Here is a 144,179-nt window from a genome sequence, read left to right as displayed (position 1 = left end):
AAAATGGAGGGAAAATATTTGGAAGGAAACGAAAAGTTTGAAGTTGTTTTCTTTACTAATGCACTTTGTCCCTTATCGGAAAAAGGAAAGAAAATCTTTGTGCTTATATAGAGAAACACATCTTCTAGCTCTTAAAGAGTTGAGAAGAAGTGGTGCCTCACGTCATCGTTGTCGTTCGCTCGACTTCGGTGATATGATTGATTGATAATTTTTTGGACTAAATTTATTTTTCATATTCCGTTATTTATTTTTCTTTTTCCTGATATATTTTCGCGGATAATTTTCTAACGGTCATTTTTGAAATTAAAATTTGCGACCAAATAGAAAGGAACAATACCTCATGTGAATAGGTACTTTCGCACCTATTCAACCCAGACTTTCTGGCTATAAATTCAGAGGTTTAGCCTCACTTTCAGACCACCGAAAATTTGCATATTGTCCCCTCTCTGTTCTGCATTTCTGCACTGTCTTTCAAAAGTAAAAACGTAAGCATCAGTGTGATTTACTGCCGTTTGTTGAGTACGACGAGTTTCTGTAATTTCCATTGCCGGTATTACAGAATAATTATTCCGTTCTATTCTGGGAGGAATTAATCCAACAACCTCGGACAACGGTGAGGGGATTAAATTACTTAAGAAAACACAGTTTTATGTTGGGCTCGGAACATTATTAATCTTATTTCATTTATGTCTTTTGTTTCTGGTTTCGTTTCATTTTGCAGAAATTATATTTTTGAGTAAAGATAATAACAAAGAGAAATGAAGATGACAGTATTACTACATAAGCAATGTGGAAAATTCATCCCATATCACGCTAATGTTAATGCACGTATGACAAACAACAACAATTCAATTACATCCATCGCCATTGACATTAATTTGTGTTCCAACTCTAAAAGGTGAAAACAAATAAAGCCTTCATTTACATTTTCTCAGCAAAGCTAGCAAAAGATAGAGAATTTTAACTTGGTCAATCTCCAAAGCTAGCTGCGTGCATGCTTCTACACAATTGTCAAAAGAAAAATGTAATCTTCTCCGTTGTAAATGTTCCCACCGTTACTATTTTCTCCTTTGGCTAACTCTGCAGCTACTTTGTGATCCAAGGCTACAAGCAGAAGGAAAAGTCTGCGGCGGACTCATCCCTACTTCGGCCTGATTTTGTAATTGCTGTTGTGCTTGCGGTGACACTCTCCATATCTTCACCGATTTATCAAGGCTTCCGCTATACACTATAAACTGTCGATCACCACTTGTTTGTTCTTTATCCTCTTCGACGGCCAAACATTTTACGGGACCAGAGTGGCCGCTCAAAACTGATAAACATATATGTTCACTCCCATCCCTTCTCCACACACAAATATTATTATCAGCTGATCCACTGAAAATTAAATTCCCTGCCGTTGCTAAACAGAGTGTTGCAAGTTTATGACCCCTTAAAACTCCTCCATGAGTTAAAAGCTTGTCACGTTGCCAAAAATTGACTAGCCCATCAGAGGAACCACAATAGAGGAAATTCGATGTTGGGTCCACAGCTAAGCTTGTTACGGCGCATTCTTGCTTCAATAATGTTTGTGAAAAGAAGTGTTTTGTTCCTTTCCCTTGTGATTCTTTTCTCCATATTTTAACAGTTCCATCAGCAGATCCTGAAAAGAGTTGTCCATTAAAGCCAACAACTATTGAATTTACGGCATCGTCGTGGGCATTTATCGATTCCAAACATTTCGAATCTGATGGTCGCCAAACTTTTATGGTTTTATCCCAAGATGCTGAATACAAAAGCTTTTGGTCCTCGCTCATGCAAAGGCAAGAAATCGCATCAAAATGCTTTATCCACACGGCATTTCGATTTCGCCTCGTTTCGATATAATTGCTCGGTTTCATCGAACTTTTTATATAAGCCGTTAAAGTTGGTAAAGTTCCTATGCGTTTGTAAACGCTTGGATCCTTACCAGAAACCTTCCAAACACGAATCTTCCCATCTTGATGACCTGTAAAAATTCTTTCTCCAGCAATAATAATTGCCTTTACCAATCCACTATTTGATTTAAATCCCGAAAATTCTTTGTGATTTTTCCACACCCTAATATTCTTACTATCAGATCCTGTGTATAACAAATCCCCTGAAGCGGCCAAAGAATATATATGGCCTTCTTCACGAACAAGGGAACCCATAAGACCTGTATAGGAATAATTAGTACTAGGCTCGACGTGAGATGTCCATGGAGATTTTGATAATGGAGATGTTGTTTGGTCCCAAGAAGGATCTAAATATGGAGATGATGATGGATCCCATGTAGGAGATGTGTTGTGAGGAGAGTTGTAATCGGAGCTTAATCGAGGACGAGGGCGATCGTAATTTGCATGGCTAGTTTCTGATATGTTGCTTATTCGAAAAGAATATTCATCTTCATTTGGATCAGATTGCATTTCGCTCCCGAATGCTTGTTTGTGGTGGCTGTTTTCTTCTGTCACCATTTTGCTTTTTCTTGAATTTCTCATTCTGCTATATTCTCATCAAAGTACCGATCAATGAACTAAAAAAGGTAGATGATTACAAATCAAATGAGAATTTAGAATAAACCAGGGAATTAATAAAGCGATCCAGGAAAGTTGGATTCAAGGAAAACCAGAAGAGGGAAACTATAGGATTGAGAGGTAGGAACAGAGAAATGTACGTAGGATGTTTTAGAGGAATGGGCATACATATGTTTTGAAACATGCATCAATAGGAGAGAGAAGGTGCGGCCATGAAGCTCTTGGGTACAAGACATGGATTTTTGAGGCACACTTTGTCAAACAATGCTGAAATATCCTAACCAGTAATAATGCATAGTAGTTTATACGTGGTGTTTACGCGCACCAACGAACTTTATTGAGTACTAGTGCAAAATTTAATATGCTCATATTTAATGATCACATGAGAAAGCGATACGTGGAGCGAAAAACAGACTACAGTTGGATCCGAAGGCATTGATCTCGCTTGTTATCGAAGAAAATGATACTCATAAAGACAAAATAAATGCGTGTCATCCGGTAGCATTCAATAAAGAATATTCTATAGAATTAAGTGCATGATCCGTTATAGAGAATATGACATTCAGTGCCCACCATTACACATTCTTCAATGGCCCTCGTAATTATTATTTAAGAGGGGTTTGATCCTAGGACCTTGTTCCTTAAGTGTAACTATAAATAGTGAACTCTATTATCATTATATGGGTACGAATTTTCTGACAAGCATACACTACATTTTATCACAAGCTCAATAATATTTTACTTGCTTATTTTTATATTGTTCTTACTGCCTCCGGAAGCTCTACACCTGGGACTAAGATATCTATTATTTTATTTTAATTTCAAGACTAAGTCTTACATTTTTGTCTATAAACCACGTACAAATTCAATTATATCGTTTTACGCGTAAACAGTTTGGCACCCACCGTGGGGCATAGACAGTCGTGAAATTGAATTAATCCCTCAATCTATTACTAACTTGTTTGATTCTTTATTCTTAGAAAAAATCATTAAAATGGTAGATAATGGTGTCAACAACACACACAACGTTGAGGCCCACAAAAATCATCTTCAGCACGAAGATTCCATCAGTGATACCCGCAACGAGGGGAACGAGGCCACGCCGGTTCACGACGGGTAATATCCACAACATGTTGGAGAGGCAACTCCTGATGATGCTGAAAACGAGCACGTCGTCGAAATAGTAAGGATCTTGAAGGAGTAACAAGAGGCCATTATAGGCCATCTCACACGACAGAATAAGGTCATGACGGAGCTGAAGTGGGCGTTGTCGGGTGCTTCTAATAACGCAAACAGATAAGGTCCAGTTCCTCCCGGTGCTCCCAAAAATCAAACAACACAGAGGGTCGACAACAACACCCCGAGGGGTGAGGTCGGTTTCGATGAGACTCAGGGGAACAATAGTAGTTCTGGCAACAACAATAAAAACGATCCCTTTAAAACCGAACTCATGCGGGTTACGAAGGAAATAAATGCCTGAATGGATCAAATTTCGGGCGCACCACCAGTACTGAAAGGGCCGGATGCAAAGAAGTATACCTAGTTGTCGTTCAAATCGAGCGCGTCATCAGAATTGATCCCGAAGCGGTTTAAAATGCAAGACGTGACAAAGTATGACGAGACTTCAGAGCTGGTGTCGTCTATGAGTAACATTAAAGAAGCATGGTTCCCGAAGACAACGAGAACCAATCCAAGCAAAAGGGATCCTAATTTGTGGTGTGAATACCACAGGACAAACGGTCACCGGACTGGGGACTGCCGACATTTGCACAAAGAGGTGGCGACATTGCTGAAAAACGGCCATCTCAGAGAATTTTTAAGTGACTGGGCTAAAAACATCTATGGTCACAATAGTGATAATGCAGAACCTTCAAAAGCAGGAGAAGATCCTCCGTGCTTGACGATCAACATGATTTGGGGGGGGGGGGGAATGAGATTAACGGGGTTACATTCTCGGCAGCAAAAAAGACGAAAGTATTAGTGACCCACAGCAAGAGACTCCGGGAAGTCGCTGAAGACGACATTACTTTCATGGAGGAAGACGTAGATGGATTGATGTTATCGCACATTGATGCGTTGGCAATTTCTTTGAATGTCTTAGATTTTAAAATTAAACGTGTTTTGGTGAACCCAGGAATTCGGCCAACATCATACAATGAAGGGTGTTGGAACAAGCCAAGCTCACCGGAAGCATCATTCCGACCACAAAACTCATCGCCGGGTTCAACCTAGCAAGTATGACAACCCGAGGAGAGATACGATGAAGACGACCCTTTTTCGAGGTGGTGGACGGCGATATAGGTTACAATATCATCCTGAGAAGGACATGGTTGCACGAGATGAAGGTTGTGCCATCAATATATCATTAGTAGCTTAAATTCCCAATTCCTGAGGGAGTTAAACAAATAAGAGGTGACCAACTGGCAGCAAAGGAGATGAATGCAATATCAATTTCCATTAGCAAAGGGAAGGAGCATGTGGCACAACAATTACAGGAATCGGCGCCTACTCCAGAGCCGAGCGAAGTCAACCAGGGGGAGGAGTCGTCGGAATCCTATCAGGTACAAAGATATTTCCAAGTACCAGAAGAGACGGATGCTATAAAATCCACTGCGGAAGAACTTGAACAAGTCGCGTTATTTGAAAAGTTCTTGGAGAGGAAGTTCCACTTGGGGACAGGAATGCACCCCGAACTCAAGTCTGGATTTATTGAATTTCTTAAATTTAATGTCGATTGTTTTGCGTGGTCGAATGCGTATATAATAGGTATCCCGCCAAAAGTGACCGTACACAAACTAAACTTGGACCCTAGCATCCCTTCGATAAGATAGAAAAAATGTTATATTACCGAGGTCAGAAACAAATTTGTCAAAGAAGAGGTAACTCACTTGCTTGATATCGGTTTAATCCGAGAGGTAAAATATCCTGACTGCCTAGCTAATGGATGTGTGTGTAGACTATAAGGACTTAAATAAGGTGTGCCCAAAAAACTTGTTCCCATTACCAAACATTGATCAAATGATTGATGCAACGGCCGGGCACGAGTTAATGAGTTTTATCGATGCATACTCTGGCTACAACCAAATCAAAATGAACCTAGAGGATCAGGAAAAAACTTCGTTTATCACGAACTTCGGCATATATTGTTACAATGTGATGCCCTTCGGGATAAAGAACGCTAAAGCCACTTATCAACGGCTCGTGAAAAAAATATTCGAAAAGCAGGTAGGGAAAACCATGGAAGTTTACATAGATGATATGCTTGTTAAGTCTTTGAACGCAGGTGATCATCTTAAACACTTGCAAGAAGCTTTTGACATCCTAAGAAAGCATAACACGAAGCTTAAACCCGAGAAGTGTGCGTTTGGGGTGAGTTCCGGTAAGTTCCTAGGATTTCTGGTGTCACAAAGGGGGATCGAGGTTAACCCTGATAAAATCAAAGCCATCGAAGACATCCCAGACCAGCTATTAAGCGTAAAGGAGGTTCAAAGGTTAACAGGGAGATTGACCACTTTGAGCATATTCATTTCTCCATATTCGGGAAAATGCCATCATTTCTTTCCATTTCTAAAAAAAAGAATAATTTGAGTGGAAACCGGAATGCTAGCAGGCTTTGAAGGATCTGAAAAGGTATTTGTCAAGTCCTCCGTTACTGTCAAAAGCAGAAGAAGGCGAACAACTACTGATCTACTTAGCGGTCTCGAAGGTTGTGGCAAGTGTTGTTTTAGTCCTTGAGGAAGAAGGTACGCAATCCCCAATTTATTACGTTAGTAAAATTTTAACAGGAGTAGAAACTTGCTACCCGCATCTGAAAAAATTGGCCTTAGCTCTCGTAGTCGCTGCTCGAAAGCTTAGGCCTTATTTCCAATGTTATCTGATAGCCATGGTGACCACTTTTCCCCTGCAGAACATTCTTCATAAACCCAAACTTTTGGGTAGGCTAGCCAAGTGGGCTGTCGAAATGAGTGAATTTAACATAGAATATAAGCCTAGAACTGCGATTAAGTCACAAGTCTTGACCGACTTCGTGGCCAATTTCAGTACGGGACTGTTACTTTTGGCTACCAAAGAAGTAGTGATTATCAGAATCGACATCAGGAGTTTGGACCATATTCACAGACGGAGCTTCCAACGTGAAGGGGTCCGAGCTCGGCATAGTACTAATAATGTCACGACCCAAACCGATGGGCCGCAACGGGCACCTGGTACCTTACTCAACCGAGTACCAACATAACGTATCTTTTCATGTCATACTATCATAGATAACTGAGCCGGAAGGCTGCCATGAGATAAGTAAAATACAACATGTAATACCAACTTATACATAAGACATACGGGCCTATAAGACCAAAATAACCACTCGTACACTGAACATAGGCCGACAAGTCCATACAATCTTTTACGTACATGACATCTGTCTACAAGCCTCTAAGAATGTATAATTTTCATAAAGGTCGGGACAGAGTCCCGCCATACCAAACAATACACGTCTAAATCATACTGACCAAACAAGCAACTCCGGAGCAAATGGAGCGCACAAACATCTTCCACTGAGCTGATGGCCTATTTGTAGGGCTCTCGACTTGTCTATCGAGACTTGCGGGCATGAAACGCAGCATCCCCAGGCAAAAGAGACGTCAGTACAAATAATATACCGAGTATGTAAGGAATGAAAATTAGTAAACAATAGACATGAGAAAACATGGAGTAAAAGACTTGACATGTATGTCTGAATAACTCTGTGAATCATTTCATTTTTATAATGTCATGCATATGCGTATAAATGTCATACCATGCATAGGTATATTCGTTCATAACATCATCAAGCCTCTGAGGGCATCCCATCATATCATTTCGGCCACTGTGGGCAAATTATCAACGTATACCAGCTGATCAGGTGGTGGTGCGTATATAACGTCGTAACCTTTTTTCCTATCCCATATACATATAATATACGCGTATATAACGCCTTCTGGTCATAGGTCAATGTACATATATAAATGCATAAAAAATACGTTAATAAGATTTCTCGAATATCATAAAATCAATATGCCTTTCGGACAACTTTATCAAATACGTATTTTTCTTAGACCCATGAACATAGGATATAATAATAATTTACACGGGGAATCAAGAATATAGACACCCCTAGTATTTTTATTAATAGATTCATTTATGAAAGTTGCGTATTTTGCTCGTTTCGTTTGTATCATTTGGATCATGCCAAAAAGAAAGAAGGGATAGCCTTAACATACACCCGAACCGATTCTCTTAGAATTAGGTATGGAATTGTTTTGCTTTCTTACTTACGCATGATCTGTCCACTCTACTTACACAAGAGATTCCATTTGTTGTCTCAAGATTTAGTCCCTTTTTAATATGCTACGTAGTGTTTTGCTGAAATTTCTATGAACATGAAGTTGGAATTTTCTTTGCTATAGGGGTTGGATAAGTGATGAATGTGAAATGGTAAAAGAGACATGAAAATGGCACAATCTGTGTGCTCTTAAAAATAGTAGCCTTTGCAAGATTATACATCTTACTTGAATTGTCTTTATCAAAATGAATATGGGCCCCACTTAGGTATGACTTGGCCTACCATTATCTCCTAAAGATGCCACCTTTCACATGTATTAAGAGTCATTATATGGGCTTTAAATCAAGACCCCTTGGGCTTCCACGTTAGGTGGCTAATCAAATTTATCCAAATAATCTAATTAATTAGTTAAACCCCCACTAAAATTACTAGTTATCCAATTATCCACATAATTAAGAATTATATCAAATAAATAAAATATTACTCACTTTTAGTATACTTTATACACCTTACTATCATGGCCATGTGGTACCTTGTATGGCACTAGTCCATAAATATCAGGTATTTTAGCTCGGGCCCTATTTTATCCCAAAATATCAAACTTTGACGAAATTCCTTTTCTTCGATTTGCTTCCCTTTTCTCCTTCACGAATTTACTTATCACTTGTTTGAAATAGCATAATGCTTATAATCTCAAAATAATCTCATTCCCGAACTACCATCAATTTACTTATGGCGTACTTTCACGTACGAAAATATGGGGTGTAACATCATTCCCCCCTTTGGAATATTCGTCCTCGAATGTTGACTGATGCACTTATCATTTTCATAACCTATAGCTCTTGCGAATGCTTTAGTAATCCTCTTGCCATCTAGGCAATTGTTATGTGAATGAATCCCAAACGCCAGGGCATTCCCCCCTTTTGGCCTCTTTCTCACACCACAACTCGTGGTCGGAATTATTCCAATCTTGTAACTGTTTTTATCTGTTATCATGCAACATGTACGACTCTGACTTTGTAAGTGCGCCTATGCGACTCTTCTCTCCTTTTTCCTCAAGCTTTTAACCAATCCATAGGCCTCATTTTGTGAATATATAAGATGTCCCTTTGGGCATCTATAAGTACAATGAAGTTCTTCGCTCGATACTTTGTTGAACTTACGAATATTGTTATATCTTATTTCATAGACCCGGTTATCCATTCGTATGACTTTACTTCATCTAGATAGGTCATACTATACCATAATTCTTACTTTGATTTATCGTTGCTGAGGTCCTATACCAAACTCCAGGTTATTATTTCGCTTCTTATAAAATATATATAAATCTAAGTCCTTTAATGCTTCCTCATTACTATTCATCTTAAGAATGACGACCTACTCTCATCTCATATTTTGTAACCCTTATCTATCCATTGTTGATTCACCTCAATATTGATCTACACTCTACCACTGATAACTTGAAACTTCTTACGTAATCACTAGGGCTCACATTGCATTGAGGATCATTTGAAGTGATTTTCCTGATCCACCTAGGGGCGATAATATACTTCAATAACTATATTTCATAACATTCCAATTCGAGTCATCTTATGGGGGGTATTCTAATCTTGTGTCGTCCATGAAATCCCTTCTTTTTTTTCAAATCATTACTCAATCGAAGGCCCAAACGTCATCCTTTATCTATCACAATTACACCCTTATTCTACTATCAGGGCAGTATTTTATCTCTTTTAAATGTTACTAGACTTAGACTCATTTGAGTTCATTCAGGCTATACTAAGCTTTCGATAACTTAGATAAACCATTAACTCTCTTGTTTTCATGGGCTTCATCCTAAGGACTTATTCATTCTCGTCGCCTTCTTACTCGCCCTTTCTTATCCTTACTCCCGTCTTTCTAAAACCTTGTCACTTTACCATACTTTAGCTTGCGACCTACACATATATATTTATTAATATTACTCGCAACCTTCCTTCAACTTGCTTGCACCATAGATTTCCTTATGTTATTCTAGAACACCAAGCGAGACATCACATCATCTCTAACTCTTCTTTACTTTCTTAATTAGACTTCTCGATACCTAGAAACCATAAGCTGGAAGACATGCCACTGACGACACCGCTATCATTCCTGGATACTGAATCCCCGTGCTTCTAGCTTTTTATCCGAAGTATGGACTATTCACAACCTTCTACACTTGAGTATCTCGTACGTTGTTCACCTTTACCTTACTTATCTTAAAATCTCGCATCACATCTTCTATTCCTTTCCTAATTTCCCTTCCACATAGGTACAATTCACCTCCACAACTTGAAGCTCTATTATAATACTTGCACCTCTGGTGCATACACAATCCGGTGGGATCTTCATACTGACTTCTTATGAGGCTGGTACTCTTCTAACTGGCTTTCTCGTAGAGCCGTTATAGAATATGGTTGTTGTACTATATCTCTTGTACCTCTGATATTAAGAGTGATTCTGTAATGTTCTAAATCACGATTTCTGTAATTTTCTGGGTCCAATAATGAGACTCCTGATTTACTTAGTTGATGTAACTCTTTAGTTTCCTCTTCCTTGTGATCAACCTTTATGTAGGCTTAAGCTATCTTCCGATCTGCGGCTCATGGTATTAGTCATTACTTTAGCCCTTCATGGACGCTATGGAATATCCATGATACAATCTTCTAACAATTCAATCCTTTATCTATGACCTAGGCTCAATTCTTTATTTTAACTTATACCAGAGTCTTCTACGGCTATATGATTGTCAACATATATGCTGCATGGATAATACTCCAAAATCTTAAGTGCATTCATAACATAACTAACTCTGGATCATTAATCAAATAATTCCTTTCGTTCATTCTCAACTTTCTTTAAATGTAAGCAATTACTTTTCATGGTCGTTCTGCCACTTGTTGCATGAATACTTGGCTTATCTTAGTGCCCACACATATTGGAATTCCATACAACCCATATGATCTTGAATATCACCTTTTGATTTTTTTTTCTTCTTCCCGTTCATTCGCCATGATAGGTTCCACTTTCTGATGGGGTGCATACAATGTTGTTGTGAGACTGTTGTTACAAGACCATTTCCTATTTAGGTCATTGTGCTCTGACTCTTGTAAAGTTGTGAGCTTATTAGATTGTATATTCGACGGACCTTTTGATATTCTTCCTTGCCTATAATTGTCTGTAGTTACTAACTTCCACGCATTTGTGCTTGTAGGGTTGCTTCTAAACTTGATATTTTGTCAGTCTTCCTGGTGGCATTTTATTTTATTTCTGTAATACTCATACGGCACCTTTAATTACCCCAACTTCTATTTGAATATTTCTCAAGGATTCACGATGTCATATATGCGAGACTGAATTCCCCATGTTGGGGTTCACTCTTGTTTATCTTGCACGATCTATTGATTTGTCTGTATCCTCTTATCTAGCCATAACTAGGCTCTTCCTGAATCAACTACTAACTAATCGTTGGCCCATTCTCATATCAATATTCCGTATAATATTTCTTGGGTTATTTTCTTTGTCTTAACTTACGTCTCGCATTGGCTCCTTATTTATCAAAAATATCCCGGGTCAGAACCCTTACTTCCTTTCCTTGACGCCGTGCTTGCATAATGTTCTGGAATCGTAGCATATCTGTAGGATTTGGATAAGTGCAATCCCATTCCTTTCTCGATTTTTTTTTTGCATTCTTCCTTCACCATTCCATAGTTACTAGAATCACTTAATTCCTACTTAATGCCACATCACCCATATTCCCCCCTTTAGGGGAGTACTAAGAGTTGGAGCCACGAGGATCTACCTATAGATGTTTTACCTTTTCATCTTTGGCGTCTTTTCACATCATCGATGACCCTTGCTTGCCTTGCGGTAATCTTTCTGTATCAAGGATAACGAAATTTCATTACTCGTGAGGGTGACACTTAGTGTAACTGGCACATACAGTCCCTTAAGCTTTACTTTGCTCACACAGCTTGCTTTAGGGAAGTGTCTTCCTGAATAACCATTCTCTGAATTTTTCATGAATCTTCTTCTGTTGTCTATTCTATTATCGCCAAAACAAAATCTAAAATTCTCATGATGTCGACCGTTATCAAATCACTCAGTCCCTAATCCATGTTTAGTTTATCTTGTTCGCCATCCCATACTGATTTATATTACTCTGAAGGTCTAGCTTTACCCTCTGGTAATCACGTTAGAGTCACGAACTTATTTCTCGAAATAAGGATATGACTTTATGGCCTATACTCTTTTGTTGTCTCAAGGCCAATCACCTCTTGTTTCTTCTTTCACCTGACTATAGACTCTGTAATACTATCATTTTTGTTTGATCTACCGTTGTTATCCATGTATCACACCTTACTCATAATGTTTCCTTATCTCTCTCCTTATTTCCCCGCTAATAATTCTGCTTATCACTTTCTTTTGAAAACTTGAACAGGACATTTTGTTGCTTTTAGCTCCCCTTGCTTCATCCATTGGCTCTTCGGGTTGCCTAGCATTCTCGCTCTACTAGGGACGGGAGCCATACTAAGGTAATATTTATTCCTTCCAGGATTCCAATGCCTGTCTTTGAACATTCTAGTATTCATATCTAGCCATACTATTCTAGAGTGCACCATTTGGGTATCTCACAAGGAGATCTATTAGCACATTTGCTATATCCTTTGGAAATGTCAACTAACACAAACAATCCATTCACCATTTTGGGCTACTCTTACCCCAGTCGAATCCTAATATTCGTCCTTCTCTTATACTGCTTTTGTAGCCCCCATAATGCATAAATGAGATGGGTGTGGCCAATTGTACATACCTCTGTTACTGTTGAAGGTAACTCAAAATGCTTATATCTCTCTTTCTGAATTGTAGATAATGTTCATCTTTACTAACTGGGTGCCTCGTACCCTTCTTCATCTTGCTTCTTTTACTTCTCTAAATTTGTATTTATCTTATAAATCGCTCATTGACTTTCACCATATGGGTGAATAAATATTCTTGCCTTAAGGCTTATTATCAAAAAGTTTGCACGTCTTAGTATCTGCATATTTTGCTGGAGACGTTACATTTACTTATCACAAGCATGATGCAAAATCGAGTTCCTCTGACTCAATTCTTCCACAGCCATATTCAATCCCTTACCAACCGTCTTTTTTAGATGTCGGTATCGTTGTATTACAAATATAATAGAATTTAGGAATTTGAATTTCTACGACTAAGCTCTACCTCACAATCTAGAGTAAGAAGAAAGAGTGACAGTCCTAAATGCCCTGTAGCCTCCTGCTTATAAGTGTGGTGCACAACACATCTATAAACAAGACTCTACTAGACACGGCTTGTAGACTCCCTAGGACAGAACTGCTCTGATACCACTTTTGTCATGACCCAAACCAATAGGCCGCGACAGGCACCCGATACCTTACTCAACCGAGTACGAACATAAAGTATCTTTTCATATCAAACTATCATAGATAACTGAGCCAAAGGGGCTGCCGTGAGATAAGTAGAATACAACATGAAGTACCAACTTATACTTAAGACATACGGGCATATAAGACCAAAATAACCACTCGTACACTGAACATAGGCCGACAAGTCCATACAATCTTTTACGTACATGACATCTGTCTACAAGCCTCTAAGAATGTATAATTTTCATAAAGGTCGGGACAGAGTCCCGCCATACCAAACAATACACGTCTAAATCATACTGACCAAACAAGCAACTCCGGAGCAAATGGAGCACACAAACATCTTTCACTGAGCTGATGGCCTATTTGTAGGGCTCTCGACCTGTCTATCGGGACTTGCGGGCATGAAACGCAGCATCCCCAGGCAAAAGGGATGTCAGTACAAATAATGTACCGAGTATGTAAGGAATGAAAATTAGTAAACAATAGACATGAGAAAACATGGAGTAAAAGACTCGACATGTATGTCTGAATAACTCTGTGAATCATTTCATTTTTATAATGTCATGCATATGCGTATAAATGTCATACCATGCATAGGCATATTCGTTCATAACATCATCAAGCCTCTGAGGGCATCCCATCATATCATTTCGGCCACTGTGGGCAAATTATCAACGTATACCAGTTGATCAGGTGGTGGTGCGTATATAACGTCGTAACCTTTTCCCCTATCCTACATATAATATATGCGTATATAACGCCTTCTGATCATGGGTCAATGTACATGTATAAATGCATGAAATGCATAAGAAATACGTTAATAAGATTTCTCGAATATCATAAAATTAATATGCCTTTCGGACAACTTTATCAAATACGTATTTTTCTGAGACCCATGAACATAGGATATAATAATAATTCACACGGGGAATCAAGAATATAGACACCCCTAGTATTTTTTATGAATAGAGTCGTTTATGAAAGTTGCATATTTTGCTCGTTTCGTTTGTATCATTTGGATCATACCAAAAAGAAAGAAGGGATAGCCTTAACATACCCGAACCGATTCTCTTAGAATTTGGTATGGAATTGTTTTGCTTTCTTACTTACTCATGATCAACCCACTCTACTTACACAAGAGATTCCATTTGTTGTCTCAATAGTTAGTCCCTTTTTGATATGCTACGTAGTGTTTTGCTGAAATTTCTATGAACATGAAGTTGGAATTTTCTTTGCTATAGGGGTTGGATAAGTGATGAATGTGAAATGGTTAAAGAGACATGAAAATGGCGCAATCTGTGTGTTGTTAAAAATAGTAGCATTTGCAAGATTATACATCTTACTTGAATTGTCTTTATCAAAATGAATATGGGCCCCACTTAGGTATGACTTGGCCTACCATTATCTCCTAAAGATGCCACCTTTCACATGTATTAGGAGTCATTATATGGGCTTTAAATCAATACCCCTTGGGCTTCCATGTTAGGTGGCTAATCAAATTTATCCAAATAATCTAATTAATTAGTTAAACCCCCACTAAAATTACTAGTTATCCAATTATCCACATAATTAAGAATTATCTCAAATAAATAAAATATTACTCACTTTTAGTATACTTTATACACCTTTCTATCATGGCCATGTGGTACCTTGTATGGAACTAGTCCATAAATATCAGGTATTTTAGCTCGGGCCCTATTTTATCCCAAAATATCAAACTTTGACGAAATTTCTTTTCTTCGATTTGCTTCCTCTTTCTCCTTCACGAATTTACTTATCACTTGTTTGAAATAACATAATGCTTATAATCTCAAAATAATCTCATTCCCGAACTTCCATCAATTTACTTATGGCGTACTTTCACGTACGAAAATATGGAGTGTAACAAACCACACCCTAGAGAGAAACCCTAAGGCAGACCATAAGAAATATTCCTCTGACTAACAATGAAGCAAAGTATGAATCTTTGATTGCAGGTCTCGAATTGGCTCGGGTACTGGACTCTGAGGTCATAAAATCAAATACGACTCCCGATTGGTGGTAAATAAGGTCTACAGGATCTTCGAAGCCTAAGAGGAATGCATGCAACAATACGTAATGAAGGTTCAGGCTCTGCTCACTCGGTTTTCTGAGTGGTCAATTACGCATATCTCGAGGCAAACGAATGCATTAGCTAACCATGGATCGTCTATGAAAATGAAAGGATCGGACTCCGGTACGGTCGTACAACTTATGCACTCGAAACTGGATGCAGATAGCTATTACGATGTAAACGTAATTTGGTCTGGGACTGGAGAAACGAGATTATTGACTATCTCGAACACGACGAATTACCTGAAGATCCTAAGGCATATCGGGCACTGCGCACTAAGCAGCTAGATATAGCTTCAAGGGGGGTCAATTGTACAGAAGAGTTTTCCAAGGCCTGTTGGCCCGATGTTTGGGAGCTTCCGAGGCTAAGTTTGTTATGCGAGAAGTCCATGAAGCGATCTGTGGAAATTACTCAGGCGCAAATTTCTTAGTAATAAATTAATTAGGGCAGGATACTATTGGCCACAGATGGAACAAGACGCCAAAGCTTATGTTAAAAAATATGATAAATGTCAACGCTATGCACCGTTGGTACATCAACCAGCAGATCCATTGCACTTAGTTTTGTCACCATGGCCACTTATTAAATGGGGAATGGATATCGTCGGACCACTACCACCGGCCCTCGGTAAGGTAAGATTTCTTTTGATTTTAACTGACTATTTTTCTAAGTGGGTTGAAGCAGATCCTTATCAGAAGATCGGCAAACGTGAAGTGGTAGATTTTTTGTGGGAGAACACTTATGTGTGGCTATAATTCATGGTTTAGCACACTAATCGCCTTGTATTTTATACGCTTTAATGATAAATTACACTTTATTTGCTCGTAATGAAGTTTATTTTATGTGCAGGTGAATTGGAGATGAAAGTAGAGCAAAAGGGATACTTAAAAGTCGAAAGCATGCTCGGGAGCAGTTGAAAAGGAGAAGTTGGCGAAGCCATGCCTATATCAGGCCTTATACCTGGTGACGCCAGGCTTGTAGCGGGCGAGAGACCTGGCGAGGCGGGGCAGAAGGAGAGATTGACCAGGCTTTATACCTGGCGACGCCAAGCCTGGGGCGAGGTCCACCATGCGTTAGGCCTCGCGAGGCCAGGTCTAGGCGTGCACAATCCGAGTTTTGAAGACTTATTTCGTATCCGGGTTGACTAGGACTTTGCCTACACACTTAGGTCTTTTACTACACATATAAATAGACCTAAAACTCCACTTTGGAGTACTTTTGTAACCAGAGGCAAGAATAACTTGTGGAATCACCCGTTGGGAGTTAGAATCATCGATTTCTACATCATTTCATCTTTACTTTGTACTTTAATTATGCAAAATATTTGGAATATTGTTACTATGAGTATGAGTAGCTAAATTCCTAATCTATTGTTTTGATGGAACATATTGAATGATGATTTTCTTGTTATAGTGATATAAATTTGTCGTAGTATTTTCTCTATTTATTCAACTATATTATTCATGTGGTTAATTGAAGGGACCTCAATTAGCTGTGCCTATTTAGTATGTATTACTGGGGAGAGATTGCATATTTAGATAATTGTTGAACAACATCACTCCTAACGTATATGAGGGATCAATACAAAGGGTTTAAAAGTGGGATTAGGGATAACGAAACCTTGGTGCGATCTGAGTGAGCCATACTTAATGCCAGCAAGCGTAATTCGGGAGAATATGTCTAGTAAATTGTGGTAATTACTCGGGAGAGAGTTACGATAGTCATAGTGCTCATGATCGATATAGAAGACTTAAGCGAATTTATAGAAAACATAGCGGAAAAGATTCCGACAATAGGGGAAATCACAACCTTAGATCATTCCAATTCTTGTTTACAAACCGTTTGTAGTTAGTCATTTTTTATTGCATTTTCATTACGTACTATTTAGTTAATAAACATCCAAAGGGTTATTTAAATATTTCTGAAGGTTGATTGCGTGAATTTGTGCGAGTCTAACAGTTGTGGTTGATAGATTAATTCCATGTGGGATTCGACTCCGGACTTATTAGCTGGGATATATTTGCGATGACCGTTTGTCCTTTTTATAAGGCATAGTTGGGTGTGATCAAATTTTGGTGCCGTTGCGGAGGAGTTAATGGTGTTATTGATTGCAGCTAAAAGAAGTGCTAGAATTCTTAGTGTAGTCAATTTTCTTCATTCTAAATCAAATACATTGAAATTCTAACGTTTATAGTCTTGGGTGTTACAGGTGCTTGCCTAGGAACTCCTCAAGAACTTGTGAACTGCTCAAAGCGTTATCAGATCCTAAGAAAGTTTTCAAGGCACTAAACCATGCAAACAAGAAAAGCAAACAACAGTAAAACTTGACAGAACAAATCGAACTAGACATGGATGACGGAATAGAAAATCCAATCAATAACAGAAACAATGTGAATGAACAAAACAATCAGGGTGTGGTGCCTCTTATACCAAAAGTAGTATTATATGATTGGGCACAACCCACCGCCGACAATCTGGCAACCGCAATTACAGTCCCTCAAATACAAGCGGAATCACTTCAAATCACAAACAACATGCTACATTTATTGCAGAACAAGGGACTGTTCTCAGGGTCACACATTGAAGATCCTCAACAACATCTGAAGAATTTCCTGTCGATATGTGTCATGCAAAGGCAACCTAACGTGACACCGGACACAATAAAGCTGTTATTATTCCCATTATCGGTGACAGGAGAAGCTCAGACTTAGCTTAATTCACTCTCCATAAACTCCATCACTACCTGGGAGGAATTAGTCAAGCAATTTCTGAACAAATTCTACCCACCCAATAAAACTGCCCAACAGATTGATGATATATTGAGCTACAGGCAGAGACCAACAGAATCACTACAAGAAACGTGGGATAGGTTCAAGGGTATGCTGGTTAAGTGTCCACATCATGGAATTTCAAATCAGATGTTGGGCTAGAGATTATACATGGGACTGGCTGACGGCTTAAAGGCCAATGTTGATGCTTCAGCAGGTGGAGCATTTTTGACTAAAACATTTGGAGAATGCAAAATCCTAATTGATAAAATGGCCCAAAACTCAGGATGGATGACAAGAGCCCGTACGATCACTCTGGTAGTTCACTCAGTGGCTTTGGACCCAAACAACTCCATAGCTGAGAATATGGCCACTCTAATGATACAAATGAGTAACCTCACCAAGAAGATTGATGAATCAGGCCAGAAGCAGCAGGTTCACATAGTTGACGCAACTAATGGGGGCTTATGTACACCATGCATTAATCAACCATATGTTTGCTCGTGGAGTGCGGAAGGTGACAACCAGCACTATCAAGAAGATATGAATTATGTAGCCAACTATGGGGGACATCGGCAAGGTAGTTAGAATTGGGGTCAACAGAATCAACAATATAGACCAGCGCAACAGTAGTCCTGAACTTAATCAGTGACCATTGGGTCAAGTTGTGCCTTACCAAAAGCAACAGGGTTACAACCAGCAAAATCATTAGATGACTTATCAACAACCTTACCAACATCAAATTATGAGACAAGATGATGGTTTTACTGAACTTAAGGGAATGCTGCAATAACTGATTGGGTCTACGGGAAAAATGCAATAGAGAGTAGACTCACATGAATCAGCGATAAATGGTATTGAGATTCAATTAGGATAGATTTCTATGGCTCTAAACAGTCGTCCCCAAGGGACGTTACCTGCAGACACACAAGTCAATCCAAAAGAACAGGGCCAAAAACAGCTTATGGCAGTGAGTCTACGAAATGGTAGAGACCTAGATCTAGAGCAAGAGATGGCTCGTGAAAGCCGACCTACTAAAACACTTGTGCCAGTACCCATTGAGATAGATGATTCAACATGGTTGATAGAGGTGACGATAAAACATGCACAAGAGAGCACAAGCAAAGAAAAAGAGGTTGCGAAGGAGACTGAGATAGTACAAGAAACGTCAGTAGAAGCAATGCTTGAGCAAGATAAAACTCAACTCAAAGGAAAGAAGCGACCTCCAGCACCCTTCCCCCAGAGATTGGCCAAATATCAAAAAAATGAGCAGTATAAGAAATTCTTGGAGATGTTGAAACAAATTCAGGTTAACATTCCATTGATTGACGCCTTAAAGGAAATTCCTGGTTATGCAAAAATGATGAAGGACTTGATGTATCGTAGGTTCGATTTTCAAGACTTGGACACGGTTACACTGACTCAGACATGTAGTGTTGTTATGACGAGACCCATAGTTGAGAAGTTATCTGATCCAGGGAGTTTCGCAATCCTATGCACAATAGGCAATTATGCATTTGCTAAGGCACTTTGTGATTTGGGGGCAAGCATAAACTTGATGCCCTTAGATATCTATAAAAGTTTAGGCATTAGAAGAGCTAGACCCATGTCCATGTTACTACAGTTGGCCGACCGGACAGTGAAAAGGCCCTCTGGTATCATTGATGATGTATTAGTACAGGTTGGGAAGTTTGTATTCCCAACAGATTTTGTCATTCTAGACTGCCGGGTTGACGAGGAGATTCCCATAATTGTGGGAAGACCATTCTTGGCCACTGGGAGAGATTTAATCGATTGTGAGACTGGAGAGCTCAAAATGAGACTAAGTGATGAAGAAATAACATTCAACGTGCAGAAATCTATGCGAAGACCAAGTGAATTTGCTAACTTCTCTCTGATAGAAGTCGTGGATGTAATTTTAGAGGAGGAAGATGAAACCTTGAACGCTAAAGACCCTCTAGCAAATTATCTCATGAACTTAGATGATGTAAATGGAGAGGATTTGGCGGAATGGGTACTGGCTCTTGAAGGCCAAGGGTTTTGGAAAAGAGATCTCGAATTTGAGCCTTTGCACTTAGAAGAAAAAAAAATTCCTCCAACCAAGCCATCGATAGAAGAGCCACCAAAGTTGGAGCTGAAGCCGCTACCACCTCACCTCGGGTATGCTTTCTTGGGACCTAGCTCAACTTTACCTGTTATTATCTCATCTTGTTTGTTAGATGTGTAGAAAGAACAGATTTTGCAGGTATTGAGTGAGTGCAAAACTGCAATTGGTTGGACCATCGCAGACATTAAGGGTATCAGCCCGACCTTCTGTATGCATAAGATTCTACTGGAAGATGGCCACAAACCTTCCAGAGAATATCAAAGAAGGTTGAACCCCAACATGAAGGAAGTTGTGAAAAAAGAGGTGATAAAGTGGTTAGATGCGGGAATCATTTTCCCCATCTCCCACATCAACTGGATCAGCCCAGTCCAATATGTGCCTAAGAAAGGTGGGATGTCTCTAGTGCAAAACGAGAACAACGAGTTGATATCAACAAGAACAATCACGGGATGACGAATTTTTATGGACTACATAATATTGAATAAGGCCACCTGAAAAGACCATTTTCCCTTGCTGTTTATTGATCAAATGCTAGATAGATTGGCGAGGAAGTCCCACTTTTGCTTTCTAGATGGATACTCGGGGTATAATCAATTCTCCAATGCCCAGAAGATAGAGAGAAAACATCATTCAACTGTCCATATGGCGTCTATGCCTTTCGTAGGATGTCGTTCGGCCTATGCAATACACCCGCCACATTTCAAAGGTACATAATGGCCATCTTCACTGATATGGTGGAGGACATCATGGAGGTCTTTATGGATTATTTCTCGGCGGTGGGAGACTCAATCGATGATTGCCTAAGGAATCTGAAAAGAGTGCTGAAAAAATGTGTCGAGATGAATCTCGTACTCAACTGGGAAAAGTGCCATTTCATGGTACAAGAAGGTATAGTCATGGGGCACCTAATGTCAAGTAAGGGCATTGAGGTAGATCGTTCCAAAGTTGATGTGATAAAAAAAGTTGCCACTACCCACTTCCTCAAGGCAATAAGAAGTTTCCTGGGCCACGCCGGTTTCTATAGGAGATTTATAAAAGATTTTTCCAAAATTGCTAACCCATTGTGTAAATTGCTTGAAAGAGATCACCCTTTTGTGTTTTCTGATGACAACAGGGTAGCTTTTGAGAAGAGGCTGGTGACAACACCCATCATAATTGCACATGACTGGGAGCAACCGTTTCAGTTGATGTGTAACGCAAGCGACTATGCTATGGGAGCAGTGCTTGGACAGCGCAAAGACAAAGTCATGCATCCAATATACTACGCTAATAGAACTTTGAGTGGTGCCCAACTAAATTACACGGTGACCTTGAAAGAGATACTAGCATTGGTGTTCATATTTGACAAATTCAGGTCATACTAGATAGGCTCTAAGGTAATTGTTTATACTGACCACGCTGCTCTCAGGTACTTAATTGATAAGAAAGATTCAAAGTCGTGCTTGATTCGATGGGTGCTACTACTGTAAGAATTTGATTTGGAAATCTGTGACCGAAAGGGAACGGAGATCCAAGTGGCTGATAACTTGTCCAGGCTGGAAGGAGCCGAGAAGAAGGTTGACATGGAATAGATTGTGGAGACCTTCTCGGATGAACAACTACTAGCCACGAGTCTTCTATTCAAAAGAAAAAGTTTTTTCGTGACTGTCGCATGTATTATTGGGATGAGCATTATCTATTCAGGATTTGTGTTGATAACATGATCTGGAGGTGTATCCCCGAGATAGACCAATCTTCTATTTTGCAGGTGTGTCACGCGTCACCATATGGCCGCCATTTCGGAGGAGTAAGGATAGTTGCGAAAGTCTTGGAGTCGAGCTTCTACTGGCCGACATTGTTCAAAGATGCACACTTATGGGTGAAAAGTTGTAATGAATGCCAACGAACCAGGAATATTTCCCGCCGATATGAGATGCCTATGAACCAAATTCAGGAGGTAGAATTATTTGATGTATGTGGAATCAATTTCATGGGGCTTTCGTCAGCTCATATGGCAACAAGTACATTCTCGTAGCTGTGGACTACGTGTCCAAATGGGTGGAAGCTGTAGCGCTCCCTTCAAATGATGCAAATGGGGTAATTGGTTTTTTGAGAAAGAATATATTCACCTGATATGGCACTCCAAGTTCAATAATCAGTGACAGAGGCACTCACTTATGTAATCAAGCCTTCACAAAGTTGTTAGAAAAGTATGATGTACGCCACAAAGTCGCCACCCCATACCATCCACAAACGAATGGGCAAGTGGAAGTTTCGAATAGAGAGATAAAAAGTGTTTTAACAAAGACTGAATGCTATAAGAACGGATTGGGTGAGAAAGCTAGATGATGCACTCTGGGCCTATCGTACCGCTTTCAAAACTCTGATTGGCATGTCGCCATACAAATTGGTGTTTGGGAAGGTGTGTCACTTACCAGTGGAGTTGGAGCATAAAGCTTTGTGGGCATTGAGGCAGCTTGATCTTGATATAGAAGTTGTGGGTATAAGTAGAGTCACAGAGTTGCATGAGCTTGATGAGTTTTGTTACCATGTTTTTGAGAGCACAAGATTATACAAGGAGAGAATGAAAATGATGCATGATAAAAATATTCTTGAGCGGAGTTTTAAACCCGGAGATATGATATTGTTATACAATTCAAGATTGAGGTTATTTCCGGGTAAATTAAAGTTAAGATGGTCAGGACCATTTAGTGTGGTAGAGATTCACCCGACCGGAGCCACAGAGATTGCTACAGCAAATGACTCTCGCACGTTTAGGGTCAATGGGCACAAGTTAAAACATTATTTGGGCATGTAAGATGCGAAAGTAGTGTCGGTGACTCATTTGCTCGAGCCACCAAGGTTAAGAGAGCCTTAAGTGCAATTATTTGCATCGTACCGTGACGTTAAATCAGGCGCTTCATGGGAGGCAACCCATTATAATGTTGTAATATTGTATTCGTCGTGCCGTAACATTAACTGAGGCGCTCGTTGGGAGACAACCCAATTCATAGTTGAGTTTTAGTGTAGTAAGAATTTTTATTTTCGTTTTTAGGTACTAACAAGTTTGCAGGTTATTTTGGGCGAGACGAGTAGAGCTTTAAGCGTCATATAAAGGAAACCAGACACCATAGCTCGCGTTGTGAGGGTTAAAGCCGGGCACACCTGTGCTATGCCTGGTGTCTCCTGAGCTAAGTCCAGGTGCACGTGGCGCTAAGCCTGGCGCCGCATGGGGTAAGGCCAGGTAAGCTTTTTTCTTTAGCTTATTTTAATTTTTAACCCTTATTTCTTTTAAACCCTCACTTCTTGGACTCTAACTTAAATGCCCAAACTAATATAGAATAAAACCTTAACCTAAATCACTACACTTCTCACAAAATACTCCTTACAAAACACTCTCACACGTACACTGCCATCCATCCCTATCCCAACCCCATTGAAGTCAAGCAAGTTTTTTCTCCTCCATTTACTGGAAAGAGCAGTTCAAAGGCAAAGCCCACATCTTACAACATCTCAGGTATGATTTTTTATCTCCTTTATTTCTCATTTCATGTTGGATGAAGGTATGAGATTATCCACAAGAATTTGGGGTTGTTCTTTATTGTAATGTTGTGTTTCTGTGTCCCAACACCATGAACCCTATAGGAATGGTGTTTTTATTGTGTAAACAAGTGGTAGTAAGAAACTCTCAAGCCAATTTGGGAGGGTGAGACAATCCCTCACCTCTACAAGCACTCCCATGGCACTAGTACATGCTAAGTGTTTGCTATAATGCCTCAATGGCATTCCTTGTCACCATTGGAACCCAATCTCCGGGATTAATAGACTAGTGTTGTGTAGTAGAGCACTACGTTAATATCTTAAGTGGGGGGTGGCTCACGGGTAGCCCATGTGTTGTTGTTTGAATCTAATATAAGGAAATACAAAGGTGAAGTCTGATAACCTCGAAAAGTTGGGCGAGACTAGGTGTGTAATGTGTAATACAATTTTAACTAATTAATGATTACTTGTGTAGGAATGAAGAAGCCTCCGAGAAAAGACACAGGCAAAGGAAAGGCTTTTTCCACTGCTCCGGCGAAAGCAAAGGTGACCTCCGCACCTCCCCAAAAGAAGAGAAAAGGGGGCGAAGCTACCTCCAATCTAAGTGTAGCACAAGCTTTGGCAGCTGTAGCAGCCATGCGTCAACAACCACAAGGCCAATGGGAGTTTGGCATCAATAGCATACCACCACATACTAAGGATTGGTACAGGTGTTCTAGTCCTAAACATGTACACCCGGAAGCAGCTATCCATGAATGCAGCTTGAAAGCAAAGTATCAGGCAATTTGGATGGGCATTTAGGATTTGGGTTTGAGCTATGTATTCAAGAATACAGGGGACATTAATCTCAATCTAGTATGAGAATTCTAGGCAGGGTTTGATCTGCAGAATACTAAATAGTTGGTGCCGATTCGTGGGCAATTGATAAATTTTTCACCCACGACCATATGTAACTTTTTAGGTGCTCCGGATGTTCCTGTGGAGCCATTGGACCACTTCATTCGTCGGCCTATATATAGAGAGCTGAGACACATGCTTTGTGGTGTCAATTCTATGGCAGCATGGGTCCGGGATAAGAAAACTAATCAGCACAAGAGGTTCCCAAAGAAGAAGATGAGGACGGAGGCTCAAGTATGGCTTAAACTGATAAATGCATGGCTCCTACCGTGCAATAATGACATGTTCATTAGCCGTGAGAGGACCTGTGCGATCTACTTTCTCATGACAGGTCAAAGGGTGAATGTGGGACATCTGATCCGCTACCAGATATCTTTAGTTAGAACGAGTAATGCTTAGGATGATAGTTTTATAGCCCATCTCTATGGTATGATGGATTTGCAGCTGAGGGTAGGGGGTCGGCCAGCCACATCTGAGGAGAGGACCTTATTGGAGCAGCGGTACCCGCTCAATACTCATGCCTAACAGCTGGTTGGGATAGGTGATGGCTACAGACTCCCCGATGATGTGGATATCAACACTCCTGAGCAGTCTGAGGCCGAGCCGGAGCAGTCAGATGATGAGGATGATGATGAGGAGGAGGAGGAGGAGGCACGTGATGAAGAGTGGAGAGCCTCAGAGGACGAGGACGCAATTTGATCAGGGAGTTTCCTTGCGCCCTACTCATTTTTCTTATTTTGTCAAATTGTGCATGCACTGAGGACAATGCATGATCTAAGAGTGGGGTGGGGATTTTTAAGAAATTACTCGTAGTTGCTTGTTTTTATTGTTTTAGTAAGTGTCGTTTTCGTTAGATAATTGTTTTAGTTATTTGTTTTAAGAATTTGTCTTAGTGATTTGGGTTTAGTGATTTGTTTTAGTTATAAAAATAAATAAATATATATATATATAATAACTAGACTCTTCCCGACGATGGATCTTCTAGACAGTTTTCTTAAGGGAAGTAAGTCTAGAGAAAAATACCAAAAAGATCTTTTTTAGGTAGTGTAGTAATTGCCCCTTGATTTTTCTTTGGGCCGCGGTTCTTTTCCAAGGGCTTTTAGTTGAACCGAGTGTAGTTAGATTTAATTTTTAGGAGTAGGAACCACGGAGCTATGCATTTAATTGTAGAAATATCTCTTAGCTTTGTTATGCCTTGAGAATAGTTAGTACTATGGTTGTGACGCTTAGGCTCGGTTTTTGACTCTAGCATAAGTACCTTAAATTGTATATTCCTAATTTTGCTTAACTGCTTTGACTAGAGTGCCGCGATGAAACCAATCCTGAGTGAGCAATGTGCCATGTCTGTGTGAGTTTTGTATGTATTATGTGCATTGCATTTGATGTCTAGAACTTGTCCTCTGTGTGTGCAAAGCGAAATAGTAGTCTTGTTCAGTCTGAGAAGTGATATAAGCGTTTCTTTGTTAAGCCAGATATATATAGTTTACCCACATAAAAGTTATGTATCGTAGTTAACCTCTTTGAGTATATAATTCTGTTTCTTTCGTAACCACATTACAAGCCGTACCCCTTTGTTTGAATCGACCATATATTTGAACCTTGTCACCTCTCATGAGCACTTGAATTGTGATAAATTATGAAAAAGGTAAAGTGTGGGGTGGTGGATTGGCTTTTGAGTGGAACAATTGAAATAAGGAGAAAGGTGCACCGTTTCAAAAATGTCAATAAAAGCCATTTGGATTAAGAGAAAAGAAAAAAAAAATATATTGTAAGAAAAATAATTCTTGATGGTGGTGGCTAGTGATATACTGGTGCTTAAAGAAGTAGGGGCTAATATAAAGGGAAGTTAAGGTGGAGATTTGGTTTGACATAAGTATGGGCTTGAATGTTAAAGTGTATGTATTAAAGTGCTTAAGGGAGGTGTAGTCACTTATATCCAAATATATCCTACCCGACCCGCAGCCTACATTACAACCAATCAAAGTCCTATTTGATCTTAGACTGAATAAGCTCGATTAATAGAGTATTACACTACGGGCAAGCCTATGGTGCATCATTTGTGGCATATGAATGTTATTTTTGAGAGCGAGTGAATTTTTCCTATCTTGAGTTCCTACGTTCTTAAAATTCATTGTGTGTGGAACTGAGTTGTTTGTTGGGTGAGGGCACGTAATTCATAAAGGAAAGGTAATGTCATTGACCTCCATGTTAGAGTAAGTAAGTGAATTGTGAATAAGTCATGGTATTTGTGAATCAAATCTTGAGGCGGGGATGTTACACCTTGATGCTTAGACTATTTTAAATATTCTTGGTGCAATGAGTTAATGGAATTGCTTAGTGAGGTTGTGTCTGTAAGTGTGGTCTGATTGCTCGAGGACGAGCAATGTTTAAGTGTGGGGTATTGATGTGTGGCTATAATTCATGGTTTAGCACACTATTCGCCTTGCATTTTATACACTTTAATGATAAATTGCACTTTATTTGCTCGTAATGAAGTCCATTTTATGTGTAGGTGAATTGGAGATGAGAGTAGAGCAAAAAGGATACTTAAAAGTCGAAAGCGTGCTCAGGAGCAGTTGAAAAGGAGAAGCTGGCAAAGCCAGGCATTATACCTGGTGAAGCCAGGCCTAGATCAGGCCTTATACCTGGCGACGCCAGGCTTGTAGCGGACGAGAGACCTAGCGAGGCGGGGCAGAAGGCGAGATTAACCAGGCTTTATACCTGGCGACGCCACGCCTGGGGCGAGGTCCACTAGGCGTTAGGCCTCGCGAGGCTAGGTCTGGGCATACACATTCCGAGTTTTGAAGACTTATTTCGTCTCCGAGTTTGACTAGGACTTTTCCTACACGTTTAAGTCTTTTTCTACACATATAAATAGCCCTAAAATGCCAGTTTGGAGTACTTTTGCAATCAGAGGCAAGAATAGTTTGTGGAATCATCCGTTGGGAGTTAGAATCATCGATTTCTACATCCTTTTATCTTTACTTTGTACTTTAATTATGCAAAATATTTGGGATATTGTTACTATGAGTATGAGTAGCTAAATTCCTAATATAGGGTTTTGATGGAACCTATTGATTGATGATTTTCTTGTTACGTTGATATAAATTTTCTGTAGTATTTTCTCTATTTGTTCAATTATATTATTCATGTGGTTGATTGAAGGGCCCTCAATTAGTTGTGCCTGTTTAGTATGTATTACTCGGGAGAGAGTGCATATTTAGGTAGTTGTTGAACAACATCACTCCTAACGTATATGAGGGATCGATACGAAGGGTTTAAAGGTGGGATTAGGGATAATGAAACCTTGGTGCGATCTGAGTGAGCCGTACTTAATGCCAGCCAGCGTAATTCAGGAGAATATGTCTAGTAAATTGTGGTAATTACTCGGGATAGAGTTATGATAGTCATAGTCCTCATGATCGATAGAGAAGACTTAGGCGAATTTATAGAAAACGTAGCAGAAAAGATTCTGACAATAGGGAATATCACAACCTTAGATCATTCCAATTCTTGTTTACAAACATTTAGTAGCTAGTTATTTATTATTACATTTTCATTACGTACTATTTAGTGAATAAACATCCAAAGGGTTATTTAAATATTTTTGAAGATTGATTGCGTGAATTTGTGCGAGTCTAGCAGCTGTGGTTGATAGGTTAATTCCCTGTGGGATTCGACTCCAGACTTATTAGCCAGGATATATTTGCGACGACCGCTTGCCCTTTTTATAAGGCATAGTTAGGAGTGATCAAACATAATTTGCAGATTTGGGATACCAAAAGAAATAGCTTGCGACAACGGGCCGCAATTTATAGGCGCAAAGGTCACGAAGTTCCTTGAAGACTTGAAAATCAAAAGGATCACATTATCACCCTATCATCCAAGCACAAACAGTCAAGAAGAATCAATGAACAAGATGATTATACAAAATCTCAAAAAGAGATTGGAAGCAACTAAAGGCAAATGGACCGAAAAGTTTCTAGGTGTACTATGGGCGTACTGAACAACGACCAAATCGAACACGGGGGATACTCCTTTCTCTCTTGTGTACGGGGCAGAAGCCTTGATCCTGATGGAAGTAGGAGAACCAACCCTGAGGTATTTTCGGGCAAATGAAAAAGAAAAGAATGAAGCAATTTTAGTCAATATGGAACTGCTCGATGAACGCATGAACTTGGCCCATATAAGGATGACAGGTCAAAAGTAGAGAATAGAGAGATATTACAATCGAAGATCCAACCTCCGTTCTTTCAAAGTAGGAGAACTGGTTTTAAGAAAAGTAACTCAGAACACCGAGGAGCTCAATGCGGGGAAGCTAGGTCCAACATGGGAAGGCCCTTACCAGGTTTCAGCTATCACCGAGAAACGGTCATACGAGTTAGAAAAAATAAAGATGGAGAAAAGTTGCCAAGCAATTAGAACATGGCACACCTCAAGAGATACTATTGCCGATAAATGTTACCTGTACTGAAAGTATGTGCTGCACTCTTTTTCCTTTTGTCCAGTTTTTGTTCCAATTGGATTTTTCTAGCAAAGTTTTTAACGAGGCAGCAACGAAAAGCATACTACGAAAAAAGCTTCAGCAATAAGACCTTAAAATGACAAGGCACACGAGCAAAGAACCATTATAGAACGGTTAGATAGTCTTTTGCTCGATAGCAAAGTTCCTACTAGGAAGTTAAGTTTGCTGTCAAACAGAGATTACCCGACCGTTCACAAGTGCATGCCACTAAGGGATTGTTAGATAATCTTTGGCCCAATAGCATAAATTCCTAAGGGAAAGTGAAGTTTGTTATCAAACTGAAGATTATCTAGCAATTAACTAGTGGAATCCTCGAAGGTGTAAAACTTCGAGTGTTCAAATTCGCTTTATTCGCATTCGAACACTAGGGGGAATAATATGAAGATACAACAACAATGACTGCCACTTCGACCAAAATACGAAACCTGAAAACATAGTGGTATCATTGAGACCAGAGATTGCACGACCAGCCCAATAAAAACATCTTGTACAAGTTAGCCACAAGAAATGGCAATTTCTGTTTAGCACAATGGATTTTTTATGTACTTTTGAAAATGGAAGGAACAAAGTAAATTCTTTTTATTTTTATGTTGGTTTCTTGTCTGAACGATGAATTGATTTTATCATTTGAAAGTTAAACAAGTACTTCAAATGCTAGTGTCGTAATGAATATGATAAGGGCCAAGATGTTGAGTCGGCGACAAATCCTCCTATTTCCCCTGGGGGCGTAGATGCTTCTCTTCCTCCGGGTTCCGGAGATGCAGTAGCTTTGTTTTTGTTTTCTTTTCTTTCTCAAATCTTTGTACTTGTGTTGTTCGACATACTTATTGTGAATAGAAATACTTTTTCGTTCAAGTGTCGTATAAGTGTTTGAACTCAGAACCGGAACCAGAAGAGTCAGTAGCATCAGGCCGGGCCGGAAGACCCCTTTTTGCAGCTAACTCCAACTCGCGGGCCTTAGAGATTTCGGTATCAAAGTCAATGACACCCGCTTTGGCCTCTTCCAAGTTTTTTTCCCTTATGTTGCAACTGGGCCTCAATTCCACGGCCGCAGCAGTTTGTGCTTCCAATTTTGAGAAGCGAGCAATAATTTGGTCCCGCTCAACCAAAAGTTGATCCCGCTCGGAGGTAAGTTCCTCCTCATCGTGAATCAGCCTTTGAAGGCCCTCGGAAGCAAGGAAGTTGGCCTGCAAAACAAGAATGTAAATTCAAAATCCTACTATATCAAAGATAGAAGAAATAACAGAGGAAACGAAGAATATACCGTTGCTGCATTTTGCATGGCATTGTTCAACAAACACAGGTTGGGACAACATGTGGAATCTGGTAGAGACCGAGAGAGTAACGCTTCTCCTCCTTTGAGGATCTTCTAAGGGGGAAGCATAATTTTGCCCGAGGTTCCCATGAATTGGGGACTGGGGAAGAGGGACATCCTCCTCTCGGGCAGCTGCGGCCGGTAGAGATGATGTAATAGTTGCTGGTGGCGAAGCCAGAGTTAGAGAAGATAGAGATGAAGTTGATGGCGTTGAAAGGTGAAAAGTGGTTGCGGCAAGCGCAATGTTGGTTTCTCATTAACCGAAGATGGTAGGGACCCTGAACTCAACCCCACGGTACCACGCACGTCGACTGGGATTCCGAAATGGGAGTTGGCATTTTCCACCATATCATAATTCCCTAGAGTGTCGATGCATCGTCCTCTGTTGGTGTAACTAACTCAACAGATTGAGCATTTTATTGAGCTGAGGATGGTCGAGTCTTCTATGTAGAGAAGCACCTTCCTCGCTGGCTTCTCCATCATCGTCGATCACCACAGTGTCTATGGCCGACTCGGGCGAGGGGCTCATCACCATAAATTTCGGAGACGACTCGGGTGCAGCACTTTTTGCCTTTTTATTTTTTTCCCCGATCGCGGAGGAGTGTCTTCTTTTTGGTTGCTTGTTCTTCAGTCGGGGACTCCGAGAAGAAGCACTTGCACCAAAAGTAGGCCCGAAGACACCTGTTCGGGTGAACGCCTCCTGTAGCAGCCTCATTGCATCAGTAGGATCAGCCAAAATGTCCTCCTCGAGAATAACAAGAGAGCCCTGGGTAGACCTGAATTCAAGAAAAGGAAAAAGCATTAGTCAACTTTATTACACGAAAGGGAAAAACGAGATGAGTTTAACCTACCACGCCTTTTGTCCTTCCACCCCGTATTTAAGGGCTAGTTCCTTTCACGTACGGGTCTCGGGCGTAGTAACGACCAAAATCTTTTGGACCTACTAGCCCAAGCCTTTAACCAGTGGTGGAACCCATCGAGTTGCTCAAACAAATAAAAGAAAAGGAATCAGCAACAACATGGGGTGATCTTTAACTAGAAGAAGAGACAAACGATGAACTTACGAGTACGATTCCACAACTCCGAAAAGGATGAAGTCGTAGCCAGAATGATGTCTTTGGTGGAGACTGCAATGAACCATTCCATGCATCCACGGTCGTTGCCATCATCCATGTTGGCTAGCAGAGCATGGTGGCCACGTTTATTGAAGTTTATTATTCCCCTACGAAAAATCTTGGGGGAATAAAGGTTCATCAATCAAGCTAGGATTAGCTCCTCTACCATCTCCTAGCATAAACGCCGAAGACAAATGACTGTCCTCCACACATATGGACTTACTTGTGCCAGCCACACCTTGTAACGGATGCAGAACTCCATAATAACTGAATCAAACTCCCCGCTCAAAGAAAATGGCCCCAAAGTGAAGGGATACGTATAAAAATACGTGAAACCCTTATTGGGGAAGGTTATCCACTCTACCATATCAGGAGCAATAATGTCTAAATCTTGGCAATGGCAGTCTTCCTTCACAGCGGGAATGCTGGAAGGACAGATGGAAGAAAGGTACATGCCAACAGCCCACATACGAGGGTTAGCGAAAGGAAACTTCTCTTTGAAGTCTTTAGTTGTGACAAAACTCTTTGGGATGATGGTGATCACCATAGGAGGAGCAGTATTATCAGATTTACCTTTGTTCTTTGAGGAACTGGGGTTTTTAGAAGAAGAATCCATTTTTATCAGAAAGGAAAGAAGAGTTTCTCTGAATAAGAAGGTTAAATAAAGGATGAAGACAAAGTACGAGTTGAGTAAAGAGAGTTTGGAGAATTAGGAAGTGTAAATGAAGAAGTTTGATGCGTATAAGTAAAGGAATATGCGTCTAAAATCGTGGCCATAATTACCTCGATAACCGACAAAAGTGATGTTGAATCGTGGGATGACGCGTGTTCGGGGCATTAAATGCGGAGAGATGTGTGTCTAATCAACCGTCAGAAACTTTCTGAAGGGGTCAGAGGATTTCCCGCCAAGAAAGGTATCTCTACCAACTTATCGGTGACACAAAGTTATGCCACCGGAAAGAAGGGTGTTGTCTGTATGGGGTAAAATATGTTCATATTTAATGATCGCATGAGAAAGCGACACGTGGAGCCAGAGACAGAAGACATTCGGATCCGAAGGCAGTGATCTTGCTTGTCATCGGAGAGAATGATACTCCTACCAAATGTCTGCCACTTGGTAGCATTCAATGAAGAATATTCTATAGCATTAAGTGCACGGTCCGTTACAGAGAATATGGCATTCACTGCCTACCGTTACACATTCTTCAATGGCCCTCATAATTGTCATTTAAGAGGGGCTTGATCCAAGGACCTTGTTCCCTAGGTGCAACTATAAATAGTTAGCAATATTATCATTGTATGTGGACGAATTTTCTGACAAGTATACATTATATTTTATCACAAGCTCAATAATATTTTACTTGCTTATTTATATTGTTCTTACTACCTCCGGAAGCTCTGCGACTGAGACTAAGATATCTGCTGTTTTATTATAATTTCAAGGCTAAATCTTACATTTTTTTCTAATTCATCTATTATTTTTGGATCAAATCGATTCACTTGTCTTTAAAGCACGTACAAATTCAACTGTACCATTTTACGGGTAAACAATAGACAAATTTATTAGAAGTTGCTATTCTCCTGATAAAAAAAAAAAAAACTAACTATGTATATAAAATTACATATTATCTAAGAATATATATACACACACATACATAAGGTATATAAAATAAAACAAGTATGTAAGAGTAGTTGATTTGACTCAGTTTTGGTTCAATCTTTTTAGTTCTTGCATATAGTAAATCATGTCAAATATTATTAATTTCTTAAGAAATGTAATACGAAACTATAGCAAATAAACTATACATCTATATTGTTTACCTTTAAAATGGTACAGTTAAATTTATATGTGGTTTCTAGACAAATGAACTAATTTGATCCTGAAATAATACAATAATTGAAGAAATATATAATACTTAGCCTTAAAATGTAGATGAACACGGTTTTCGAGCACAGCAATGATTAGATCTAAAAGCAAGAAAGTGAAATAGTATAAAGCTTTGTATAGAAAATAGTATATGTTCTTGCCAGACAATTCGTATCCTTTTACAATGGTAACTGAGCTCACTTGTAACGACCTGACCGGTCGATTAGAGCTCTAGCATGACGTTCGGCGGTTTGAGGCCTTGAGCAGCTTTACTTCAGGTATTATGACTTGCACGCGTGGTCATAATTTAATTTCGAGAAGTTCAGAGTTGATTTGGAAAGAAATCTTTAATTTCGTAAGCTTTAAATTGGAAGAATTGACTAAGGTGTGACTTTTGAGTAAACGACCTCGGAATCAGAATTTGAAGGTTCCAACAGGTTCGTATGATAATTTTGGACTTGGATGTATGTCTGTATCGGGTTTTGGATGACCCATGAGCGTTTCGGCACCTATTGTAGAAAGTTAGCATTTTGGAAGGATTTCATAAATTTGGGTTGATGTGTATTTTAATGTTATCGATGTCTGTTTGGAATTCGGAGCGTAGGAATAGCTCTGTATGGTGATTCTGGTCTTAGGAGCGCGTCCGGATATGGATTTGGAGGTCCGTAGGTCATTTCATGGCCATTTGGCAAAAGTTGTATATTTGAAGGTTTTTGGAAGTTTGAACGGGAGAGGACTTTTAAATAGACGCCAAAAATCAGACACAGCTAAATCTTTCTCCAATACGAGATTTACAATTTCCAGAGAAAGCAGGACAACCTTTTCAAGAAGTTGCCCGTAAATTTGACTTGTTCGTTCACCGATTAGATAATTGACTCCTGGTGAAAGAATACTCATGATATTCCGAAACACTGTTTTACCACTCATAAAATCCTGCGTAACAGCAAAAAGAATTTACATAACTCATGTTGCCAACGATAAGTATGGCAATAGTAACTTATAACATACAAATAATAGCAAATACTTACTAGATATGAATAGGACAAAGAAATACTAAAACAAAATCAAATTGCATCAACATGACAAAGAGACACTAAAGTAAAGTAACAGAGTAGTTTGAGGAAGTAATACTTTCATCAATTCTATTAAAGGCAGCTGCATCTGCAGCTGCATCTGCAGCGGCGTAGATTGCCCTGCTTCTGATAGCTGAGATTGGTCCACGACACTGTCAATATCCTCATCTCTGATACTATACATGCTCAGCATCCTGCATATAACATTATTGGACATGAAAGTCAGCAACTTCTTTCATAAATCTATGAGTAAATCTTAAACCCCTCATAGACAAGGCCCAAGAGAAAAAAAGATAAAAAAATGTACAAAGGGCCATAGAGGAAATTGAGACAAGACATACATCTGGAAATGTTTGAGGCAAGCTATGACAAGTTGCCACTTTTCACACGGATCAGCATAAGCTCTCTGTGGGAATGGCCCAAAGACATGATCATAAATGAATTTAAAGATGCCAATGAATCTGCAGAGGTGCAACTCGGAATGAGAAATGATACAATTCCTGAAAAATATTAACTAGAAATCATGATATGGTACATGTAATCGCTAAAAGCCCAATACCTATGCCCTCTATCACTAACATCCTTTTCAGCGGCAATAAGTGTATTCAACAAGTTAATGAATGATATAGTTGAAGGGTATTGCTCCCTTCTAGCTTCTATTTCATTCAGCTCAAATCGCATATCATAAACCTGCAAGAAACAAGTTTTGGATGAGATAGTTCCCCTTTAAAGATTCTGATTCCGGAAGTTGGAGTAGGTCCGTAATATCATATGTGACTTGTGTGTAAAATTTGAGGTCAATCGGTCGTGATTTGATAGATTTCGGCATCGAATGTAGAAGTTTGAAGTTCTAAAGTTCATTAAGCTGAAATATGGGTGCCATTCATGATTTTAATGTTGTTTGATGTGATTTGAGGCCTCGAGCGAGTTCGTGTCATATGTTGGGACATGTTGATGTGATTGGACAGAATCCCGGGGGCCTCGAGTGTGTTTCAGGGTGGTTTCGGACCAAGTTGGGTTGCTTTGGAGCTGTTGTGCTCGTGTCTGATTTCCTCCTTCGCGAACGCGAAGGATCTCATGCATTCGCGAAGAGGAACTTTGGCCCTGTTGGGATTTGTCCTTTGCGAATGCGAGGTAGTGGATGCGAACGCGAGGCAGAAGCTGGGAAACCTTCACGAACGCGACACGGGTGTCGCAAACGCGAAAAGGAAGACGACTAGGGGACCTGGAGCCATTAAGCCTTCGCGAACGAGAAGCAGTAGGGCGTGAAGGCATCACGAACGCAGCCTAGCTAACGTGAACGTGAAGAGGAAATTCTAGGTATTGCATTTTTGGGCTTCGCGATCGCAATGGTCTTTCCGCGAATGCGAAAAAGGACGGACCTGGGCAGTGAAGTTTTAAAACGGGAATTTGGCCATTTTCATCTCATTTCCTCCATGGGAGCCGACCTTGGAGCGATTTTGGAGCACCATTTTCAGCATCAATCACAAGGTAAGTGCTTCCCACATATTTCAAGTTAAACACATGGCATATATATGAATTTAAATATGGAAATTTGTAAAAAAAAAATGGAATTTTGAAGAAAAATCTAGAAATTGGTATTTTTGGATTTTGACCATGAATATGAGCATGGAATTGGGGATAAATTATATATTTGAGTTAGGAATGTTATGGGTAATTTTTATCTTCAAAAAAGTTCGGAATCTAGGCACGCGGGCTCGATGGTTGGATTTATCGATTTTTTCGAGCGAAGTTGGAAATTGTTATAATTTGATTTATAATAAGTATTATAGTATATATTTATGGATTTGAACATGGATTAACTAGTTTGGGAGCGACGAGCACCGGTTTGAGATGTTAGAGCGACGTTGGAGCCGGTTAAAGAACATCGGAGCGAGGTAAGTCTCTTATCTAACTCTGTGAGGGGGAAACTACCCCTAGGTGTTGTAATTTATATGTTCTACTTATTGCGGGGGCTACGTACACATGAGGTGACGAGAGTCCATACGTATCTATATTCATGTTATTGTCCGGGTAGGCTCGGGTTCACATCATGCTATAACTGTACTATTCGAGTTAACTCTTTCCTATTAAGTTCTTTTACATCACATTACGACTTGAGACTAGACATGCGTATAGTGATAGATTTGCTATTGTAGAGATTTGATGAGTTTCATGATTAGCCGCAGAATAATTTTGTTTCCTCTTACGGATTTCTCCCGCGCTATGCATTTTCGTCGAAAGGTTTTCCTTAAAATTATAACTCACATGTTTATTCATGAGTGGGGTCAAGGACCCTTTTAAGCTTCTTATTTTAATGGGATCGGGCCGTTCGCCTCGGCAAAATTATGTATCACACTCTCATGGGAGCAGGTCATTCGCTTCGGTAGTATAATAGATGCATCTATGGTTCATGTCGTTCGACCTTCGGCAATGCACAGATTACGATGGGATCGGGTCGTACGCCTCGGCATTTCTATAAAATACTCTCATAAACTCGTGCGTAATATTTGGCAAGAAGTCAGTGTATCTATGAGTCTTCCTAATTTGGATTATGACGACCTATCTGGAGAGATCCATTATTTATATATATATATATATATAGAGAGAGAGAGAGAGAGAGAGAGAGAGAGAAGGAGGATTGTATCACGTATTTACACTTGTTTATTTCGTTTGTTTACTCTGTCCCATATTTGTTTTACTTCTTGCTATATCTATCTTATTGACCACTAGTAAGTGTCGATGTCGATACTTACTGGGTACGCATTGATTTACGTACTCATGCTACACTTGCTGCACATTTTGTGTAGGTACATATATGTCGGGTGGTCTTTCAGGTGCGGAGGTGCAGCTATTGTGTGGACCTACCATGAGTTGCATTTCATGTTACGATCTGCAGTCTACATAGTCTCCATCAGAGTTATTTATATTCTTCTGTCTAATTTGTATTCCAGATAGAGGTTGTATTGTATTATATTTCCTAGTTAATGCTCATGCACTTGTGACACCAGGTTTTGGGGGTGCTTATGGGTTGTTCTTTATTGTAATCGTGAAAACATTATCATTTACCTTGTAAATCATATTTCTTACTATTTAATTTATGAAAATTACGAATTCAGAAATACTAAAATGAGTAATTAAGTTAATCATTCACTGTTGGCTTGCCTAACGGCAGTGTTAGGCGCCATCACGACCTTTAATGGATTTTGGGTCGTGACAGCTTGGTATCAGAGCATTAAGTTCACTTAGGTCTAACGAGTCATGAGCAAGTCTAGCAGAGTCTTGCAGATCGGTACATATGCATCTGTACTTATCTTCGAGAGGATACATGGCTGTTAGGAGCACTTCCCTTCTTGATTTCTCATCATGAGATTTGATTCCTTTGAGGCTTATGCCTTTATATCATTCCTACTCATTCTAATATGATGTTGAGCGCTCGTGTCGATTGAGCATCGAGGAGTTGTAGTGGTACTACAAAAGTGGGGCAGTTTGTTTCTTCCTGTGCATTCGAACAAGTTATTATCGTCTTCTTGCGGAAGGATGTTCCGTCATTTCGGCTCAGTAGCTGTGTTTTCAATGGTTTTGAGGTTGCGTGCAGATTTTTATGATGTTCAAACGTGTTATCGCACAGTGTTGGTGCAATGGTAGGTTGCTTGTCTATGTGTCGAGGCAGTGAATGACTTGAAATGAGGATTTCTCGGTGCACGATTTAGGGGATTCAATATTAAAATTCAGTGGAGGAAAGACAACTGGTCTATGAATGTTCAGGCTTTAGTTGATAGAGTAGCGAGACTTGATATTCCTGAGTGTGGTAGGATTCTCATTTTGAAGTGGTATCACCGTTCTTGTTGGAACATATTAAGGTTAGCCGATGTTGTGGTCTTCTTTGATTCGTAGCCTTCGAGGCAGGGTTTTATGAAATAGTGCCTGAGAAGCGGTTGTCAGAGATAGCGGTGTGTAGCGGTTCAGAATCGAATTGGTATTTCTAATATTGATGGCTTGAGAAAGATGATCTTCTAGGAGGCTTAGAGTTGGTAGTAAATTATCAGGGCAGGTTCTACAATGGTGAATTTTGCTTTGAGGCAGTATTTGGGCAGCGTAAGATGAGGAAAGACAAAGCGGAAGGTGTCTCACGGTGGTTGAATTACTAGCAGGTCAAGTATGAAAAGCGGAAGTCGAGAAGTTGCTTAAAGGAGAGAGTTTGACCAAAGTGGGAGAGTGGTAGAGTAGCATATGGGTTATGTGGTAGGATAGCCACACGCCTTAAGGAACGTTTTGAGCAATTTGGGAATCAAGGTGGGTAGTGACTAGGCCCACGAATTTTAGTTGGATGCAATATAACTTGAGTTGGAATGTATTGGTGGACTTCGAGTTGATGTCAATGGGGAAGAAGGAATCATAGTGGGTCCCAGGGTTATGTAATTGTAGCTTCAAGCTAAGTGGGAGAGCCCCACCGTCTACGATTTGGATTGCGTGGTTGTCTATTTGTGAGGTTTCTGGTTATCGACGTATTGGTGGGTTATTACGACCGAGGAAAGAAAAACATCAATGGTAATTCGAGCAAATGATTTGAGGAATGTGTGTTATATCTAGCCTTACCGGTTCATGTTCAGGTTTTAGGAAGACTTAGAGTTTATGCTTCGTATAGATGTGATGTACAAGGAAAGTAATTTAGCCGGGTGCTTCTTTAAGAGGGTGTTCATGTGCTAGCAGAGCCTTGTAGTTGATTATATTCGGGACCAAGTCAGAGTAGATGACTCTCAACAACGGTCCTAGTGGGTTCAAAATAATTTAAGTGCGGTGCCTAGGGATTTCGAGTTTGTGGTATGGTTGAGTATTAAGCTTTTGCAGTGGATTATGAAAGGGACCCAGAGTGTTCTATGTTATCATCGGTCTGCGGTGCAGCATTGGAGGAATGGGAGAAAATAACTTTGGATTCATAGAGGAATTTTCAAAATGGGTGTACCAGTTGAAGATGCTATCGTGAGCACAAGAAGAGTATGAGATGATTCATAGGTTTTGAGATGACGTGGTTTCGTAAATTGGGTCACTCAGGATGAGTGAGAATTAAGTTTGTCATGTTTTAAATGGAGCTATTATTATTATTTCTAAGGCAAGTCAAGTGTGAGTTAGAAGAAGTTGGATTGGTTAGCAATGGTTGAATCAGCATGATGGTGGTAACAATCAGTTCCTTCAGCGTGTTAAGTTATGCAAGTGATTTGTGGCGACACGTGCGAGGCTTGATGGCCGCCGTAAATTGATTTATTTGGAGGTATGCGATTATAATGGCATGTTATGTGTAGATGGATACCGAGAGGATTATGGTGGTTTAGACCGCAACTTGAGGTTGGTATTTTATGCGGTTATGGGAAATCAGGCGCGTGTTGCAATGGTTCTCCAGAAATGAGTTAAGTGAAAGGTTTCAATATGATGAAGTGTTTATTCTATTAGCGGTTCAGGAGTTATGATGAAATTCTTGTACTCTCACGTATTGACATGTTAGGTATAGTAAACGACATGGGAATTGGAAGTTGAGGATCAAGGTTGCGGTTCGGTGTTGACAAGAATGTCAAGATCTTGGAGGAGCAGGAAATAATTCAGATGTTTAGAGTAAGTTGGTATTGTCTTTAGCCTCGCCTGAGATCAGTGTCATGTATAAGAGGCTTTGTGTACTGATTTGCGGATTCTCGGTTCGCTTTATAGCATTGTATGGCCAGGTGGTAAGGATGGGCAGACTTTGCTACCTGGTGTGGAATGTCGTGGGGGCGTATCCCATGGGAGGATTGTATAAGTGTGACGTGTAGTCACTTGACTGATTAAAGATTTAAACCAAGTATGGGGATTATGGTACTATCGCTAATGTGAGAGAGTCTAGGTCTGAAGGGAGCTCTATTCATTTGATTGTGGACTGTGGAAGTTTGTTGCAGATTTGACGGTTGTTCTTGTGTGTCATGGGAGAGGGTTATTGTGGATCCTTGAAAGGTTATTAGCCCAATACGGTGCGATCAGAATCGGCCTGAGGTTCATGGATGGATCTAGATGTGAATGTGTGTGGATTCACGATTCGCTTTACAGCAATGTATGGCCGGTGGTAGGGGTGTTCATGGTTCGGTTTGGGTCGATTTTTCCCTAAAAAGAAACCAAACTAAGTAAGTCGGTTTTTCAAATATTGGAACCAAACCAAACCAATTAAGTCAGTTTTTTATCAATTCGATTTTTGTCGGTTTTTCAGTTTTTTAGGTTTTTGTCAGGTTTTTTCTTAAATATGAGACATACACTACCAAACACATATTCCGACGAGTACATTTTTAACGTAACGCTATCAAACCAATTGCTATTTAAGAAATCTATCATTAACCAAGATATATTGATGATAATTGACTCAAATGGTGATGAATAACTTAAGTACTCAATTAAAAATCGATTATTTTTAACATGAAAAAAATTCTTGTACTTAATAAAAGAAAGCTACAAATCAAACTAGAAGGCAAAAAATTAGATTATTATAATAGCAAAAAACTAGACTACAAATACAAATGACTAATATGTACCATAAAATTTTAGAAACGTTATAAAAATATACATATATATAGGTGTAATAATAAATTTAAATAGCTACTTTTATAGTCGGTTTGGTTCGGTTTTTTTTTATTAAAACCAAAACCAAACCAAATTTGATCGGTTTTTAAAATTTAAAACCAAAACCAAACCAAACCTAAAAATATCAGTTTTTTTGGTCGGTTTGGTTTGGTTTGATTTTTCGGGTTTTTATGAACACCCTTAGCCGGTGGCATGGATGGGCAGATTTTGCTACCTGGTGCGGAAGGTCATGAGGGCGTATCCCACGAGAGGATTGTATAAGTGTGACCAAGTATGAGGATTATGGTACTATCGCTAATGTGAGAGAGTCTAGGCCCGAAGGGAGATCTATTCATTTGATCATGGACTGTGGAAGTTTGTTGCGAATTTGACGGCTGTTCTTGTGTGTCATGGGAAAGGGTTATTGTGGATCCTTGAAAGGTTATTAGCCCAGTACGGTGCGATCAGAATCGGCCTGAGGTTCGTGGATGGATCTAGATGTGAATGTGTGCTCTATATCGGGCCGTATGTGTTCATTTCAGCATAGCGTTGCTTATGGAGAGTCTTCGGGCTTTGGATGTTATTTCGTCGTCAGCTATATCTGGTAATACTCTATTGTGCCATATGGGTTGCGATATAACTTGATTATTCGTACATGTGTTGAGGTCCCGCGTAGCTGTAGTGTTATGTGAGCATGATGGCTCTCGAGATGCAGATCATATATCACACCTTACCTGTGCTTGCATTTCATAGCATATGTCGCTATCCGTCTCCCAAGGATTTGTATTTTTTACTTGGTGTTGCTCGTGGTCGATATTCGGGTATTTTATAGGTATAATCATTATGGTTTGATGGGTACTTCCTTGTTTATTATCATGTGTGGATCGGGTGGCATGCCGCCACGGGTATATTGTTGGATCGGGTGGCACGCCGCCATAGGTATGTTATTTGGATCGGGTTGCACGCCACAATGGTATCATGTGTGGATCGGGTTGCACACCGCAATGGTATCATGTGTGGATTGGGTTGCACACCGCAACGGTATCATGTGTGGATCGGGTTGCACGCCGCAACAGTGAGATGTTGAGAACAGTTCCTTATATAATTTTTTGTATGTCTTGTTTCTTGCCTTTGAAAAATGTCATAGTATTCGATGTCCGTTTTATTCGTTATGCAGACTCAATTGTTCTTTTCCAGAGCTCGTTCTTCCCCTTATGTGTCACATTCAAGTTGTAGCTTGTTGGCGCATTGGTGGCGTCATATGAAATCTTAGACAGTGGTTGCAGTGGCTTATTACCGGAACATCTTGTACTGTGTGAGACGAGATTATTGGACCTGGGATCAGTGCGATCGCATTTATATAAGGCATATTAAAGAGCAAATATCGTTATTCAGTTCAGAATAAGGTAATGGTTCTTGTCAGGAGGAGAGACTCCATAAATTGTGATTCGGCAGGTAATTATGAGTTTCTACATATCTCTTCCATTGTGGCAGTATTATGAGAGTTGGAACATGACTTATATATGTCATGGGGTATACTACGGGCTTTGGGTCAGTAGAAATTTTAGTTGTTGTGCTCGGGGGAGATTGCCTTGGGAAAATGAGTATGTGGTGCATGGTGTGATTTTAGCGGAGGAGCATGGTCACATTGGGTTCAGTGTCTGGTGATTGATACGGTGTTCAGGTGTTAGAATCTGGTATCGTGGAGAATTTCGGATGTTGGAATTTGGTTCTAAAGCTTGTTAGCTAAGGTAGCAAGAAGGACCTTCAGTCTGGCTCGAACTAGTGTGCCCAACTGGGTGATGGTGGCACGTGTAGGTGCACGAGGTGTTAAACAGTGATTTTGTACAACTCCAGAGTAGTTCTTAGCACGTTCGAGGACAAACGTATGTTTAAGTGAGAGAGAATGTAATGACCTGACCGGTCATTTTGAGCTCTAGTGCGACATTCGGTGGTTTGAGGCCTTGAATAGCTTCACTTCAGGTATTATGACTTGCATGCGTGGTCGGAATTTAATTTTGGGAAGTTCAGAGTTAATTTGGAAAGAAATCTATAATTTCGGAAGCTTTAAGTTGGAAGAATTGACTAAGGTGTGACTTTTGAGTAAACAACCTCGGAATCGGGATTTGAAGGTTCCAACGGGTTCGTAAGATGATTTTCGACTTAGACGTATGTCCGAATCGGGTTTTGGATGACCCGGAAACGTTTCAGCGCCTATTGTAGAAAGTTGGCATTTTGAAAAGATTTCATAAATTTGGGTTGAAGTGTATTTTAATGCCATCGATGTCTGTGTGGAATTTCGAGCATGGGAATAGCTCCGTATGGTGATTCTGATCTTAAGAGCGTGTCCAGATGTGTATTTGGAGGCCCGTAGGTCATTTCGAGGTCATTTGACGAAAGTTGGAAATTTGAAGGTTTTTGGGAAGTTTGACCGAGAGTGGACTTTTTGATATCGGGTTCGGATTTCGATTTAGGAAGTTGGAGAAGTTTTGTAATATCAAATGTGACTTGTATGCAAAATTTGAGGTCAATCAGACGTGATTTGATAATTTTCGGCATCGAATGTAGAAGTTTGAAGTTCTAAAGTTCATTAAGCTCGAATTGGGGTGCGATTCATGATTTTGATGTTGTTTGATGTGATTTGAGGCCTCGAGCGAGTTCGTGTCATGTGTTGGGACAGGTTGATGTGATTGGACAGGGTCCCGGGGGGCCTCAGGTGTGTTTCGGGGTGGTTTCAGACCAAGTTGGGCTACTTTGGAACTGTTGTGCTGGTGTCTAGTTTCCTCCTTCGCGAACGCGAAGGATCTCATGCATCCGCAAAGCGGAATTTTGGGGCTGCTGGGATTTGTCCTTCGCGAACGCGAGGCAGTGGACGCGAACGCGAGGCAGAAGCTAGGAAAGCCTTCGCGAACACGACATAGGGGTTGCGAACGCGAAGAAGGAAGATGACTGGGGGACCTGGAGCCATTAAGCCTTCGCGAACGCGAAGCAGTAGGGCCTGAAGGCATCACGAACGCAGCCTAGCTAACACGAACGTGAAGAGGAAATCGGAGGCAGTGCATTTTTTGTCTTCGCGATCGCGATGGTCTTTCCGCGAATGCGAAGAAGGACGGACCTAGGCAGTGAAGTTTTAAAACGGGAATTTGGCCATTTTCATCTCATTTCCTCCATGGGAGCCGACCATGGAGCGATTTTGAAGCACCATTTTCAGCATCAATCAAAAGGTAAGTGCTTCCCACCTATTTCAAGTTAAATACATGGTATATATGGATGGATTTAAACATGGAAATTTGTAGAAATTTGAGATTTTGAAGAAAAACTTAGAAATTAGTATTTTTGGGTTTTGACCACGAATTTGGGCATGGAATTGGGAATAAATTATATATTTGAGTTAGTAATATTATGAGTAATGTTTATCTTCAAAAAAATTCGGAATCCAGGCACGTGGGCTCGAGGGTTGGATTTATCGATGTTTTCGAGCAGAGTTGGAAATTGTTATAATTTGATTTATAATAAGTATTAGAGTATATATTTATGGATTTGTACATTGATTGACTAGTTTTGGAGTGACGACACCAGATTGAAGTGTTAGAGTGGCATTGGAGCCGGCTATGGAACTTCAGAGCGAGGTAAGTCTCCTGTCTAAGTATGTGAGGGGGAAACTACCCCTAGGTGTTGTAATTTATATGTTCTACTTGTTGCGGGGGTTACGTACGCACGAGGTGACGAGAGTCCGTACGTAGCTACATTCATGTTATTGTCCGGGTAGACTCAGGTTCACGTCATGCTATAACTGTACTATTCGAGTTATCTATTTCCTATTAAATTCTTTTACTTCACATTACGACTTGAGACTAGACATGTGTAGAGTGATAGATTTGCTATTGTAGAGATTTGACGAGTTTTATGATTAGCCGCAGAATAATTTTGTTTCCTCTTAGGGATTTCTCCCGCGCTATGCATTTTCATCGAAAAGTTTTCCTTAAAATTATAACTCATATGTTTATTCGTGAGTGGGGTCAAAGACCAATTTAATCTTCTTATTCTAATGAAATCGGACCGTTCGCCTCAGTAGGATTATATACCACACTCTCACGGGAGCAGGCCATTCGCCTCGGCAGTATAATAGATGTATCTATTATTCGTGCTATTCGACCCTCGGTAGTGCACATATTATGATGGGATCGGGCCGTACGCCTCGGCATTTCTATAAAATACTCTCATGAAATCGTGCATAATATTTGAAAAGAAGTCAGTATATCTATGAGTCTTCCTGATTTGCTGATTTGGATTATGATGACCTATCTAGCGAGATCCATTATATATATATATATATATATATATATATATATATATATGTGTGTGTGTGTGTGTGTGTGTGTGTGTGTGTGTGTGTGTGTGTGTGTGTGTGAGCGCGCGCGCGCGCGCCTCCGGTTGAGGAGAAAATTGCTAATTGAGGGCTTGAGTTTAATATAGAGAGTAGGATTGTACCACATATTTATACTTATTTATTTCGTTTGTTTATTGTGCCCCATATCTGTTTTACTTCTTATTGTATCTGTCTTATTGGACCACTAGTAAGTGTCGATGTCGACCCCTCGTCACTACTTCTCTGGGGTTATGCTAGATACTTACTAGGTACACGTTGATTTACGTACTCATGCTATACTTGATGCACATTTTGTGCAAGTACATATATGTCGGGTGGTCTTTCGGGCGCAGAGGCGCGACTATTGCGGGGACTTAACGTGAGTTGCATTTCATGTTACGATCCGCAGCTTGCAGAGTCTCCATCAGAGTTATTTATATTCTCCTGTCTAATTGGTATTCTAGATAGAGGTTGTATTGTATTATATTTCTTAGTTGATGCTCATGCACTTGTGACACCGAATTTTTGGGGTGCTTATGAGTTGTTCTTTATTGTAATCATGAAAACATTATCATTTACCCTATAAATCCTATTTCTTATTATTTAATTGATGAAAATTACTATTTTAAAAATACTAAAATGAGTAATTAAGTTAATCATTCACTGTTGACTTGCCTGACGGCGGTGTTAGGCACCATCACGACCTTTAGTGGATTTTGGATCGTAACATCACTATTTATAGCTATGCTGGTGAAAAAGTTCCTAGGATGAATAGCTAAGATGAATAGTAGTACTTTGTTTCCTCCTGAAACAAAAAGAGTATAAACATAAGGTTAAAAACATTTGTTTCCCGTAGCACTTTGTTTTTTCTATAATTTCCATTATATTATAATGAGGATCAAGAAAAGGAGAGAAGAAAGGGAGTAATGAAAATGTGATTCACATGTGTGGGAGATTCTCAATATCACTAGAATATATATCTATAGCAAGCAAAAATCAAATATACGTAATACTTTTGTTCCTCATTCTAGTAGCAGAGTTAAAATTTATATTAGAGAGTCAAAATATAAACAAGTAAATTTTGAAAGAAAATCAAGAGGCATAAATATATATAATATATATAGATAAATAAAATTTTATCTAGCTACACACCTAATTTTTGAGGAATACATGTGGCTCCAGCACTATTGTTTCTATGAGTAATATTTGAAAAGAAGTCAGTGTATCTATGAGTCTTCCTGATTTGGATTATGACGACCTATCTGGTGAGATCCATTATATATATATATATATGTGTGTGCGCGCGCGCGCGCCCGGTTGAGGAGGAAATTGCTAATTGAGGGCTTGAGTTTATTATAGAGAGGAGGATTGTACCACGTATTTATACTTGTTTATTTTGTTTGTTTACTTTGCCCCATATCTGTTTTACTTCTTACTGTATCTGCCTTATTGGACCACTAGTAAGTGTCGATGTCGACCCCTCGTCACTATTTCTCTGGGGTTAGGCTAGATACTTACTGGGTACGCGTTGATTTACGTACTCATGCTACACTTGGTGCACATTTTGTGCAGGTACATATATGTCGGGTGGTCTTTCGGGCGCAAAGGCACGACTATTGCGGGGACTTACCGTGAGTTGCATTTCATGTTACGATCCGCAGCCTGCAGAGTCTCCATCAGAGTTATTTATATTCTCCTGTCTAATTTGTATTCCAGATAGAGGTTGTATTGTATTATATTTCCTAGTTGATACTCATGCACTTGTGACACCGGAGTTTGGGGGTGCTTATGAGTTGTTCTATATTGTAATCATGAAAACATTATCATTTACCCTGTAAATCCTATTTCTTATTATTCAATTGATGAAAATTACGATTTCAAAAATACTAAAATGAGTAATTAAGTTAATCATTCACTGTTGGCTTGCATGGCGGCGATGTTAGGCACCATCACGACCTTTAGTGGATTTTGGGTTGTAACATCACTATTTATAGCTATGCCCGGTGAAAAAGGTCCTACGATGAATAGCTAAGATGGATAGTAGTACTTTGTTTCCTCCCGAAACAAAAAGAATATAAACATAAGGTTAAAAACATTTGTTTCCCGTAGCACTTTTTTTTCTATAATTTCCATTATATTATAATGAGGATCAAGAAAAGGAGAGAAGAAAGGGAGTAATGAAAATGTGATTCACATGTGTGGGAGATTCTCAATATTACTAGAATGTATATCTATTGCGAGCAAAAATCAAATATACGTAATACTTTTGTTCCTCATCCCACGTAAGGAATATAAAAATGAGCTAATGATTTGCATTTGATGGATTGTTTTCTAGTAGCGGGGTTAAAATTTATATCAGAAAATCAAAATGTAAAGAAATAAATTTCGAAAGAATATCAAGGGGCATAAATATATATAATATAATATATATAAACAAATAAAATTTTATCTAGCTACCCACCTAATTTTTGAGGAATACATGTGGCTCCAGCACTATTCTTTCCTTGACACTTAGACAGACAAAGTGACACCGTATCGCTCGAGTTAAGCTTCACTCCAAGTGTAATTATCGGGTCGCCCAGGTCCAGGCTTACGTAAACGGTCCAAAGTTCCGCCTCTTATTTTTCTGTTCTCAACCGCCAAAAAACAAGCAAGAGAGCCTCTAATTATTCTCAATGCCTAATTGCTATTGATTTCATTGTTGCATTATAGGGTGAAAGAAGTTCAAATTGGAACACGATTTCCAGTTTATCAATGGTGAACTGCCTTAACGAGAACTGCGTTAACTTGTTTAAATCAATCGGATAAAAGGAGGAAACGGACAATGTTTTTCAACGATTTGATTCAACGGAGACTTGTGTCTCTGTTACAGCCATGGTTAAGAGACGAAGTTGAATTGGATGTTCAGCTAGGGTTTCTTCATTCTCACGCCAAGTTAGAGAACCTTAGCTTTAACACGTCTGCACTCAACGAGTTGCTGGATGATCCTACTCGCTTGTGTTTCAAAGAAGTCACTGTCCGACAGTTGAGCCTTCATGTATCCAACTGGTCAGCACCTGCATTCGATTTCCAAATCCATGGCCTTAACATCGTTTTATCAGTCGGGTAAGTTCACTGTGCTCACCTCTTAGCTAATACACACGCACACATGTTATATATAGTTTACATTTTTTAAAATGTACATGTTAATACTAAGTTTGCACGCATTTTCATGAAAGTTAGTTAGTGCAGTGGAATTCAGCATTTACTGCCTTTTATGGGTTCATGCTACTTGTATACTTGTTACTTAGTTTTTTGTTTCCTACTTCAAGAGAAGAGGAGGAGGATGGTGTTAGGTGGAAGCCGAAGCCCAGAGATTCGACCATTGAGGAGCGGAAAAAGATTCTAGCCGAGCTTGATACCGAGGTACTTACTTGGCTACTTGTTTGATTATCTGGTTGGGAAAACTGATTTTATGGGATAACAGTAGATAATGCCTGGCTACTTGAAACAAGGAATGACCAGTGGAAGAGATAGAGGTTGAAGTTAGAGTGAAGACAAAAACTTGGAAGACAATTCCTTCACGTCTTGATCTAAAAAAATAATTTTTCATGTATATTTTGGAAAGTGTGTTCAGAGATATACCGTAGACTTTTTGAGGGGAAAACAGAACATATATCTTTTGTTAAGTATAAGTGTTTCCAACATTTAAAATTTCAGATTAAGATGATTGTTGTAAAAATCTAATTTTTTCTGGACTCCACATACTCCTTATGTACAAACATTGAGGAGATAAGTCCACTGGTATTTTTATACTCCCATTACCTTCTTGGTGCTGTTGTTTTGTGGATAAAAGTACCTTACAGTTTCTTTTTCATGCGTCTGATCTCTGACCTCTGAATTTAGTTTCTTTGACGTTGATATGTTCAAGGGTAGTGCTTTGCACAATGCCATGAAGACTATTTCAGAAATTACTCCAGGAAGTTGGACCACTTATTTATTTGATTGGATACTACAACATTGTCGGTTGCAAGTGCATGATGCTCATGTTATTGTGCAGTCAACTTTATCAAATGATATATGGTCACTATCGTTTGAGATGAAGGAACTTGGTGTACAATGTAAACTCATTAAGGGGTGTCTCCTAACTGGACTGGTTAGTTCAACTTTTCTACCTTCTGGAGAGAACTCCTTTGACCTCAATGTTCAACATGTTGAGATCAACTTGAGGAGAAGAAGTTACTTTAGCTGCATTTTGCCTTCAACTGATTTGCTAGCTTCTGCAAAAGTGAAATATCTTCAGTTCAGAGAATTGAACTTTTATGCTGCTTCATTAAATTTTTCTTTATCTCCAGAAGATATTACCATCCTATTTGTACTTTTTTCATTGTGGTCGAAAGAATCCAAGCGTGCCAGAACTGGTAAGCAACTATGGGAAATAGCAGCAACAAAAATTTGTTCTTTGACTTCAACTCCAAAGTTTGCATTCCATAAAATTGCTAGCACCGTGTGCTTATGGTTGCGCTATGTACATGCTTATGAGAAAATGCTTTTACTGGTTGGATATCCGGTTGATGATGTGATAAAGAAATCCACTACTGCTATTGTTCAGAGCAAAGCATATTCAAGAACTTTTAAGCAACAGTGGGAGGTTATTTCTCAAATTGAGAACGAACTACCTGTTGAGGCCATTGTGCAGGCACGAAGAATAGTCCGTGGTAGAGCAGCATCATCTGGTCAACAGTCAAAGGATGGTGGTCACGAATCTAGGATAAGCAGGATTTGTTGGAAAATTTGTCAGTCACTTTCCCTTATATGGATTGTCATTAGCAGTGCGCTCCATTCTGTTAAATGCTTTTTCCTCTTGAAGAAACTGCTGGTCAGGAACCGAGATATCTGTCAAAAACTTGGCGCCATAAATGAAGATTCCATCCTAGGAAGTCACATTTGCCTATATGTCAGGGAATTTTCCATTTTAATTTCACCAGATATTGAAGTTTATCCATCCTTTAGTAGGAAGCTGCTATCAGATGTTGGGCTTTCATACCCTGGTTTAGTCAGATTCTGTCTCTCCATTGATTTCTTCTGCTTAAGGCACTCTGAAGATGTCTCTGAACAGTATTTTTCCTTTGCATGTGGATCCTTGAAGGTTGTCTCTTCTTATCTTACGGAAGATAAGACCAATAAGTTCAATAATAACTTCAAAGGACGTCGGAGAAAAAATGTTCACAATCTGCAACCTACTTTATGGAGTGAGCCTAACCAAATTCTCCACTCCACTGAAAGTGGTGGGGCTAATCCTCCTCGTGGTACTGATGGAGATTTTGTACATACCCCGAAATCTCTTATAGAACAAGCATGCCTGAATTGGAAAAAATATTCATCAAGGTTTGGAGAAAATGAGATCCAGAACATGGAGGATCCTTTTATTCTTTGTGAGATTAAGAGCTTTTTGACTGATCAAAGCCTCAAGAACCTTACTGCTGGATACACTACTTGTTGCATGGTAATGGGGACGTTGAATTTGGTTCTGGATTATTTAGTAATAGTGTCAATTACAGTTATTTGCAGACAGATAAGTGCGATACCTTGGACTACTAGCCGCATGGGGAGCACTGTCGTACAGGGGGTTTCTGGATTAGTTGAGGATCCGCCAGTTGCAGATTGGAATAGCAATTACAAACCATTTTCTTCTGGAATTAAGGTTAAGGTGCCTAGACTTCTTCCCGAGAAACATATGCAAATAGCGGTACACATTGCTGGTCCACGAATCAAGCTGACATTGAGAAAGGAGGATTTTCATGGTGCGGATGCAGATCTGTATCTTAAGCTTGGGAATGACGTACGCCTTTCTTTTGATGCTGACGATATTGAACTAGGCGTCTCACCAAGTTTGGAGTCTGATTTGACTTCCTCAAGTGGAGATACTGCAGTTTTTGATGCAAAACCGTTGAAGGACCTTCAGCAGATGGATATTGCTAAATCAAATGGTGAAGTTAATAGCAGTCGAGGGTGCACTTCACTTTGTGCCTACATGAAACTTAAAGGTCTGAAAGTTTCCCTCGACAAGTTATGGGATAATCAGGGTGGCCAAATTGTCGTGTTAAATCCTTTAACTATCCAACTGTTATCTTTGAGGTATTTGTTCCGATCTCGTGCTTCTCTTTTCTCCGTCTTCAAGCATGTGCATGTTATACTTGAGTCTGCAAGCAATTAAGTATCCTCGGTTAGAACAAAAAATCACATGGTAATTTAGTACATGAATAATTTTTCAACGCCTTTGCTCATCCTGATTGAGATATCCATCGTTGTCTTAAGAAACTATGAGGTATGACCCTTAGATGTGTGCCGAAGAAATGAGTGGGGTTGTTGCAGTTGTTCCCTATCAGTCTGTAAACAGCAAAACATCCATCAGAAAACATGCAACAAGGAAAGTTTAAGTTATTTTTGTCGTCTACTATACTGTTGTGTTCTTACTACATGGAGTCCACTTTTGTTTTCAAACTTGTAAAAACTGTACTTTCATGTTAAAGTCCCAATCTGTTACTTGTCTTACCTTTGTTTGCTTCTTTACAACACAGAAGACTGTCACAATAGAAATTTCCTTAAGTTTTTTTTTGTTAGAGGAATTTCCTGGATATGTCTGAAATTATGTGGACTAAAGCTAAAGTTAATGTACTTCAACAATGTTTTGGCAGGAAGGATCTGCATTCTTTGGGCTCAATAGATATTGCTTTCTCTGTAGCATTACATTGCACGAGTACTGGATTGACGACACTGGTATTTATGGATGAATGTGCAGTTCTGCTAAAGGTGATTCTCTTCTCTTGGTGCCTTGTAGTTGCTTTGCTGGGTGGTTTTCTCTTTTAGCATATGGCTGAAACTTTTTTAATCTTCTGTGTTAGTTGAGACGTTCACCTTATTCTACGGTGTACTTCTTTAATCCTTATTTTCATTCTCTTGCTACTCTGGCAGTCTTTAAGATTGTGTTTGTGGTATTTATATCTTTTAACTGACCTTCAATATACAATCCGAACTTGGAATTCTAAGTGTAGTCCTTCTGTACCGTCTCCACTTTTGTGAGGTAGCTTCCAGGGGTGGCCATGTGGTCTTTATGTTACCAACCTTCTACGTAGTATTCATTGAACCCGGTGATAAATTTGTTATAAACTCCTCCTCAAATTGAAATTCAAGTCTTCCCTTGTCGTCCCAACTGTTAGATTAATTGAAATAGGAAAGACTATGTTCCTTCGCTGTTTTCTCCAATATGGCATTGGATACTATCCCCTTGGCACTGAAGATGTTCCATCCTTCTATGAGTCATTTTATGGTTCATTTATCAAGAAATACAGGAAGCCAGAGCATAGAAACACTGGCACTTTCAGCCTGAGATTGACGTCTAGCTAGTTGTTGCAAAGACCAACACATTGACAAGGGATGTGTCCTAAAAGAATGGTGCCTCTCTGAGCTTGTCTTTTTTCTCAAATTTTGCTGTCATTGCAATCCCATTCTTCCAATTGTGAACAAGTGACAACTCAAGGTTCATTTTAGGTCCTTCTAGCTGTCCTGTTTCCCGACTTTTGCTGCCATAACAAGTTCATTCTTCTAGTTATGAACAAGAGAACTCAAGACTCATCTTTGGCCTGCTAAGTGCTAACAACAGAGGCTTGACAAACAGCCTCCTTAACCAGAATCAGTTTTGCCTCCAGCATAACCATGTTGGTGCTTCAGACCTTGTTTAAAGCTCCATTGCTGTAGGATCTAGAGAGTGTCTTTGGGACCACTAACCTCCCTGATCTGTTTGTGACCTGGAGATTTGGAGCTAGTAGTTCCGTGGTTGGTCGGTTTTAGGGCCTTGTGTTGCCTAAACTGCTATCTTGTTTTGTCAATTTATAACATAGGCCAGTCCTATCATGGCTTCAAATCCTTTTGGGCATATATCCATATCATGTCCTGTTCCTCGGAGTAACTTCTCATACATTCAGATAGCTATATATTCTCCTTACCCACACCTCTATGTGATCTAACTACTATAGTTACTCCAGTTTCATTTCAAACAATGGACACTTTCACATTCTAAGATACTCAAGTGTTCTTTACTCCTTAATACTCCCTTGCTCTTTCCAACCATAGTACTCCAAATATGAAGGGAGTTATTTCCTTCTTTAAGCTGCTATCTCATTTGTGTGCTGACCTGGATTGCCTCATAAATTCCTCAAACAGGTCTTTCATTCTCTGTTTACGTAACAACACAACCATTGTTCACAGTACTACTATGAGAAGTTATGATACTTCCCATTGACAAGTTGACTTGACCCATCATGCAGATCACTGCAACAAGTGACTTTCAGTGCTCATTAGAATTGCATAAGCTATCCTTCTGTAATAAAAAGGTGCATGGAGTTTATACAGACATTTTTGACTTTGGAATTTCTATTATGGCAGGTAATTTCTAGTTTACTGTGTACAGTTGTTCAGGTTTTCAATACGACCAGTTTAGGTCTTGGCCAAAGTTATGAAGACTTATTAAGGCGAGAGTCTGCTGACTCTGAAAGTGAAAGAGCACTCAAAAATAGAATCACACTAGTAGCTTCAGCTCTTACTGATACTACATTCAATGTCAGTACGACATGTGAACTTAGATCAGTGAATATGATCCTTTACGACTCCAGGAAAGGATATATTTCACATGATAATGTGGCAGATGGTAATACTATAGCTGACAGGAAGTCGACAGTGCAACCAGTCCGTGGTTATGGAGTTAATGTATCTCTTGCACATTCATATATCAGGTTCTCTTTTGAAGAGGAAAAAGCTGAAGTTCTCATTGGTTTTTCTGATTTTGAATCTGATATATTCCGATATCCGAATGAGATTGTAGATACTTCTGATCAAGTTAAACCACAGTTGATTTGGTCTCTCAATTCCTTATATCAAGCTTCATTGTCTCATTGTAAAATTAGTTTAAGTTTGAGAACCTTAGGGGACAATATTATGCAGGCCAGTCAGAGAAATGTAGTGGATGGTTCTGAGTCCTCCATACATGATGCTTCAATGTCCTTGAATCATTCACCTTCGTTGATAAATGATGTAAATCCTTCTTTCGATTGGTTAACTATAAGAATTTCTTTAGGTGAAGTGTACCTAGCCAGATGTGCAGTAAAGAACTTATTGCTTCGAGGCAACGAACTAAAGACGCTTGAAGCATTTGTTTCTGTTGGTGGACAATTTCAGACAATCTCCTGTCAGTCACAGGTTTCTATTCTGTTCTTGCAGCTTCAGATTAATGTCTGCCTATGCATTAACTTCTGCATCCATTTTGCTAAATCTTAATTTGGATATAAGTTGTTTATTCATAGTTTGGGAAGATCTTATGATTTCTAAGGTTTAAACGGACACCAATTCAACAGGGGGGTTCTATCATTGTTGAGATAGCTTCTTTGGTGACAATGGTTGAATGCTACGCATTCTACTGTAATCAGTTGGAAGGCCATTGGCCAGCTGTGACAGAACATCTAGTTATTCAGAATGATGAGGATACTAGTCTACTGAGGAGTTCTTCCAACCAACAGTTGGAGCAACATAAACTAGTTAATTGGAACCAGGTGGAAGCATTTGCCATGAATATTTCACAGGTTTCTCTGGCATTGGTGGATGGAGATAAATCTGGTATCATCTTTTTCTTTTGCTTCGCTTGTTATCAATTAACAGCAGGACTCTGAAGTAGTTCTCTCATGCAGATATAAACATATATTTTTTGGTCTCATCTTATTTTTAGAGTTACTGCCCCCTTGCCATTTTAGTGCACCCAAGGTTGAGGAGGCTTTGATACATATCAAGTTATTAGGAGTATTAAGAAGCTATATAAGATTATATTGCTCTAAGAGCAGCAAGTTTCAATTTGAGTTTATTTGCCATATTTGGAATTCTTCAAAATCTTGAATAACATACAGTGTTATCAAAGGTGAAAGCAAAAAAATGCTGAGGCCTGTTGGGACTTTAACGCTAGTGCGCACGGGTTTTACCCCCACTGATTAGCTAGTGTTCTTGACTTTTGTTGCTATCCATGGAGCTTTTGGCATAATAAGTTTCATCTTAGGTCAATCGAGCTTGCTCGATCTGGTCATTTAAGGCCTTTTAATGCAACTGACAGCGTTCAAGAGTAAAGGCACAAAAGTTTAAAACAATGTAATTAAAGAGTAGTAAATTTAAATACAAGAAACAATTATATGGACAAAGAAATTGGAAAAAATATATGATTAGGTGAAATAATTGTTGTTTAACACTGTACTCGTCAAAATGGAGCCTATGAATGATGACACACATGCCCTAGCATCTTCATGCCCGGTTTGAAGTGCTGCCTATGCAAGGCAAAATGCTTAGCATGTTTTTGCATCTAGCTTCAGCGGTTAAGTGCTAATTCTGGCTAATATTTTGGTATGTTGAAATAAACAGTTTGTTTTAAACAATGTAAAAGAAGCACAATTTCAATAATGAATTTACTGCCTTGTAGGTGAATTTCAGAAGCTTCGGCTTGAAGGTAACGGCAACCTTAAGCTTGAACTACCAAGGAAATTCTCATTTGGCATAACGAACTTGTCAATTCTTTCTCAGTTACTCCATATATCTACTGAACAACAAAGCCTAGACACAAGAACTCCTTTCCCTTCTTCTTCCATATCTGATGATCAATCTTCCATCATTGTACATGATGACACGTTAATTGCTCCCGATCATTTGGGTGAAGCTAATTCTATCATGAATGAAGCAAGTAGCTCAAGCCCCCCAGAACTAGGAAATCAATATCATGCAGATGGTTCAAGTAAACCTTGCAGGGGTGGTTCAAATTCTCAAATTTCACTTGCTACTCCTCAAAATTATATTTTAAAAGACTTAAATATTATTCTGGTGGCTGAGCAGCCTCTCAAAAGCAGCGGGAGTATTCCTTTGCAGTCAAATGACTTTTGGGTTGGCAGTGGTTCTATATCTGGTTTCGACATGACTCTCTCTCTGCGTGAAATACAGGTGAGGAGAAATGCCTTCCTTAGTTATTTGTCTTTTTCCACTTTCTGTAAATAGTATCTTCTATAGTTATATTCCTAGACTAAATTATATAGCAATAGTGAACATTGTGTATTGCATAAGGTCTCAGCTTATCATGGTGCAATATAATTATATCGTCAAGGATAATTAGCTTGTGGGTAGTGTAGCTTCTGTAGACACGTGTAAAAGGTGGTTCTTTTGATGTAAACTTCATAGCTATCCTTGTGGTTGCAAGGGCGCTGCTACCGCTCTCTATACATACTCCTAATCAGAATTCATTTAAACCCCAGAATCATCATTTAAATAATTTTGTTAATAATGGATAGAGGGGCGGGCCCATAATCCACCAAGTTTCGAACCGTGCACCATTGTCCCTCGGGGATTCCACTAGTAATGCTCGTCTTGCTCCAACTGTTATGATAAAGTAAGAATTTCTGAGCTGTAAATACTTCCAGTTGGTAATAAAATTTCTTAATTACCAAAAAAAAGTAATAATGTCATTTATGTAATGGGGAAACCCCAACATACAAGTTGTATACAAACAATTGCTCTAACTTTCTTTTGTTAAATCAGATTATAATTTTTGCTGGGGAATCTTTATCAGCCATATTTAGCATAGAAGCAACCAAAAGCATAGAGCAAACACATCAGAAGAACAGCGGAGAATCTTCTGGATGTCTGGAGGAAATGGTTCCTGATGGTAGTGTTCTTTCAGCCCAGGCTGCAGAACCCATACTTTTATTATGAACATATTAACATTATTAGTGTCTTTCTTGCAGGAACAATTGTTTCTATCAAAGATGTCGACCAACATATGTATGTTGCAGTTGATAGGGCAGAAAGTGGCTACAATTTAGTTGGTGCGATCCACTATTCGCTTGTGGGAGAGAGGGCTTTGTTCAGGGTATGTTCAGCTTTGATTCATTATGTGTGCTTTGCCATATTGAAGGGACTAGAGCTTTGTGAGGTGTTTAGTTGAATCTCCAAAAGCATTTATGGCATTTGGGTTAGTTTTTCCAGACTAATCCCTTCTGGATCTTTTTCTGCTGCAGCTAAAGCTTTTCTTACACTATAATATATTTCTCTATATCTTACAAAAATTATTTTTCTTTAAAGATGTCGATAAAGCTATTGTTGCTTAATCTAGTCCAAAAGATCCTTCCACTGATGTTTTAGTCACTTATGCCTCTATCTCTAATCTCTTTTCCTTGTAGATACCCACTTAACATGTAATGGCCTTGGACGACCTTGCATTCTAATCTTTTTCCATTGCTTCACCTTTATAGCTTGCCAAGAGATTTCAGTTCTCTATCGCTGTCTCCTCCGTTACTCTCTCTTTTTTGATAAGGTAAATTGTATTAATCAAAAGGGAGAGAACTCCCGTATACACGAGGTATACCAAAAAGTAGAGAATTTACATCAGAACATGATTTTCTACAAAAGACGCCCAATCTTCTATACAAGTAGGGGCTAAATGAGTGCACCAAAAAGCGATCAAAGATAAAAAGACTATTCTTAAAATGTGAAAAAGGAGACTCAATCCCCTCAAAAGCTCTCCTATTTCTCTCCCCCCAAACTATCCACATGAGAGCCAACGGGGCGAACTTTCACGCATTTTGCTTTCACTAACCCATTCACGTCTTTTCCTCATGTTAAAATTTTGTCTTCCTTTCCCAAATTCAAATCTCTCGTCTCTTCTCGATCTAACGTCTGATTCCGGCTTAGTCTAGTGATCCGGTGAGCCCTCCCCTCCCCTCAGAGACTGATTTCCCCTCCCCTCCCTTCTATTGACCTTCCCTTTTCTTCCGTCACTATCACAAGCATAAAGATAAGGCGAAATTCAGGGCTCAACCAAATCCTATAACTCAAGTAACCATCTTCCACCACAGTGGAGACAAGGATTCTGCCCCCTTTCCTCACCACAATCCTCACTCGCGAGAGATCGTGTAAACTGCAAGTGACATCAATAAACCCCCCACAGATTTTCCCAATCTTCTTGAATAGGTCAAGACACCAAAGATGCACCGGGAGACCCACCATGTTGACCACCAATGTTTCGCCAGTGAAACGAGGGTCGAGACACCCATCGTGCTCCACCCATCTGTCTAGATTTAAGAAGTTCCCATCGAACCACTTATTTCCTCTGACAAGAATTTCTGAAGCTTGAGACTCGTCGACAAATCGAAAGAGATATTGCGTGTCCCCCAGTTGCGATATTTTCAGCCCGTCCTTGACGTTCCATGCCTCTGCTGCCCAATTCCTAACAGCCTCTAGAGAACCAACCCATTTGGAGAAAGACCCAATCAAATAAGATTCCAAGAAACCCTTACGCCTGAGAGTGTGCTCCTCGGACAACGAGAAGTGCGGCTCCTGTCTTATGTCAAGCTTTCGATGGCATCTTCTCTCAAGTTCTAGGGCTGGCCAAAGAGGCAACTTTGATGAAAGACATGTTTTCCAGTTTACTAGATTCTAGGGAGAAGTAAGAGCTTCTCTCTGTATAGTCCATCGTAACTAAACCAAAAGCCTCGCTAGGAGGCTGACTGAAGAAGAGGAGGTGAGAGGGAGTGAAATCTGGCCGGAAAAAGTCACATCCGTCGCCGGAAAATAGTAAAAGTGGTCGGAATTTGGAGGTTGGTGGATGGGTGGGGTCGGAACAACCTCGCGAAGGGGTTGTCTGAAGAAAAGAAGTTGAGATCTGGCTTGGAAAGGCGTCACGCGCCGGCGCGTGGGTTAGAGGCAGTCGAAGCTCTGCCGCGCGTGACGGCGCGTGGGGTGTCGGATTCCGGAGATTTTTTCTGGGGAAGTGTCGCGGCAGGGTTAGCTCTCGGATGGTGGTGGTGGAATCCTAGGATTCATGATTCTCAGGCGCCTCGGGGGTTGTGCATGGGAGCATAGTTCTTGACTTCTTCAACACAATGTTTTGACCAATCTCTTATCCTTCCGTTACTCTCTCTTATCTCAATAATGCAAATCATATGCTTATGGATGTTCATATACACACATTTTGACACCTAAATCTATACAATTTTACCGATAAAAAAGACTGTAATACCCTGTAGATTTTGAGAAGATGAAAAGACTTCTTGTATTTCTGTGTATGTTTACATCCCATGAGCAAGAGATTAGGAAATAAAATAAATCTTTACAATCAATCCAACTATCAAATAAAATCAGATCTCCTAAATATAATCAAATCTCCTGAAATCATGCTAATCAACACTACTAAATCAAGTCTCCTTGAATCATGCTAATCAACACTCCCCCTCAAGTTGGTGCAAAGATGTCGCACATGTCCAACTTGCAACTCAAAGTATGGAAAGTTCGCTTTGTTGAGACCTTTGGTAAACACATCAGCTAGCTGTTTTTCCGATGGCACATGAAACAAACTCAAGACAGCAGTTGTAACTTTTTCTTTGATGAAGTGTCGATCAATTTCCACATGCTTTATTCGGTCATGCTGGACTGTATTATGAGCTATACTGATGGCAGCCTTATTGTTACAGTACAAGGTAAGTTTTCCTTTTTCATACAATCTCAATCCTGTAGTAGCTTTTGTAGCCAAAGTAGTTCGCAAATACCCTGGGCCATAGCTCTACATTCTGCTTCCGCACTTGATCTAGCAACTACACTTTGCTTCTTGCTTCTCCAAGTGACCAAGTTTCCTCCTACGAGCGTACAATAACCGGATGTTGATCTCTGTCATCTAGAGATCCAGCCCAATCCGCGTCTGTAAAGGCTTTTATTTGGAGGTGATCATGTTTTGGAGAAAAGTAGACCTTTCCGTGTAGCAGACTTCAGATACCGCAAAATGTGAAAGACAACTAGCATATGAGGATCTCGGGGATCATGCATGAACTGACTCACCAGACTAACTGAATAGGCGGTGGGAGAGATAAATGAGTCTTCCAACCAGCCTCTGATATCTCTCCTTATCAACTGATTCTCCAACTCCGCTTTGTAACTTGTGATTACTTTCAATGGGCGATTCTGCGGGTCTGCAACCTGTCATACCGGTTTCTTTCAAGAGATCCAGAATATACCTTCTTTGAGAAATAAAGATTCCTCTTTTGGATCTAGCAAACTCAATTCCCAAGAAGTACTGCAATTTTCCTGATCTTTGATCTCAAATTCATGTGCCAACAAATTCTTCAATCGAGACATCTCCTCTTTGTCATCTCCTGTCATTACTATGTCAACATAAACTATGAGAAGAGTGAGTTTACCCGTTTGATGTCTTATGAAGAGGGTGTGATCAACATTGCTTTGTTGGTAACCGAAAGAGATCATTGCTTTGCTGAATCTGTCAAACCAAGCTCTGGGGGATTGCTTCAGTCCGTATAAGGCTTTCTTCAATCTGCATACCTTTCCTTGACTCTGTACAATATCAAATCCAGGAGGAATCTCCATATACACCTCTTCTTCTAAGTCTCCATGAAGAAATGCATTCTTCACATTAAACTGTTGCAAGTCCCAATCAAGATTAGCTGCACAAGATAAAAGAATTCTAACCTTGTTCATCTTAGCAACATGGGCAAATGTCTTTTGATAATCCACTCCATAAGTTTGAGTGAATCCTTTAGCCACCAATCTTTCTTTGAATCTTTCAATTGAGCCATCAGCTTTGTGCTTCACAGTGAAGACCCATTTGCAGCCAACCAACTTCTTGTCTGGTGGTTAAGTGACAAATTCCCAAGTCTCATTTTTTGACAAGGCCTTCATTTTTTCAATCATAGCTTGCTTCTATTTAGGATCTGCAAAAGCTTCCCTCCAATTCTGGGGAATAGACACAGAAGAAATAGACAAGGCAAATGCTCTATAGGAGGGAGACAAAGAGTTATAGGAGACAAAATTAGATAAAGAGTGTTTGGTGGTGCGAGATCTGACTCCTTTTCTGTGAGCAATAGGTTAATCTAACTCATTAGGAATGTAGATAACTCACCAGTTGAAGAAGGTTCAACTTCGGTAGATTGCATGATGGCTTCTTCTGCTCTATTTTTCCTTGAGTAAATTTTCAAATCAGGCCTATCCAAACGCCCAATACTCCCCTGAATTCTTTCTCCAATTTCGCTTTTCCCTGTGACAATGTCATCAAGAGGCCCAGTAATGAAACTAGGTAGAATCACCTCTTCCTCCTTACTGCTCTCCCCCCTGAAGAGGTGATGATTCAATACTGAAATAGGCCTCATATTCTCGAAAGATAACATCCATGCTAACAAAAGATCTCCTAGAGGGAGAATGATAACATTTGTAACCTTTCTGTGACGGAGAATACCCAATGAAAACACACTTTATAGCTCTAGGATCAAGTTTCCCAGAATTTCTAGTGTGAACAAAGCAAACACACCCAAACACTTTAGGAGGAACAATATATTCATTCTTCCCTTTAAAGTTTCCAGGGGACTATGAAAATTGAGGGGGTTTAAGTGGCATTCTGTTGATAAGATAGGCAGCTTCTAGAATAGCATCCCCCACTAAGGTTTTGGTAGATGCATGGTGAACATAAGAGATCTTGCTACTTCTAACAAATGCCTATTTTTTCTTTTAGCGACCCCATTTTGTGCACTAGTGTAAGAACAACTAGTCTGATGGACTATCCCATTGGACTCCAAATAAGCACCAAATCTTTTATCCATGTATTCGCTGCCATTGTCAGTTCTCAAGATTTTTATTTTGGCATCAAACTATGTACAAATCATCTTATGAAATGACTGAAAACAAGAGAAAACTTCACTTTTGGCTTTTAACAAATTTACCCAAGTCATCCTAGTACAGCAATCAATGAAAGTAACAAACCATCGACTGCCAAACAAAGAAACAGTTTGGGTAGGACCTCATACATCAGAATGAATAGTTATAAACGGAGTTGTGCTTCTATTATCACTCACATGATAAGAGTTTCTAGTATGCTTGGCATATTCATACGCATCTCAGAACAAAGATTCAAATCGAGTCCTTGAAAACAAATCAGGATATAACTTCTTCAAAACAAAGAATGATGGGTGTCATGACCGTCTATGCCGCTGTATTATTTCTTGGTTGACATTCTTTCCCCAAAAAAGAGTTGACCAGAGTTTTGAATCCCATCTAATATATATAAGTTATCACGCAATCTACCACTGCCAATCCTTTTCCCTGTTTGATGATCCTGAAAAATACAATGATCAGGAAAGAACTCGATTTTAGTGATAGCACTAACAAATAAAAGATTGACAGGGAACTCAGGGACGTGGAGCACGGATGATAGTTTAATATTAGGAGTACAAATGACAGAACCTGTTCCAGAGATAGGTGTTAAAGAACCATTGGCTATTTTAACATTATCTCCTTTGGGACACGGAGAATAGTTTTGAATGCCTTTAGAAGAGCATGTCATGTGTCTATTTGCACCAGAATCGACAATCCAAGAATTAAGGTGAGCTGCAAAGGCAGTGCCTGATTGCACATGATTGGATGTGGCAACATTAGCGGAGTCAAGTTTGGCTAGGAGGCGACGGAGAAGCTGATTTTCATCCGAAGACAAGATTTCTCTAGAAACCGTCTCCTTGAATGTCTCCATATTTCAGCCCAATTAGAAGGAAATCAGAAGGAGTTTGTGTTGCGGACAGCCAACAAGAGAGAGAAAACTCGACCTCTTTGATAAAAAACGGAACCCTAGTGCTGCGAGGGAGATAACTCACCTCAAAAAGGCAACAATGGCTCTGATACCATGTAGATTTTGAGAAGCAGAAAAGGCTTCTTGTATTTCTTTGTATGTTTACATCCCATGAGTAATGGAATTTATACAAAACTCCTAATGCTAATTAAGGAAATAAAATAAATCTATACAATCAATCCAGCTATCAAATCAAATCAAATAAAATTAGAATAAAATCAAATCTCCTAAATATAATCAAATCTCCTGAAATCATGCTAATCAACACTCCTAAATATGGGTGTCAAGGGGCCGGTCTGGGCTAGTGGAAAAGGAGACCGGCCGGTCTCCGTACCGGTCAGGTTACCGGTTTAAAAATACCGGTTTTACCAGTCCCGTGCCTCGCCGGTGAAAATCTGAACCGGAATGGTTCCGGGCTGGGCCGGGCCGTTTTTTTTCCCGTGTATTTTGTATAACTATCGTAATTTATATTAAGATAAAGTAAAAATGTAAAACATAAAAACAATCTTATAAAAAGAGTGTTTGAATAAATTTCAAGGCTTTAAAAGCCTTATATTTGGAATTTTGAAAAAAACTTCAAAGGCTTTAAAAACCCTATATTTGAATATTTCATTAAGAATTTAAGATAATACAATGAAGATGGAAAAAAATTTAACTTATAATTTGCAAGTTCTTTTTTTAATTCAAACTTGCAAATTAAAGTTTACATTTTACAACACCTAAATTAAAGAAAAAAGAGTAAAATCAAATTTGAATTATTAAACATAAATCAAGAACTTCAAAGGTTTTGCATTGCCTTAATAAGTTCTTCATAATCAATATGAACTTCTTGGCCATCTTCTGGAGTGTTAAATTCAGATGGGGGTTACCATGTGTTAATATATTTCCAAGTTCCCCGTTTTCTCGTTTATCAACATCTTCACGTCCTTGATTTCTTCGTTCCGATCTAATCCTATCTCTGAAACATCCTAAAACTTCCAAAGCATTGCTTCCCAATGAGTGACGGTGTCTCCTAGTTGCTGTCTTGCTTGACTAAATGCACTTTCTGATATAACAGTTGAAATTGGCACGTTTAGCACGTCCTGAGCCATAGCGGAAAGAACAGGAAATTGCTTTTCATTCTCATGCCACCATGCCAACGGTGAAAATTCCTTTGTGCGAGGCTCTGTTTGCTTTTGCAAGTAGAATTGAAGTTCATCGATGTTCCTGCTACTTGTTTGAGTGGAAGAAAATGTAGACCAAATATTAAAACCATCAAGACCATCTTCATCCATAGTAGCAGTTGTAGTATAAGTAGTACAATGTATAGTGGGATTAACATTGCCTACATTAATAGCAACATCATCAATTATATTTGCATAATAATTATATAATTGTTGTAAATAATCATTTAGCTTGTTCATACAATAATATATATCTGGGGTTTCAGTTGGTCCAATCTCCATATAAGTATATAAAGTATTGATTAATTGGTGGCAATTAGACATCTTAATAGAAGGATTTAAAACAGCATCAATTAAGTAAATATGAGGAATTGGAAAGAAATATTTTTTGAATTTTGCTTGCATTTTTTCAACAACATCCTTATATTTTTCTTTCTTCTTAAATTCAGAGAGTAGAAATGAAATTTCAGCATAGAAAAGAAATTTCAGTTATATGTACTAAAGCCATAGTAACAGTAGGGTAATATGCTCCAGAAAACTCAACATTAGCTGTATAAAATGTATGCAAAAATTTAACAACATCATTAATGGCCTCCCAAGTATTAGTTGTTAACATACGGTTTGGATCAGTATAATGCACATTAGCAACTTCAGTTATCGGCAATCTATGTTTGTAGCAACATTTTAAAAATAAGTATGTATAATTTCGTCTAGTAACAATTTCATCTGGCATGAATATGAGGTTAAGGTTATCTTTGGTACACTTAGTATTAAATTCCTTAATTCTAGATTGTCTATTATTTCCTTGAATAACACCAACTGCTCTTCTAACATGAGTAATCTCAGTCGAAAATAAATCAAGGCCATTTTTAACAATTAAATTATAAACATTTTTTCATCAAGTGGTGGTTTCAAATGCAATATTAATATTGAAATAGCGGCATTATTGTTAGAAGCATTATCAAAAAGACATACACAATACTTTTTTAATAAGATTGTAAAATGCAACAACTTCGCAAATAGTAGTAATTATAAAATTAGCAGTATGACTTTGATCTTCATCATATTTAAAAGCGATAATACGTTTTTGCATACAATAATTATCATCTATCCAATGACATGTAATTGTCAAATAATCATTTCCATTAACAGCATGGTCAATATCAGAAGTTAGAGAAACTCTACAAGGAAGGTGGTCAAACAAATAACGTATTTATGTCTGATATTGTCCATGAAGTCTAAAAATATCAGATCTACAAGTACTTCTAGTGATACCTTTAAATAAAGGATTATAAATCCTTTGAATATACATAATAAGATATGATGAAGAAGCAAAGAAAAAGGTAGACAACCCAAAGCAATCATTTTTGCTAACTCCTCACGATCCTTCATTTTATCATATTTCATAAATCCTCCAGTACTAGGGTTTAGAGTTCCTTAATTTTCATCTAAATCAGAGCCCCATTCTATAGGATGAATAATTCTCATATGTCTACTAAGTGTCCCAGTCCCCCCAAAACTTCCTCCAGTTTTATGTTTAAAATCATCTTTACAAATTTTGCATCTAACTCTATCAGTATTCTCTATTTCGTCAAAATATTTCGAAACTTTACTTCTCCTTCTCCGATTACTAGTCGGGGCCACAAGTGGTCTACTACTAGTGCCACGACCACCACCCCTGCTACCAACTCCAACACTACTAGTAAGTGGTGTCTCATCTTCAATTTCTAAGTCATTATCTTCTTTACCGTAATCTTCCTGTAATTGTTCATAATCCATATTATTATCAGGTGATGTTTCAGAAACATGTTTAAAGTCATTTAAATTACTACTAGAAGTTGAAGTAATACCTCATTTTCTATTTTCCCGATTATCCCGATTAGCAACCTTATTACAAACTAGTTTTGCAGCATTAAACATATTGTGAAAATTTAACTACTAATAAAAATTAAATAAGAGAAAGAGTTGGAACGAGTACACCGAATTCCGCAATAACACTTGATGATTTTTGAAGTCTTGATATTGAATTTCGTAACTCCGATGTTACCACGAAGAAACGTCAATTGTTCAAAGTTCAAACTTCAATAAATACCATAAATAAAATTCCTAAAAAAATGAGAGCCAAATAGTTGATTGCAATTTAGGTGAAGAGGGTATAGTTTTTCAAAGGGCTAAATTAATAATATAATAAAAGTGTTATTTTTGAAAAAAAATGCCTAAAAAAGGGCTATTCTTGCAAATTAGCCGTTGGGCAACGGCCAAAATGGCAGCTGACCGTTGCCAACGGTCAACTTTATTTAAAAAAAATAAAAATAAAATTTGAACTAGCCGTTGAATCGGTCCGGTCCGGTTAACCGGTTCCAAATTGACTTGACAGTAACGGGTCGTACCGTTCCAGTTAACCGATACCATAATTCTTTGAACTAGTATTTTTTGCTTCATGATTAGACATCCTAACCACTTAAAAATACTATTATGCAATATCAGGTTTCTACTCCCTCCTTTTCTGTAATTACAGAGTTCTGTTTCACCTGTATTGAGGGATACCCATTGACAAACTAAAATTTGAACAGCGTACTGTCCTTATTAGTACAAAGAAGATAATGGTGAAGGGACAAAATATTTTTGTGGTTCATTGATTCTTTTGCTTTGAAGCTTTTGTTGTCTGTATATATTTTAAAATCTTTTCACAATTTGGTCCTTATCCAGTTATCCTTGAAGTTATTTACTTTTTCCAGCTCCTTGGTGCTGCTCATCATCATTAAAGTAATCATTCATTGTTGAGATTAGGAAAACCTTGTGCATTTGTAACTAGGCTCAGTGCTTTTGCCTCTGTTATTTTTCTCTATCATTTTTACCTTGACAGCTTTCCCACAACTCTCTTTGGCTTATCTGTGTATAACTCATTTTTGGAATACATTTGTTACTTGATGGACGGGATGCTTTTATTCTTTCTCTATCATCAGGTGAAATATCACTATATTAGAAGATGGAAGTCACAAGTTCAGTATTTATCCTTCATCTCGTTATATGCCAAAGGTGAATCGGGAGAACCATTGCGGTTGAATTGCTGTCGACAATCTGATTTTGTTGACATTTCCAGTTCTAGTGATAGTGCCTGGGCACTTTGGAGAGCGCTTCCATACAAAACTGACATCTATGATGGTGATGTTGACTTGGAGACATATCTTCCACAAACTAAAAATATATTTTATCTTGTGAACAAGAAGAATGATTGTGCTTTAGCTTTTGTTAATGGGGTCCTGGAAGTTGTCAGCAATCCTGGACACCCGTTTAAGTTTAAAGTATTTCATGATCCTTCTCCATATGTTGGCAATGTTTTTTTGGATGGCATTCTAGAGAAGGAATCTGGAAAAATCATGCTACATGATTCGTGTATAAGTGAGGGAAAAGATCTGAGTCAGCGAGGAAGTTCTTTTGGTGTAACTGTGTCAGTGGACAAGGTTTCTTTGACCATCGTTCATGAACTTTCGGACTCCAAGGAAAAGTATCCCCTCCTCCAGGGTTCTATTAGTACTACTGAAGTTGTTATACAGATATCGAATGCTAAAGTTCGGGTTATGAGCAGGCTGGAGATTTTGCTGTATTACTTTGATTCCCAGAAAAATATGTGGTGAGTCTCTTTAGTAAAATAATGTAAATTAATGCAAGCTTTCATCTTTCTCTTTGATATTGTATTTTAGAACCGATAGTCCCAATATGTTGTAATTTGTGTTACTCACTTGTTTGTGATGCCAGGAGAGAACTCATGCATCCATTAGAAATTGATGTTTTCTACCGTTATAGATTTCAGACCCAGGGATCAGAAAATATTATCCACTGGGTGCCTGGCCATTTCTATGCTAGATTGAAAGAGGTTAGATTAATATCTCTATTTTTCATGTGATTTTCTTTTCTGTTTGAGAATAATCATGTGATTTTCTTTTCTTGTTGATATTCCTGGCTTGGCAGTTGAGTATGACAATGACTGAGCTTTCTTTGGACATTATTCTCTTTGTCATTGGGGAGTTGAATCTGGCCGGTCCTTACTCTGTAAGGATCTCAACAATTTTGGCCAATTGCTGCAAGGTTCTTCTCTGACATAACTACTCATGCTGCATACACTCTGTGGCTTTGCAAACTTAATCTTGCTTGAAATGTTTTATATTCACTTGCCATAAGAGAATCCCCTCTTGTTAGAACCAAAACATAGGCTAGCATAGCTATTTCAGCTGCATGTCTAAAGATTCTGTCATCATTTATTGGTTATGAAGTCCTTACACAACTTTTATGTGGAGTTCTGCTGCAAGAGAAATCGGATTCCTCAATGGAAATAGTGAGTGAAAGTTTTCTGCCAAGATTCCAGATGTGAATGATAAAACAGTAGTCAAATTATATTACTTGGTAGCAATTGAGAAAAGATGGGTTCTGAGAGTAGCAACATTGTCTTTCCGTCCTTGTAAGATGTTTGGCACATTTAATTGGTGGTTGGATTAACAATGCACATAACTTTGTAGACCCACTTTAGCAGGAAAGATGCTGCTTCTGGCTTGACTTATGGGCTGTAAATATATGCCCAGTATGATGCATCTCGATTTAAGCGCTTGAAGCAGTTAGGCATTGAATGTTAGGTTGACCACAATTTGGGACTTAATTTCACTCAAAACTTATCTACTAACCTAAATATGTGAGCCGGAGATAAGTGATTCATCTATGCATCTTTACATTGATTAGGATAAGCTTTGCTTTTCGGTCCCATGTTATGGATGATGTCTTCAGCAATGGAACATCTCGGGAACTTCTTCTACCAGTAACCTGTCATCTTTACTTTGATTTGCAACAATTGCTTTTTTTTACCAGCTACATGAAATCGTGCTGTTAGTTTTTGGTGAGGAAATCAAAGACTGAGAGTTGGACATGAGTTCATCTTCATGCTCTTTGAGACTGAATATTAGATATCTAACCTTGTGAAGCTTGTATTTGTCCATTCATGAGAAAAGTCATGCAGAGACTATAAATCGTCTAGTGTTTCATGTGCGAACTGATGGGCTTTAACATTTTCAGGTTGAAAACCAGTCAGGCTTATCCCTTATTTGTCAGTTCTACGATAATCAAGATGTATCAGTTGCAGGAAGACACTCCACTACCATTTTCTTGAGGTGCTTATCACAGCTTACAGTTGTTCTGCTTGTTTACTTGAAACATCCGCTGCTAAGAGCCAATCAACAGCCTTTAAAGAAACTATAGAACTTGACCTACTGATATATATATATATATTTGAATTTGTAAAGTTTATTCCACACAGCACAAAGATAGAACTCGACCTACTAATTGAAAAAAGAAAGAAACTATAAACTATAACAGCAGAAATTAGATGGGAATTTAATTTTCATGTGTCTTATGCCGTGCAAATGATTGAGAAAGTCCTAGTTTCCCTTTGTGCAATTTTAGGATAAAAAAGTCGTTTCTCAATCTCTTTCTTTTCCCTCGATAAGGGAGACATACTTCTACTCAAGCACCCTGACCGTGTTGCACTTTCTCTATTTTACTCGTCTTTCCGCAGATGACGTACAATCAGTTTTTGTAGTATGTGGGCATTGTGCCTCCGCCATCCTTGAGAATGATACATCTCCCGCAATCTAGAGCCTACCTTCTCAACTCGCAGCCCTATTTCATCCTTGCTCAGTACAAGATAACACCAGCTTAACAGATTTTGAAATAGGAAGTATATGATGTATGTGTGTCTGGAATATGTTTTTTACTTTTTTTTGCCTGCTGCTGATGTTTTCAATTGTGTATCACATTTATACTGAGTAAGCTCCCTTATAAATTATAAAAAAAATTTATACCGAGTAAGCTCCAGTGTCCTGGGCTTGCATGTAATTAATTTCCTTTCCACAATTTTCATTCTTATGTTTTGAGAGGTTAATCACGGTGTTTTCATTTGTATTTTTGCCTTTGCTTTATTTGAATTTTTACTTGCGTGCTCATCATGTGAGGAGCCTAACTTTTTGTCTGTAAGGCACTTGGCTTTGGCAAATCGACCTCCGGAAGCGTCATTCTTCTCTATCCAGCTTACGGAGAGAGGATTTCTCTCTACTTCTCCACTTCATCTTTCACTCTTGGAAACCCAGTCATTTGCGTGGAGACCACGTATAGTATCTCTACAAGGTGTTTCAGGCTGCTCTTCCCTCAAGTTGTTTTTTTAATATATAAATAAATTTCGCACTAATTGTTAAGACTTGGATTTTGGACTAGCTGACACCACCAACTTGAGATAAACGACTTTGCTATAGCTTTTGCTGATAATAGCAACCACTACTAGTTCTTTGTGCATATTCAATGAATTCAAACTTAGAGCTTACTAAACTTATTTGCTATTGACCAGAGTCAAAAACTTTCCCTGGTCCATTTCTTGTGGCTGAAGTTTCACCCAGGACTGAGGTACCGCAGCTGATTCTTCTTAAGATGGATATCCAGGCATGTCTAACTTAATGTTCTTATGGTTTACAATCCTCTTTCTTGATGTTTGTAGGATTGCTTGACAATCGTCGTCTCTCCATTACTAAAGATACACAATGATACTGATTTCTCAATGGAGCTGCGTTTTCAACGCCCTCAGCATAAGGAAGCTGATTATGCTTCTGTGATGCTTAAGGCCGGGGACACAATTGACGATTCTATGGCAGCCTTTGGTGCCATAAATCTCTCTGGTGAACGAAAGAAGACACTAAATTCTTTGAGTGTTGGTATGTTTCAAGCATGTTTCCTCCTTTCAAGCTTTGATATTGAAATTGCCTGCTTCCGAGGAAAAGAACTTTATGGAATTGATTTAGATGTCATACATGTTACCTTTCTAGACAAAGTCGAACTATTACAACAACAAGTAGGTCTCAGTCCCAAACAAGTTGGGGTCGGCTATATCAATCCTCACTTCTCCATTTGAGCTCAACTCATGTCATCATCAATACCAAATAAAATAAAAATGAGAAATAAGTTAAATATATATAAATATAAATAATAGTAATAATAATAATTATATAATTATAAGCTCTCTAACAAGATTAAAACCTATTCCCAATTAGTAGATATCACTTGGATGAATATTTTTCTTCTATTGTGCCCTATCGCTAACTAAGTTTGCATTGATTCCAACAATTTGTAGGTCTTGCGAGATGACTTCCTTCCATGCTATTTTAGGTCTACCTTATCCCCTCTTAACACCTTCACTCACAATATTTTCATACCCATGAATCGATCTGTAGATAAACATTGGACACGGCGAAACCAATTCAAGCGAATTTTATCCTATAATGCGTGCTTACTGCATCTTCTGGCGAATGTGGTCATTTCTAATCTTATCTAATCCTGTATGACCGCACATCCATCTTTGCATCCGCATCGCTGCCACACTCATCTTTTGAATAGGTTGAGCTTTAGCGGCCCAACATTCACTACCGTATAAAATTGTCGGTCTTATAATTGTTCCGTAGAACTTACCTTTCACTTGATAGGCATCTTTCTATCACATAACACCCCAGTAGCCCTTTTTCATTTCAATCATCCGGTTTTAACTCTATGAGTAACATCTTCATTTATCACTCCATTCTCTTGAAACAAGCGTAGATGTCTTAATTGTTTGCATTTTGGCAATGCAATCACGTCTAGTCTCATCTCAACTTCGCCCTTCTCATGCTGACTAAACTTGCAGTGCATGTATTCAATCTTACTTCTACTTATCACCTCTCTAAAGTGCTTTGCCACAGTTCAAGCTTTTGCTTGACGCCCTCGCTAGTTTCGATTGACAAACGAAGTCGAACTATTAACTCCTGTTTAGACTCTCCAATAAGAGAAGGGATATCTTGTTTAGACTCCTAACTAGGGTTAAAATCTGCTATCTTTAAGAGTTTTCTGCAGCAAATTCTAAAAATTTTCAATCCAAAAAAAAAAGGTTCTTAACTGGAAATTTTAGAAAGCCTTGAAATTGAGTGAGAACAATAAAGACTTTAAATAGGTGAAAAAGACAATTTTTGATTGCAAACAAGGATAAACAAAGTCTTGAAAGTAAGTTGCTTGTTATCTGAACTTTTTTTCCTTTGAGTAGTTGAGATGAAACCGAGCTATAGGCTCTGTGCATTGCACTTTTATTGAAGAATTAAGCCTAAGAATGACATTTTATATCTATTTATAGGTTTCTAGAAGCTGTTCAAGGCATATAGAGTGGTAGTAGGAGCTTGAGTTCAGTTGTTCGATACTGGACTTTTTATATTGTAGCTCATAGTTTCATTTTAATATATTCTTGGAACAAATTCACGAGTAGACAATGACCTTTGCTTATCATTATGTGTTTCTTTTTGACAGGGAACAGTAGCTCTATGTATGTGACACCGTGGCCCAAAAAAATAAAAAAAATTAAACATATTCTTAGCTAAGTCATAGTAAATACATGCTCTCTTATTACACGTATATAAACTGTTATCTGTTCAGATATGAGAAAATTTTGGAACTTCAAAATGCAGAAAAGGAAAGTCTGATAGCAAAAATTACTGAGTGTTGCGTAAGAGGAACTGAGAACATTAGTGCCAGTGTATTTTAAAGCGAAACACGCAAAAAAGCGACAATGTCAATGGGGCTTGAAGTGAAAAGCGAGAAAAGAAAGTGCATGCCTCTTTGAAGTGAAGCACAAAATGTACGAGAAGCTTAAAATTACCAAACATATGTGAATTTGTACTTACAACCAAAGTTCAATCAAAATAACTAATTTTTCAACATCCAAGTATGGTAAGACAAATTTGTCCTAACTCTTCAAAGTTGAGAATCAAAGGATCAACCACTTCTTTTTTGGATCAGTTTGCGCATTATTGTTTGAAGCACACACTTCTCCGAAGCACATGGCTTCAGTCATGATGCAATAACCCCTCCTTTGCATCACTTTATTGCTTAAAGTGACAGAGGGGTGGCTTTTAATAGCACTGATTAAAGCGAATGACTCCTATTACAATTTGTTATTATCAGCTAATTACCTAAGACTTTGTCAAATTTAATGGTTCATTTGCTTCCGGCAACCATGGCATATGTGATGGTTTAATATGTAGACTAAGAGCTCGTTTGGTTTCTTGAAATGGATAATTAATCTCCTCATTAAATTCAGCAGAACCAAATACCTTATTTGGTTGATAGAATGAGGATGGAGGAGAACTGATCTCATTAAATTTAGCATAACGTATACATCGTTTGGTTGTAATTTTGCATCTTGTAAATAATACTCGCATAAGTTATGCAGGAATCGATTTATTTTTTTATGCGGAGTAGAATGTGAAATAAGAATACGTGTATTAGAAATGCAGAGATTAGACTATTTAAAGACAAAAATGCCCTTAAAGTAAGTAGTTCTTGTATAACACTAATCCCTTCATTATTAATCACCGCATAACACTTCTTACATTATTAATCATTGCATAACAATTCCTGTGTTACTGGTCACCGCATAAACAATCCCTACATTACTAATTCCTGCGGGGCTACCCTACATAACTTGTCTCCAAATGAAACGACCCCCAAAGGTGCTTCTAGTGTTATGATGTTAAAACTCAGTTTCTCGATCAGAAAAGAAAACAGAAATATGCTAAGGCTCTGTTAATCCCGTCGTTGAGATGCTATATTTCTGTCTTCCCATATAGTAAATGTGCAATTCAAATTTTCTTATCATATTTACTTAGTTTGGACATAGATGATGTTCTATTACAGCTGCCAAGCACTTATTTATTCAAGCAAGCTATTGATGCCTCTTGATCTCTGATTAAGCTCCTAAACAAGGAAATCCATGATATTGGAACTTAATTTGCAGGTAATTTCCTATTTTCTTTTAGACCTGAAGTTACAGATGACTTAACACATTTTGAGAATCCATCAGCTTGCTGGTCGGATGATCTTAGAGGTGGAAAGCCTGTTCGACTATCTGGGATATTTGATAAACTTACTTACCAAGTGCGGAAAGCATTTTCCTTTCAATCAATGAAATATTCCTTAAGTACAGCACATTGTGATATTAAGTCAAAGGATGGACGTGTAGCAAAGATTCATTTTCTGATTGAAAGCACTGGGAAGGATGTACCTATCATACATCCAGATAACTTTGGGTATGCGCGTGTAGATAAAAGTTCGCCAGTTGCCTTGCAAGAGCAGAAAGAAATCTTTCTGCTGCCTACTGTTCACTTCTCCAACTTCTTAGATATGGAGATTCATGTGAGACTCAGTGATACAGGTAATAGCAAATTAAATCTGGTTCAAGTGTTAGTTGATGTATTGTATTACTGACTTTTGCTTTAGTACAGGTTTGCCATCTACTAATGGTGTTGACTGCATATGCAATGAGGCAACTATTCCCTCTGCGTCGTCTGTAAACTTATATGCAAGTCCTGCTGCTATTTATTTTATTGTTACTTTAACTTCATTTGGTACAAGCTGCAAACCAATAAATAGTAGCGACAGTGCTAAGCGGCTGCAGAAGCGCAAAACTAAAGTTCAGTTTTTGGATATCGAATTAGATTTTGGCAATGGCAAGTATTTTGCATTGCTTAGATTATCTCGTGGACAGAGAGGGATATTGGAGGTAATTATCCTGCTTAGCTGCTTATTACCTTACAGCAAGGTGTTAAATTTGTCTGTGTTTGGTGCAGGCTGCTGTCTTTACTTCTTACACCTTGGAGAATAATACCGAATTTTCTTTGTTCTATTTTCCTGCAAATCACAAGCTTGTTTCTAGGTAATCTCTCGTCCAAGATGAGTTGTAATTTTTTCATTTGGCTCAGTTTTGTCCTTTGCTGAGTGGTACTATTATATCCAGGCATGAGGTGGAAAATATTGCTTCTGCGGTGCCTCCAGAATTAGGATCTTATCTTCCTCCCGGATCAACAAAATCATGGTTCAGCAAGTAAAGTTTTTCTACTTTAATTCGCTAGTTCTAGTTTAGTCGAATCCATCATGTCGTCTCTCCTTGTTCCATCTATCAGCGGTTATGAAACTGTAGGCATTATGCTTTTCACCCTGCATAATTCTTGCTTATCCTTGCTAGATGCCACAAGGTGCACATTACACTCTTGGATGAGAGAGCCTCTAAAGCACCCTTGGACTTGGATGCTTTATCAGGCCTTACGGAGGTGAACCTTGAAGTGGAAGGAAAATCTGGTTCCAAAACTGTTACAAAGTTAGGAGTCTCTTTGAAACCATCTGTTAGCAAAGTAGTTCCACTGCAGGTTGTATCAATGTATCCCAGATACGTCATACTAAATGAGTCAGATGAAGTCATCACTGTCCGTCAATGTTTTTTGGAGGTCTGTCTTTGTTTTTGATTTCAGATGCTAGCTTTCATTTGCTGTTAAACTGATGACGAAATCCATTTTTGTCTTAGGAGGATGGGACTGACACAACTGTTACACTCAACAGTAAGCAGAGAGCAGCATTAACTTTGAGGAGTGGAAATGGGATGACAACAATTAAAAGACGCACCTTCTTTGAGAATTTTCTCAAAAAGCATGCAAAATCCCAAAATGATTCGTCATTTTTTGTCCAATTTCAACCCAATAAGGCCAGTTTCTCCTGGTCTGGGCCAGTTTGTATTGCTTCGCTTGGACGATTTTTTCTTAAATTCAAGAAGTCGACCGAGTATTCTGTTCAACAATCAGATCCTGCAACTCAGCATAACTCATCCATGTGTGAATTCGCCACTGTTCATGTGGTTGAAGATGGTCCTACAATTGTTTTACGCTTCTGTTGGCCAGCAAATATGGACCTGCCTTACCGGATTGAAAACCGCTTGGAAAATACTTCTATTACATATTATCAGAAGGAGGTTTTGTATCTCTTTTCATCGTTTTTCGATGTTTGACTTGCAAGTTTCAACATATTGTAATCATGCAATTAACTCTTATCGTGTACCTTTATCGTGGAGAACCTTCAGGGTTTAACAGAGCCGGAGGTTTTGGCATCTGGAAGTAGTGTTGGCTATGTCTGGGATGACCTGACACATGCTCATAAGCTTGTTGTCCAGATTGACGGTAGCTGTTAACCTCTTAAAATCTTCACTAGAGCAGATACTATAGAAGTTTAACTGCATAGATTGATGATGCACGCTCGTTATTTTATTAAGATTAGCCTGCTGTATTTTTATACGTTGATGTTGAATAGCATGAACCGTCTCATCGAAAAGTTTTAGCTGTTGGATGGGAAATGCTTTTTTATTTGCTTTTGAATTATTTGACTAGTCTAGTTATAAAGAAGTGTCTTCACAGAATACAGGTTAAAAATTGAATTACTAAAAGATATACAATTCTGTGAAAAGGTATGATAATTTATTAATACCAATCAGCTACTCCCTCCATCACAGTTTATGTGAGGGTGTTTAATTGGGCACAGAATTTGAGAAAGAAAGATAAACTTTTGAAACTTGTGATCTAAAATATGCCATAGACATGTATGTGGCTATAAGTCATCTCATTAAGGGTAAAATGAGAAGTTTAAAGTTAAGTTGTTTTTAAATATAGAAAGTGTCATTCTTTTGGGGCAAACTAAAAAGGAAAGAGAGTCGCATAAATTGGGACAGAGGGAGTACGTCTCAGTTGCATATTAGTTAGGGCCACCTATGTATAAATTCTCCATGTTCATTCCACTCAATTCAGGCTCATTTCATTGCTATGCTTAATAATGTCTTTAAGAGAAATTAGGGGTTTTCTATAACTATAGAGGTTCTTTAGTGCTCACACTTAACCCTACACTGATGTTTAAGTCTCTAACTAGATCAAAATAACTCATGATGCAACTGTAGCAACAACATCAAGCCTTAATTCTCATTAGTTAGTATCGTTTATATGGACCATATGCTTGCATAAAGAATTATGACTAGGAAAATGAAGGATCAGCTGTGCTCTCTGTTTTTTATTCGAGGTACTGTTTCTACCTTTTGCGATGTGAAGTACTTGTCTTGTTCACTTGTCTATATATTTTTTTTTTCAAATTAGTATGACTTTATTATCTATTTATTAAAAAAAGTATGACTTTATTATCTCATTTTTGGTAATTTTTATCTTGCAGCTGTACATCTACTACGTGAAATAAACTTGGATAAAGTACGTGAATGGAAACCATTTTACAGGATTAAGCAACAGAGAGGTCTAGGGTTTCACTTACCTCTGGAAAAGAAGACAGAAGATTCAAAGAAAAATGGATATGGGCAGTTAACTGCCATGGAGATCATAAAGTTGGGTTATGAAGTATATGCAGAGGGCTTGACTAGGGTTCTGAGAATTTGTGAGTTTTCTGATAGACGCAGAGGGGACACTTCATTCCATTCCTGCACAAAGATGCGGCTAAGAATCTCCTATTTTGCAATTCAATTATTGGAACGTGCAAAGCAAGTAAGTTTGTGTTTCTATGTCAATTTTTGCTATCATTGTGTCTTTAACCATCTTTTATCTGGCTGTTGTTGATTCTTTCAAAATAACAGTTTCAATGTGCTTGAGTGAATTGTTTTTTCCCCTGGAAATAAACAAGCCTTTTTAAATGTATCTCTTACCTAGTTAGCTAATCTGTAATTAGTTATACAATGGAATAGTATGTTCCTTTCTACTAGAAATTTCCCTTTGAGAATAATTATCTGCATAGCCATCCAGCATGACTTTCTTGTTAAGGGATTTTGCAGTTTGAGAAAATGGAATTTTATAAAGTAATACCACAGTCTAGTGGTTATTCATCTTCTGTTTCTAGAGATCAGTCTTATTCACTCTGTTCTGTGATGAAATGTAATAGTGTATCATGACTGGAGCACTTGGGTCGTCATCTTAAATTTTCTTTGACTAATGAGAATGGACTTCAGCTTATAGTTTGCAAGAAGTCTATGATGTCTGCGGAAATATTCATGTTTTATATTATGACGGGTTTAGGGTTTAGGGAAATATGAATGGGAATCACAGTACAAAGGTGTGAAAAATAGAAAATTGGTCCGTCTCAACCATTTATGGAGTAATCTAGGAGAGTCAGTAATAGGATAAGCTGTGGGCCTATCTTGGAAGGTCGAGGTAGTAAATTCCGTGTGGCTCATATATGGTACATCCAATTAAATGTTTGGGATAAACAGCTAATTGATACAGATTGAAGGAACAACCTAGAATATGTAACACTAAACTGCACTAAAAGCTAGATGTTTAGTAAATCTCTTTGCTTGGAGTAACCACTTTGATGTAAATAGCTCATTAGATCTATTAGATTTTGTAAGCTCCTTGAGCAGATAGGAGGTTTTTGCTTTTCAGGAGAATTGACTTTTTTGTAATCAATTACATCCTCTGGATGATTGATTTAATGAAAGCTTACCTTGATCAAAAAAATATGTAACACTAAACTAAAGTCAAAGATGAAAGTCGCTTGACCTGCTATTGTTGCCATGGTTTTGGAACGTAACTAATAGTAGAGGAAAGATATTTATTAGATATGCAACCAGAAGCTCCTGAGTCAATGACCTAAGATCCAAGAGTGAAGGACCGAGAGGTTTTAGAAACAAACCTTTATAAGTTAGGACGATAGAAGTTACTTCTGGAGATGACCGCTTAAGTGCTATACGCTAGAGGAACTTGGCCCCATTTGTTTCCACTTTATGGAGGTTTGAATCTGAATCATTCAGATCTCTCTATTAAGTGCATTTAGTTTGTTGTTTTTCTTTCACAACCACTTAATATTAGTTCTTAATAAGTCTCAATTATTCAGATCTAGTACAGAGTCTTAAAATCATTAAGATGTTAAGTTAAAGATTTTGTGAATGTAATCTTTTACTTCTACTCTATTATTACCATCACCATCCGCTACCACCATGCAACCACCTATAAAACCTACCACCACTACAAATCACCTCTACCATCAGCCTCCATCTCACAACCACCATCTCAGACCGTCCTCACCACCAGTCACCTCTACAACCAGTCATCACTACCAACCACCTCTACCACTTGGCTCCACCTCACAACCATCATTTTTGACCAGCACCATCCAACCAATTCCACCGCTAGCCATCACCATCAGTCACCATCGCACATCCATCACCTCCAGCCATCAACACACAACCACCGCCAACTGCTGGCTTTTAGAATGTGGTTCATTAAAGAAGCAATTTATGCAACACCATGTAAAATTAATATTATCTCTAATATTTTGCGGATATAATATTTATTATTTATTTATTTGAATTCTATATTTATTAGTTTTAATTAAAGATAAATTATACACATTTAGATGTTGAGAAAACAAGGTCTTAATTATTCAGTATTAAAATCTAGATGTTATAAAATAAAGACTGTAAAGTAAAGACAAGTATAGAGAGACAAGTATAGAGAGAAACTGATATATTATTCAAACTTCAAACTTCTGTACATAATGAACTGAATTCTCCTCTATTTATAGAAGAAAGGAAGCTGTTGTGTAAGCTGCTACTGCAAGCTGCTGTGTAAGCTGCTTGTAAGCTGCTGTGTAAGATATAGATAATTTTCTATCATGGGTAATATTTATCCATAGCGGAGTACCGAAAGGATAAGCTTCTTCAGGAGGCTTATTTCCAATAGAGTACTAAATAGATAAACATATTTATGGCGGAGTCTCATATGGATAAACTTCTTCAGGAAGCTTATTTACAACGGAGTACTAAATGAACATCCATAATATAATATATTCATAACACTCCCCCTTGGATGTTCATTAAAAGATAATGTGCCTCGTTAAAACCTTACTAGGAAAAATCCCGTGGGAAAAAAATCCTAGTGAAGGAAAAAGAGTACACATATTTAGTAATACGCATTGCTGACTGCCTCGTTAAAAACCTTATAAGGAAAACCCTGTGGGAAAAAACCTTAATAAGGAAAAAAGAGTACATCGCGTATTTTACTCCCCCTGATGAAAACCTTGTTTCAAATATTTAAGTCTCCGCATTCCAATCTTGTATACCATCTTCTCAAAAGTTGAAGTTGGTAAAGATTTGGTGAATAAATCTGCTGGATTGTCACTTGAACGGATTTGTTGCACATCAATGTCACCATTTTTTTGAAGATCGTGTGTGTAGAATAATTTTGGTGAAATGTGCTTCGTTCTATCTCTTTTTATAAATCCTCCCTTCAATTGGGCTATGCATGCAACATTGTCTTCGTATAAAATTGTGGGTCTTTTCTCACATTCCAAATCACATTTTTCTCGAATAAAATGAATTATTGATCTCAACCATACGCATTCCCTACTTGCTTCATGAATAGCTATTATTTCAGCATGATTTGAAGAAGTAGCAACAATAGATTGTTTTGTGGAGCGCCATGATATGATAGTACCTCCACATGTAAACACGTACCCGGTTTGAGATCTAGCTTTATGGGGATCAGATAAATAACCTGCATCTGCATAACCAACAAGATCTGCACTATCTTTGTTAGCATAAAACAAACCCATATCAAGAGTTCCCTTTAAATATCGCAATATATGCTTAATCCCGTTCCAATGTCTCTGTGTAGGAGAAGAGCTATATCTTGCTAGTAAATTAACAGAAAATGCTATGTCAGGCCTTGTAGCATTAGCAAGATACATAAGTGCACCAATTGCACTGAGATAGGGTGTTTCAGGACCCAGGAGTTCCTCATCCTCTTCTGGAGGTCGGAACGGGTCCTTATTCACTTCAAATGATCGAACAACCATTGGTGTACTCAATGGGTGCGCTTTGTCCATGTAAAAGCGTTTTAAGACCCTTTCTGTATAGGCAGATTGATGGATAAAGATCCCGTCTGCTAAATGTTCAATTTGCAGACCAAGACAAAGTTTTGTCTTCCCAAGATCTTTCATCTCAAATTCTTTCTTAAGATATTCAATTGCCTTTTGGAGCTCTTCTGAAGTTCCAACAAGATTTATGTCATCAACATAAACAGCAAGTATAACAAATTCTGAAGCCATTTTCTTTATAAAAATATATGGACAAATAACATCATTTATGTAACCCTCTTTCAGCAAATATTCACTGAGGCGATTATACCACATGCGCCCAGATTGCTTTAAACCGTACAAAGATCTTTGTAATCTGATTGAGTACATTTCCCGAGATTTTGAATATGCTTCAGGCATTTTAAATCCTTCAGGGATTTTCATGTAAATCTCATTATCAAGTGACCCGTACAGATAAGCTGTAACCACATCCATCATATGTATTTCAAGCCTTTCACGTAAGGCTAAACTGATGAGATATCGAAATGTTATGGCATCCATAACGGGTGAATATGTTTCTTCATAATCGACTCCAGGTCGTTGTGAGAATCCTTGTGCGACAAGGCGAGCCTTGTATCTTTCAACTTCATTTTGCTCATTCCTTTTTCGCACAAAAACCCATTTATGACCAACTGGTTTTATACCAGTAGGTGTTTGGACTACTGGTCCAAAGACCTCTCTTTTAGCAAGTGCGTTCAATTCTGATTGAATTGCCCCTTGCCATTTTGGCCAATCAGATCTTTGTTGACATTCTTCAACAGATCGGGGTTCAAAATCCTCATTATCTTGCATAATGTTAAGTGCAACATTATATGCAAAAATATTATCCACCACTATTTCAGATCGATTTAAATTAATCCCATCACCAGTAGAACTTATTAAAAGTTCTTCGCTCACTTGAGTCTCGGGTTTATTGATTTCTTCAGGAATCTCATAACTAATCAGATCTTGGGTCTCTTCAGGAGATCCCTTCATAATTTCATTTTGATTATTTGTCGATTTTCTTTTTCTAGGATTTCGATCCTTAGAACCCATAGGCCTACCACGCTTCAGGCGTGCTTTAGGTTCACTAGCTCTCATGTTAATAGATGGTCCTGCTGGGACATCAATTCAGATAGGCACATTCTTTGCAGGGATATGTGACTTAGTTATCCTTTTCAAATCAGTAAATGCGTCTGGCATTTGATTTGCTATATTCTGTAAATGGATGATCTTCTGGACCTCCTGATTACATATAGGGGTACGTGGATCAAAGTGACATAATGATGAAACTTTTCACACAATTTCTCTTTTGTTTTCCTTTTTCTCTCTCCCTAATTGTGGGAAATTTGTTTCATCAAATCGACAATCTGTAAATCGAGTAGTAAATAAATCTCCTGTCAATGGTTCAAGATAGCGAATAATAGAGGGTGATTCAAACCCAATATATATTCCTAACATTCTTTGAGGGCCCATCTTACTGCGTTGTGGTGGTGCTACTGGCACATATACAGCACATCCAAAAATTTGTAGATGGACAATATTTGGTTCATGACCAAAAACTAATTGTGACGGAGAATATTTATTATAATGCGTTGGTCTGAGACGGATAAGTGATGCTGCGTGCAAGATAGCATGGCCCCAAACAGTAGTGGGCAATTTTGTTTTCATAAGTAGTGGTCTTGCTATCAATTGCAGCCGTTTAATAAATGACTCTGCAAGGTCATTTTGAGTATGAACATAAGCTACAGGATGTTCAACTTTTATCCCAACTGATAGGCAGTAATCATCAAAAGTTTGAGATGAGAATTCTCCAGCATTATCAAGGCGAATAGCCTTTATAGGATAATCTGGGAATTGTGCCCTTAATCGAATTATTTGGGCTAATAACTTTGCAAACGCCAGGTTGCGAGATGATAATAGGCACACATGAGACCATCTTGAAGATGCATCTATTAGGACCATAAAATATCTAAACGACCCACTTGGTGGGTGAATAGGTCCACATATATCCCCATGTCTACGTTCTAAGAAGGTAGGGGACTCAATGCCAACCTTCATTGGTGATGGTCTAGTGATCATTTTGCCTTGATAACAAGCATCACAAGAAAATTCATTATTTGTAAGAATCTTCAGGTTCTTTAATGGATGCCCACTCGAATTTTCAGTAATTCGTCTCATCATTATTGATCCAGGATGGCCCAAACGGCCATGCCAAAGCACAAAAGTATTTGAATCAGTAAACTTCTGGTTTACGATAGAGTGTGCTTCAACTGTACTAATCTTTGAATAATATAAGCCAGAAGATAAAGTTGGTAACTTTTCTACAATGCATTTCTGGCCAGAAATATTCTTTGTAATACAAAGATATTCCACATTCATTTCATCTATTGTCTCAACATGATACCCATTTCGGCGGATATCTATAAAACTCAACAAGTTTCTTCGGGACTTGGAGGAGTACAATGCATTGTCGATAATAAGTTTTGTTCCCTTAGACAGAAATACAATAGCTCTTCCGGAGCCTTCAATCAAACTTATATTACCAGAAATTGTAGAAACATTTGCTTTTTCCTTATGCAAATAAGAAAAGTATTTCTGATCTTTGAATATGGCATGAGTTGTTCTACTATCAACTGCACAAATATCTTCATGATTGGTCTTTGATCCAAACATAATTTAAGGATTATCCATATTCTTCAAAATGACATAAACAAAATAAATATGATAGTAAACATTATAACTTTTATTTATGTACAACAATTACATAACTATACTATCTACTACAAATAACAGAAATTAAAATATTTACATCTCTACAGATTCACTACCGATCACATGACTTGTTTCTCCTTCTGGGAGTGTAAAGTAATCAACTACATCCAAATACATGAAGTCTAAATTATCTTCAGAAATAAAATTTGCTTCAGCATTTTTCTCTGTCTTCTTCAGGGAAGCTTGATATAGCTCAACCAGGTGCTTTGGCGTACGACATGTACGTGACCAGTGCCCTTTTTCTCCACATCTATAGCATGCATTTTCTGGCTTTGCTGCTTGCACCGCTTCATGCTTTTGTTCCTTCCTTTTCCACTGCTGGTGGTGAGGAGGGTTCTTTGGTGCATTATTATTACCACGATTAGAGTTTCCTCCCCGACCACGGCCATGACCACGACTGGGGCCACGTCCTCTTCCACGTTTAGCTTGGTGGAAGTTCGTCTCATTCACTTCAGGGAATGGACAAGAACCAGTAGGTCGGCTTTCATGGTTTTTCATTAATAGCCCATTATGTTGCTCGGCTACAAGAAAATGTGAGATAAGTTCAGAATACTTTTTAAATCCCATCTCTCGATATTGCTGCTGTAGGAGCATATTCGAGACATGAAAAGTGGTGAAAGTTTTCTCCAACATATCATGATCAGTAATATTATCACCACATAGTTTCAATTGGGAAATAATTCTGAACATAGCAGAATTATACTCACTGATAGATTTAAAATCTTGTAACCTTAGATGAGTCCAATCATAACGTGCCTGTGGAAGAACGACCATCTTCAGGTGGTCATATCTATCTTTCAAATTACTCCACAGTATGACTGGATCTTTAACAGTAAGATATTCCATTTTCAGGCCCTCCTCAAGGTGATGACGTAGGAATATCATTGCTTTGGCACGGTCTTGGTTTGATGCCTGATTTTTATCTTTGATGGTGTCTGCCAGACCCATCGCATCAAGATGAATTTCGGCATCAAGCACCCAAGACATGTAGCTTTTGCCCGATATATCCAGGGCTACAAACTCAAGTTTAGAAAGATTTGACATTATTTAGAAAAAGAAAGTTCGTACCTCTGATACTTTCAAAGTATTTGCTCGAGATGGCAGAGTCTCGTGCTAATAACGTGTTATAAAATAAAGACTGTAAAGTAAAGACAAGTATAGAGAGAAACTGATATATTATTCAAACTTCAAACTTCTGTACATAATGAACTGAATTCTGCTCTATTTATAGAAGAAAGGAAGCTGCTGTGTAAGCTGCTTGTAAGCTGCTGTGTAAGATATAGATAATCTTCTATCATTGGTAATATTTATGTATAGCGGAGTACCGAAAGGATAAACTTCTTCAGGAGGCTTATTTCCAATAGAGTACTAAATAGATAAACATATTTATGGCGGAGTCTTATATGGATAAATTTCTTCAGGAAGCTTATTTACAACGGAGTACTAAATGAACATCCATAATATAATATATTCATAACACTAGATACAATATCTTTGACGATAAATCCAATAACATCCAGAAGATGAAAATGAGGTGTCTAGTCCTTTTCTATTTTTGGTGTAAAGGAAAGTATTTAGAAGACCATGAGTCTATTGTTGTTGTCTTAGAATCCTTCTGAGAAGACAAAGGATTAGGAGTTTCTTCCAGTATTTCACACGGTAAATATGGGTGACTACACAGTTTTTGTGTAGTTTATTTATTAATATACAAATGTGTTCCTTCTCAAAAAATAAAAGTCTGTGCCAATGTCTACAAAGTCAAAAAATCAGAACCTCTCAGCAAATTTAAAAGTTGCATTTTAAGGCAAGAAGATTTTCTTCTTTTTGATAAGTAAAGCAAGAAAACTGTTAATGGCACATGAGGATAGTGCTTGCCCCTTTCTATGGAACAATAAGTCTTCTGATGGTGCAAACTGTAGGTTATGTCCTGCTGATTATAGGTATTCTCTGATGTTCCTTTGTGCATAAGAATGTGGACTATGATTCCAGTTTTAAGTTCGAGTAAGTAGGAATAAAGAGAGGAATTTGGCATCAGAATTCACCATATAGCTTGTGTATAATTTGAGCTCCAGTAACAAACTCAGCTTGGCTTCCATGTGGCATTTTACTTGCGGTCTCATTAATTGTGCTCAATTGCTTAAAAAGATAGCTCATTTAACTGATGTTCATATACGTCTTTCAACCTACTGAAGGATTTAGTTGACAAGGATAAGGGCAATGCGTTGATCTACAATCCAATCATTATGGCAAGACTAAATAGGATAGACTTTGACGCCATGTTTGCTGAAAGGCACAAGCTCAACCATCTCAGGGTACAGGTAATCTTCTTTTCTGGTGCTTTGTATTCGTTTCTGTGGTGGATCTCGTTCCTAATGACATGGTTGATGGTATTCTTAACCTCAAGATGCTAATGTCTATGTAATCATGATGCAGTCACTGAGTGTGGAGCCTAAGTGGGTAGGAGCTCCTTTTGCATCAATGCTTAGGAGGCACCAAATAGAAAATTGTGACGCAAATGAACGAGTCCTCCGTGTTGGACTTGTTCTAGCTTCATCAAGTTCTAGTGTCAAACAAGTCAAACACTTATCAATTGTTCTTCAGGTAATTCTGTACGGTACATAAATATCGCATGACTCTTCTTTGTAACTTTATCATAGTCTTGTACAAGTTCTAACTGTTTATTTGTTTTATGTTTAACTGCAAATTGCATTTTGGATAGGAGTTAGTTACGTTCTTGCCTATCACCATCAGCTTTCCATCAACGAGTTATTTAGTTACTCAGACCTCCTCTCTTGTTTATCAGAACTAAATAGACCTCTCATCTAGTTTGAAAAATATCTAGGGTCTCTTGTCCTGAAGTTTCAAGTTTGGTGTTCTAATTCTGATTCAATTGGTCAAATGCCCTTCATTAAACTTGAATATTGAACTAAAAATTGAAGAAAGAAGTTCGGTTTCAATTTTCCTTTTCAGGGTGGGGGTGGTTGGGGCTTGATTGTTTTCTTATGTCATCTTTATCTTGCTTTCCAAATTATTCCAAGTTTTTGACAAGCTTCTTCCTTTTTTAGGCGGATGAGGGGGGGGGGGGTTGTTTTTGGGGGGGGGGGGGGTTGTAGGGGGGGGGGGATGTGGAGGGAGTTCCCATTGAGATGAAATGGGTCTCTATGATGCCAATATTAAACTATAGTGAGGAGCTCCATTTAGTTTGGCTGTGTTTTTATATGTAAATGTAGATTTTTATTATAAATGGCACTCGAGAGTTACAGAGTTACCCGATACTTGTGTTGGTGAGAGGTACCAGGTACTCAATAAAATTAGTTGAGGTGCGAGCAAGCTGGCCCAGATACCATTGTTATAAAATAAAATAAAAGAAAAAGAAAAGGATTACAAGCTGGGTTGTAAGAGCCTTAAAAGGAAAAGGTGCCACAAGACCAAAGATAGCAAATGCATTGCAGATAAACACCTGCCAAAAGATGGCCTGAATTTTTCCTGAATTTTTTTAAATGAAGGACGGAATCAATCCAAAAGCATAGTAAGCCCCGACATGCTGGTCCTGCTCATTTGCCCTCCGTCTCCTGTTGGATCATTCACAAGTGGCAGTTGTAAATAGATGGCTTCTTTCATTAGACCATTGGCCTTTTTCCACCATGTCCAACAACAACAACAACAACAACATACCCAGTAATATCCCACACCGTGGGGTCTGGGGAGGGTAGTGTATACGCAGACCTTATCCCTACCTTGTGAGGACTTTCCACCATGTCCGTGAGTGAAAATAACACATTTTCTATGAAAGGTCATAATTTATCTTCTCCCTTTTTTTTTTTGGTTTAAAGGGCAAGAACTAATGGGACAATTGGACAATTCTGTTGATTTATATAGTTCTCAGATGGATTGTATGAGGGTTCCCAAAAGGATTTAGAAAGGTCCTATACTCTACTTACTGCTTTAAAGTTTTGAGTTGGGTGCTAATATTCTTACATATGGTATTAGAGCAAGTCTATTATCACACTCATAAGTCCGTATTAAAATGCTCATGTGAATGCTACAATGGGGTTATTTTGGTGGAAGGGTATTGAGTTCCTCATATCGAAGAATAATAGTGCATGCTAATGAAATTTTCAATACGTTTGGCAGATTAATCAACTGCATATAGGTAAAGATGCCCAACCCTGAATTCTCCTATGTAATAGATGAGGAGTGTGTTAGAAAACTTTAACAAAACTAGGAGCATCTGAAGTAAAGTTGTTTTATAGTACTTTTATGTGTATTACCTCTTTAACATTATCTGTTAAATCAGTTATCATGCTAACAGAAACTTTGGCAGGATGTTCAATTCTCCAAAGGCCTTCCCCATAATTTTTCTACTATTAGTCAGGAAACTGGTTTGTCACTTAGTTATGCTTTTGTTTAGGCAGGGACACGTTCCAAGATCAATAGGAAGTTGATATGTGACTCGCTCGTTGTCATATTTTTGCTATACTTACATATCCTGTTTGTTCCATCTTTATACCACTGAATTTTCTTTGCAGCCCCTTGATTTCAACCTCGATGAAGAGACATTAATGAGAATTGTTCCTTTCTGGAGAACGTCCCTCAGCGATACAAATACTCCAAGTCAAAAGTATTACATTGATCATTTTGAGATCCATCCTGTTAAGGTGTCTACAGCACTTTGGTTTCACTATGCCCTCCTCCCCCAGGGAAGTTCTTTTTACAATGAGGAGGAAATGTAAGTCACAGAATTAACTCACTTTTTCTTTCCTATTAATGTGCTGAAGGTTGTGGCAAGCTTTCTTCCTGGGGAATCTTATGCCAGCTATAGCTCCACGCAGGAGACACTAAGATCTTTACTTCACAGTGTTATAAAGGTGTGTTACATAGTACTAACTCTGTCTCATTTACGTGACACCATTCGGGCGGGATTGAGTTTAATATGTTCATTTGGCTTGTACATCGCATTACTAGTTAGTTTCAGACAGAACACATCGCGTGAAAGTTTAAAATTTGATTGGTTAAATAAAGTTGAATTCATGAAACTTCTGAAAGTTGCAATCATATTACTACTAGGAGGATGTCAAATTCTGTCAGGATAGAAAGAGTGTACTGTAAATTGTGGATGGAATATTCAAATACTGTACAGTTGTTCACTTACTATTTAAGTAAAGGTCTGTTCTTGATTTACCTGTGGTGTAACATTCTTTCTCCTATATCTGCATTTTTAGATTCCTACCATAAAAAATATGACAGTAGAGCTCAATGGCATCCTTGTAACTCATGCATTGGTCACTTTCCGGGAGTTGTCAATTAAATGTGCCCAACATTATTCCTGGTAAGCCTGTTTTATTACTAGTATGGCCTATGCTCTCAATAATTATTGTTGAATAGCAGCTGAAAATTGTCATTATCTCTAGGTACGCAATGAGAGCAATCTACATTGCAAAGGGAAGTCCCTTGCTGCCACCAGCTTTTGCTTCTATTTTTGATGACTTAGCTTCATCATCTCTCGATGTTTTCTTTGATCCTTCTAGTGGGCTTCTTAATCTTCCTGGACTCACTGTTGGTATGCCCTTGAAACTCCTAAATCCGTTGCTTACTGCTTGGTGCATTATTTTAGATGAGTATTGCTGAGTTACGCAACCTGTGTTTTCATGGACAAGCATGTTGTGTAGCTAATCTCTTTTGATGCATTGGTGCTCTTATGGGGTCTTTTGTGGCAGCTCTTTCGAATTTGCCTGTGCATTGAAGTACCAGGAAGCAAATACTTCATGTGGAAATGAAGAATATTTTGCACTTTAATGAGACAATTTGAATATTACAATCTTCTTATTTTGGGGAACATGCCTTAGCAAGATTTGCTTCTTAGCAGAAATGATCTTCTCGTGTTGGGTGTGGTTTTTGTACAACATAGATCTTGTCAGTAATTGAAATTTGTTTAGCAAAATTATCTTCTAAGTTGCAAATTAGGCAGGCAAATGAAAGTAGCTTGTCTATCATGGCAAAGTCAGGGACTACTAACTCTGCCCATTTTCTTAAGCGCCTATGACAGAGAAAGTTCTTTCAATTTGAAATGCTTAATGAGATAATTTGTAACTTAATCCAACCTGATTACTAGAACAAATGTAAGTCAAGGAGAGTTTCCAAACCATAAAACTGTTCACAAATTTGAATTATAGTGCGGATAGATTAAATAGGATGTCAGGATTTTTACACAGTACTTTATACCCAATTTTCATGAAAGTGATGATATCGGCTGCTTTTCCGGTCCACTTTTGCTTTATATGAAGAATTAGCTCGACAATCTTTGCTGCAGGTCTCTTCTCTTAGAATTTACTGGCAAGTATGACGTTTCCCATTTATTTGTGTATGTTGCCTTACTGAAATCTTTGCTTGCATTTTGGATGATAGGTACTTTCAAACTCATTAGTAAATGTATTGATGGTAAAGGGTTTTCTGGAACAAAAAGATACTTCGGTGATCTAGGGAAAACTGTAAGTTCTATAGTTAATTTTGTTGTCATGGTTGCTTTGCAATTGTCAATGGTGCCGCATAAGCTATTTCCTATGCAGTTAAAGTCAGCAGGATCAAATATCCTTTTTGCTGCTGTCACTGAAATATCAGACTCGGTTCTGAAAGGAGCAGAAGCTAGCGGGTTAAATGGAATGGTAAGAACATCTGATCTAATAGCATGCCAAATATTGTAACTACTAAGTTCCAAACTTGAAACTTTCAATTAAACCTTGATTTAGTTACGAGTTTGGCACTGTCTCAGGTTGTAGTTTGGCTCTGTCATCCAAATTTAATTTCATGCGTGCTTTCCAGGTGTATGGTTTTCATCAAGGAATACTTAAATTGGCAATGGAACCTACGCTACTGGGGAGTGCTTTCATGGAAGGTGGCCCTGATCGAAAAATTAGGCTTGATAGAAGTCCTGGGGTTGATGAGGTATGATGCATTTGTGGTGATGATTTCTTATTCATCTCAACTTTTTTCTGTAGAGATAACAGCTGCTTATGGTTGCAAACTTATGTTGTTTGAGTGGGATAAATCAATGCTCCATTTTATGTGCCGTCAAAGAAACATTCAGACATGTTTGGTCAAGGCTCAGCGGAGATGGCCGTGTTGATTGACTTAACTTGCATGGTTTTGGACACTCATGTCTAGCTGGCCACTTCCCCTGGATCTTCATGACTCATCTATCTTGTAAAAGGGGAATGGATGAATTTTATTATGGAAAAAGTCTGCACGACATTGAATAACAACACTCTAAACTGCATAACACTGTGTATTGATGAACCAAACTGTTGTTGGAGTAAATATTGTCAGCTATATACTACTCCATGACTTTAATTTCAGGTGCAACTGTTTAGTTAATTTTTTTTTTGGTAGAACTGTTTAGTTAAATTTCCTAGCAAATTATGGAATTTCTAGCCATTTCATCAAATTATGCAGAGGATAGGACTCGTCATTTCTATGGGCCTAAAAATTGTAGTATGGTCTACAGGAGTCCTAAATCTTCTTTTTGGATGAAATAATCTGGCTAGATGGCCTCTGAAGAGCTTGGAAATTTTAAAAATAGCTGTTGAGGAAACATTTAAATTCTGACTGAGAATCTGTTGCCAAGCTAACTGAATGAATATCTGTTGCTAGTTCTGATACATTATCCAATGTTATTGCTCTTGTTTCCAGTACGACAGTTTAAACGGTGCTGTCTTTCCTGTTGTTTTGGGGGGTTGTAAAAAACTCCTAGTGCTGAATATTTCAATGCACTGCAGTCAGTGTCATTTCATATCTAGTGTGTGTGTGTGTGGTTCTAGTTTTTCTAGCAGATTAAATCATCATATAAGTGACTCTTTCGGTTGTGATGCAGCTTTACATTGAAGGGTATCTGCAGGCCATGTTAGATACATTGTATAAGCAAGAATACCTGACAGTCAGAGTCATTGACAACCAGGTAATTGAACTATGTTCTCAGTATGTGTGTATGTGGTTTGCCCTTTTCTTAAAATATGTCAAAATTGAAAAAATGTAGCTTTGTTTTTTCTTCTTTTTTCTTAATTATTTATAAATATGTCACCGCTGAAAAGTTCTAGCGCTGTAGTTACCTTCTTCATGAGACTAAACTTTTCTGTCAGCACTATTGTAAAATTAGGAATACATGAGGGCATTGACAGCTTGCTTAGCTCTAATTTTATTTTCATAGCAAATTAAGTGCACATGTAGTGATGCCAATCTAAGTGTAACATGAATCGCAAATGACTTTTATGCTCTTTATATTCTGAAGGTTATCCTCAAGAACCTACCACCAAGCAGTTCTCTTATAGAGGAGATTGTGGAACGCGTGAAGGGATTTCTTGTGAGCAAAGCGTTGTTGAAAGGAGATCCTTCAATAGCTTCTCATTCCTTGCGTCACATTAGAGGGGAACGTGTGAGTACTACTATCTTAGTTGCTTCTTGAATGTTTACTAGTATACATACCCCGCGTGGATGAGCGGATCGTTTCAATATAAAAAAGAGTGGAGAAAATTAATAAAAATAAATGTATATTTCATACTAAACTTAGCGACCGTCTTAGAATACAGAATTAATTATCAAATTTAAATATGACCTTTTGGGTCATCATAAGGTTAGAAGAACAGTTAACCTCAAAAAATTAAATTTCTTCATCTAATAAAAAACCAGCCAACTCATTTAGTTTTGCTAGTATCTTTAGCGGTTTGCCACTTTTTTCATTACTCTATACTTTTTTTTTGTTGACTTTATCTATTATGATTTTAGTTATGCTGTATAATCCATTGTATGGATTTCTTATCATAATTTAAAAGATACTTTCTCATCTCAAATTCAAATAAATCTTATCTCTATATTTTATAATATTTTTTTAGTTTTCTTTTTTGTGCCGAGGGTCTATTAGAACCAACCTCTCTATCCTTACTCTCTATCCTTACAAGGTAGGGGTAAGGTATGCGTACACACTACCCTCCCTAGACCCCACGGTGTGGGATAATACTGGGTATGTTATTGTTGTTGTTGTTTCTTTTCTGTGAGTAAGCTTATTTACTCGTTAGTTGAAATTCTTTCATTGTTCAATATTTTTTTTATTGATTTTATTAAGATTTCAGTTGTGTGGAGTTATATTACGTGTTGGTAAATTGCCAACTTAAAATATAATAGGTTTCAGAATAAGTAACTTTTAATATATAAAAATCATTACTTCCTTAAAAAAATGTAAATATTTCTTTCTCTTTTTTGTACATTATTACTTATCATTATTGCATTATTCATTATTTGGTATCTTTATATTTTTGTGTTGCCTCTATTAGTTTACTATTTGATAAAATATCCTTTCTTAATATAAAAAGTATTTTACTTGTAATTAAAATATCCTTATTTTTTTAATTAAATTGTAATTTTGCATTCATTAAAAATATAAAGAGAGAAGTCTTTTATTATTTTGTTCAAAAGTCTAAAGAGATGAGCCTTCTATTAATTACATTCTTTAATCGTCTACATTTACAAATAATACTTTTGTATATTATTTACTGATTTTATAATTTTTTTTCTTGGTTATATTTTTTGGTGTTTAAATTTTTTTCATGAATAGTTGTTAAATTTATCGAGTGGCGTTGTAGTATTTTGACACTTGGCTTAATCTTATGAATGACTATTTTTTTGTTCAAAAATTGCCAAGTGATTTTTTATTATGTTGCCACTTGGCTTAATGTGGTATATTTGTCTCTCCTTTTATTATACATAGATAAGATATAACTACATAATAATTTCTACTATATCTTTATATTTTTTATTTATTTCTTGTAATTATTGTTTATGTTTTTGTCATTAGTTTTATCTATTATAATATTTTTAGTTAAGTGATCTTATAGATATAGCATGATCATATGAATTATTATTCAAAAACTTTCTCATCCCAAAAAATAAATTAGTCTCATCCTTTTATATGTCTCTACACTGAAGTTATTTATTTATATATTTTTCCTCTCTTTGTATAATAGTTTCCTTAAAAATATATTGATATTTAATTATTTTTAATTCAAATTCAAAAAAGTAACTAATTATTAACTAATCTAACTAATTTTGTCTTAAAATTACCACATGTCTTTCTCCTACGCTGCCACTTGGTATAATCTTAGGCTAGACTTCCTTCCTTTAAATATTATATAGATAGATATAGATATAGATTAATCTTATAAATGACTATTTTTTTGTTCTAAAATTGCCAAGTGATTTTTATTATGTTGTCACTTGGCTTAATATGGTGTATTTGTCTCTCCTTTTATTAATATTTAAATACTATCCATTTAATATAATATAAATATGGATTATAACTTTATAACCAATGACCTTTGACCAAATAGCAACGAGCAAATAACTATATCTAAGGTTTGATATCTTTTACGGCAAACACGCGCGTGGAGTTATATTACGTGTTGGTAACTTGCCAACTTAAAATATAATAGGTTTCAAAATAAGTAACTTTTAATATATAAAAATTATTACTTCCTTAAAAACTTAAAATATAATAGGTTTCAAAATAAGTAACTTTTAATATATAAAAATTATTACTTCCTTAAAAAAAACTGTAAAATTTCTTTCTCTTTTTTGTTCATTATTACTTATCATTATTGCATTATTCATTATTTGGTATCTTTATATTTTTATGTTGCCTCTATTAATTTACTATTTGATAAAATATCCTTTCTTAATATAAAATGTATTTTACTTGTAATTAAAATATCCTTATTTTTTTTATTAAATTGTAATTTTGAATTCATTAAAAATATAAAGAGAGAAGCCTTTTATTATTTTGTTCGAAAGTCTAAAGAGATAAGCCTTCTATTAATTACATTCTTTAATTGTCTACATTTACGAATAATACTTCTGTAGGAGTATTATTTACTGATTTTATAATTTTTTCTTGGTTATTTTTTTAGTGTTTATTTTTTTTTTCATGAATAATTGTTAAATTTATCAAGTGGCTTTGTAGTATCTTGACACTTGGCTTAATCTTATGAATGACTATTTGTTTGTTCAAAAATTTCCAAGTGATTTTTTATTATGTTGCCACTTGGCTTAATATGGTGTATTTGTCTCTTCTTTTATTATATATAGATAAGATATAACTACATAATAATTTCTATTATATCTTTATATTTTTTATTTATTTCTTGTAATTATTGTTTATGTTTTTGTCATTAGTTTTATCTATTATAGTATTTTTAGTTGAGTGATCTTATACATATAGCATGACCATATGAATTATTATTCAAAACTTTCTCATCTCAATAAATAAATTAGTCTCATCCTTTTATATATCTCTACACTGAAGTTATTTATTTATATATTTTTCCTTCCTTTTTGTATAATAGTTTCCTTAAAAATATATTGATATTTAATTATTTTTAATTCAATTCAAAAAAGTAACTAATTATTAACTAATCTAACTAATTTTGTCCTAAAACTACCACATGTCTTTCTCCTACGCTGCCTCTTGGCATAATCTTAGGCTAGACTTCCTTTCTTTTAATAATATATAGATTATGTAGTATGACATTTTTCTAATTTTTTTTGTTTTGTTTTTTGAAATGGGTATATATTATAAAACATCAGCACAAAGGAAATGCTGGAATCCATATTTACAGATAACAAAATGCAAAAATATCACCTGCACATCTCACAGGGATCTATGACATCTATGATAGATTTTGCTTAATCTACATATTTTTCTTTACATTGTCATCCCATGCTTCATTTTTTTTATTAGGTAAATTGTATTAACAAAATGGAGAAAACTCCCGTATACCAGAAGTATACCAAAAAGTAGAGAATTTACATCAAAACATGATTCTCTATTTCTCTACAAAAGGCGCCCAATTTTCTATACAAGTGGGGGCTATATGAGTGCACCAAAAAGCGATCAAAGATAAAAGACTATTCTTAAGATGGGAAAAAGGAGACTCAATCCCCTCAAACACTCTCCTATTTCTCTCCCCCAAACTATCCACAAGAGAGCTAACATGGCAAACTTCCACGCCTTTTGCCTTCTTCTCCCACGAAAACCGGCCCAGCTATGTAACAAGTCCCTTACAGTGCTTGGCATCACCCATTGAACACCAAAAAGATTCAGGATAACCCTTACCCGAAGATACGGGGCAATGCAACAAAGATGATCAATTTCTTCCCTCGAGCTTTTACACATATAGCACCAACTAACGAGTGTAATGCCTCTCTTTCACAGATTTTCAGCAGTCAAGATCACTCCCCTCGCCGCTAGCCATGCCAAAAAGCACACCTTCATAGGCGCCCTAGGAATCCAGATCGAGGAGTATGGGAAAGGGGCATCCTCCCTCACCCTGGTAGAAGGACTTTACGGTGAACAAACCATCTCCCCTTAACCCCCATCTCCAAGAATCACAAGAGGGTTGGGGTTGTCTTGCCCATATAGCAGTTCCAACAAACTTTGGAGCTCCGTAATCTCCCAATCTTGCATGTTCCTTCTAAATGAGAGGTCCCATGCTACCCCCCATTCATGCTCCTTGCGAATCTGTTGAACCATCAATTCTTTCTGATTTGAAACTCTGAAAACGTGAGGGAAAAAAACCCTCAGAGTATCCTCTTCACACCACCTGTGGTTCCAAAAGCTGATTTTCCTTCCATCTCCAACCCTGTAAGTGATGCTGCCACTGAAGGCTTCCCAATTATTCATGATGCTCCTCCACATGCCACACCCGAAAGGTGCTGTGATTGCCTTGGTCCTCCAACCCACTCCATGGAATCATACTTTTCTACTATTACCTCCCTCCATAAAGCGTGCTCCTCTACCCAGAATCTCCACAACCACTTCCCCGACAAAGCTCTGTTGAACACTCTAAGATCTTTTAATCCAAGTTTACCCCCCTCCTTTGGGGAAGTGACGGTTCGCCAATTCACCAAATGAAATTTTCTAGTTCCATCTGCCGTATCCCAAAGAAAATTTCTTTGAAGCCGCTCCAATTTTTTTGTGATGCTCATAAGGACAAGTAATAGGTGGGCATACTCGATAAGCTGCTTTTAATAAGCACTCCTTTCCGCCTTTTGACAAGTACCGTTTTTGCCAGCCTGCTAATTGTTTTTCAACCATTTCGATCACTGGATTCCAAGCCGTAGTATACTTATGCGAAGCACCCAATGGAAGCCCCAGGTAAGTAGTGGGAAGAGAGCCCACCTTACATCTAAGAACATAAGACAAAGCACCAATTTTAGTAACCTCACCCACCGGAAATATCTCACATTTGCTGAGATTGATTTTGAGTCCTGATACTATCTGAAACCACACCAAAACTTGCTTCAGGTAGGACAACTGATCCATATCAGCATCACAAAAAACTAGGGTGTCGTCCGCAAAAAGTAAATGAGACACTCTTCGGGCACTGTGCGCCCCAATCGGTGCTGAGAAGCCTCTCAAGAAACCTCCGTCCGCCGCCCGATCCATCATTTTACTCAAAGCATCCATCACTAGAATGAAGAGCATGGGGATAGGGGATCTCCTTGCCTGAAACCGATAGAGCTGCCAAAGAAACCACACGGGCTACCATTGACCAGGCCAGAGAATCTGACCGAGGAAATGCAGAACTTGATCCATCCCCTCCATCTTTCCCCAAACCACATCCGTAGCATAATGAAATCCAGGAACTCCCAATTGGCATGATCGAAAGCCTTCTCAAGGTCCAACTTGCAGAGGATGCCGGGTTCTCTATTTTTCATTCTAGAGTCCATAAGTTCATTAGTCACCAGAGCAACATTAGGATCTGCCTACCTTCCACAAACGCATTCTGGGAGGACGAAACTGACTCGTCAAGAACCTTCTTGAGTCTATTGGACAGCACTTTAGAGATAGTCTTGTAAATGCTCCCCACGAGACTGATAGGCATGTAGTCTCTGATGCAAGATGCTCCTTCTTTTTTGGGCACAATAGTAATGAAAGAAGCATTAAAGCTACTTTCAAAAACACCATTCGCGTGAAAGTATTCAATGGCTTCTATCAACTCCCTCTTAATGGTGCCCCAACAGTACTAGAAAAAGGCCAAAGAGAAACTATCAGGCCCGGGGGCCTTATCACCAGCACAACCTCGTACACAACCTCCTCCCCAAAAGCTTTCTCCAACCACTCACTATCCCCCTCCCCTATGTGATTGAACTCAAACCCCCCTCCCCATATCCCCCCAAAGTCGGCCTCGAACTAACTTCCTCTTTGTATAAGTTCTCATAAAACCCCACTATCGCCCTTTTTACCTCCTCCTCTCCCTCAATCCTCACCCCATCCACTACTAAGGACTCTATGAAGTTTCTCCTTCGGTTTGCAACCGCAACCCTGTGGAAGAACTTAGTGTTCGAATCCCTCTCCTTTAACCAGAGCGCCCTCGATTTTTGCCTCCAACTAGTCTCCTGAACTATTGCTAACTCAGCTATTTCACTCTTAACCTCCCCCAATCTCACTTTCTCAGATTCATCTAGCTCCCCCGCCCCTTCCCCTCTCTCTAAAGCCCCTCAATTCATGCATAAGCTCCCTCATTTTAACCTCCACCCTCCCAAATACCTCCTTATTCCACCGAATAATATCCCTCTTGAGTAATTTAAGTTTCTTCAAAAGACGGAATGAAGGTGTCCCTGATACATCATAGCTTGACCACCATTCTTTCACTCTGTCACCAAATCCTGGCACTTTCAACCACATGTTCTCAAACCGGAAAGGAGCATGCACCCCCCTCCCTCTGCATCAGCCTAGGTAAAGGAATCTGCAGTATCAGAAGTCAGCCTAGGCAAAGGAATCTACAGCACATTCGGCACCAGCTCATCCCAGGAAGGAGATACCAAAAATCTATCAAGTCTAGACGTTGAATTGGAATCCTCCACCCTGGCCCAAGTAAACCTTTCCCCTGACAGAGGACGGTCAATGAGAAAATGATCATTGATGAAGTCAGAGAACTCCTCCATAGCCCTCGAAATCGAACTACACCCTAACCTCTCCTCCGGGAACCTTATAGTATTAAAATCTCCTCCTAAAATCCATGGAATGTCCTATGCCCCCATGGCATTGTCCAGTTTCTCCCAGAAAGACACCTTGGACCCTTCTCCTACCGGTCCTTATACTCCCCCAAATCCCAATTCAACCCCACTCACTCTATCTTTAACAAGAGCTGCTAAAGAGATCACTTCCTTCTTAATCTCCTTTACCTCCAAGATCCTATCATCCCACATAAGAAGAATGCCCCCGACACTTCCCGCTGCTGGGACCCAATCATATTTCACCTAACTACCTCCCCAAACATTCCTCACAATCGTATCCGACAAAACTTCCATTTTGGTCTCCTGAAAACAAACACCCCACTCTTTAACTCCCACTTTGTTGGCCCTTTTGTTTGGGTCATTCATTCCCCTCACATTCCATGAAAGAATCTTAACTTCCATAAGCAACAATTTTCCCATTTCCCCACCCCCCTAGCCGAGCCCCCTTCCTCCCTGTCACACACCCGGCCCCTTCTCTGGTACACCACTACATCCCCTAAATAATTTTGCTTTTCACCTTGACCCAACTCCTTCCCTGCACCATCATGAAAAGACTGTTGCTCAATCTTCCTCAACAGTTCTAACACCCTATCTTATTTCCCTTCAAATGAAATACCTAAAAATTTCTCAAAGTTTAAAAGTTTATCCTCTATCCAGTAAGACATACTCCCCCCCCCCCCCCCCCACACACACACCAATTAGGAAATTGGACAAGCATCTTCTACTTCTACCCTTTCCTTGCTCTTACCAAAGGAATACAAGACCATAGCATTGCCTTGACCCAACTCCCTCCCTGCACCATCATGAAAAGACTGTTGCTCAATATCCCTCAACAGTTCTAACACCCTATCTTCCTTCCCTTCAAAAGAAACGCCTAAAAATGTCTCAAAGTTTAAAAGTTTATCCTCCATCCAGTAAGACAAAAAAACCCTACCAATGCCGAAATTGGACAAATATCTTCTACTTCTACCCTTTCCTTGCTCTTACCAGAGGAATACAAGACCGTAACATTGCTAGCAATAGGAACTTTAGGTGCCGGAAAATGCCCACCTTTGCCTTGGGAGGCACCAACCACTGAAATTACCACCCCGCTGCTATTCGGATGACCAGAAACACCAGAAGAACATCGTGAAGGAATAGAGCAAGAATCCGGCGAGCCGGCGGCGGCACCTCTCGCCTATCGAAGTTCTGTTCAAAAACCTCATCCGAGAACTTGTATAGAGAAGGATTTCCCGCGGCGCAGCAGTTCTTCCATACCAACTTAGCTGCTCGGCGCTGCTATTGGCATAACAACCGGTACACCATAAGTTAGCCCAACCCAGTCCTCTCGTATTAGGGTTGGCAGATTTTCCGGAACTACTGTTCCAGCACCAAAATCAATTGGGGCAGGCGCAACAATCTCTCCAGAATAAGAAGAAGTACGGAGCGGCATCTCAGCAATGCTACGCACACTAGAAGAGGGAAAGTTGGAGTTGGGTCCACCAGTGGCGGATAGTCGGAGAACCGCACCACCAGCTTTAGCCGGTGCTGCCCCTGAAGCAGAAACGGGGGCCTCCACCAGTGGCGGATAGTCGGAGAACCGCACCACCAGCTTTAGCCGGTGCTGCCCCTGAAGCAGAAACAGGGGCCTTCATAGAGGAATGCAGGTTGCCGGAGCTTGGTAAAGCACTGGGCGAAGCGCCATTGACGGAAGAAGAATGAGCGGCGTTTCCAATAGGCTTAGGAGCCACTTCAGTCATAGCTTGAAAGATTCTAGGCCGCTTAGGTTCAATTCGAATAGAATTGGGATATGTGGAACGGGGGTTCTGGGCCCATGTATGGAGGCCCAGATCTATTCCTGACATGGGCTGGCCCCATAGTTAATATAAGAGAACACAACCCGTTTTACTAACCCAGGGACAATCTCGTCTTTTCCTCCTATTAAAATTTTATCTTCTTCCAAATTCAAACCCCCCGTCTCTTCTCGATCTGATGATCGTTTCCGGCTGAGACCACTGTTCCGGCGAGCCCCTTTTACCCGCCTCCAAAGACTGATTTCCCCTCCTTTGCTGGCCAAGAGACAGCTTTGATGACATACATGTTTTCCAACTTTCTAGATTCTAGAGAGAAGTAGGAGCTTCTCTCTCTAGAATCCATTTTAGGCTTTTTAACCACTAATTATCCAATGCTTCATTACTGAGTTGTTCCAATTTACCGGCACTCTTTTGCATAAAGCACTTTCTATTTGGTAAATTGAGGAATTTCGCCCTCTCTACTATGTTTTCTCATCTTGAAGGTATCTTTTTACGTATTTATTTGTACTTTTATTCTGTTTGTTTGACACTGCTATTCATGTTTATTGCTTTAGGAATGGAAACTAGTACCAACAGTGCTGACCTTGTTTGAACACCTTTTTGTGAGTTTTGCAATTCGGGTGTTACGGAAGCAAGCTAGTAAAGTAGTTGGGAAAGTAAATTGGAAGCAGAAAGTTGAAGCTGATGATCAAAAAGCCATTGTACCCACATCTGGGGGTGGTTACCAAAAGCTGAGCTTTGTCTGGAAATGGGGAATCGGAAAGTTTGTTTTGTCAGGGATGCTAGCATATGTGGATGGACGATTATGTCGCTATATTCCTAATCCTATAGCCAGAAGGATTGTTAGTGGCTTCTTGTTAAGTTTTCTGGAGAGAAACGACGAATAATTATCGTTTTCTTAAGCTTTCTCATTAAATATAAATGGCAAGTGCACTTTATTCAGAGGCTTCCTTATCAAAGGATAAAGATCACCCCCTCCCCTTTCAATCATATGATGATATTTGATTGGCTATAGAATTTAAGAAATATTTTCGATACAAAAGTTAATTATTTATAATATCCCAATAATATCTAGAGTTTTAATGGTTTTCAATGTGTAATATCATCTTTAGGCGAACAAGTTGTAACAGTTAAACATGAAGGGCATAATTGGAGGAGGAATGCCCTTAGATCATGAATGAATTGTGTTACTTATACTTGATTGGATAAAAGCTTTAGATGTTAAATTTGATTTGTTTATTCTATTTGTAGAGTGGAAGAAAGTTGAACATTTTTTAAAATTGTAAGTTGTAAATGGTCATACTTATATATATATATATATATATATATATATATCAAAGATTTTTTTAATGTTTTCTTTTGTAAAAGATTGTCATATTAATTGAGATGGAAAGGTAAAAATTGCACGGGTGCCTTATTTGGTCGTCCCTATTTAACCTGTACTCGCTTTTTAATATTTTTTTTAAAAAACTTGTACCCACTGTTTAATCAACTTTAGGCCTTTTTTCTCTTTCTTCTTCATCTTCTTTTTCTTCGAGTAACAATGATTTTGTATAGTAGTTGCGAACATATTTTAAGGTAGTTTATGATGTTTTACAGTGGTGAGCTGTTGTGACGCTTTATTTTTTACTATTGCTTAGGGTTTCTTCTTCTTTTTCTTAATTGCAAAATGGGTTCGTTCAATTTATTGTTGTTTTGACAAATTGATAATGAGAGTTCGTTCTTTGATGATATTTTGAGGTTATGTTTCAAATTTGAGCTCATTTGGAGTAGATTTAGGTATTAAATTGTATATTGGATTGTTAAAATTTGAAGAAAAAATTCCTGGTTTTGGGGCAATTTGCACTTCAAAACTATTTGGCCTTAAGTGCATGAAAACGTTGGTTGCACTTTCAGACCTTTTGGCCTTAAGTGTATCTAAAGAGTAATTTTTCACTTCAGGAAGTGTAATTTTTTACTTCAGACTTATTAGCCTTAAGTGCATGAAACGATTGGTTGCACTTCGGACCTATTTGGCATTAAGTGCATCTGAAGTGCAATTTTTTCACTTCAAACTAATTTTTTTAACTTTAGACCCGATAAGCTTGAAGTTGATCGTAAAGTGGGTAGGCTTGCAATTTTTTTTGCAAAGTGGGTATAGGTTCAATTATGACCCCAAAATCGAATATAGATGCAAAAACCCTGATGAAAAGGGCGTAATCTAATATCTTGCAATATGTATAACTTTGTTGAGTACTACCGTTTTGGGGTTCATAATATCTTTCAAAATTGAACAAGAATTTTGTATGGGTCGAAATTTGTCTCACTATTTGGTGGGAAGTAACTTCGAGAAAAGAGTCGGTTGAGGTCGACCAGGAGATGGTGAAGCATGTGATCGAGATGCAGACACAGGTCGATGACGAGCACGACGGAAAGAACTGTAACGGCTAATTTACTATGATAGGATATTAAAGAGAATATTCCTTTGGATATTCTTTGTACTTGTGTTATTAGGGTTTATTGGGAGTATGTCACATATAAATAGGAAAAAAGACAATGAATAAAGATATGTGATATTCACTTGATAAGAACACTTTTCAGAAGAAGAATCTCTCTCTCTAGCAAAGATACAAACATTACATTTTCATCAAGATTCTTGCTCATATTATTCCATACTTTTCCATCTGATTTGAGAATAGTTAGAACATTCTAGGATTTATCTGTCACGCATCATTGTCAGGAGGAACAATCATCTAACTCATTCATTATGGGTGAATCATTCATTCTATTTATTTAAATGTCAAACAATTTGGCGTCGTCTGTGGGGATTTCCTAGTTAAAATTTTAGATTCCTCTAGATCTACAACTAACACAGATTGCTAACGTAAAAAAAAGGAGACCAAGAACAAGATTCTCTTTCTTTGTATACACAGATCTAATGTAGAAGGTAACAGAGAAGAAAGAGTGAGAATAATGAGCGACCTCCCAACTAACCTCATGAGCATCATCAATGAGAGCTCTGAAGCAGTGGACGAGGACGCAACGCCCAATGCCTCCCCCAGACAAGGCGGGTCACCCCTCCTCACTGTAGCATCACGAAATCTCTTGGTAAGGGAGCCTCCACATCCGTGATGGAGGAGACACCACCAACAGTAAAAAAGCTCATTGAGGCTTGGCTTACTGACACGCTAACCAGCGTCCTCCATAAGCCCGTTCGGGACACGGCTACAGAAGCGCAAGGACTTGCATTATACCACCAGCAAGCGAGCAACATGATCAACTTCCTCCTCCTCCTCCTACAATGACAAGTATTACTCACTATGTTGTTAACAATGAAGGTGACGACACTCACGCGGCCATTCTGAATAGGATGGAGGAAATGAAAAATGAGAACAAGGTACTTCGGGACCAAATGAGAGAACACTAAGAAAAGGTCGATAATATACCGGGCGCTCCTAAGCTCTTGCCGAAGAGAGATGCCAGTCGGTTCATATAGCAGTCGTATAGTGACGATGCCGCCCCACATGCCATACCAAAGACCTTTAAAATGCCACCCTACCTGAAAATATACGACGACACGACCAACCCGAAGACCATGTGACCCACTGCGTCACCGCCGTGAAAGGCAATGACCTCGCCAAGAAACAAGAATCCTCTATTTTGTTGAAAATATTCGGCGAGACCCTCACTGGATGAGCATTAACATGATATTCACATCTGCCTGGCGTTCCATTGAAACATTCGAAGAAATGGACGTCAAGTTCGTAACAGCCCATGTTGGGACCAAGAAGGTAGAGGTGAGAGTAAACAACATGTTCGCTATCAAACAGACGCCGGGAGAGGGATTGAGGGACTTCCTCGCCCAATTCAACCGAGTAAGAATGACCTTACCGAATGTATAGGAAGGGATGGCTATCGCAGATTTCCAGAACAGGCTGAGCAGAAATGGTTCAAGGGCAACGAGAAAGTTGTTAAGTCGGCTTATGAAGTACCCCCAACAACTTGGGATGAAATGCACAACGCGTATTGTGCCGAAGTCCGAGCAGACGAGGACGACTTCAATGGGCCGACTCATCGACTGACCTCAGTACAAGCCGAACCCACAAAATATCGAAGAAAGGATATCATGAGGACCTCGCAGCTCCACGACCCAACAAGGAGCGGCATCTACCATATGTCAGAACCGCCATTGCATTCTCTTCCTTCCATGAAGAGGTCCTACCCCGATCAAGAGCAGGGACTCACCGGAACGAAAGAGGTATGCCCCCTATTATCCGCTCACAATTTGTGTGTGTCACCTACAGAAATAGTCTACGCCTTGGAGAAGCTCGAAACTAAGGTGAAGTGGCCACAAAAGATGAGGTCATACCCGAATACCAGAAAATCAGATGCCCTTTGCGAGTTCCACCAAGAGCAAGGACACAAAACTGAGGATTGCATCGCCCTAAGACGGGAGGTCGTAAACATGCTACGATAGGGACACCTCAAAAAGTTGTTGAGCGACCGAGGAAGGACTAATTTTGCCAGAGGACGTGAACAACATCAAGGACCGCCAAAACCACCCTTGCCAACCCGCACCGTCCACATGATCATTGGCGGCAGTGACGATGCTTCTATCAACAATGTGAAATTCACCACAACCCACAAGCTCAAACGGTCAATCACCCACGAACGGTATGATGAACTCGAAGAAGGTATCATCTTCGACAAGTTAGATACCAACGGTTTGGCTTTCCCTCACTATGATGCTCTTGTTATCACTTTACGAATTTTAGATACCGATGTAAGGCGCATTATGGTAGACGATGGAAGCGGCGCGTGCATTATCCACTCTTGAGTACTTGCACAAATGAAACTCGAGGATAAGAGTATCGCGTTGCATCACGCTAACGGGTTTAACAGTGCAGTTGAGCGAACATCCGGCGAGATCACACTCACCGTCCTAGCCGGTGGTGTCACTCTAGAAACCCCATTCAATATCATGGACCAAGACACAACATACAACACCATAATAGTGCTACCATAGATACACACCATGAGAGTCATCCCCTCCAGCTTGTACCAAGTCATCAAATTCCCAACTCTATTGGGAATATTCAGTATACGAGGGGAACAACGCACATCTCGGGAATGTCACCGCATCGCTCTAGACTGTACGATCACTTAAAAAATGAAGGACAAAGAAAAAGAGGCATAGCAATCAACAAGGTCGAGGTTGAACGAGGACGTCATCAAAGACCCTCATATGGTTGAAGCCGCGGGATCGACCATAGAAGACCTCGACCCCGTTCAATTAGACGACAACAACCATAGCAAGAAAGTTTACATCGGCTGCAAGCTTCAAGAACCAGGTAAATTTCGTCAATTCTTAACTACTAACACAGACTTGTTTGCTTTTAGCCATGCAGATATGCAAGGTATCCCGAAGGAAATCGCCACGCACAAGCTGAACGTCGACCCATTCCACCCCCCGGTGAGGCAGGTTAAGTGTAAGTTCAACTTCGCAATAAATGATGCGGTACGTGAAGAGGTCAAAACATTATTGGAAAATGGCTCCATCGAGGAGTCAAAATACCCCTAGTGCGTGGCCAATGTAGTCATAGTGAAAAAGAAGAAGAGGAAATGGAGGATGTGCATAGATTTTACAGATTTGAACAAAGCATGCCCCAAGGATTCGTTCACGCTACCTTACATCGACCAACTCATCGACGCAATGACCGGGCATGAACTACTGAACTTCTTAGACACCTACTCGGGCTATAATCAAATCCTCATGGAAGAAGAGGATCAGGATAAAATCACTTTCATTACCCATCAAGGGACGTACTGCTACAGGGTCATGCCATTCGGGCTGAAAAACACAAGGGCAACTTACCAAAGGTTAGTGACAAGGATGTTCAAAGACCAACTCGGTAAAACGATGGAAGTCTACATAGACGACATGTTGGTCAAGTCCAAAAGGAAAGAAGATCACATCGATCACCTTCGACATACTCAGGCAATACGGAATGAAACTAAACCCCGAAAAGTGTGCATTTAGTGTGGCCTCAGGAAAATTCTTGGGCTTCCTAGTGTCACAACGAGGTATCAAGGTCAACCCTGACCAAACCAGAGTCATCGAAGGGATATCAGAGCACTTGACCACCAAAAAATAGGTTCAGAGGTTGACTGGTCGTATCGCTGCCCTTTCGAGGTTCATTTCACGATCATCTGATAGGTGCCATAAATTCTTCGGCATACTAAAAAGGGATAACGACCTCCAATGGACCTCTAAGTGTGCCCAAGCCCTAAAGGAGTTAAAGTCTTACTTGTCATCACCGCCTTTCAAACTAGAACCGGGGAGAAATTCAATCCAATGGGTCACTGGGACTGGAGCTCCTCCTCGTCTACCTTGCTGTATCCGAAGTAGATGTGAGCGCGGTCCTGGACCGAGAAAATAAAGGGGCGCAGTCTCTCATCTATTACATTATAAAATCACTAGTCGACGCCGAGATGAGATACCCTCACCTCAAAAAAACTAGACCTGGCCTTAGTCGTAGCTTCACGAAAGCTTAGACCATATTTCCAGTGCCATCCCATCTCGATAGTCACGACTTTCCCCCTAAGAAGTATTTTGCATAAACCCGAGCTATCAGGCAGGTTGGCCAAATGGGCAATAGAACTAAGCAAGCATGATATCACATATCAACCGCGAACAACGATAAAGTCACAAGTTCTTGCTGACTTCGTCGCCGATTTCAGCGCAAAAATAATGTCCGAAGTCATAAAAGAAGCATCCCACACTACTCCCCAAATACAGGACCTCTGGGTCCTATACACCGATGGCGCATCTAACGCGTTAGGGTCCGGATTAAGACTCTTACTCGAAGTTCGGGCCGGTGAAGTGATTCGCCAGTCCATAAGATGCTCGGACATGACTAATAACGAGGCCTAGTTTGAGGTCGTAATTGAAGGGTTAAAGCTGACACTCAAATACAGGGCGAAATGTGTAAGACTACATTGCGATTCCCAACTCCTTGTCAACCAAGTCACAGGGACATTCCAGATCAAAGAACAAAGGTTACAGAAATACCAGACCGAGATCTGTAAGCTGTTGCCCGAGTTTGACGAATGTCAACTCGACCAGACCCCTCGAGCATAGAATACCGAGGCAGACTGCCTCACCAAATTAGCAGCAGCCACCAAACATATTACAACATGAGAAAGAAATGTGGTCCACCTCTTCAACTCATCGATAGATCAAATAGAGGTAAGAACCATAAACCTGACTTGGGACTGGTGCAACCGTATTGTTACATATTTCCAGGATGGCGTACTCCCAAATGATAAAAAAGAGTCCAAGAAACTGTGAATGAAAGCAGCCAGATGCATCATCATTCATAACGACTTGTACAAGAGGACGTATGGCAGCCCTTGATGGTAGGCTATAATCTCATGTTTTAGTCACGTATTGCACTCTAATTCAATGCATTTTACTTGTGTTGAGCTTTAATTGGTATTGTTTTAGCACTTATTGTGTGTTTTATGCCTTGTAAGAGTGATTCTGAGCTATTAAGATAATTTGGAGCTAATTTGAACAAGTTGGAGCTTTAAAGTCTGAGTAAAAGCACAAGCAATTAAGTTGGGATCACGTTCGGGGGTCGAAGACCAAGTCTGGACGTCAAAAAAATGAGAAAACAAATTCACTCTGAGAAAATTGCACTACTGCCCCGCGGGGCTCGGGGAACTAGTGCAAAAAGTGGCCAAAATGAGTTTTTCAAATTTTCTGGAATTTCCTACATGCGTGCCGCGGTAGCCCAATAATGTTAGAGTGACTTCCCATTTCCGCTAAAAAGAATAGTTTCGTCCGGGGTTTGTTTTGGGGACGACTTAAATAGATCAAAATACCATTTTAGATGCACTTTTGATACATTTTCGACCTAAGGAGGCCAAGGAGGCTTGGGAAGAACACAAGCACAAGGATGTCATCATTCCTTCCTCACTCAAGATCCGAGTTTGGATTGAATTTATGCTTTCCTATACTTTAGTTATATTTGTAAAGAACTTCTCCATGTCTATGGAGTAGTTCCTTCTGAGTTTTGATGGATTTGGTATATTGATGATTGTTTGTGGATTATAATTCTATTTTTATGTATTTGAATCGTTTTGAAAGATTTAATTGTTGTATCTATATTCACTAGTTCATGTAATCGAGAGAGGCATAACTTGTGATAATTGTTAGTTGAGTTCATAGATTCTTCTAAGTTATCGAAATAGGCTAGTTTAATTATTGATTAAACCTAGTTAGGAAAATAATCGAAAGAGGTTTTCCTAAAGACCGATCCACTACGCATTCTTGTACATTTTCACAGTGCTTAAATTGGTTCATCTCGTGAGGTTAAGACTTAATCGAGAGAGGAGTTTTTTGTTGAACGTTTGAACTAATAATAGAGTGAATTCGAGAGACTCACTTGATTATTATAAGAGAATTATCTAGAGTTAGATCCCGAACAATTATCCTGCACCTATCCTGTCAAAACCCTATCCTCTCCCACTGATAACCTTAGTTTCTTATTCCTTGTTTCGATAGTCAATAGATGTAGATTTTAGATTCTTAGTTAAATTTTATTATTAATCATATAAATCTCAACTGTTGATCCTCCTGGATAACAATCAAGCTAGAAACTACGAGAACACTATTTAAATCCAATCTTCGTGGATACGATATTATACTATACTATCTTTGACTAGCGAGCACAATTTAAGTGTATGTTTTGCGCTCGTCATCCCTCTGGCGAAATGCTTAGGCCCAAATCATATGCGGCGCGTCCTTGAAGAATTCCACGAAGGCCATTGCGGAGCTCATTCCGGCAATTGAGTTTTGGTCAGATGCCTCATACGGGCAGGATATTACTGGCTACCATGAAAAACGAGGCCGCGGATTTTGTGAAAAAGTGCGAGCAATGTCAAAAGTATGCTCCAATGATTCACCAAGCAACCTCCACTCAGTCACCTCCCCTTGGACGTTCATCAAATGGGGAATGGACATCGTGGGCCCCCTCCCGGCAGGGCGAGGTAACGTACGATTGCTTTTGATTTTAATTGACTATTTCTCTAAGTGGGTAGAAGCAGGAACATTCACCCAAATACACAAACAGGAAGTGATCGCCTTCATATGGAAAAACACCATATGCCGACTCGGTCTCCCCAAAGAGATCAGTTGCGACAACGGACCACAATTTGCAGGAAAAAAGGTCGCCGAATTTTTCGAAAAATGGCATATCAAAAGAATACTTTCAACGTCATATCACCCCGCGGATAACGTACAAGCGGAGTCCTCCAACAATTCAATACTGAACATCATGAAGAAAAAACTCGAAGACGCCAAAGGGTTATGGAGAGATATTACCAGAAGTACTCTAGGCCTACCGAACAACGCCAAAGACGAGCACAGGAGAGACGTCATACTCATTAGTCTATGGGACTGATGCAGTAATACTGGTCGAGGTCGGGGAGCCCGCCTAATATACTCCCATGAAAGCAGACCCCGGAACGATGGCAGCAGAAGACAGGAGCTCGACAAAGTCAAGGAACGAAGAGATATGGCCTACGTAAGAATGATCGCCCAAAAGCAACAAGAAGAACGCTATTATAACAAAAAGGCAAAGATCAAGCCACTCAAAGTCGGGGACTACGTGCTTAAAGCTAAAACACAAGCAAGCAAAGACCCACGGGAAGGCAAACTAGGAACAAATTGGGACGACCCGTACAAAATCACGGCAACAGAGAACAAAGGGTTATTCCAACAAGAAGCAATGGAAGGAAAGTGACTACCAAACAACTGGAATATTACACACCTCAAGTACTTCAACTTTTAAAAGATGAAGCATGTCACAGCCCAAAATCCTAACCTGTCGTGATGGCGCCTATCTCAATACTAGGCAAGCCGACAACCTCAATAAACTGCAATTTCCATTAAGTTTGAAAACATAATATTGAATTTCTGACATAAAAATACATTCCCAAAATCCGGTGTCACTGAGTATATGATCATCTAATATGAATACAAAGTCTGACTAATAAATCACTGTCTAAAAGTATAGAACAGTACAATAACTGAAGGAAAAGGTCAGCGGACACCGAGCAGCTCTTGATAGTCTCCAACAGTTAAATCCTCAATTATGGCAACCGCCATATTCGGAAGTACCTGGATCTACACACGAGGGGGCAGAGTGTAGTATGAGTACAACCAACTCAATAAGTAACAAAACAAACCTCTAGGCTGAAAGTAGTGACGAGCTCCGCAGGTACAGTCCAGTATAAATAATAACAATACATAAATGTAGGCATGCTTTCAAGTTCAATGGTTGCTTTCAGTACAAATAAAACAGATCAATTCTGAACAATACGAGGAATATGACATCTATGTATCTACATGCCAATGTACATACTGTATGTGATGCACCTTAATGAAAACTCTGTGTACTCACAATCTAAAATACTCAATCACTCAGTACTGTATATGGCCAATCCAGCCCAGGGAAGATCCATCCCAAAATATATATGTATATCCATCAATTGACAGTCAGTCACTCAGTACTGTATAAGGCCAATCCAGCCCAGGGGAAGATCCATCCCCAAATAGTAATGATTCAGACAAAATCCATGTCCAGGGAAAATCCAACCCTCAATATAAATGCTTTGGGCAAGATCCATGCCGAGGGAAGATCCATCCCTCAATATATATGTACTACGCTCATTGTGGGGGTGCAGAATCCGGAGGGGCTCTTTCAGCCCAAGCGCTATAATAAAACAGATCCAGGCATAAGTAAATAAAACTTGTTGCGGCATGCAGCCCGATCCCATAATAATAACCCCACAATCAGGCCCTCGTCCTCACTCAGTCATCACTCTCTCCAGTTTGTTGGGCTCACAATGTCATGAAACTAGCCCAAAATGATGATATGGTGTATCAATAAATTATAACAGAGACTGAGATATGATATGCAATGAAGGAATAAGACTGAGTATGCAATTTTAATTTAAACAAATAATTCAACAACAACATGACCTATGTGGGTCTCAATAATACTGGCATATACCCTCAGCATGATTTTTAACATGTTTCTCAGCTCAATTTCTTTAAAAAAAACTACATGGATAATGCCAAGATTATATGTCTACACAATTCCATGGAACCAATTACGTCATAATTTCTACGGTGCACGACCACACGTCCGTCACCTAGCATGTGCGTCACCTCCAAACAATTCACACAATACGTAATTCAGGGATTCATACCCTAAGAACCAAGTTTAGAAATGTTACTTACCTCAAACCACATAATTTCTTACTCTGCTATGCCCTTGCCTCGCGAATTGGTCTCCGAAAGCCTCGTATATAGCCATAATTAATTCGATTCAGTCAATACGAATTATAGAAATTAATTCCATATGAAAATATAAATTTTCTAACAAAATCTGAAATTGCACTCAAAAATCACACGTGGGGCCCATATATCGGAACCCGACAAAAGTTACAAAATTTGAACGTCCATCCAACCACGAGTCCAACTATACAAATTTCACCAAATTCCGACATCAACTCGACCCTCAAATCTTCAATTAAAGTCTATGAAGATTTCTACCATTTGAACTCAATAATCTTTACCCATTTGAACTCAACAATCTTTCCATAAACCTTATTGATACGTATAAATAATACTCTTACACCCAAGAATCATACTTTTAATCACCCATCTTTACCCAAACTCGAAATTAAAGACTAGGGTTAGAACCTTACCTCTTGGGTGAAGATCTTGTGATATTTCCTTGTTGGATTTCAAATTTGAACAAGATCTTGATGAACAAAGCACTTGAGCTTCTTCCTCTCTCTAGAACACTCTCCCTTCTCTCCAAAAATTCTAGATTTTTTTCTCCAAAATGAACTTCAAGGGCTATAAATCGAAGTTGGGTCGGGTCAAAAATTAGAAACAATTGTAGCCCCGTCGCAGATTTGCGATCGCATAACACATATGCGGTTCGCAAACTGACCGCATGATTGAAGCTCCAAAACGAGGGTCGCCTGGATAGGTCTGCGGTGATTATACGGCCCGCATACCTGTTCTGTGGTCACATAATGCACCGCAGAATAGGTCTGCAGTCGCATAATGCACCACGGATTTCCTCAAATCTTGCCTCGCATTTGCTTCACTCTGCGGCCATTATGCGGTCCGCAGAGTGATTCTGCGACCGCATAGTGGGCCGCAGAAATGTCCTCTTCTGCCAAAATTTTTCTTTACTCCCCACTTCATTTCTATAACCTTTGTACTAATTGATCTACCTTGGCACCATAAAACCTTATTTTCCTTAGTAAAAATTCTCCGAGGTCGTTACATATAAGTCAACATCCGGTCAACCTTTTCAACTTAAGTTCTAAACCTTGGAACTAAGTGTTCCAAATCATTCCAAAACCTCACTAGACCCGAACTAATCCCCTCGGCAAGTTACATAATAACTGTAAAGCATAAATCGAGCAGTAAATGGGGGAACAGGGTTGTATTACTCAAAACGACAGTCCGGGTCGTTACAAAGCGTCCCCAAAGTCGTACTCTTTTTTCCCTCACTTTAATTTTGTCCCAATTGGGTTTTCTCGAGGAGATTTTTAACGAGGTGATGAAGAGGACACTTCAGGATTGAAGTGCGCACAGACGAATGCACAAGACGGCTAGTTCATTGCTCGACCTCTCAATACTTACCTAGGTCTACCAATGAAGGGACTAGATAGACTGGGAATGAAATGCCATTCAAAGCCCGGAAAATATATAAATTTCACCAAAATGTATGAACAAAGCACAAATGTATGAAGTTTATTTCTATTGTCTCCAAATGTACGACCAAAGCAACGTTGCCTTAAAATCATACCGCTGACAAATGCCGCACCTAGAGCCACACCTAATCGGCCCTTGGCCATAATGAAGTACAAGTTATATTCGACCTCGTTTGAATCAATACCTAACTGGCCCTCGTCCATAATCAAGCATAGATTATATTTGACATTGTTCGAATCAACACCTAACCGACCCTCGGCCATAATCAATCATAAGTTATATTCAACCTCGTTTGAATGAACACCTAATCGGCCCTCGACCCTAACTAAGTATAGGTTATATTCGACCTTGTTAGAATTAACGCCTAATCGTCCCTCGGCCATAACTATGTATAGGTTATACTCGACCTTGTTTGAATAAACACCTAATCGGCCCTCAACCATAAATAACCATACGATATGTTCGACCTCGTTCGAACTAACATCTACTGGCCCTCGGCCATGATCAAACTTAAGTTTTGTTCTGACCTCATTCGACCCTACTCGAGCTAAGTTATTATGACTAAGGAAACTAAGGCAACAAAGCAACAAAATCAAAAAGCATACAAACTCGAACAGAAGAAAAAAATCAGGTACAAATAACAAAACTGGTATTTCATACTTAGAATATTTTTTACAAAGGCTCGAAAAGACGCCCACAAAAGAATGCACAAGTTTGCGGCAAAACAAAAAGAAGGAAAAGAAAAGCTACTAATCGTTATCTGTCCCAGCAGCGCCATCGACTTGATCACCTAGGCCATCCCCATATTCCACTTCACCATCACCATCGCCATCAAGATACTCATCCTCATGCCATGCGTCCTCTTTAATTTGATCCACGCCCGCATCCTCCTAGTCATCATCGGCCTCCGGTGTAGCAGGATCGTAGCCACAAGCGACCCGAGATCTACGTGCCTTAACACGAGCATCCTCGAAGATGGTTTTCTGAAATGGTTCCTGCCCTTATCAGATCTCTAAATATATCCAGCTGGGCCTCGATGTGAATCCATTTCTCGTACAAATCTCGAGGAACATTAGGGAAACTAGAAGTGCAGGAAGAGGATGGTTAAGCCAGTAATTGTGCCTTCTCGGCCTCGAGAGCGGCGACTCGATCACAAAGGCCAGAAGCCTCTTTCTCTAATTCTCTAATCCGTTCATCAAGTCGCTCTTCTTTGAGCCAGGCCGTCTCCAAGGCACTCTCTCGCTCAGAACGAAGAACACAGATTACGATCTCCAAAGCCTCCATCTTCCTCATAGCCCCCAACCGAGCTAACTCCGCCTTCTCAAGATCCGATGCCTTCTCGGCGAGCTCACCTCTTAAAGCATCCGCTTTGAATTCACACTCCTCGATATCGGCGTGCAACAAGACCACCTAGGCTTTGAGATCACCGCACTGGGCTTCGACCCACTACTAACCTCAAGCTCCTCTTCTTTATCTCTCGGCGCCCCTTCAAGAACGCTGCATTTTTCGATGACCCTCACCAGCTCGCTATCCTTTTCCTTCAGTTCATCTCGGAGAGCCTGAAAATTTCCACTCTCACCAAATCGCCTACAAATCTCGCGGTGCTTGCCACGGTACTCGCGGTATTTTCGCTCCATCTTCAAAAAAATAGCCTTACGCCTCTCCTCTCTTCGGGCGCTTTCAATCTCCAAAATCACAATCTGAAAAAGAAAGACAAAGAAAAAGGAGAGTAAGAACGAAGCCTAAACGTTGAACTTGACAAACAAAAAATGGAAGAAGTCGAGAAGCTTACTCTGAGAGCGAGACCGGCTATGCTCCTTGATAAGGTAGCATCATCCAGCTTTTCAAGAGTTTTACCCTCCATGTCAGAAAAGAGGGAACCAAGGGAAGGAACCACGTTCTCCGTATTTACCAACAAATCTCGATCCATGGAGATCGCAATGGTCTGTGTGGACCCCTCCAGTCTTACTTCAAGTCGAGTAAAACCATCCCCCATCATCCTCACCTCATCGGCATCAATATTAGAGCCCGTCTCATAGCCATCCTCGGCAACGTTTTTCCTTTCCTGTCGACCAGCGAAGAAGAACCATCAATTGATCACGAGGCCGATGACTCATTTTACCGTGAAATATCAGAGACTCTCGCAAATGGCCCTTCAGCTTCCATCGTGACATCAGGAAGGGACACGCCCTCTGTGGCCTCAGCCAATAGTGGAATCTCAGGCGGCGACTTGATATCATCTTTTAGCACTATTGTCGTCATCTCACAGATCACGAAATTGCCCCTTAGTGAATCCACAGCCCAGGTGACCCCATCGCTGACGTCCACCGATCTTATCTTATGGGGAACCAAATTCCCACCGCTCGGCGATGACTCTTCTTCCCCATCCACTAAACGGTGCAAAGGAGAAGCCGAGAGCTCTCTTGTCGATATACTCGCAGGCGGAGAAGAAACTGATACGGAGGCAGCAGTAGGTGTGGCAGACGAATGAGTAGACCTGGCCGCGGCGGAAGAACGAACAAAAGCAGATGACCGAGCAGGCATAGTTTCAGTCACAATAGGAACAGACTCCGAAGATGAAGCAGTCTTCCTCTAACGAAACGCAGGAGGAGCCCTCGGCCTCCTCGAAGATCCTCGAATTGAAAAGAAAGATCAAAGGTTGTCACTACCGATAATAAACTATAGCGAGCAAGCGACCATGAGGTCAAAATAGTAAAAATAAAAAATAGATGAACTCATCGGCCAAGGAAGAAAAAGGTTTGAACTTCTTGAGAAAGCCCGGTCACTAACGAATCCCCACAATGTGAGGCAAAATCCGGCCAACCCAGTCGGAAATGTCCCTCACCAAAGGATGAGGCGCAGCTTTGGTTGTACGAGGAAGAGACAAAATGTTAGAGCCTACGACTAGATATAGACAAATCAAATGCCTTTCACGAAAAATGGATACTTACGAGTGTGATTCCAAGTCTCTGGAAAGCCGTTCGCGTTGGCTACCACGTCTTCGGATCTAGAAAAAAAAGTAGTTGAGCCAGAACTGACGATTTGATTTGTCGTCCATTACTACCGTTTCGGGGTTCATAATATCTTTCAAAATTGAACAAGAATTTTGTATGGGTCGAAATCTATCTCAGTATTTGGTGGGAAGTAACTTCAAGAAAAGAGTCAGTTGAGGTCGACCAGGAGATGGTGAAGCCAGTGGTCGAGATGCAGACGCAAGTCGATGTCGAGCACGGCGGAAAGAACTGTAACGGCTAATTTACTATGGTAGGATATTAAAGAGAATATTCCTTTGGATATTCTTTGTACTTGTGTTATTAGGGTTTATTGGGGGTATGTCCCATATAAATAGGAAAAAAGACAATGAATAAAGATATGTGATATTCACTTGATAAGAACACTTTTTAGAAGAAGAATCTCTCTCTCTAGCAAAGATACAAACATTACATTTTCATCAAGATTCTTACTCATATTATTCCATACTTTTCTATCAGATCCGAGAATAGTTCGAACATTCTAGGATTTATCTGTCACACATCATTGTCAGGAGAAACAATCATCTAACTCATTTATTATTGGGTGAATCATTCCTTCTATTTACTTAAATGTCATTTATTGTTATTTATTGCTAGTTATTCCTCCATTATTGTTCATACTTTTAAAATATTTAATGCACGATATTATTAATCTCTCACTGGACCAGGCCCACATTATCCGTATTTTTAAGATCCATGTTTAGAAATATTATTATTAACTAGGTTTAACCCAACATTACATAAATATAAAGGTTTAACTGAAAGTTATATTTTTTGGTCAAACAAATTTACGACGGAAACTTCCTACCGAATGCCAGGAAATTCAAAAGAGTCGATATCTGCGTGCATAATTTAGTAAGTTAAATTTCTTGTCCAGTGAAACTTATTTTACTGTGTGACGAATATTGACAAAGATAAAAGTACAAAATAATATGTTTTTTTTTAATTATAGAAAAGACTGAGTTAAACGGGCCTTGAAGAGGAGCAAATGAGCCCAATAAAATGTCCACAGTTACGCTTACGCACTCGGTTTGGAAATAAAACTAGTGACACAGCCCACTGTTTCCACCATTTGCATTGTTCTTCAGTCTCCTTTTTTTCAATTTTTCAAGTTTCAATAGATTGGTCCCCACCCTCCCACTTCAGGATAACCATTACACTTATTATATTGTGCTGACACTTTACTTATTACTCGATAAGTTAAATAAATACTTTAGTCCACGCATTCGTGTGTTTTGTTTGCCAATTTATTTGCACATTTAGGAAAAAACTGGGAGTTGCTATTACTTGTATACTAAGTATCTACACGTACAATCCATTTGATACTATCTGATCAAGAAACCACTAGCTTAAAATAAAACCAGAGGAACCCAAATATGCGTTACTCTTTAGAAGAAGACAAAAGAGTTGCCTATATACCCACAGAAAAATTTGAATATAGAATGCTATTTATAGATTTAATCCAACTCACCATTCTTCCACTACCTCTTAACTTGTGAGAATTATTGATATTACAATCATTCAAAGAAACATGGCTTTCTTGATATCTAAAGAGCAACGACCTTCTTTCTCTGAGCCCCAAAAGGTGAGTTTGTCACATAATGATCAAGATAGTAATGAGACTGAGAGTGTAACCTCAGTAAGTAGCCAACTCTATTTGAAGTCGTCTCATCAATCTCTTGATAAGAATGTTGTGCTAAGGAGACTTCGTTACCACAAGTGCTTGCAAAAAGTTCGTGGAAATTTGCAGGCTTTATTGGACAGTTCTTCGACAATGGATTATGAACACAAATGGTTAGAACAAGGCGACGTTTTCTGCTCCCCTTAGCAAATTTGCCAATCAATACACCTTAAACATCCTTAGCTCCTTAGCTCCATGTCCCTTGGGCTTATCCAAATTCCGGAATCATGTCTTGAAGATTGAGCTGAATCTGGGATTTAAAGTTCAATCTTAAGGTTTTTAGTAGTGAATACATTGTACTTTGAAATTATAGTTTAAAAGTTTTATATTTCTATCAGGTAGCAGTATCAATCCTCTATTCTTGTGACTTTACCTCATAGTATAAAATGAGGCAAAGAAAGTTACTAAGCTCATATTTTGCACTAAGCTGTAATCCTGTAGCAAGAATATCGATTATACCAAGCATGTGGAAACCCCAATATGCAAATATATATATATATATATATATATATATATATATATATATATATATATATATATATATATATATATATATATATATATATATATATATATATAACCCCTGCACATGAAGAAAAAGCACAATTCAAAGACAAGTAAAATTTCCTAATACTCAATCCAAATAATGGACCTTCTCTGCATATCAACATTACATATAACAGGTTCACAGGATTCATCAAAAATCCTCAATTGCCATTGGATATTAAAAGGAGTAATGAACGTTACAAGACCTTCAAATTGCGTTGAACCTTATTATTCCCAAAACCATCCAACTAAATCAATAGAGGGAAACACAAATTTTTGCAAGAGCTGAGAATTTTCGAGAAGGCATATGAATCAGTGAACACATTGCGAACAAGTTAGGGGTAAGCTATATAAAACTTAGTATAAAGTCAAAAAATATATATATTCATCTAACTCATTAGTAAGTGATTTGCATTTCTTAAAAACAGGGATGTATCTACAATACAGAGTTGTCTAGAGTAATTTACCCCCAATAAAAAAACTAGAACTTGCGCTTAAACTCTTTAAAGCATGTTGATCTTTGACTAGTCTTATCATACTTTGTGTTAGATTTTATATTCTGCCCTATCAGTTCTTTATGCTTCTTTGTTATTTGGTAAGTGTTTATGATGCATTGCACAAGAAGTATCTTAAAACACTCTGGTTCTGCGTTTGCGAAACAATAAACGGACCAATGATCAAGGAATATGCATGTATGACAACAAGCACTTACGGAGCCAGAATTTTCGTTAAGGGGTGTCAAAATATATAAAAGTAAACATACCAAGAAATTAAGGGGAGACAATACATAGTATATATACATATAATTTATTTTTTGACCTACCTAGACAGTGTATTTTTCCCGCGATAAGGTGGCTCTGCCACTGACAACAAGATAGGGCGGTTGGATTTGGACAGTAATATGTTTAAAGATATCACAGGCTGAGTAGTTCAGCATCTCAGAATAGTATGGCTTGAAATAATGAAAAAGCTAAAGAATATCCATTTGATGTTAATTTTATATCATTTGTGAAACTATAACATTGAAGCTTGAGGATAACTGATGCTGATGGTTCTCTACTTGCATTTTCTTTTTGTTATTCAAACTCTGACGGCTCAGAAGTTTCAATGAATGTGAATCGAATTGGAATGAAGAAAGGGAGAAAATTCAAGTGTGTGATATAACAGTACCCAATCAGATGAAGTATTTATATTGATCTCATGAAATTCTAGCTCACTGCTTCGTCTCATGCTAGTTGATTTTGGATAGCTACAACAATTGAAATAAGAAATAGCACTGTTTTAAAATGGTCAGTACATTGATTCAGTTGATGAGAACTTTGGATAAGATACCAGAAGAGGTAAAGCTGGGAGCTGAATGATAGTAAATCTGATTGTGAGGTAGAAAATTATTTCTCCTTGCTTCTATTGTATATAAGTTTTGACTGCATTTGGTATCCTCTTAAATTTCTTTGCACGGACTTAAGTCTGCGAAATGATGATATATTTCAGTTTAGTCACTCTGATGATGACCATTACGTAGTTGCACCAATCGGTAATACATATATTTATACTTGACTGATTTGGTTATACATTTACTTACCTCAGTATTTCTGAATCACATATGTTTTAATAAGAAATAATCTTTTCACAGAGAAAAAAGATGCTCAGGATAATGGTAATATGGCTGATGAAGGTACTGTGTATTTTCATCCAATACTGCCTACTTCCTGCTGGACCAAAGATTACCTTTTGTTACCGACCTTCTTCCCTTGACTGGTGTTGTAGGTACTATGCATCCCGACTAAGGTCTCACAAACGTGCACGGTGGGAGGCCTCCTATGTGAGGTCAGGCGATGGTCAACAACTCAAGCAGGAAATGCTGAAAAGCGGCTAACAATGCACGTCTATTCTGTACAGATTCTAATAAACCTCTTGTGCCTTCAGCATAAAACCACCTAAGAGACTCACTCCTTGTGTACTCTTTTTTACTTCACCATACCCGGTGGCAGAAGTAGGATTTCACCAAGGGGATTCAAAAAATACACAAAAACTAAACAGGTGAAGAAGCTAAGGAAATTCAACATCTAATATATATACATAAAATAAAAAAGACCTTATATACACAATGTAATTTTCGAGCGAAGGGGGTTCCGGCCACCTAGCTCCGCCCTGCATACCTCATAGTGGGCTAATTCATGAATTGAATCAAATGGTGCCTTAATACTCCTCCGAAAAAAGAGGGAAAGTGCTAAAACCGCTGCCAAATTACCATTTTCCGATGATACTCAGGATCCAGCAGAAGATGAACAACAATTTGGTAGGCTAAGAAACTGGATCAACTCATACCACCTTGACAGAATTGAAGTGACTGATGTTTGCTCTCATTTCCGTGACATCTCAGCGGAACCTCTGATGCTGGTACTCATGTGAAGTGCCTGTTTCTCCCACAACATACTGATCAGTTAACTAATTTGGAATCCTGTTGCAGGTCTTGACTGATGATATCTAAGTGGGGTGCACAGTATCCTTTTCCAAATGCGTTTTCATGACATGAAGCTGCTTTGATTGGATTGGTATTTCCTCGACTATGCACTTTGTGTGTTTCGAAAGTCTTCACCTACGCTTTGCCCTTTTCTATTTCTCCTTTTCTGGGAACTGGTCCCTTCAAATGAAATTATCAGGTAAGGAGCAGGCATCCCTTTTTATATTGAGTCCTGCTATAGAGTTTACTTTTCCTTAATTCTACATGTTGTGCATCTACCTTGTCAAGATAAATGTTTTTCTCTCTATGCATGCCATCACCACCATCACCCTCTGAGTATTGGTGTCCTCCTTTTACCCGAAGGATATGCAAAGAACAAATATCCAAATAACATCCGATACATTGATAGAATGAGGAGAAAGGTTTAGTATTCTCATTTAGTTAACTAAACTTCTCAAAGTTATGAGAGGAATGCATACAACAGTTTCTTATTTCACTAATTGAAATTCTGTTATGAGCAGTAATAGATTAGAATATTAGATGCTTAATTCCTGGAATGCATGTTTGTAATGGACTGTCTTGTTTCAGGCTTTGTATCATGCTCTTCAATGAACTATGTATGTGAAACGCCAAAAAGCTAAGGTTCGTGAACCTGGATTCTCAGTTAGCGACATTTCTTGATAGTTTACTTAGAACTCTTCTTGTAATCCGAGCAGTTATACTCCTATTTGTTTCATCTTGGAAATTTCACTAGTTAACTAGCATAAATACTGTTGGACATGATACTCCGATCCAGTCAGCAAAAACTAACATTTCTCTTACGAAAAAACTGAAATACTATAGGTTATGCAAACCCCAAGTTCAAGTTCACAGATGGAAACGATAATTGATTTTCATGTGTGTGAGACAGGGCAAAGTGAGGAAGCCTTCGTTTACATCCAGTGACTAAAATAAATTAGTTGTAATTAATCTGCTCAAGATGTGAAGAAGATTCATATGAGTCTATAGTTAACTTCACTATTGAACCGGGGTCAACTTTTTACGTGCTATTCCTTTCGCTGAAATTCAATTTGCAAGTTTTTGGGCTCAATGTTTCCAAAATCTTTCACTTACTTTGATCCATTTTTGCGGTTTGAGATCAGTGTTGTGTGCCTTTCATTATTTTCTCTATTTTATTTTGATCTAATGTTTACTTTTTCTAGCCGATATACACAGATTATATATTGATTATATATAATTATATTTATACGATAAATTATACATATATTATACATCTGTTAGCTATGTTTAGTTTAAAATATTAGGTGGACAGCTATTTGGGTTAACATCGTATCACAATAAAACACTTCCCGTGGTCCATCTCCGTTTTTCCATTCTTTCTAATTTTCACTATTTCCCCAATGTTCCCAAAAAGACAACGATTTCCACTTGGGGTCGGGAATTTGTTATTGGTCAAACGCCAGATATATACAAGACTATATGAATTGCACATTTCGGAAATTTATAGTACTTTTGCTTCGGAAATAATGGGAATTTCAATATTACATTCAGTAATTACTTCTTTAATTTATTACAGTACTAGCATTTACAAATCCTAAATAAGCCTAAATTTAGATCCTATATATTCAAGCGTTCGGACAACCAAACATTGTGCGATATCAAGGAAATTGTTTAAGAAAAAGAAATTTCTTCACCTAATACTCCCTCGATGTTGGAAAATTGGGAGATTCCAAGAAATGATTAAAAAAAAGAGCTTTTATATTTCCATTGTGCCTCTATCAAAATTTAAATTTTAGAGCATAACCAAATATTTGATACTATTTTACGTATTATATTACTATACACTAATTCACAACTTTTAATGATTTTAATTAATTTTAAACTCTGATGTGATATTTTCTTGTCAAGCTAATTAATTTAATTACATATCACATCAGTATTTTTTTTCCACTGATATTTGTAAAATAAATGTGTCCAATTAACATACTAAAAGATACTAGTCCATGGCAATATAATAATCACAGCAGTTAAAAATAAACGAATCCCAAATTATTCCATAAAATAACCGAAAAAAGGGAAAGGGAGCCTCTCAATTTTATATCTTGCGAGGTTATTTTTTTTAATGCGAAGTAAGAAAAGAAAAACAAAGAATTACAAAATTAAAAGCGTATACAAGTGTCAAGTGAAGCAAGAGTTGCATAAAGATTACAACTTCCTTAGAAATGGTGATTTACGTAAGCCACTGAAGTAAGTAATGTATAGGTTACCAATTTAGCCTCTTGCTTTCGTCTTCAAATCAATATTCCACTTAAGAATAAATTGATTCTCATCCCTAATCAGACACGAACATCTAATATTTAGATTTTAGGTAAACTATGTAGCTGAAAAAAAGCTTATATGGTATAGTTCTTTAACCACTAAAAAATAACACGTTCACTTTTGTTATGGAATGACCTACCTCCAGTGACATCTTTTGATGAAGTTGGAAAGTTTCACTTGTATATTGAACGTTTAACAACTCTTCTAATTACGGCACTAAATATAGAAATAAATCACAACCCTTTAATTATGTTGGGAAGATCGAGGAATTATGATTTTGTCAAAACAAATTAGAGTACACAACAAATGTGGAAGCTGCTCTTTTTGGAAGGTCTTGCTTCGTAAACCCTGTTCGTTGCTTATGTTGCTAAAAATACATGCCTATTTAAAAAATGCATGGTTGTCCTACATTATTTGGACAGATTCCTTTTAACTTATCAACTACTTCCTCTTGTCTCCATAAAAATGACAAATATTCTGATGCAGAAAAATATTTTTTGCTTCTCCTCCTCCTTTTCCTAGTGTTTCGGTTAATTCTACAGCTAATTAACTCTTGTCCCTTCTATGAAAGAATGAAAACTAACCAAGTTGCTATTCTCACTTTCTCAATTTGGCGTTATACACGCCCTTGTTTTATATGTGGACTGTGGCGCAAGAGGATGTGGAAAATATTTGGGTTAGGTTCATTTCTTGACTAAAGCTATACATGATTATGCTGTTCCCTAAACTTCAATAATCATTTTACAAGTTTCCTAATTGAGATTTAGTCATAGCACGACAAAGTCAACATCTTATCCAACGCCAACTTTTATCGCACGTTATTTTGTTCATCAGCCTTCGGCAAACGAGGTTTTCGTCCATATTAGTTCTTCTAAACGAGTCAATATAATCATCAATGTGATGAATTTAACAAAGTTTTGAGAAATGATTTTAACGCAGTAGTGCTCTCAGAAGACTTAATTCATGCATGTTTAAGAAGGGGTTATTTTGACCAAAACCCAAAAGAAGGGGAAAAAAGGATACAACGATCTCTTTCTTACTTATCCAATGTATTTGAAATAAATTATGCTAATGGAATAGGTAGTCTAAGATTCTTTTTTTTTTTCAATATCATCCGGTCTAATACCTGAAGCCTTTTTTGATTATGGCCTGTTAACAATTACGTAATTTTCAAACAGTGTTTTAAAAGATTTTTTTAGGACTACTTTGGGGCTTGCCTCGGAGCGGAGCACTATAAAAATGCCTTGAAAACTCATGTGTGGGGCTTAGTTTTGTGAGGCCTACGCCCTCAAGTGTCCGACTATGCGACTTAAACACACCTAGCGCTCAATATTCGGGGCTCGCCCAACAGTTTCTGTGTAAATCATGTGTTGAATTCACTAATTAACACTATTGACTCTCAAAATTCTTTAACAAATGAATGATTAATTTTTTCATCTATGGGAATATGAAAATTGTGAATAACTCAAATAATGAACCATAGTATTACATATTACTGATTGAGAATATCATGAGGGTGAATATCATTTGAATATTTTTTCTAAAAACAGATAACCAAAATTTGTATCTTTACTTGCTAGATCTAATGCCTTAGTTCTATGTCTCTCAAAATTATCATACATTTATCATTTTGCTATTTAAAAGTAATTTTGCATTTACCATGAAAGAGTAATATTTAAATTACAGTATTGATAAAATTTATTGAGTATTTACTTTTAGAGAAGTAAAATATGCAGTTTGATAATCTTTACGAAATTATGATTTTTAATTGTTTGAAACTTAAGACATTACAGTATTGCATTATTTAAGCTTGTAAAATATGATAGATATTTTATTTTTTTATGTGTTTCTTTATTTCTTTTTAATTTTTGTTTTTGAGTTTTTAATGTTATAATTCTATATTATTAATTTATAAATTAAAATTTTAAAGATCTGAGGGGCTTATGCCCTATGTCTCTAGGCTATGCCTCACCCCATTCAAGTAACACGCTCCTCCTTTGGCTTTAGCCCCTACCTTTTAAAACATTAATCCCAAAATAGAGTAAATTGAAGTATTTAGTGGGGTTTACTAATTATTATTTTGGTCCGGATCACCTGGTCCAAACATTGACTTAAAATTTTGCATTGAATGCTCCCTTTTCCAAATCTAAGCGTAAAACTAAGATAAGAAGTTCCGAGACTTTGATCCGTTACATAGACAAAATATTTCGATAAAATTTAATTATACTTAATGTTTACACCAAACCATATCAATTAATTAATCAACCAAACCATATCAATTAATTATGATTAAGTAATATCTTGAGGTAAGTTATATATTAATTAATTTTGACGAGTGATAAAAGTGCATATGAAATACACATATCATCTGTTCTTTAATTCAATGTAGAAAATTTTTCAAAAATCACTATTGTTTAGTGGTTATAACTTCCTATAGCTACCATATATATAATTACTTCCTATAACTACTATTCAATTATTACGGTAGTATATTCGATGTATTCGCGTTGCTGTATTCATGAATACAGCAACAGAAAGCGTCTAAAATCAGGGCAGTCCAGTTGTACGCGCATGTATTCACATGTATTCACGCCATGTATTCATGAATATAGTAACGGCAATCACCTTAAAAATAGGTATGTCCAGCTGTCTAATAGCGAAAATAATATCAATTAGCGTGATACACTCCTAATATAACTCAACAAAATCAATTCTAACATGCCTCATTATCAACCCAATTAATTAGAGTGATTTTTCAGTTGTATATAATTGTTGTATTTAACTTTTGTATTTAGTGTGTTTCAATATTTTTTTACTGTTGCATTCATTAGATTCAATGTTTGTATTTACGATATTCGCTATTTTATATTCAGTGTATTCAAATGTATTTGTATTAACAGTATTTTAGTTATTCCTAATATATGTTATTATTGTTGTACTCAGTATATTTTATTGGTTGTATTCATTGTATTTTACTGTATTTAAAAATTAAATGTATTCAATATTTATATTTTGTTATATTTTAATATTTGTATTCAGTATATTTCAATGTTTATATCATGTATTCAGCTGTATTAAAAAAAATACAGACCTTCGAAATACATAAATACAAACAAAAAAATATATTTATACAAAAATACAATGTGTTTGAGTGAATTTGTACAGAATACAATGTATTTGTATCATTGTATGTAATTAAATAGCAAAGAAGAGAAGAAAGTTCGTCGGAGATGGCGTTTTACGGCCAAGAAGAGAAGAAATTTTGTCGGATCCATACAACAAATTTATGATAAGAGTTCACCACATTGCTCCTTTCCGTTCGAAAAATTCACTATTTTCTGTTTCCTGGCTGCCTTCTACTCTATTCTAATATCTCGTCGGCCATCAGTACTAGGGCGTGTATCTTGAGTTGCTCGAAGAGAGAGAGATTCTTCTTTCTCGTCGGCCATTAATACTAGGGCATGTATCTTGAGTTGCTCGAAAAGAGAGAGAAGGAAGAGAGAGAGAAAGAAGAAAAATTCTGAGAGAGAAAAGTGTGTTAATTGAAAGAAAGAGAGAGGAAAAATATAAATCGTGTATTTTATGCCTCAATGGTAGTATATACCATAAATACCTATTCTGCTATAAAATATAAAAGGTAACTATAGAAAATAATATTTTAAAATAAATTTTAATTTATAATAAATAGGGTGTATACCTTTGTTATAGGAGATAAAATTTCCTTCAATGTAAACTCTAAGTATGAGAAATTTTTCCACGGTTCCTTGCCCGTAGAATGATTGTATATGAGACCACTGTATAAGGTAAAATATGTTATGTTATGTGATCGCACAAGGGAGTGACACGTGGAGCCGAAGGCAGAAGATAGCTAAAATCGAAGGCAACTATTCCGTCTATTACTGGAAAGTCATAAAGATGAAATAAATGTCTGCCGCCCTGTAGCATTTAATGAAGAATATTATACAGCATTAGTACACCGCCCGTTATAAAGAATTTGACATTCATGCCCGCTGTTACACATTCTTCCATGGCCCTCATAATTGACATTAAAGAAGAGCTTGATCCTAGGATCTTGTTCCCTAGGTGCAGCTATAAATAGTGAGCTATATTATCGTTGTAGAGGACATGAATTTTCTGGCAAACTTACACTATAATCTATTCAAAGCTTAATACAATTTTATCTTCTTGCTCCTTGATTTCATTGTTGTTGTGCCCGAAAATCCTGCTCCCGGAATTACTGTTTCTGCTATTTTAATTTATCTTCATCTCAAGGCTAAGTATTGTATATTTAATTAATTCTTCTATTATTTTAGGATCAAATTAATTCACTTGTCTAGAAATCACATATAAATTCAACTGTACCATTTTACGGGTAAACTGTTTGGCGCCCACCGTGGGGCATAGACAGTTGTGTAATTAAGTTGGTCCTTGCCTTTTTTACTAACGTATTTTGATTATTTGTTCTTAGCAAAAAATCATAGAAAAATGACAGATAATTGTGTAAACAACACACACAATCTTGAGGCCTAAGGAGACTAGCCTCAACATGAAAATTCAATCAATGATACCCGATATGAGGGGAGCGATGCCACGCCAGTCCACGACAGACGGTACCTGCGATATGTTCGGGAGGCAACTCCCGATGATGCTGAAGAGGAACATGTAGTTGAAGCAGTGAGGGTCCTTGATAAGTAGGGATTTTGACCACTTATTTGCTCTCTTTTACTTACATTTAGCTCAAAAATGCTTAAAGGTATTCCCGAGAACTAATAAAATGTGCTTTCTTGCAGGAATATTGGGAAACGAGCCAAAAAAGTAAAAATCAACTCAAAAAGGAGTAAAATTGGAAAAGAACCAAAACAAGGCAAAATAGCTACAATGTGGACCGCACAATACTGTGTGCGGCCGCAAACTCTGAAGATGCACTGATAGAATTTCTTCACAGAGTGCGGACCGCATAATTATTGTGCAGCCACAGAAGACTAGATTCAGAGACTGTAGTTTGGGATCTTGAAGATGTGCGGACCGCAGGATGCCAAAATGCGGTTACCCTCATAAATGTGCGGTCCGCAGAATGTAGCCCAAATCCAGTCCAAGAGCAAGAGTGCGGCTGCACTCAGAAATGTATGGTCCGCATAGAGGAAGTGCGACCGCATCTCACTTTTATGCGACCGCAGAAAGCCAATCCGACCAGTCAATCTCAAAGTGCGGACCGCACACGTATATGGCCGCACAACCTTCACAGAGGCAATTTTGTCAGATATTTTTAAGTGGGTATAAATAGATCTTTTTGTCATTTTTATGTTAAGTCTGGTGCACCTGAACACTTAGAGCCATTTTGTAATGATCCAACCAGTCATTTTAATTTTTAGAACCCTGTTTCCTAAAATAAAACTTTCCGTAGGTGCTTGTAATGATTTATGACTTGCGGGGATGGTTGGTTCGGGATTTGAAAGTGTTTGGGGTGAAACCGGAACATTTGATTACTTAAGTTGGCCTTAAAGTGCTAAGTTTGACTTCGGTCAACATTTTTAGAAAACGACCCCGGAATAGAATTTTGATGATTCCAACAGCTCCGTATGGTGATTTTGGACTTAGGAGCGTGTTCAGAATTTTATTTGGAAGTCCGTAGTTAAATTAGGCATGAAATGGCTAAAATAGGAATTTAAAGTTTGAAAGTTTGACAGGGGGTTGACTTTTTGATACCGGAGTCGGAATCCAGTTCCGAAAATTTTCATAGCTCCGTTATGTAATTTATGACTTGTGTGTAAAATTTGAGGTCAATCGGAGTTGATTTGATAGGTTCCGACATTGAATGTAGAAGTTGAAAACTCTTAGTTTCATTAAGCTTGAATTGGGATATGATTCATGGTTTTAGCGTTGTTTGATGTGATTTAGAGGTTCGACTAAGTTCGTATGATATTTTAGGACTTGTTGGTATATTTGGTTGAGGTCCCGAGGGCCTCGGGTGAGTTTCGGATGGTTAACGGATCAAAAATTTGAGTTAAAAAGCTGCTGCAATTTTTCCTCTTCTGTTGGACAGTCTGGGCTGTGATCGAGCCCAGATATCGAGCCCAGATATCGAGCCCAGGTATCGAGCCCGGGTTTGATGAGGTACGAGCTCGAACTAGTGTATCGAAGCCATGATCGAAGGTCCAACTCGGGGGCCATGATCGAAGGCAAGGCTCGAGGGACAGGATCGAGACCCAAGATCGAGGGTCACAATCGAAGGCTCAAGCTCGATGCCATGATTGAGGCTATGATCGAAGGCCTAACCTCGATGCCCTGATCGAGGCCATGACTGAGGTCCAGGCTCGAGCCTGTGATCGAAGCCGCGATCGAGGCCCAGTTCGAGGACCAGTTCCGAAGGCTGCTAGGCAGTTTTATAAAAAGAGGGCATTTGTCCCATTTGCCATTTTTGACGAACTTGAGCTTGAGCAGAGATGACTTTTGGCAGATTTTCAAGGGAAAAACATTGGGGTAAATGATTCTAACTCGGATTTGGTCTACATATACAAGTATATCATTATTTTTACAATTTAATTAGTGTTCTGAGATTGAAATTTGTAAAAGTTTAGAAATCTCATAGAAACGAAATTTTGAGATTTCGGTATCGATTCGGAGTCGGATTTGAGTGAAACTGGTATGGTTGGACTCGTAATTGAATGGGTTATCGGATTTCATAACTTTCGCCGGATTCCGAGATGTGGGCCCCGCGGGCAAGGTTTTAATTAATTTCGGGATCTTTTCTTTAAAATGTAGTATTTTCTTATAGAATTAATTTTTACAATATTTAGTGATTGTATCAAATTATTTTGGCTAGATTCGAGCCAGACGGAGTTGGATAATCGTGGAAAAGGCAAAATTATGGATTAAATTGGAGCAAGACGAGGTAAGTCTCTTGTCTAATCTTATGAGGGGGAAATTACCTCATAGGTGATTAAAATTGAATAATTGTTACTAATTGCGGGGGCTACGTACGCACGAGGTGACGAGAGTCCGTACGTAGCTACTATAAATGCCAAAGTCCGGGTAGTTTAAGACTGAAAGCATGAATTATTTGTATGAATTGTATTCTTTATTAATTAAAATAATTGATGTATATATTGTGAATTTTTATGAAAAGTAGAAAAATATGAAATTTTCATATGCTTAATTTTTGTTTAAATCAATTAATTGTTAAAAGAAATTATTCTCCTCCCAAATTCATCTTATAATAAATATACTCTCCTTCCGGAGGCACATAAGAAAATGTCCTCCTTTCTTGTGGAGCGGGCCGAACGCCTCGGCAGGATAGATGCATATATGGATCGCGCTGCACGTCCCTCGGCAGTGTACACGATACTCTGGATCGGGCCGTACGTCCTCGGTAGAAATCGTGCTTAATAATAATAATTACACGATACTTTAATAATTTATTTCAGCTTGTGAAGCTAATTAATAAATTGAAAAAATCCTTGGAATTTAATGAATTATTATTCTTGCTTGTTTAGGAATTAATTGTTACTCCTGTAAATGAGATTTAATTAATAAATTAGAATTTATTTGAATTGAAGGAATTTAATTAATATATTGAGAATTGTTACATTTGAGGGAATTTGATTATTTCTGCTGATTAAATAAATTATTGTAAATTCTCTAAATCATGCTGATTTAAATATCCTAGTTTTATTTTAATTATTATTGACCCATAGTGAGTGTCAAAGTCGGCCATCTCGTCTCTACCACTTCGAGATTAGGCTTGATACTTACTGGGTACACGTTGTTTACGTACTCATACTACACTTGCTGCAATTTTTGTGCAGGATCTGAGATAGGTACTAGTGGAGGACCTATCATCACATACCTACGTCATCCCGAGGCATAGTGGTGAGCTGCCTTTCTGAGCCGTTCTGCAGCTACCAGTGTCTCTTCTGATATTTATATTTTGTCTATTTCATTTCAGATAGTATTTGGAGTTTTGTATAATCTACTAGATGCTCATGCACTTGTGACACCGGGTCTTGGCACACACATTGGTAGAAGTTGGTATTTTATTATTTTCTTGGAATAAAAGTTTAACCAATGTACGATTGACTTATTAGTTGGCTTGCCTAGCTGTAGTGTTGGGCGCCATCACGACCTATAGGTGAAATTGGGTCTTGACAACATGGTATCAGAGCCAGGTTGCACTACCCTCACAAGTTATGAGCAGACCTAATAGAGTCTTGCGGATCGGTACGGAGACGTCTGTACTTATCTTCGAGAGGCTATAGGGTGTTAGGAAATTACCTTTCTTCACATTCCATCATGCAATTAATGTAGCACTAAAAATCCTTCTCTTATTTTCTCACAGATTGTGAGAACGCGCTCGAATGAGATTCCAGACCAGGGAAGAGCTAGTCCCCCAGTTGCTAGAGCCTGAGGCTGAGGCCGAGGGAGGGCTCCAGCCCGTGGTAGAGGACGAGGACGTCCCAGGACTATTACGGTTATGTCGCCAGTGGATCCAACAGAGAATCCCATTATTGAGGAGCAGGGTGAGGTGCCTGTGGCAGAGCCAGCTCCGGTGGACTTCACATCTGCACCGGGATTTCAGGATGTCATGGGTCGTATGCTGCGATTCATGGACAATATGACTCAGGCTGGTTTATTTCCGGCAGACCCCGCCACATCTCAGGCGGGCGGGGGAGCACAGACCCCTACCGTGCAGGCTCATGGATAGGCAGCTGCTGTATATCAGACCCAGGGTGCACTACCCGTGGGTGGAGTCCAGCCAGTAGTAGCAGCTACACCTGAGCCCAGGCCAGCTATAGCCGCCGATCCTCAGAAACTATTAGACATATGGACTAAACTACATCCTCCTGTCTTCGGGGGTGAGCGACATGAGGATCCACAGGATTCATTGATCATTGCAAGGATAGACTGTACAACATGAGGATATTAGAATCCCATGGGGTTGATTTCGCTACTTTTCAGCTAGAGGGTAGAGCCCGTAGATGGTGGCAGTCTTATGCTCTTGGCAGACCAGCAGATTCTCCTCCCATGACTTGGGACAGGTTCACCCGTATCTTCTTGGACAGGTATATTCCACCCTCCCAGAGGGAAGAGTTGCGGTTTCAGTTTGAGCAGCTCCAACAGGGTCAGATGTCAGTGACTGATTATGAGGCGAGGTTTTCCGAATTATCTCTCCATGCACTAATGATACTCCCTACTGAGGCGGAGAGAGTGCGAAGGTTTGTAGCCGGTTTACATACTAGTATTCAGGCCACTATGGTTCGAGAGGTTAAGATGGGTACTTCTTATGAGCGAGTTGTGGAGATAGCCCAGAGGATTGAGGGTGTACGTCAGCGGAGCCGAGAGAAGATTATGAGAGATAAGCGGTTCAGGTACTCTGGAGAGTTCAGAGGTGCTCCGTCCGGGGGCAGAGGTCCGTTCTTGAGGGGGGGAGTCTAGCAGATCCCCATTTCCAGCACCACCACCTCCTCAAGGTGCTCTAGTGCGACCTTATCTCAGTGTTATCCCAGAGAGTTCTTACCTCCCACCAACTATTCAGGGTCCTCCCAGTGGGTATTCACGTCCCCAGGGCCAGACATTTAGTCAGCAGCCCATCGCACTGAAGAGTTGTTACGAGTGCGATGATCCCAGTCACATGCGGAGGTTTTGCCCCAGGCTTCGGGGTAGACCAGTACAGTAGGGATCAGCAGCCTATGCTTATCGGACTAGTTTCTCCACAAGTAGTCTGACCACCCAGAGGTGGAGGACAGGTGGGTAGGAGTCGTCCTAGAGGTGGAGGTCAGCCAGGCGGAGGCCAGACAGTTGGCGCTCCAGCTCGGTTCTATGCTTTTTCGGCTAGACCAGATGCAGAGGCCTCAGATGCCGTGATTACAGGTATTATTTTTGTTTGTGGCAAAGATGCCTTAGTATTATTTGATCCAGGATCTACGTATTCATATGTGTCATCTCTATTTGCTCCATTCCTGGGTGTTTCTCGTGAGTCCTTGAGTACTCCTGTTTATGTGTCCACTCTTGTGGGCGATTCTGTTGTCGTGAACTGGATCTACCGGTCCTGTATTATTACATTCTGTGGTTATGAAACTAGAGCAGATCTCCTATTGCTTGAGATGACCGATTTTGAAATTATTCTGGGTATGGACTGGTTATCTCCATATCATACTATTCTAGATTGTCATGCCAAGACTGTTACCTTGGCTATTCCAGCATTACCTAAGCTGGAGTGGAAGGGTTCGCCTGTTAGTTCATTTAATCGAGTTATTTCTTTTATAAAGGCTCAATACATGGTTGAGAAGGGTTGTTTGGCTTATCTAGCCTATATTCGGGATACTACTGCAGATACTCCGGCTATTGATTCAGTGCCTGTAGTTCGGGAGTTCCCTGATTTATTTCCGTCAAATCTTCCAGGTATGTCACCTGATCGTGATATTGATTTCTGTATTGACTTGGCTTCAGATACCCAACCTATATCTATTCCACTGTATCGCATGGCTCCGAAAGAATTGAAAGAACAGCTTGAAGAGTTACTAGCCAAAGGGTTTGTCAGACCGAGTGTATCGCCTTGGGGTGCACCCGTATTATTTGTGAAAAAGAAGGATGGAACAATGCGGATGTGTATTGATTATCGCCAATTGAACAAAGTCACTATTAAGAACAAGTACCCGTTGCTGCGTATTGATGATCTATTTGACCAGTTGCAGGGTGCTAGGGTATTCTCTAAGATTGACTTGAGGTCGGGGTACCATCAGTTGAAGATTCGGGATTCAGATGTTTCGAAGACTGCTTTCCGTACTAGATATGGTCATTATGAGTTTCTGGTAATGTCTTTTGGTTTAACTAATTCCCCGACAGCGTTTATGGATCTGATGAACAGGGTATTCAAGCCATATATTGACTCATTTGTCATTGTCTTCATTGATGACATTTTGATCTATTCACGTAGTAAGGAGGAGCATGAGCATCATATGAGAGTAGTGCTTCAGACATTACGGGGACAAAAGCTATATGCTAAGTTCTCTAAATGTGAGTTTTGGCTAGAGTCTGTAGCATTTTTGGGACATATCGTATCGGGCGAAGGTATTAAAGTTGATCCCAAAAAGATTGAGGCAGTTCAGAATTGGCATCGTCCCACTTCAGCGATGGAGATCAGGAGTTTTCTGGGTTTGGCAGGTTATTATCGTCGGTTCGTGGAAGGTTTTTCGTCTATTGCAGCACCTTTGACCAAATTAACCCAGAAGGGTGCTCCATTCCGATGGTCCGATGATTGTGAGGTGAGCTTTCAGAAGCTTAAGACATCATTGACTACAACACCAGTGTTAGTGTTGCCTTCCGGGTCGGGAATGTATACAGTGTATTGCGACGCTTCGCGCATTGGCTTGGGTTGTGTATTGATGCAGGAAGGGCAAGTTATTGCATATGCTTCACGTCAGCTGAAGCCCCATGAAAAGAATTATCCGGTACATGATTTGGAGTTAGCTGCGATTGTTCACGCTCTTAAGATTTGGAGGCATTATCTTTATGGGGTATCTTGTGAAGTTTACACTAATCATCGCAGTTTGCAGCATTTGTTCAAGCAGAGGGATCTGAATTTGAGGCAGCGCAGACGGCTGGAGTTACTAAAAGATTATGATATTACTATCTTGTATCATCCGGGCAAAGCAAATATGGTTGCAGATGCCTTGAGTAGAAAGGCGGAGAGTATGGATAGTTTAGCTTTCATTTCAGCAGAGGAAAGACCATTAGCCTCAGATATTCAGTCTTTGGCTAACAGACTTGTGAGGCTGGATATTTCAGAGCCCAGCCGAGTTCTTGCATGTGTTGTGGCCCGGTCTTCACTATTTGAACAGATCAAGGCTCGCCAGGCTAAGTTATATGGTACTGATTTGGTGAGGGATGCCTTGGAAAAGGTAAAGTTGATTCAGGAGCGACTTCGTACAGCACAGTCCAGACAAAAGAGTTACGCGGATCAGAAAGCGCGTGATATATCATTTATGGTAGGTGAAAAAGTTCTCTTGAAGGTTTCGCCGATGAAGGGAATTTTGAGATTCGGGAAGAAGGGCAAGTTGAGCCCAAGGTTTATAGGCCCATTTGAGGTGTTGAAACGAGTTGGGGAGGTTGCTTATGAGCTTGCATTGTCTCCCAGCCTATCGGGAGTTCATCCGATTTTTCACGTATCTATGCTCCGGAAGTATCATGCCGACCTATCACATGTTTTACACTACAGCACAGTTCAGCTAGATAATAGCTTGGGTTATGGAGAGGAACCAATTGCCATTGTTGATAAACAGGTTCGCCAGTTGAGGTCCAAGAGGATTTCTGCAGTAAAAGTCCAGTGGAGGGGCCAACCAGTCGAGGAAGCGACTTGGGAGGCCGAGGAAAACATGTGGAGCAGATATCCAGACTTATTCAGCACTTCAGGTATAATTCTAAACCCGTTCGAGGACGAACGTTTGTTTAAGAGGTGGAGAATGTAATGACCCAACCGGTCATTTTAACTTTTAGAACCCTGTTCCCTAAAATAAAACTTCCCGTAGGTGTTTGTAATGATTTATAAATTGCGGGGATGGTTGGTTCGGGATTTGGAAGTGTTTGGGGTGAAACCGGAACATTTGGTTCCTTAAGTTGGCCTTAAAGTGCTAAGTTTGACTTCGGTCAACATTTTTAGAAAATGACCCCGGAATAGAATTTTGATGATTCCAATAGCTCCGTATGGTGATTTTGGACTTAGGAGCGTGTTCGAAATTTTATTTGGAAGTCCGTAGTTAAATTAGGCATGAAATGGCTAAAAACAAGAATTTAAGTTTGGAAGTTTGACCGATGAGTTGACTTTTTGATACCGGAGTCGGAATCCAGTTCCGAAAATTTTCATAGCTCCGTTATGTAATTTATGACTTGTGTGTAAAATTTGAGGACAATCGGAGTTGATTTGATAGGTTCCGACATTGAATGTAGAAGTTGAAAACTCTTAGTTTCATTAAGCTTGAATTGGGGTATGATCCATGGTTTTAGCGTTGTTTGATGTGATTTAGAGGTTCGACTAAGTTCGTATGATGTTTTAGGACTTGTTGGTATATTTGGTTGAGGTCTCGAGGGCCTCGGGTGAGTTTCGGATGGTTAACGAATCAAAAATTTGAGTTAAAAAGTTGCTGCAATTTTTCCTCTTCTGTTGGACAGTCTGGGCTGTGATCGAGCCCAGATATCGAGCCAGATATCGAGCCCAGATATCGAACCAGATATCGAGCCCAGGTATCGAGCCCAGGGTTGACGAGGTACAGGCTCGAGCTAGTGTATCGAAGCCATGATCGAAGGTCCAACTCGAGGGCCAGTGATCGAAGGTCCAACTCGAGGGCCATGATCGAAGGCAAGGCTCGAGGGCCATGATCGAGACCCAAGATCGAGGGTCACAATCGAAGGCTCAAGCTCGATGCCATGATTGAGGCTATGATCGAGGCCATGACCGAGGTCCAGACTCGAGCTTGTGATCGAAGCCGCGATCGAGGCCCAGTTCCGAAGGCTGCTGGGCAGTTTTATAAAAAGAGGGCATTCGTCTCATTTGCCATTTTTGACGAACTTGAGCTTGAGCAGAGACGACTTTTGGCAGATTTTCAAGGGAAAAATATTGGGGTAAGTGATTCTAACTTGGATTTGGTCTACATATACAAGTATATCATTGTTTTCACAATTTAATTAGTATTTTGAGAATGAAATTTGGAAAAGTTTAGAAATCTCATAGAAACGAAATTTTGAGATTTCGGTATCGATTCGGAGTCGGACTTGAGTGAAACTGATATGGTTGGACTCGTAATTGAATGGGTTGTCGGATTTTATAACTTTCGCCGGATTTCGAGATGTGGGCCCCGCGGGCGAATTTTTAATTAATTTCGGGATCTTTTCTTAAAAATATAGTATTTTCTTATAGAATTGATTTCTACAATATTTAGTGATTGTATCGAATTATTTTGGCTAGATTCGAGCCAGACGGAGTTGGATAATCGTGGAAAAGGCAAAATTATGGATTAAATTGGAGCAAGACGAGGTAAGTCTCTTGTCTAATCTTATGAGGGGAAATTACCTCATAGGTGATTAAAATTGAATAATTGTTACTAATTGCGGGGGCTACGTACGCACGAGGTGACGAGAGTCCGTGCGTAGCTACTATAAATGCTAAAGTCCGGGTAGTTTAAGACTGAAAGCATGAATTATTTGTATGAATTGTATTCTTTATTAATTAAAATAATTGATGTATATATTGTGAATTTTTATGAAAAGTAGAAAAATATGAAATTTTCATATGCTTAATTTTTGTTTAAATCAATTAATTGTTAAAAGAAATTGCTCTCCTCCCAAATTCATCTTATAATAAATATACTCTCCTTCCGGAGGCACATAAGAAAATGTCCTCCTTTCTTGTAGAGCGGGCCGAACGCCTCGGCAGGATAGATGCATCTATGGATCGCGCCGCACGTCCCTCGGCAGTGTACACGACACTCTAGATCGGGCCGTACGTCCTCGGCAGAAATCGTGCTTAATAATAATAATTACACGATACTTTAATAATTTATTTCAGCTTGTGAAGCTAATTAATAAATTAGAAAAATCCTTGGAATTTAATGAATTATTATTCTTGCTTGTTTAGGAATTAATTGTTACTCCTGTAAATGAGATTTAATTGATAAATTATAATTTATTTGAATTGAAGGAATTTAATTAATATATTGAGAATTGTTACATTTGAGGAAATTTGATTATTTCTGCTAATTAAATAAATTATTGTAAATTCTCTAAATCATGCTGATTTAAATATCCTAGTTTTATTTCAATTATTATTGACCCATAGTCAGTGTCAAAGTCGGCCATCTCGTCTCTACCACTTCGAGATTAGGCTTGATACTTACTGGGTACACGTTGTTTACGTACTCATACTACACTTGCTGCATTTTTTGTGCAGGATCTGAGACAGGTACTAGTGGAGGACCTATCATCACATACCTACGTCATCCCGAGGCATAGTGGTGAGCTGCCTTTCTGAGCCGTTCTGCAGCTACCAGTGTCTCTTCTGATATTTATATTCGGTCTATTTCATTTCAGACAGTATTTGGAGTTTTGTATAATCTACTAGATGCTCATGTACTTGTGACACCGGGTCTTATTACACACATTGGTAGAAGTTGGTATTTTATTATTTTCTTGGAATAAAAGTTTAACCAATGTACGATTGACTTATTAGTTGGCTTGCCTAGCTCTAGTGTTGGGCGCCATCACGACCTATCGGTGAAATTGGGTCGTGACACCTTTTTATTTATTGTATTGGATAACTTTGTACTAGTTTAGTATTTAAACATTAGATTTTATTTCCTTAATCAATTATTATGCATTTTATCTTAGTTTCCTTTTTTATTTCTTCATTTTCCTTGAGTAGCTAAACCCTTAACTAGGGTTGTGACCCAATCCTAGTATAGGTACTTAATGGATGATTGATTTAGGGATTATTTATGATTGGGTATATGATATTTAGCCTAGTTCTTGCTTGAATTTGAGAATTGATGGTTGCAAACGTTGATTCATGCCTAATTGACTTAGTCTTTACTTGAAAAAGTGAGACTAAATCTAGGAAAACTTGGCTAATAAGAATTGGGGTGAACTCAAGAAATTGATAGCCCTAATTAAAGGGTCGAATTTAGAGATAGTAAGACCCGACTTGAGCATCTATCACTTGTTTTGTGAGATACCCATTTGGACTTGAGAAAGCCAAATTGGGCAAAATCACTCAAACTACCGAAAGGTATAGAGTGAGTAATTAAGTGTGATTGCTATATTGTATCCCGATCAACCAAATATGCCCTAAAGATCTAAATCTGTTAGGTAACCAACTAGGTGTAAGTCGCAACCCTAGATCTTTTATAACTTGAAAAATAACCAAAACCAAAAACATTGTCTCTTAGCTTTACAACTACAAGCATTAGCGTAAAAAATAGAAGTAGAAACAACAATTGAAAATGTGAAAGTGTAATCTTAGGCACGTCGTATATTCACACTAGGTATATACCTAATCCCACATCAAGCTCCCTATGGAATCGACCCCGACTCGCGTTGGGTTTTTATTATTGCATCGATCGCCTCGCAACCTAAATTAGTGGTGTGAGTTTGGGCGACATCAATTTTTGGCACCGTTGCCGGGGAGCTAAAACGGATTTAGCTATATATCTAGGTTTGTGTGTGATTTGTCTTCTTTTCCTTCCGAGTCACTAATTTTGTTTTTGAATTGATCATAGGTACAAGAATGGCTCTCAACAATGAGCCTCTCGGGAATTTGCCATTGGGGGAGGAAGTGGATGATGATCAAGTTGATGAGCTTCATCCTGAACTGCAAGTAAATAGGCGAGGCCGACTGCCTCATGATAACATTCCCAACCCTCCCCCACCTCCACCAAGAGCAGCTGCACATCGGGTGTTGCCGAACGAGGGTTATGCAAGTGCCATAGTTTCGCCCCGCATTAGGGCGGGCAACTTTCAGATCACCAATGTGATGCTTACACTGCTTGAGCAATGGGGATTTTTCACCGGGGCTCAGAGTCAATGCTTACAAGTATCTCAAAGGGTTCATGGATACTTGTTGGGGGAGCAAACAAACCAATGTTTCTGAGGATGTGCTGCGGTTGAGGCTATTTCCCTTTTCTCTACGGGGAAAGGCATTGGACTGGTTAGAGAGATTGCCCAATCATTCCATCCATACATGGGATGAGTTGGCGGAAAAATTCATTGCCAAATACTTCTCTCCGGGGCATATGGCTACACTTCGGGATGAGATTCTAGCGTTCAAGCAAGAACCTAATGAGCCATTGCACAAGATTTGGGAAAGATACCGCACTATGGTGAAAGAGTGCCCAAATAATGACATGACCGAGGCTATGATTCAACAAACCTTCTACAGGGAGATCAATACTACCAATCAATGCGTGATCAACCAACTTGCCGGTGGAAATTTCATGACAACACCATATGCCGAAGCTTGTGAAATCTTAGATAAAATGGTGGATACTTCATCGGCATGGCAAAGTAGAGCAAATGTTCCTCAAGGCGATCCAAATATGATTCACCTATACAAAAAATTGCACGATCATGGGCAAGCAATTGCCGAGTTGACCACTACAATGAATCAATTGACCAAATCTCAACTTCAACAGTTTCAAGTTCCTAATCAAGTAAATGCAATGGAAGGTGTCAATATGATGGTGAACAAGCGAAGGCAAAAGGGTCAACAAGCGCAAAACCGTGTGGAACGATTTGTGCAAGATGAATGTAGGTTTGACCAAGACGAATCATACAATGAGCAAGAGAAAGAAGTGCAATATGTGAATAACTACCAAGGGCAAAGGAACAACTCTCAAGGCCCGAATCACCAACAATGGCGGTCTCAAGGAAATCATGGAAATTGGAATAATCAAAACCACCAAGGCAATTGGAGTGGTAGTACCAACAATCAAAGTAATTGGAACAATAACAATAATCAAGGCAATTGGAACAATCAAGGCAACCAAGGCAATTTGGGTGGCAACAATCAAGGATATTGGGGAGGCAACAACCAAGGGGGTTTGAATGGTAACCAAGGGAATTGGGGGTCGGGCTCTCAAAGACTCCCGATGTATCAACAACCAAACAACCCGCCTCTGTATCCATCTCAAGGTTCTAGTTATTCCAACAATGAGATGGGATGGATCGAAAATATGTTCAAACAAATGATGGAGAAAAATGCCGACTCTGATGCTCAATTAGCCTCTCACAACACTTCAATCCGTAATTTGGAAGTTCAACTGAGGCAAATCTCACAAGCTTTAAACACTCGTCCTCAGGGTGCACTACCTAGTGACACAGTGGTGAACCCGAAGGGTGGGAACAATACGGGACATGCCATGGCCATAACAATGAGGAGTGGAAGAGGTGGAGATGCAACCACCTCAAATCCAAGAAGAATTGTGGATGATGATGTAGTGGTTCAAGAAGATGAGATTCCAAGCGATGTGGTTCAAGCTAATGAAGAAGTGAAAATTGATATTGATGAGAATGTGGAGGAGACCCAATAAGAAGTGAACCCGTTTAGGGAACACGTGATTGACATACCGGAACCAGTAGTGCAAAAGGCCAAGGCACTAATGCCAAGGCCTCCTCCTCCATACCCTCAAAGGCTCGCCAAGAAAAATAGTAAGAACCAATTCAAGAAGTTTATTGACATGATAAAGAGCTTATCCATTAATGTGCCATTGGTTGAGGTGCTGGAACAAATGCCCAGTTATGCAAAGTTCATGAAAGATTTGGTGACAAAGAAAAGATCAATGAATTGTGAGACTATCAAGATGACACATCAAGTGAGTGCTATTGTGCACTCAATGGCTCCGAAATTGGAAGATCCCGAAGCTTTCACAATCCCTTGCACTATTGGAAGAGCCGACTTTGCCAAATCTCTATGTGATCTAGGAGCGAGTATCAACTTGATGCCCTACTCGGTGTTTAAAACTTTGGAAATTGGGCAACCAAGACCCACATCTATGAGGTTATAAATGGCGGATGGTACTATGAAGAGACCATTGGGTATTATTGATGATGTGTTGGTCCGTGTTGATAAGTTTATCCTTCCGGCGGACTTTGTGATTCTTGATTGTGAAGTGGACTATGAGGTGCCTATTATCTTGGGTAGACCTTTCCTTGCTACGGGGAAGGCTCTTGTTGATGTGGAAGTCGGTGAGCTCACCTTTCTGGTGGGTGATGAAAAGGTGGTTTTCCATGTGTGCAAATCTATGAGGCAACCGAACAGCAATGAAGTTTGTTCGTTTGTGGACTTAGTGACTGAGGTAATTGTTGATGATGCTAGAGCATTGATGAATGTTGATGATACTTTGGAAGCCGTATTGCTTAATCATGTTGATGATGAGAAGGATGGCTATGTGTAATGTGTAAATGCATTACAAGGAATGGGGTCGTATACTTATGAACCCAAAAAATTGCCCTTAGATCTTAAGAACCGGAAGACTCCTCCAACAAAGCCCTCAATCGAGGAGCCTCCCACTTTGGAGTTAAAGCCATTGCCTTCACATCTGAGGTATGAGTTTCTTTTCCCATGTTCTACTTTACTTGTTATTCTTTCCTCTTGCTTAACTAACATGCAGGTAGATTTTACTTTGGCGGTGCTCGAGGAAGAAAGCTATAGGATGGACATTGGCGGATATTCAGGGTATAAGCCTTGCCTTTTGCATGCACAAGATTATTTTGGAGGAGGACGCCAAACCCTCCGTTGAACATCAAAGAAGATTAAATGAAGCAATGCAAGAGGTAGTGGAGAAGGAGATCATAAAGTGGTTGGATGCCGGGGTAGTTTACCCCATTTTTGATAGCTCGTGGACCTCTCCGGTGCAATGTGTCCCAAAGAAAGGGGGCATGACTGTGGTCACTAATGACAAGAACGAATTAATTCTTACAAGAATGGTGATCGGGTGGAGAGTGTGCATGGACTATCGGAAGCTTAACAAAGTCACTCGGAAAGATCATTTTCCACTTCCATTTCTTGATCAAATGCTTGATTGATTGGCCGGACGTGCTTTTTATTGTTTCCTTGATGGATACTCCGCCTACAATCAAATTCTTATAGCTCCTGAGGACCAAGAGAATACTACTTTCACTTGTCCCTATGGTACTTTTGCATTCTCGCGGATGCCATTTGGGTTATGCAATGCACCGGCAACTTTTCAACGGTGTATGATGGCCATCTTCACCGATATGGTGGAGTAGTTTCTTGAGGTCTTCATGGATGACTTTTCCGTGGTGGGGAATTCTTTTGATGAGTGCTTGGACAACTTGGACAAGGTATTGGCAAGATGTGAGGAAACAAACTTGGTTTTGAATTGGGAGAAATGTCACTTTATGGTCGAGGAAGGCATAGTCCTCGACCATAAAATTTCAAAGCATGGTATTGAGGTCGATAAGGCCAAAATTGAGGTGATCTCCAAACTCCCTCCCCCTATATCCGTGAAGGGAGTGAGGAGCTTTTTGGGTCATGCGGGGTTTTATCGTCGATTCATCAAGGACTTTTCTAAGGTGGTAAACCCCTTGTGCAAACTTTTGGAGAAGGATGCCAAGTTCCATTTCAACGAAGATTGTATGAAGGCATTCGAATTGCTCAAGTTTAAGTTGACTACTACTCCTATTATCACCGCACCGGATTGGAGCTTACCTTTTGAGCTCATGTGTGATGCAAGTGATGTGGAGGTTGGAGCGGTGTTAGGGCAATATATCAACAAAATCTTCCATCCAGTCTACTATGCTAGTAAGACCATGAATTATGCCCAAGTCAACTACACAGTAACCGAAAAAGAGCTCCTTGCTATTGTTTTTACTATGGAGAAGTTTCGCCCGTACTTAATGGGTACAAAGGTGATTGTTCACACTGACCATGTGGTGCTTCGATATTTGATGAGCAAGAAAGATTCTAAAGCAAGACTAATGCGGTGGGTGCTTCTTTTTCAAGAGTTTGATCTAGAGATTCAAGACAGTAAAGGTAGTGAAAATCAAGTGGCGGACCACTTGTCTCGCTTGGAGGAGGAGGGGAGGCCACATGATGGCCTTGAGATAAATGATTCATT

General features: G+C 38.9%; 3 protein-coding genes across 6 annotated transcripts; 1 reads left to right on the top strand and 2 right to left on the bottom strand.

Moving 5' to 3' along the window:
- Nucleotides 1–808: 808 nt before the first annotated feature.
- On the bottom strand, nucleotides 809–3,168 carry LOC107831663 (protein JINGUBANG-like). Its single transcript, XM_016659447.2, has one exon. The coding sequence runs from the start codon at nucleotides 2,496–2,498 to the stop codon at nucleotides 1,059–1,061; it is 1,440 nt and encodes a 479-aa protein (XP_016514933.1). The 5' UTR covers nucleotides 2,499–3,168; the 3' UTR covers nucleotides 809–1,058.
- Nucleotides 3,169–33,184: 30,016 nt separating this feature from the next.
- On the bottom strand, nucleotides 33,185–36,033 carry LOC142171926 (nuclear pore complex protein NUP205-like). The gene is made up of 6 exons (XM_075235649.1): nucleotides 36,010–36,033; nucleotides 35,121–35,251; nucleotides 34,903–35,022; nucleotides 34,620–34,755; nucleotides 34,284–34,421; nucleotides 33,185–33,202 (listed from the first exon to the last, which is right to left on the bottom strand). The coding sequence occupies exons 1-6, from the start codon at nucleotides 36,031–36,033 to the stop codon at nucleotides 33,185–33,187; spliced, it is 567 nt and encodes a 188-aa protein (XP_075091750.1).
- A 12,068-nt stretch (nucleotides 36,034–48,101) lies between these two features.
- On the top strand, nucleotides 48,102–101,671 carry LOC107820581 (uncharacterized). 4 transcript variants are annotated; one of them, XM_075234486.1, is made up of 36 exons: nucleotides 48,102–48,614; nucleotides 48,821–48,914; nucleotides 49,420–51,626; nucleotides 52,187–52,301; nucleotides 53,934–54,743; nucleotides 54,899–55,157; nucleotides 56,002–56,513; nucleotides 57,105–57,231; nucleotides 57,311–57,435; nucleotides 67,313–67,980; nucleotides 68,106–68,223; nucleotides 68,319–68,435; nucleotides 69,411–69,505; nucleotides 70,369–70,517; nucleotides 70,735–70,790; nucleotides 70,882–71,095; nucleotides 74,194–74,610; nucleotides 74,681–74,958; nucleotides 75,026–75,111; nucleotides 75,193–75,279; nucleotides 75,421–75,679; nucleotides 75,757–76,197; nucleotides 76,306–76,402; nucleotides 77,436–77,758; nucleotides 86,069–86,194; nucleotides 86,310–86,477; nucleotides 88,406–88,534; nucleotides 88,655–88,744; nucleotides 89,099–89,205; nucleotides 89,288–89,436; nucleotides 90,282–90,364; nucleotides 90,443–90,538; nucleotides 90,696–90,818; nucleotides 91,744–91,827; nucleotides 92,158–92,301; nucleotides 101,284–101,671. In XM_075234486.1, the coding sequence occupies exons 1-36, from the start codon at nucleotides 48,334–48,336 to the stop codon at nucleotides 101,614–101,616; spliced, it is 9,567 nt and encodes a 3,188-aa protein (XP_075090587.1). In that variant the 5' UTR covers nucleotides 48,102–48,333; the 3' UTR covers nucleotides 101,617–101,671. The 4 variants fall into 4 exon arrangements, with proteins under 4 accessions (XP_075090587.1, XP_075090588.1, XP_075090589.1 ...); XM_075234487.1 differs by lacking the exon at nucleotides 68,319–68,435 and having other exon boundaries at nucleotides 48,110–48,614; XM_075234488.1 differs by lacking the exon at nucleotides 48,102–48,614 and having other exon boundaries at nucleotides 49,425–51,626.
- Nucleotides 101,672–144,179: the final 42,508 nt, after the last annotated feature.

This window comes from Nicotiana tabacum, chromosome 17 (genome assembly GCF_000715075.1).
Source record: "Nicotiana tabacum cultivar K326 chromosome 17, ASM71507v2, whole genome shotgun sequence".
Classification (NCBI taxonomy): Eukaryota; Viridiplantae; Streptophyta; class Magnoliopsida; order Solanales; family Solanaceae; genus Nicotiana; species Nicotiana tabacum.
The sequence above is the reverse complement of the archived record's forward strand: the minus strand, read 5'-3'. Positions and strand labels throughout refer to the sequence as shown.

Bases quoted from the DNA above. Each gene is read 5' to 3' on its own strand.
- LOC107831663 (XM_016659447.2), bottom strand. From the start codon at position 2,498: ATGAGAAATTCAAGAAAAAGCAAAATGGTGACAGAAGAAAACAGCCAC.
- LOC142171926 (XM_075235649.1), bottom strand. From the start codon at position 36,033: ATGGTGCTCCAAAATCGCTCCAAG. The intron at 35,252-36,009 runs GTCGGCTCCCAT...TGTTTCTTGCAG, and splicing joins TGCTCCAAAATCGCTCCAAG to GTTTATGATATGCGATTTGA. The intron at 34,422-34,619 runs GTATTACTTCCT...GCTGTTACGCAG, and splicing joins CTTTAATAGAATTGATGAAA to GATTTTATGAGTGGTAAAAC.
- LOC107820581 (XM_075234486.1), top strand. From the start codon at position 48,334: ATGTTTTTCAACGATTTGATTCAACGGAGACTTGTGTCTCTGTTACAG. The intron at 74,611-74,680 runs GTAATAGCAAAT...GCTTTAGTACAG, and splicing joins TGTGAGACTCAGTGATACAG to GTTTGCCATCTACTAATGGT. The intron at 74,959-75,025 runs GTAATTATCCTG...TGTTTGGTGCAG, and splicing joins GACAGAGAGGGATATTGGAG to GCTGCTGTCTTTACTTCTTA.